Source organism: Seriola dumerili, unplaced genomic scaffold (assembly GCF_002260705.1).
Source record: "Seriola dumerili isolate Sdu_G_001 unplaced genomic scaffold, Sdu_1.0 BDQW01000478.1, whole genome shotgun sequence".
NCBI classification, from domain to species: domain Eukaryota; kingdom Metazoa; phylum Chordata; class Actinopteri; order Carangiformes; family Carangidae; genus Seriola; species Seriola dumerili.
This window is the reverse complement of record NW_019174733.1, coordinates 5,340,418-5,462,055: the sequence shown is the minus strand read 5'-3', so window position 1 is coordinate 5,462,055 and position 121,638 is coordinate 5,340,418. Positions and strand designations below refer to the sequence as shown.

Below are 121,638 nucleotides of genomic sequence, written 5' to 3'. Positions count from 1 at the left end.
TCTCACATCCAGTACAGAAGCATTTGCATTATTGATGTTTCTCCACTGGCTTATTCAAGATTTTCCTTCAATGTGTCATCCATCTGAAGAAATAAACAAATAAAGCGAGTTGTGGTATGCATGCATAGTAGATGTCAGTTTACTGGTACTAAATTGGACACATATATTTGACAATTACATTTTCAGACAGTAGGAAAAGGCATGTGCTTCAGTCTGAATTCAGAGGGACAAAGTTGAGGGAAAAAAACAAAGACAAACTTCAAAATAGGAGAAATAATGAAGTGAAGAACAACCGGGAAGGAAGAAAACATTTGGTTACTTTTAAAAATGAAATGATAAATGAAACAGCAAATATGTAGTGTACTTGAGGAAGGAAAATAGATATATTACAGCCATAATGTACAGAGCAATCAAAGTGAACTCAAAATAGGGCATAAAAGTCTCATAGTCTGGAACCGTAGGAAGAAATTTCTCAACATACAGTATGTGGGTCTTCAATACTTTTTTGTGGCTTAAAACGTCAGATGATAAATACTAGGCATAAATAATAGTATGTGATGTTTGATTTTTGCCCTGATGTTTATGTTTAACAATAAACCTGTAAGAATACAGCTGTTTTAAGATCAGTCTGGAAAATGTAACCTGCAAGCTAGAATATTATCGCCTCAGACATAAAGCTCTTCAGCTGCATGTATGTACTGCACAGCTGTGTTTTTCAGCAGAGACTTTGTTTGGCCTTGCAGATCCAACAAACTGTTGTCCACCTACACAGCCTCTCACACATGCACCACATTCAGGCACACACGCACACACATTTGTACCCAATTGTCCACCCACACATTTCAGTGCAAACAGATCAGCTATGTCTCATTTAAAGGAAGTTATTACATTGCCACATGTTCAAGATTTACTGTCTATTTTATAGGCAACAGTATATCACTCTTCGTTGTTTGAGCAGATGGTTGATTCTCATGTATCTTATGTTCATGGTGGATTGAGCTAAAAATTGACTGCTCTGGTATTTTTCATTCTACATATCTGAAGAGCAAATAATAGCAATTAGATCTGTGTGCGCAAATTAACCTCTCAAGCAGTGGCACTACTGTATAAACTACCATGAAACACAGCTCAGGATTAATCCAGTGTTGAATTTGAATCAGTGCCTTTGATCAGGACCCTCAATTTAATATGCTACTGGTACATGACAAAATGTTTTTATAATGCAAATTGCCTCAGTGTGGTTGAAGTAGAATAAATGTTTGAAGCAGCAGCCACAGTGAGACGTGACTAGAGAAGAGCAGCAGGTGTTGTGTTTTGACTTGCTGACTTCAGGTGATTTATCAAAGCATACTCCCAGCCAGATTCACACGCACAAACACAGACACTTGGCGGGAGAGGATGCTATGCGTGACTCATTGTTGGATTGAGAGACAAGTCAATGGGTGCCAAGGAAGTTCTTGTGTTGTGCATTACGTCTCAATGTGTGTGTGTGTGTGTGTGTGTGTGTGTGTGTGCGTGTGTGTGTTGGAGGGCTTCTTAGTAGGGTAAGTCCTTGCCATCTGTCCTCACTGTGAGAGCCGCAGAGACAGTGCTGCCAAGTCAGGCGAGAAAACAACATGAGGTCTGTCGGTGTGCCGTCACACAGGCACACACACACACACACACACACACATGCAGACATGCACATAAAACACTGATAAACTGCTTGACTTGTTTTCTCTGAGAGACAAGCATATAAATAGACATCTGCTGCTGAGTTTCTAGTTGCATCAGTGGGGATGGGCTCACCTTTTCTAATGGTAATAATACTTGCAGGTGGGTGTTCTTTAATTATAGGCTCTCAAGTACAAGTGCAACACCCACTTTGTAAGTGAAGCACTCAGAGAAACCTCTGCAGCATTTTTTTTACAGAGCTTTCTCTAAAGAAAAGAGGAAAAAAGGAAAAATGTATTGTGTTAAGTCTAGTGAGAAAACCACCAGCAGATAGGAGAGATGATTGAATAGGCTGATCAGGATGTCTTCAGAAGTTTCCTACACCCAAAATTACACCTGTGAGAAAGGATCAATCATCACAAGGTTGTTCATTTACTGTGAGAGTTTGTTGGCTTTTGTTTGGTTATGTGAAATATGTCTTTACTGTACCAATATATTAAGTGACCATTTCTTCTTCTAAATGTGTGTGTAACCAAGAGAAATATCAGGGAAAATGCCTTGTGTTTAGCCCCTTCCTGTTGATCCTCCGTTGGGCTGGGGAAATGAGAAAAGTAAAGAAATTCAGATTAGAAAATGAGCAATGTTTGCAACATCTGAAGCCTGCTGCATGATTTATGATACATTGATAAATTGAGCCTGATACTGAACCTGCCAGGATTCTCTGCAAAGTAAACATGAGTCTGTTAAAACCCAGATAAAGGTAAGCAGCTCTATATTAGGACTGTTTTGCCTCGTTTCCCTCACAGTGAACTATATTGCCAATCTTAATCCTCTATCAGGATATCTCCCTGTGACGAATCTGGAAGAATCAGGGGAAGATTGCCTGTAGTTGTTAGTTACTTCATAACATACTGGCACTATACATGAAACATCTTTCACCTGAATGAGTTGGTATTGATTTAAATCCAGAAAAACAAACAAAACATAAAACTCAAACTCAATAGCAGCTTCTGTGTTGACAAAACTGAAAAAAATGACAGAATAATAGATCATATGGCCCATACAGATCACATTGGCATCATAAAGAGCAAATCTATACGATAGATGTTGACAGAAAGATACAGAAGCCTTGTGCTTGCATAAGTTCACTTCATTCAGGGTTTGACTACAAGGTTATTTGTTTTCAATTGACAAGATGATTCTCAAAGAATATTTCCTTATTGGATTGATTAGTAAGTTAATATAGTGTAATTAATAATCATCTTGAATATGCAGAACTTTTTCCTCACATCATTTCACTTTGTTTTTCTAACCTCCAGAGGTACCGAAGCTGAAACCTCCAGAGAAATGAGGTTCAGCTCCGTTCGAAGCAGCTCAACTACTAACTCTTTTAACTGTGAGGTTCCATCGCACCAGTGCTGAGCTCAGTAAGTACAGGCCTCCTCGAACATCTCACAGCCCAACACCCACTGAATCGATCTCATCTGGCGTGGCAGCTCATTATCGCCTCACTCAGCATCCTGCATTGTCTTGATAGAAGAGGCAATTAATTCTGTTCCTTGAGGTGACCCTTTTAAAGGCTATGGTTACAGTGGAAACTGCACCTGCATCGGTGCGTGTTAGCATTTTTAAATGGCACCTGAAATGGTGAATGGCACCTTTTAATAGCCGTTCGCCCTTTCTGTGTTGATGCTAATGTGAGCGTCTCGTTTGGCCAGTTGTCCACATCTGCTCTCTCCTCTGATTACACAGGAGCTCAGCCAAACGGTGAAAAGGTCCAGGAAGCACATTCACCCTTATCAAATATGAATGCTCCCACAATCCAATTATCTTTGCCCTTCCATGCCACCCACTTCTTTGATCCATCTATCTGCGTTCACTCTTCTTCTCCTCCATTGTTCCCCTCCGCCAAACTCTTCACTCTTATTTTCTTTACCCCCCCCCCACACACACACACACACACCCCCGCAAAACCTCATCACTTCCTCCTTTTCTCCCACTGCCTGCTCCCTCTTTCTTTCTCCATCTCTGCTGCTCAGATTAGCCTAAAGCAGTGGAGTGGAAACATCCAAGATAAAACACACAAGTTATCTGACTCTGCAGTGGGGACAAAACACATGGAAGTCTTCTGTGAAGAACTCAGGAGTACGTGTCTGGCACCAGAATTCCTGAGGAACAATGGCACTCAGAAGATGAGAAGGAATGAATGCTAGACCTTAATGACAAAATACTGAAATGAGTGTCTGGTCTGAACAGTTTTGGAAGCAGTTTTGTGCGATAAAAGTTCACCTTAAACTCAGCTTTGATTAACAAATGCATTTTTAACTGGATTTGAAACAAATGTCATCACCTACACTTCTTAACCATCAATTACCTTTTCATAAAATTTCTCAGCACAGAAGATTAAAGATTTCAGAAATATTCTTTCTCTCCAGCATTGGTAACCCTTTATAACCTTTCACTCACTTTTTGCAAAAGGAGTGAGTAATTTGAGAAGTGGAATGACTGTAATAAGAAAGCACAACAAGGCAGAACCAACCCTATAACAATCACACTTTTTGTAACCTTGGAGGATATTAGACTCATGATTGATATCCAGCGTTTTCTAATTGAGTAGAAGACCTGCATTAAAGCGGAGACCTCCAGGCAGCGCGCCAGGGACAAAACTGCCTTACCACCCTGCCTGGGAAACTTCATTAATGTGGGGAGTGTGTGTGTGTGTGTGTGTGTACGTGTGTGTGTGTGTGTGTGTGTGTGTGTGTGTATCTGATTTAAAGCTAGTATGACTTTTGGGGCTAAAACTTGGAAACTTTTTGAAGAAGACTGGTTGTTTTACAATTTTTAAAAAAAGGGCCTCATTCTATAAAGGTTAGGTTTATAGTTCAGGTTGGAAGAATATGGCTGTGGGGAATTCTAGGAATAAAGTTGTGGGTGCTCACAGGTCAAAAAAGTGTGTGTGTGTGTGTGTGTGTGTGTGTGTGTGTGTGTGTGTGTGTGTGTGTGTGTGTGTGTGTGCGGGGGTGTGTGTGTGTGAGGGAGAAACAGCAGGAGATTTATGACCACTGTGGTCCTAGGGGGGCATCTTCCAGATACAAGCACCAGATGCTACAGCTACCTTGCTGTCCTCCTTTGTTCTATAAAACCCATTATCACCACTGTCAGAATAATATATATATCAATATATTGAACAAGGGAGCTGCAATACTGACAAGTGGGCAAACAAATCAAAAACTTCAATTTTCGACCATCCTGTCACCGAGGTCAAGCTGAATCATCTTTGTGCTGTAAAATCCATTCCAAAGCCAGCAGGTTGTCAGAGATGGCCTTTAAAGTGGAACATATAAGCTCCACCAGTGATTCATGTCTTTGATTGTTTCTCATTTCCTTCCATCTCCGTCTTTGCAATCTCCTCGCTACTCTCCTCATCCAATGTCTCCTTCAGCCTCTAGTTCTCATTTTCCCTCATCCTCTTCTTCCGAACCAACTCCATTATGCCCACATCCACTTTAAAAGCTGGCAGGCTTGTACTCTGCATGAGGCTGAGTAGATGGGGCTGCAATTTGATACTATAATGGTCACTCACATAGAAACCTCCAACATCAACCAGAATACACACTTGCTCAAAGGTTCAGAGATGTTTGCAGCACATACATTAAGATGACATGCACTCTAAGACCATGAAATCCCACGTGTAAGCAAGCATGAGGTCAGAACAGTTCAAACACACAGTATTTACAGTCGCATTTATCTGGGATATTTATTGGAAATCCATTTGGGAAAATGTGGTTTTAATGGCACGGCAGAGTAATGTGGTTCATCTCTCAGTCGTGTTTGTCAGACTGTGTTTGCATATTGCAGACTGAAGATGCATTTAAATATTGACTTCACATTTGGGAAACAGACAGGGAAGTTTACTGGAATTACTTTGTTTTGCACCAGTCAAGCTAAACTGATGAGCATCACAACTACATGCAAAGGATTTGATTAGAGTTGTATTTTGTAGGCAAACCGAGCCACAAGTGTGAAAAGACAGCAGAGGAGAGACATTAACAGAATTATTTTAGTGATTATTGATGCTCTTTTGTTAACTTAAGTGTACAGAGTCATTGGTAGCAGCTTTGTGAGACTGTACTTACCCACACTATACAAATGTCGGCATGCTAACATGTTCATAATGACAATGTTAGCTAAAGTTTTTTTAGCAGCTTTACCATACTCACAATCATAATTTAGCCTGTTAGCCCACATGCTAACATATGAACTAAATACAAAGCAGAGCTGAAGCTGATGGGAACGTCATTACCTTTGCAGGCATTTTAATCATAAACTGAAGTATTCAACAAATAAATTTGACCTGCTGGTTAAAATTGAAAATTGAAGGTTCTTATGATAATTCTGATGAATTATCATAAGAACCTTAAATTTTCATGTGTGAGGGGAACATAAAAATATCCATGTCACGGCAATCCAGCGGAAAGCTGTTGAGACGTTTCACTCAAACCCACAAATGTCAACCTCATGGTGCTAAAGGAAAGTTCAGAGGATCACCTATGTCATCCAAATTCATCTCTTGGGCACCATGAATGTCTGTATTCAATCTATCTAACAGTGATGTCTTATAGCGGAGACAGACCCATGTTCCCTTGAGCCGCACCGCTAGTAAGACTAATAGAAATACAGCTGTTGCACTTTTAAAATGATGGTTTGTCCTTTAGTAACCCAAGCAGAAACTCAGTAAGAGCTAAAAGGCACAGTGAGGTTCAGAGCAGATTTCTCAGTGTAATTATGCTGTCATCTTCGACAATATTTCACAATCAGGTCACATGTAAGGTGATGAGTTAAAGGCTTTATTCATTTTTTCTAAAATCCTAGAAAGGCTTAATTGGCACTTATTGCTACACTTTTCAGCGCCCACCTAGGCTGTAAATTTTTCCTGACCTCGGCGCAGATTTTTTTTTTTATTAGTCCAGGAAATAATGGAATGGTGCATGTATTTAAAAAACCGTACTGAGAGTGTCTTGTTCTTTCCAGAGCTTTCTTCATCTCAGAGCTCTGCTGCTGCACTTTGTATGTGCTGTTTGCATCCATGCATTTTAACTCATACATTCCTGTCTTATATGCTCAAGTCTGTTATTACTCAAGTGAGAAAACACAATGACAAAATGGATGTTTTTTTGTTTTTTTCTCCATGATTCTTTATATACAAAAACAATATACACAGTCTGACGTTTGCACGTAACAGTAGCAGGTTTTTTTGGGATATATGACATCGTCCTATGAGTTCAAAGATCAAACATACAGTAAGGGTGTTTGGAGTCCATGTGAAATGTTCAGTCCTGGGTCTTTGCTGCTTTGAGCATCTTGTTGCGTTAAAAAAAAAAAAAAAAAAAAATCAATCCCCCACAAATCATGTTACCTTACCGTGAATTTCACATGATCAAGAAAAGACTACATGATAAAGATAAAAGGCTTTCAATCAACAACAGCAGCAGCAGCAGCAGCAGCAGCAGCAGCAGTCTGGTTTATGGCTCCTGTGTGAAATTAGAGATTTGATTTGGGGGAAGCGATGGAGGACACTTTACAGCAGCAAACATTCACAAAACAAACATTTTCATGAACTGGTGTATGTCTCCAGAATTGCAAATTAAAAGTGGCAGTCAGGAAAGCCAGAGTCAAAATGGACGTGAATGTTTTAAAACGACTCAACTGGAATTTTAGAGAAAAACTTTCTGAAATTAAGCAGGAATTTTATGTTTTACACTTTAATTCCACATAGTCTGCAGTGGATAGAAATGTGGGGTGTGTTTATAACTCCTGTAGCTTCTTTGGGTCTCTTAACTCTGAAGGTTTATTGTGTTTATTTTTGCAGTCCTGTACGAGGTGAGATGAAACCAGACGGCAGCCATAAAGGTTTTTACAGGACTCCCCCTTGTGATTAATACTGACAGGTTATGACTAAACATCAGCTGCCAAGGCTCCTCCACAATATCAACTGCTTAGTTTAGATATACTTACACCCAATTCTGGACAAAATATGGAATTAGACATCAGTGTTGAAAAAAAAAAAAAAATTTGTAGATGTGGTAATGATCCAGACCAGGACTCTCCAAGATAACACCAAGCTCTTGCCTGGATTTACCCAAACAAGATTTCTAAAGCTTCTTATTGGGCACCACTTTATCTTAACATCTCAATTTAGCATTAATATGCAGCATGAACACTTCATAAATGATCTGTAATACACTATAATGTAGTTGTAATCAAATATAAGGACATATAAAGTGTTCATTAATATATTTTGCCCACAGTTATAACTTCTCCTATGAAGCATCCTGTTGTATACATAGTTAATGAATGACCGATAACGTATAACATGGCTGTAATAATGATAACAAATCCTTTATACACATGTACAAATGACAGGCAGGTTTTAAACCGTTCATAAATGTGTTTAAAACTTGTGAAGACATACTATATAAAATTACACATATACTATATCATGTTTAATAGTTATCAATGCTTCATAAAAGGAGTTAAAGTTGTTAACAAATACATTCATAAACGCATAAAAATGTCTTTATATCTGCTCACTACATAATCATTTATTCATTGACTATATACTGCTTATACACCGAGTTAAAATACAGTGTTACCAGTTATGCTTCACCTGCTTTAACTTATCTTATTTTTCTAAGGTGGGTGCAAGCAACATGTTCATGTTTCCTTCACTGTGACAGGACCAAAGCTGCAAAAAGAAGTAAGACTTTTTATTTGTTTATCTGATATAAGAGCTTTCTGGTCTTTTATCACAGTATTTGCTGTTGGTGTGCACTATGTTTGCTTTTATAGAAACTGATTTCACACCGCGTGCAACCAATCAGACGTCTGTTTCCTGTTCTTATAAAACACAACTGGATTGTTGGAACTTGAGCAACAGTTACTGGGATCATGTCAAAATGTGGAGCTGTATCCTGTCATCTGAAGAAATAAATCAAATGTGAGGTCCAGAGAGGATTATCCTTTGCTTGCATTGCACCTCTTGACTTCACTTAAAACGAAAGTGACGCAGAATATTAAATAATAATCCAATTTATCACTACCTGTATAATGTCTTGTCCATCATCTGCTTAGGGAACAGGTAGGTTTGATAAAGACATGACAGTTATTCAACACATTACACTTGATATTCTGCCTGGAAACAGCACGTGTATGTGTGCTGTGCTGCTCATTTCATTATCAGTGTCCGGGGAGGATAAAAAAAAAAATAAGACGACTAAAATCAGAGCTTAAAACGTTCACATCGAAGTTGCATTGTATCATATTGGTAGTAAAGTTGATTTCAATGTATGCACATGCTCAATATACATTCTGTACAAAATAATCAATATATATAACAACATAGACATTGACATGAATGAATACTGTTGGTTTCTTTTCCATCACTGTACATCATTTCATGTTACAACCTCCGCACATTCAGAAGCAGAGGGAACACATCCGTCCTTTTCGGTTACTATTTGCCAGAATGACGAGTGTTGTGAAGGCTGGAGGTCTTTTATTTGAACACAAGCCTTTGGACGTCAGCAAGCTCAATCTGTCAATCACTTGTCAGCAAACATCGTCTATCTAGTTCAAATATGCTGGGAATGAAAAATTACTAATGTTTTTGTTTAATTTTGATATGAAAATCCACAATGAGTGAGCTGTCATGTTGTGTTTTGTTCTCCTCTACCAGCTTCTCACATTTAGTCCTTAAACATCTGACAGGTTCTCCATCTGCGGATCTGTTCTTTTACATCTGACTTTTCATCTCTGATAGCTCAGTCAACACAAACACAACCACACAAAAACAGCTGACAACTCATCCCCTTTAACATGCATCTTGAGGTTTTTTTATTTTAGTGCGCAAAATACAAAATGTAATCCTTATGTGTGAAGTATTAAAGGGATGGTTCAACATTTTGAGAAACACTCATAATCACATTTTTTGTCAGGAGTTAAATGAGAAGATTGAGTCTGTGCGCTAAATATGAAACAAGCAGGTGACTAGCTTAGCTTAGCATAAAGACAGCAGAAAGAACAGCTAACTGTTCTGTTCAAAGGTAAAGAAAAGTCTTCTTGCTAAGCTAAGCTAATCATCTGCTGACTGTATCTTCATATTAGGCATACAGGCAGGATGGTGTCGATCTTCTCATCTAATACTTAGCAAGAAAGCGAATAAGTGCATTTTAGAGTAGGAACTTGCTTTGACTATCAATTAATATGACGATTAGTTTTTTTTTTTGTTTTATGAATAAAATGTCATAAAATATTGAAAAATCCATGTTAGAATTTCCCAGAGCCCAAGCTGATGTCTTCAGTTTCAATTTAAATTGCTTGTATTATCTGACCACAGGTATTCAGTTTAATATCATATGAGAGAAAAAAGCATCAAATCCTCCTCTTTGTTTCAAAATATTTGTAGTTTAACTGACTTATTGTTTAGTGTATTTCCAAAAATACCAAACAGTTCCCTCATATTTTCAGATTAATGTTAAAATTCTACAGTTTGGGGGTAAAAAGAGAAATCCAGCTGTGTGTTGATGATAATAGACTGTTATGGCCGGATTCAAGGTGCACGTTAGGGCAAGGTGTAAAAGGGCCACTTGTCAGGAAGCCTGTCTTACGTAACTGTCATCGGCTGACAAGATTAAATTGCAAAAGCATGTTCAAGGGAATGGAAAAGTACTTCTCCACTTCTTTGAGAGGCCGGCTGATTGCTTCACTGGTGAAACTCTTAGTGCCTCTCTGCTCTATATTCATAAAACCTTCATATGAAGTCCACCCAACAAATATCAAACCAGCCAACTTTCAAATGTGCAATCAAACTCCTGCTTTTTCTTTGGCACCAAGTCACTCTGAGTAGGAGCTCCAGCCAAAAGCCTAAAATGAAAAACTGAAGTCAAAGAATGAAAAGTAGATCCTCTAAACGGCAAGTCCAGCACTTTGTGATTCGACGTCTGGTGCTTAATAACTCAACACAGGATATATGATGGTAAATGGTCATCACGTATCATCATGAAGAGTGCTGAGGGATTAGAAGTGGCTAGAACTGCAGCGATTTCCATTGCACTTCACTCTTAATGCCTCCGGTACCCAGCGCCCCCTCAGCTTCAGAACTTATAAATATTAACACTCGCAGTTTATTCTTCATCTACATACTCGTCTTCATCCTTACAGGCTATAATTCTTATGATATAATGCCCTCTAGTGGCAATATACTTTAAATATGTCTATAAATGAACTGCAGTATTTCAGATTCAACTCCGAGAGGCACGTCGGAGCGGAACAAACTGCCTCTCCTTCCCTCTGATCTATGACACAGGCACTGACATCAGCACACAACCATCCAATCACTCCCATTTCCTGTGCCATGAGGATGCCCATATATGGCCACTTTATGTCAAGGCATACCATAGCATGGACTCAAACCCAATAGCCACATTCATTACTACAGGGGTCATTCTGCCCCTTTTCCTCACCAGAACCTCTCATCACAAGGCCTGCAGTGAACCAAAAAAACCAAAATCATCATATACCAGCAGGCTCTGGCCATCTACAGTAAATCAATGGTTCTAATCAGAGCGCGATACACACACACTCACACACCACTGTTGTGACTATGGATATGTGTTATATGTTTCACAGGTGCCCTTGGATGGCCGAGGCCTTAAGACACACCTGTAGCTGTCACTATAGATGTAACAACATCAGGGGCAAGAGGATCCCAAAGCGGAGTGTACTGAGCTGTGCACTGAGGGTCTGGAGGGCCGGGAGACTGCTGGGAGCTGTGGACGGGAGAGCTTGTGGTGCCGACGTCCAGCTGGCAGTAAGAGCACTTAGGGCCGATGGAATCTGAAAACACACACACAGGCTTCATTCATGAGACAGTACATGATAATAAATAACAATTATAAGATATACATATATATTATATTGAACAATAAAAAAACAATATGAAACATTTGTTGGTTCCAACTTCTCAAAACTGCTGCTTTTCTTTGTCATACATGAGAGTAAACTGAATATCATTGAGTTTTGGAGTGTTAACTGAATAAGAAAAGCTACCTCAATATATCACTTTGTGGCTGGTTTGTGAAGTTTCATGACATAGTTTAATTTCAGCACAGCTAAGCCTGACTTAACTACCTGTGTCGAACTGAAATGTTGTATCTTCTCTTCAGATTACTGGCACTGTACAGAAATCTGCTTAGCCAAAATATTTTAACAGGTGCTGGTCAAAGCAGGGTATATTCAAGTCTAATCCAGTTATACAGTCAATTATCTACCACAACAATATGCTGGTCCATTTTGAGCCAGTGGCTTTAGAGATTGGTATAATCGTGTTTCTTTCTGCCAAAGATTTCTGACTATTTGAAATGTTGCAGCAGCAGTAGAGAACAGAACATATTCCTGCTATCTAGACTCCAGGTTAAATAAAGGTTAAAAAAAGAGGTGGATTTAGGAGGACTTGTGTGCGCCTAAATATAATCGGATTTGTCAAAAGACCTTGGTGAAGCTAGACTGTTCTGAGGGCTGAAAAACAAATTAAACAGTATTACAACACATGCAGGAGATTTGCACAAAACAAATGATATTCATCCATAGAAACTGGATGCTCTAAATGAATACATGGAATAATTTGGTTTTTATAATTGAGCAAAAACATATAGAATTTGTATCAGACAGTGAATGTGACAAACATTGAGAAATTAAGGGTTAATCCAAACGTTGCAATCTCATATTGTGCAGTTGTTTTAAAAACATATTATTAGTTTTTACTGGTGGACATATTCTCTGTACAGCGATACAATATAAAACCATGTCACACAGATTTAATAACATACGAGAGAGTGAACCTGAACTTTATTGGCAATCCATGCCCAAGGCTAATGAACTGGAGCTGACCCAGGTGTATATCACAACTTCAATGTGGTTAGTGAAAATGGCTTCAGGGGACCAGAATAATATACATATTGATCATTGTGAGCTAATAAAGAGCAGGATTCGCAGTGATAAATTACTAATGAAGCGTAAGCTATCGTCAGAGTCGGGGCTAAATGGTGGAGGCCATCGACCGCTTGAGTACCTGGTGAACTGTTTGCTGTCTTCATGAACCTCCATCTCTCGGCTCTTAAACTCATTCAGCTCCTTACGGATAGCAGCCTGAGGGGCAGAACACACACACACACACACACACACACACACACACACACACACACACACACACACACACACACACACATCAAATCAAAGCAAATAATCAACTATGTCTCTGAGGCTGATATCTAACGGTCTTTGAGGGCAGGCTTTGCTTCAGGGAACTGCCCACAATTCATAAAATAATGTTGTAATGTTGACAGTCCAAAATTTAAAACAGTGCTGGAAAGGACAAGGTCACATGTGTGAAGCAGCAAACATGTGTCTTGTTCTTTGTTCTCTCTCTTATGTAGATTTATTATTGTCTCTTACTATCAAACAACATAAATAATGATAGAAAGGGTTACTGCACCAAATAACTTGAACTGAAAAATAAGTCTCGCATTTTGACTGGTCATGGAAATCCCTCTCCCACAAAGAGCATGAAGTTCTGCCCCTTTCCTCACACTGCCTTTGTCTCGCCCTCTTGCACCCAGGCGCTCGTGCTGATTATGGAGGTGATGCAAATTCAAGTCCATGAGGGTTCAGTGTTTAGGATTTAGGGTGAGGGACATCGGCACTAGGGTGTGTGATTTCTCTGTGCTGTGTAGTTCTACACGTCAACAGCAGGGGGCAGGCTTGACACAGATAGTGTCCTCCAGCACAGCGTCGTGCAACATCCACTTCACGGTCCACAGTTTACTGTGTGTAATTTTGGTCTGGGGTTGTTTATCAGTGCTCTGCTAAGTTTGTGGCAACAGTTAAAGGCCTTTCCTGTTTCAACATGACAAGTTGCCTGTACACAAAGCAAAGTGCATTTTACAAAGAAGTGTAGTAACTGTTGTACCTTGTCAGCGGGAGTAAGCCGTGTCCAGGGTTTGTCTGCCCGCCGATCGTAATCCTTGGCGTCTGTTACTTCAACATACTCATTGAAACGCAGGATCCTTCGAGCAACAAGCTCTGCCACTGTAGGCCTCACACTCAACTACACACACGCGCACGCAAACACACACAACGTAAAAGAGGGAGATAAATTAGATCATAAACTTATATTTCAGGAGAAGCCAATGTTCTTCTTTTTAATTTGAAGTTATAATAAAATCTAACATACTGTCTATGCCTGTGCTCTTATGTTTCATTTTACTGTTGTGCCCTGTATTGATTAATGAATACATTTCCAGGAAGCCAGAGCTGGAGAGACAGAAAACGCCCAACTTCTCAGGAATGCTTTTCTCCTTCAGTTCCATCTCTGTCCACTAGATGGCCCATTTCACCACACAGAGCATCTTTTCTGCCTCCTAATGTGACTCATAAGGTGGAGCAAAACATATTAGCAGCTAAATATAGACTCGCTCTCTCCTTTCTGTACTCTCTTAAGTGTGTGTGTGTATGTGTGTGTAGCTGGTGTGTACAGTACCTTTCTGGAGAGTCTCCTTTTAATCTCTTGCTTGGCTTCTTGCTCCTCTGCTTCATTCTTTTCTGCATGTAGAGAACCAGCAGAGTCATTTCACACCTACTGTGACTGCAACAAGCTTCTGCTTCTATTTATAAGTGGGGGATGTGATTCACTACATTCAACCGTGTCCATGAATATGTAGCGGAGTAACTACCTTGACATTAACATAAACACACACATATATATATATATATATATATATATATATATACACACGCATATTTCTAAAGACTGAATGAATCATGTGAGTTGGATCTGTACTGAAAATACTCTTGTTGTGTCTTCGTGGATGTACATTATGTACAATACATGTGTGTAAATAACCAGTGAGTGACTTGGCCTGGGATGCTGGTAAACTCCTTGACCTCTAGTGTTCCCATCAGAGATCGAAATACAAGCCGTCTGGGATTGACAGCCCGGAGAGACCCAACTCTTCTTTTCCACAACCAGAACAAGCATGTAGAACTGTTTTTCTTATTTCTGTGCTTCTTCCTGAATGAAAAAGTCTTTGTGCCGGACACATCGGATATACTGAAGTTGCAAGTTGTGCAATAAGTTGCAAACCAACTTATTGCAAAATCTGAGAAAATGCAACAGTACACACCTCCAAACAAGTTTTTGCTCCAATTCTAACAAGGCACTTTAGCCTTCTTTATATCAGTAGATCTCTATCACTTTAACAGCCTCAAAGAACCGAGAGTGTCCACTCACACACTGTTTGGCAAAATGTTGAACTTAGTCGGATACAGTATTCACATATTTGTAGTCATGCTATACTGTTGCACCCGCGTTATGTTAAAATTAAACTTTTACAATTAAACTTATAGTAACTGTAGATATACCACCTACTTATTGGATTTTATTTTTATTTAATTTCCTATGTTAATAATTACTCAGTGTTATGCCACGAAAAAGCTGTTTGCTTAAAACTCTCTGAAATTAGTAGGTAATAAGTTAGCACAAAAAGTGAGCTAGCAAACCCTCCTGCAAAACAATTAGTACTGCTCGCATCACAAACTCATTTTATTGACCATTTGAAAGATTATATTTAATATTTATCAGAACTAGTGTGTGTGTGTGTGTGTGTGTGTGTCTTGTAAACAAAGCAGCCTAACTAGCTGACCTGAACTATCTTTTATCACAGTGGTGTACTGTGACTAAAGCAAAGAGAAGAAGAAGTGTGTCTGAACACGTTAGTTCAGTGTGGGAGACACGAAGCTTCCCACAGCTGGAGCGATGAAACACCACAATACCCATTTCCATGAACTCATATTGATTCTTCATGTTGTCATAGCTTGAAAATAATATAAATGATATTACTATTTAAGCCTCTGAACTTAAATAGTAATATATCAGTGGTGTATCACATCTCTCCCCAGTTTAAAAGTGTATTTCAGAAACTTACGCTTGAGGATGTTTCTCTGCTCCAGCTCCTCTGTGGTGGGTCTTTGGCTCAGGCGCCTGAAAAGACAAAAATGTGTTTCTCATACTTTTAACAAGCAGCAGAAAGCGAATGATTTAAACATTACACTGATTTCTACAGAAAACAACATGAATTATTATTTTACACTCTTTTTTTGTTGTTGATCCAACAGTTGTTTGCCACCATCCTTTCTGCCTCGTCTGGTAGAAAAGACCAAACTAAACTTCAGCACAGAATTTTACTGTGATTTGTACAAGTACACCGCCCACAACTACACCAAAAAATACTTAACATTCCCTGTTATTAGCCCACAGCTCTGCCAAATCTTTGATGAAAATTCACACCTTGCTACATTTTCACAACATGCTGAATGTGTGTGTGCATGTGTGTGTGTGTACCTGACTAGTTTGCAGCCGATCTGCTGGCGCAGCTCGTGTCTCTCTGTCTCAGAGCTCCGCGGCAGAATGTTTTTCTCCTCCAGCTCTTTCTTGCTGGGTCGGTTCCCAATCTTGATGTTCAGGGTGTCTCGTCGCCGGATCTTGCTGGCCAGAGAGCCTGGAACAGAAACGCAACCTGGTTCTCAGGGCCTTGAAACAACCTGCGTGGAGATCAGCTGCAGAGAACAATTAAGCATCAATGAAGAAAAATGACGCATCTGAAGATATACTGTATGCTACAAAAACAAAAAAAAAACAACAACATGGCATCTAGCTCCTATAGTAGTAGCAGATGGGACAGGTGCACTTGAATTACAAACCTTGGTTGCTGGGAGATTCTAGAATTCCCAAACGGCGACTGGAAGATTCTAGAACCTCCACACGGCTGCTGGGACATGCTTAGAAAACTCCCAAACAGCTGCTCTGAGATTCTGAAACTCTTGGAGGCTGCTGGGAGATTCTAGAACTCCCAAACTTGTTGGGAGATTCAAGAACGGGCCTGTCACACATCAACTATCATGACACCCTCAAAGTCACTTGTTTTTCCTGTTCCAATGCTCAGTTTGACTCATCCCTGGGTGAAACGCTGGGCTACCTGATTTGTTTATACCACAAACTGCAGGAGCACATGACTACTTAGTTGGAATGTACATACTGTGTGAAAGCACAGGAAGAATCTAATGTACTTCTTAATGAAGCACCTCATAAAGACAAATGTTAGCACAATGACTGCAGGTGGCATAACAACTTCTCTCCATTATTGTGTGATGTGTCACTAAGCTACTGCCATACTATTTGTGTACTCGTCTTCCTCCTCCTCTTCTTCCTCCTCATCTCGGTACAGGATTGGGCCGTCAGAGTCAGAGTCGCTAGTTTGGCTGTCTCTCGGCCTATCAGGGATCACTGTCACTTCGGCATTCTCCGTTTTCACACTCAGGCCCTGTGGCTTTTCAGTGTGGCCCTCTGATGACCTGCAGGAAACAAGAAATCATGAGCACATGCATTTGTTGAAGCAGAACAAGTCCTTGGATATCTACTAAATATTAATATTTACTCTATTGGACACAGTTCAATAAAATCACAGATTTACTGTCAACCAATCATTGCTTTAACCTACCTCTGTGTAGATATGTAATGTAGAAGCGTAAGCGACTGACATGCAGAGAAAGCGAACAGAAGGAAAGGTTTAAAAACTTGTATGTCCTAACTAGATTTTTACCTTGGGACGTTCTCCACAGCAGAATCCGTTTCCCCCTTCTTCTTTTCTTCCTCTCCTCCCTCTTCTCCCGTTCTCCCCAGTTTCTCCCCCTGCGAGCTGCTGTCTGTCTCGCCCTCAGTGAAGGAAGTGTCCTCTGTAGCAGTGTTGACATGGGGAGACTGGTCTGTGGGTTCAGGAGCCATACCTTTCCGAGTCTCCTCGTCCACAGTTGAGGCGTCGGGAGCAGATTGAGAAACAGCTCGACTTCCCTCTGTCTCATTGCCTGAGGCTTTATGTGAGGCAGGCTTGGAGTCTGAGGAAAGGGGCAAGGATTTTATCTCCCCAGGCTGGCTAGGAGTCTCTGCAGAGGCCTTTTGAGGTGCAGAGGAAGAGGTGGGAGTGTCTGATTTCCGGTTGGTCCTTGCATCCTTCCCATCAGTCTGCGCTGCAGTGCTAGCGTCCTTAGATGCACGAGAACGAGGGGTGGAGGCGGAGGCGTGGGTAGTTTTTGTTGCGCCTCCTGTCTTCTTTGGATGGGAGGATTTGGCTGAGGAGAAGAAGGAGCAAGAGAAAGTGAGAAGGGAAAGATAAAGAGTTTGACTTTTTCTTTCCCCCAGCTGATTCAGTTTCCTCCCACAGTCTGAGGACATGCAGAGCTACGTAAACAAAAACTCTCAGTTGTCTGTAGGTGTGAATGTGGTTCAGTCTATGCAAATGCATCGTCCTTACACTAGTATTTACTACAAAGTCCATCTTAAATCACATTTAGGCATCTCTTTTTGCAGTCAACATAATATCAACATGTTGTTTATGGATTTTTATATGAAAAGGAAAAAAACATAAAGACGTCTTTGGGGAAATTTTAAAAATGCCCCTTTTTGCCTCAGCTGGCTACTGGGGTGTGTTGGCGTCTGTGTTTCATTGACAGCCAGTGTTGGCAGATTGAGCGGTTTTTCGGATGCAATTAAAGCACGCCACAAGTGCAGCTGTTTGAGTCAAAAAAATCTGAGTCATAACAAATGCGAACACAGATGCAATACACGTATTTTTACATTCAGTGTGGGGATATCGTTATCACTGTCTGTCAAGAGTAAACAACCGTAAATTCACTTCAAATCAGTGAAAAAAGCTGCTCCTTATAACTGCAGAAGTTGCCTGAGAAACAAGTTTTCTTCAGGATCAAAGTCATCCAGTGATAGCTGTCAGTACATCCAAGGGTTCATTCCAAACAGGAACTACTAAAAGCAAATTCAGAGTAAATTTTCTAAAATATAAACAAATATAGGCTAAAAAAGTTGGAGTCCACAGTATAATTCAAGTTTGTTCATATATATATATATATATATATATATTTAATGCAACATTATCCAAAAGACAAAAAATTAATTATATTGATATCAAAAATGAAAAATTGAGCTACTTTTATACCATCATGAAACAAGAAAATATAAATTAAAAATCTATTTTATTTTTATTTTAAAAGCAGAAGATAGGGAAAGCGAGTTAACAAGCAGATGTGTATACTGCTGCAGAAAAAAAACACAGCTGGACTTAAAATAGTATGATCAACAGGGCTACACTTCATGATTCATTTCCTTACTTAATCCATTATCATTGGTTATTTTCCAAAATAATCTTTTGATTGTGCCATCAAACGACAGAAAATTGTAAACATGTCGATCATTATTTGCTGGAACACAAGATGATGTCCTCCGATTTATTTTTCTGTCCGGCCAACAGTCAAAAACTCACAGCTTAGTAAAAAAGTAAAAGTATTTACATTGACAATTCATGCCATTGAATAATAACAGCTGGAGCAATAAACTGCTCTATTAGAACATGCTGGCAGCCATAATATTTTATGACTAGAATAACCACTTTTAATCACATCTTTAAAACTGAGACAAATATAGAATACCTAAGGTAATACTGACTGAGGCAGTACTTTAAGTGTCTGTAAAGTGTCTTTGTGCGCTGGTAAAAGCAGCCTGAGGGACGGGATGAACTTAGAATGTTATTCAAACCCTAATGAAACAACTTTTGTACCATTTCTCTGATAACAACAGAAAAATACACAGAGCCCTTCAGCAAAGACTGCGTGAACATCACATGCAGTATTCTGGGCTCCCGTCTGTTTCCTTTACCATGCTGTAGGCACCACACACACGCGCGCGAGTGCGCGCACGCACGCACGCACGCACACACACACACACACACACACACACACACACAAGGGGTGGTGATCATGCCCTAGCATCATGCCGTCAGTCAAAAGCACATGAGGTTGTCAGAGCTCATTTTATATTTCATGAAAGCCATGCTACAAAAACCCCTCACGTGCTGTCTCACTCTCTCTCACTCTCTCTCTCATGCACACACACACTTGTAGTGTAGAGGCGTTTACAGAACTACACAAATAAATCTTCACTTCTGCTTTCTCAGAAAACAGACAGGGAGAGACCATAACTGCAACACTCCTACAGTTACTCACTTGACTGAAAATCCCTTCTAATGAGGAAAGGACACATCGAGAGGGAGAAACAGGGAAAAACTAGTTTGTAGGCACTTGACAGAAACTTGACCATCACTTCAAACACATGACGGAGCGCACATTAAGCCATGGTTTACAGTTGCAGACGGTTTCATAGTGAGTATTCTTTCTTTTCAAACAGTGATACAAGCACATTGTCCATGCAGGGAGGCAGGCAAGGCGAGAACAAGGGTCAGGCAAACTGTCTTCAGTCCCAACTCGCTGAACTTACCAATCCCACGACTAGTGGTGTTAGTGCTCCGCGGGTTAGCTTTAGCCTGAGTGGACGAGCCTGCCTTCCCTGTGGTTTTAGTTGTCTTTTTAGTCGCCAAGGTCCCCTCTCTGTGCCTGCTCGTGCCTGCGGTGCCACCCGCAGGTTTGGAAGAGGCGGGCAGAGTGGCACTTTGCTGCTTTTTAGACTGAACGTCTCGGGGTCGCACCTGGTTAGCCCGGGCGAGGGGTTTAGTATCACACCTCTCTGAGCAGAGCAGAGGAATCAGGAAGAAAATTTTAGAGGTTAAAACGGAGACTGAAAGCAAGACAAAAGATGCACATCTGTCCAATGGACATGCACACAAACAAACAAAGACAGAAGACATAATGAAAGATAAAGAGCGAGTTGGAAAGACCGAATGATGATGATGTTTAATCTATAGTCTTGTACATCTTTTCCATAAGATTAACAGATAAAATGAACCCATTAACCTTCCAAACCTCCAGTAGGATGGTATGTGTGCACCGTTACTGTATTTGCAGTGTTTGTTACCTGTGCCTTTCTGATTATTGATAAATGAACAAACAAATGGCTCTGAGTTCAATGCTAACAGGGTTGAGATGAAAACAGCACAACACTTAAGCAGCATCAGAGGGAAGAACAGTGGCTTGTCTCCTGGGGGAGAGGGAGGCATTAGGAGATGGAGCTTCTGCTCTGTTCAGACTGTGATCGCCTGCTGCAGGCTGATATAATGGGAATATCTATTTGAACACATTAGGCCCGGTCAGAGATCCCACAGAGGATTCAATGTCAGGCAGAAAACTGCTGCCGATACAAATGCATTCCACGACCAGGAGTCAAAGATTTCAAAGCAACCGACGTCTAAAAAAAGCTACAACATTTAGTTCTAGCATATAAAAATAGAATCGCTAAAGGGCTGTAAAAAGTCCCACATTCCTGAGGAACATGACATGTTTGGAAGAGTGAAACCACATTGATCAATCTAACATTTAGTAGCCGCTTGGCTGTCAAGGATGTTTTTCCTTGTATGTGCTCATCGGCACACAACACAACATTATTCTACAGTGTCTCACCTCTGTGGATGAGACCATCTTTATTTACCAAAATAAACTAGAACCACGACATCCTGAAAAACGTGTCTACAAATAAGCACTGGAATATATTTATCTAATCAAACTGATTTAGGGAGTACCTTGGAGAGAAAACCTTTCTCTTATCTTTTTTTTTTCATTTGCCATATTTTTTCCTTATTTCCTTCTCTGTGCAGAAATTTCTTCATGTGAACATCTGTGAGAAGCTATTATCCCTGCTCTAAAGCCTCAGTTGATGCAGAGATGCCAGTGTTGAGGATCCAGTTATCTCTAGAGTACAGGTCACAGTAGGACAAGAGCTCATGTTAGACACAGCTACTGATGTAGAAGTTACCTGTTTTGTCCTCAGTGCTGACGGGTCCGCTGGCCTGTTCCTCCTGCAGTGTTTCTGGAGACTCAATGTCAACCTTGACCTCCTCTGATGTCACACTGGATGTGGCGTGGCCGTTGAGATTTTCACTGCCGACTGGCTCGTCTAGAAGAGAAAAGAAGAACAGTTACCGTAACTGAAATCCACTAATTCACTAATATTCAGTTGCTCTGAAGCAGAGCTCAAATTTGTATTTTAAGCTGCTGCTGCTGTTACTGGCATTGCTACAGACAAATGGAATTGCATTTCACTGGACATGGTATCTTTAGTGTATATGAAACATTTGAAGTGTGAAGGACACTGAGACAGAAAGACAAATATATGTAGTTGATGAAAAATAAATCATTAAAGAAGCGGTTGAGATGTCAGATCTCACAAATGACAAAGTTTCCATCTGGGTTTTTTAAGTGACTTGGGTTCTGAGTTCTAATTACAGCTCTATCACCGGCCAATCACGGTCATGTTGAGCGCTGGACGGCTTCATCATTTCCCTCTTTTTATTTTTATTCCCAAAGTAATTAATGTCTGAGATTTTGCGCAATCAGACAAACCTTGGTCAGGGATGAGAACTCCTTTTCTGATGAGCTCCTCCCTCGTTTGTCTGGTGGAGATTTTTCTCTCTAGAACTGAAAGATGAACAAGTTCAAGGTCAATGTCTGATTCAACAGGGAAATTCTACTTGGTGTTCCTTTATCTAGTCTTCTGCAGCAATGAATTTACACAGAAATCTGCGAAAGCATTGCACAACAGCCACACCATGATCCTCCTCTTATTGCGAAAGCATCGTTGCCCCCCCCCCAGGAGGAACTAAGCCGATTCTGTCATAGTGCTGCAACCTCACATCATCATCACCTAATGAGCACGGTCACAGTTGACTACACAATTAGAGCTGAAAATATTAATCAATAATATCAATAATCAATCGGTGAACCGACAAAAAGCTAATGGACTGATCATTTTTCAAGCAAAAACATTAAACATTGTCTGATGTCAACCTCTCAAACATGAGGATTTGCTGCTTTTCTTCATTACGTTTGACAGAAAACTGAATATCTAAACTGAATGAATTTGAAGACACTGCCTTTGGTCCTGGGGGATTATTATGAACCTTTTCACTTAATTTGGCTTGATTGTCAAAAAAAGATGCTCCAAGCAAAGTTAAATTCTCTGAATGTCCATGTTTGTTTTCTCTTCAAAATACATGGTTTAAATAACTGGGCTCAAAATCAAGATTCACATTCTTTTTTATTTTTAAATTGCATTTGTATAAAGTTATGCCACCGTCCATTTACCACTGTTTTATACCTTTAAATAACAAGGGATTACTGGGGATCAAAATCAAGGAGATAACACCTGAGCAGACTACATCAGTGGAAGATAATCAAGAGGAGAAAATACTGATATGACCTCCATGAAAAAGATTAAATGGACTCCATAACATATCGACTGCAAGTGCAGATGTAGTAAGGCTCCAGGGATGATGCACTCTAGCTGCTCCTGACCTCTGACATCCAAAAACTGAACTCCTCAAAAGAGGAGCTTGACACAATGATCGATGAAGTATTACACAAAAAGAACTACAACCAAAATGCTAATGGCTAAAGTTTCCCTCCCACTTAGTGTGTTATACCGACTCTGCTTTTTCTCCAACATGTTTTCTGCTTCACACCAGCACAGAAGCCTGAAATCCACTTGCAGGACATGGAGGTATGAAGCATACATACAGCTACATAATGGAGAGAGGCTCACCACACCTGGCAACCGTAAAGAAACAGTCTCTGCTTTCTGTATTTGTTTCTGTTCCTTTTTATTTCCACGTCGGCGCTTCAGGAATGAATTAGTGAAACCAAAGCATTCACTCTTTTCCTTTTACAGCTCTTCTGGGAGCAACGTTGCTCCTGTTCACACTTAATGTTCAGCACAAATACAAAAATGTAAGCCATGATGTTGCACAGACGGTCAATTGAGGAGAGCAAATCAGAGGCCTCCCGTCAACCTGTTCGTACAATGACATTAAAATACAACCCACACGCAAGACGTCTCACCTTTGGAAAGATCCTGGAACTTGTCACTGGTCTTCTTCTTCCTCCACTTCCAGGGTTTGAACAGCTTTCCCAGTGACGACAGCTTGCCTCGCTGCTGCCGTGATGCAGGGGCATTCTGGGTATTGGTGGCGCTGTCCACCACCACGTCACAGCTGGCCAGCGATGATGATTTCTCCAACCCATCGACTGGAAGACACACAAATACAAAACAATACAACATCAGAGTAAGCAACAGCTGAAAAGGCAGAGAAGTATCGTCATAAAGCATAATGTTGACATATGTCAGTCCCACTCTACAACTCTTTCATTGTCAAAGTGGGAATATTTCTAACTCTGTCTCTGTACAGTATTTGCAGTGTGTGTTCTCATGTGTGTGTTGGCTAGATCCCTGTCCTTCCACAACTCCTCCTCTTCCTGTTGAAAGATTAGAGGTGCTGTGAACCTTCTGGAAAACGGCAGAGTGTGTGTGTGTGTGTGTGTGTGTGTGTGTGTGTGTGTGTGTGTGTGTACCATACTGGAATCTTACAGAGGAAAGAGAGGTGGTGTGTGATTCCTCAGATTCAAGCTGAGGGGGGTTTTTGTTTTTGCAGCCACATAACACTGCTGAATCACTCACGCCTCCTGAGTGTATGGAGCCCAGCAGGGATCAAAAGTTTACGCAAACTTAAATGATTTTTTTCCATGAATCATATTATTTGTGATCTTGAAGTAGTTAATCCATTCCCCCAAAGGAATGTCAAGTTTTAAGCCGTTTTCAGAGAAGACACTTGAGACACATTACTGTCAGCTCACTTGTTTCTAATTCCACATCCGTTTTGATGATTTCTTTCACTTTCAAACTCTTCAGCCCAAAACAACGCCGACTCAAGTGACATCACACGAGGCAATTTAGCAGATTTCACCACAAAAGGCTTTATACAAATTTTTCACATATGCATCGGTGTAACAGACTCAACAAACACCCCCATTTTCGTGCACAAGCCCAAAAATAAAATGTAAAATTTTGTTGTTTGGTTTTTTGCCTCACCCATCAAAAGTGGAATATAAGGACTGTACTAATACCATTGTGAGGGAAACACTTGGGAGCCATAGCCTCAAGTCTGAACCAATTACAACAGCACGACAGCTGTTGCAGTGATGATCCTGAAATTCTTTGCTCAGATGGAATCAGGAGACTTGGAGCTTTTGAATGACGTATAATTTGTCAAGGTTGTGTCTGTGTGCAGACCAAAACACCTGAAGTTGCGCTAACGAGGCCAAAGCGTCACATGGATGGGACTGTGCATCTAAAAAGGTTTAGTTATAACATTCATTCCAGTTTTGCCCCCCCCCCCAAATCTCTCTCTCACACAGTTTTGACAGAAACACAATAAAAGGTTGGTAGAAGTAGCAACTAAGTCAGCAAAAATCTCCCAGATTTCCCATTGACCAACGCTGGAATTATTAGTGAGATAAACTTTTCCACATTGATGACTCAACTATTGTTTGAAGGCTGAATAAAGACAATGCAGCTGAATTCCAGGAAATTAAAAAAATAAAAAACAACTCATCTGTAACATTTTCTCTGGTGGAGCAAATCCATATTCTAACCTTCAGCTCAATGAAAAACAGTCAGCTCCCAGCTGATTGGTCGGCTCTCATCAGTGCTGACAGACTGTTGATGCCAATACTAGATGTTGATAGCCATCTGGCGCTCAATACGCCTGAGTGATGGGAATGAAACTGATGAGTGTAAACTGCCTCTGACTGCTGCTTACTGGTGACGGCGGATCAATGTAAGAGCAAAGTGTATTATATCAGATATAAAGATGAAGTTAAAGGCCCTGAAAGCTAATTTTCTCAATCATCTTCTTACTATGAGTTAGAACAGTTTTTCAGTTATTATTATCGATAAGGTTGGCTGAGTTAGATAAAGATGATGTCACATATCCATGCACCAATCAGGATTTACCATGTGAATCAAAATCTGATGATTGTTGCTTATTTAATCATGAAATCTGAACATTATAGAGTAATACTTAAGATTTAAAGCCAAGCTTTTGGGCCTTTAAATCATTTGGTGGCCTGCAGAAGAGTTAAATTGGACAAAGTAGGATTATTATGTCAAGAACCAGATGTCTCCACAGCCTGAACTATAAAGTGGGGTTCCAATAATGAAAAGCAATTGTGCTCTGTAAAACACAGCAAGACATAAAAACCATGCAGGTATGATTGCTCCCAGCCAGACTCTGCTCACCTTATGACCCTGACCCATGTACGTACACAACATGGCAATTAAGAGCACAAAAACCAAGAGAGAAGACAGGGAAGACTGCAGTGCAGAGCCCAGTACATGATCTCCCCAGACACTCATTTAGCTCTCTCTCTCGCACACACATATACATCCACACACACACAAACACACACTCTCTCACTTACTCATTTCCTGTTCCTGTGTTGATATCAAATCACAACAATAGGTGCATTTCAGCAGCTGCTTTGTGCTGCTAATGATGGGAAAATCAGTAACAGCAATTATCATCACCATTAGTCCAACTATTAAAACCTCTAGTGGGAACCAAATAGGGACAATGATCCAACTTATTACGTGCAGAGAACCGAGGAGAGAAAGAAGAGAAAGCGAAAGAGTGAAGAGGAGCAAGGGAAGGATTATTGTTAACTTTAGAGAGCACGGTTCTCTAAACACACTTCTCTTTGTGAAAGTACCGAGAGTGAATAGGTACTTTAAGAAAAAGGGAAGATTTGATTTGAGACTCGTGTGTGTCACATAGCAATACAGGAAATGGATATTTGAGTACACTTACATTCCTTTGTCGCACACATGCAGTTCACCAGACATTCACAATGAGCGTGTTCAGTTGCAAAAATCTCACAAATCAACTTTTGTGAGTCAGTAAATTACATGTGCAGCCACTTTATTACACCGTTAATTGATCCCAGTCCCGTTCTGCAGCATTCATTACGTCAGAGGTTATTTTCGGGGTTTTTTTTCCCCCCAAAGAAAATCCAGTACTCCTGTCCACTAGACCTCTGGTTCCCATAATGGGGTGTCAAGAGGATAGGCCGAGGGTGCTGCAAGATTTGTTCATTTCCATTATTCTAATGTACATTTAAATAGCTTTTCATTATAGAACGTTTGCAACATTTCTATGTAAAATGTCAAAACATGTGTGCTAATTTTACTTTTGAAGAAAACAAAGGAAATACATTAACTAAGTAGTATACCTAATTTAATCAATTGTTAATATGAATAAGTTCAATAGTGACTCTGCACCACCACAGACCTATTTTAATTCACTTCATTTTTATGTCATGGTAGGGTAAGGGTGAGCAAACAGGCAGCTTCATGGTCATCCACCCAAACTCCAACTCACCACTTCACACCTCTGACATAGAATCCTGTCAGCAACAGCGGAAGTAACAGCATGAACCACCATCCGTAAACAGCTACAGAATTTAATATAGCTTCACCTCAAAGCCTTCCGAAACACAAACTTGTACAGTATGACGAATGGAATTAGATATGGATGTAAGATGTAAGCCCTAAGGACAATTGTTCATTTATTAATCTGCTGATTACAACAATGGTAAGTATTATGTGGATAAGCAAACCTCAGTCAATTGAATCACATTCAAATCCATCCATTTCACACAGGAACTGCGAAAGGTTGCAGTTTTTTTTTGTTTTTTTTTTAACACAGCAGTCCTGCAAGAGCGATCCGTCCAAGAAAAGCATTGGATTTTTACCAAAATAATATTGACTACAGCTTTTTAATTACACCGATGTGGCTCGAATCCACCTCGACTTTACTCTGGGATGTTGTTACACAAAACAAATGCTGACTCGACTCCATGATTCCACACTGGATTTCATAGCAAGGCGTATTATTTTGCAACAGATGACTCGATCGCGATATCATGCTACAGGGGCGAGTTGGGATTTGGATATGAAGCAGCTGTGGAAGTGGGTGGAATAATCAGAAACACAACTTGAGACACAGCAGACATCTGAATGAATAAATAACACGCAGGATTTGTTCAGTCAGCTGTAATTATTGTGCCAAGACGCACATGCCGATGATGTTAGAGTCATACTCAATTTGTATGTAATCCTGTATGTTGAACTGGTTTAACCGCCGTTCAGCCTGGCAGTTATATTCATGTTTTCAATGGCATTATATGGCATATATTGTCTGGCACAACATCACAGGGTTTAAGTGGCAATGTACTGTGACAAAGCTGCCAGCATGTTTTTTTTTTCAGACCTTATAGCAGGAACATGTGTTGAGGAGGAGGGGGAAAGGGAGAGGCTTCCTTCCTTCACTACAAGTCACCGGGGAGGGAAGAACCAGACATCACGAACAGAGGAAGAGGGATGGAGGGGGAGAGAGAGGCAAAGAGAGACAAAAGAGGGGAGAAGAGAAAGAGGGGGAGAGGTGGAAACTGAGGTGGGGGGGGGACGACGACATGGGAAATAGGAGGGCAGAAAAGGGGGAAGGAAAGGAGAAGAAAAGAGGGCAACAAGAGGTGTTGGACGAGAGCGGAGGGAGGGGTGACGCTGGGCATTAGCTCCAGTTTTAACACTTGGGTCATTTCTTCCAAATCTTTCTCCAATGTAGGACAGAGAAGCACATTACAGCCTAACTCATGATTCTCACAGGACCAAGCAGCTTGGATTAAGTCAAGAGTAACAGACCTAAAAGAAATCAAACAGGAAACCACAGCTTTACAGTATTTTAACATACGCTAATAACTCGTCAAGGCTCACAGGATATCCATTTAATGTTATGGTTTTTCACTAAGACCCTGACAGAATCACTTCCCCCTCCTGCTCTTAGTACTGTAGATTCAGCATTTAAAGCACATCACATTGTCATTATGTAATCCATAATGCAGCCAAATGCAGACGATATGCATCATTATTATTGCCTCAGGTTCCTAAGCATGTTGGACTAAGTGCTCCACTAAACAGTTTGGGTTTTACTCTAAATGCTGACAGTGTCATAAAAAAGGTCCAGTTTTGTTTTCATCCGGTGTCCTTCGTCCCTTCCTGCACCTCACGACCTTAAAGCCTTCCCATAAAAAATGTGAACCAATGTGAAATGTTTACAGACAGACCGACCATGCAAAGCATGCAAAAATGATTTTTAAGCATGGAGGTATAGCATCTCCTGATCCCCTGAAGGTTATGTATTATAGTTAATGTCACTCTGTAACTGAAACTTGATTAATATGCCACTTATTTTCTCTAGTAATGATTTTTCTATACAATATCAGAATACAGTGAAAAGTGTCCATCATAATCTCTAAGAAGCCACGCTGACGGGTTCAGATTTCACCAAACAACAATCCAACATCCCAATATAATCAATTTTCTCTCATAGCTCCAGCTTCATTATCAGTGGAGTTCTCTAAAGAAGTAAAGTTCTGAAAAAGATCATGATACATCCAGTTTAGGAGCTAGCAATTTAAGTTGAAGGCTTTGTAACTGTTATCCAAACACCTGAGTGAGTTTATGTTGTTTGAGTAAGAGCTACAACCCCATTAATCGATGAATTGATTAGTTCATTTACAGAAAATTAGCATCAGGATCAGTTTTCATAATTGAATAATCATTTTAATCAAGCGAAACCGCAAAACCTTTGTTGGTTCCAGCTTCTCAAATATGAGGATTTGATGCTTTTCTTTATGGTATATGACAAAGCTACTCATTATAAAGGTCCCTTTTCACTATTTTTTGACAGTTAATCGATAATCAATAATGAAAGTACTCATTATTTGCAGCTCTAGTGAAAATTAACATCAATGTAGAGAACTTACACTGTTTTAACCATGTACAACTTCACAGACTTTGTGTTAAGATGGCTTCAGTGATGTTGTCAATAATCAGAAATCTGGCAAATGAAAGCAAGAACAAACTAGAGGGGCACTCATGGAGCACAGACCTCCACCAAGGCCAATGTCAAACAACCTCCACCGGACTTCAGAGAAAGAAAATTCATATTCACAGTAAATGATCGAGATCTGCCGAAAATGTAATTGGTTCTTCCCTGGTCCATACCTGACCCCTCCAACAAGTTCAATGCAAAAAGTGAGTAATCCTGCTGACAAATAAAAAGACACAGATGAAAACATAACCTCCCTGGAGGAACTGATATATGGAGAAACACAACACATGCAGATCCTTCCACACAGGGCCAGAGCGAACTCAAAGCAGTCGTACAGGATCTTTGTTTAAATAAAATACAGTCTAAAAAGGAACTAAATTTAGATTTAAATCTGGCAATATCTTACTAAAGGAAAAGTAAACAAGAGAAAGAACCTGATTAAGAACTGAGGTACTGACGTTTATTAGCCTTATACATGGCAGAGGAGCTCACTGCAGGGTTTGATGAGTATGATAATGATGTGAATCATATGCCATTACCTCCACTGTCACCAGATGTCAGTCTACCTCCACACTTTTGGGAGATTTAGGAGCAAACTTGTTAGACAGCGGACGCCACCACCATCATCAAAACACCAAAGGAGGTGATATATTCTAGAGAAATGATGTCCATCCCTCCAAAGACTATTTGAAGCTGGTCTTACTAAGACTCTTTGAGCTGGGTTTTACTTTATTTTTCACTCATCTCTAAACTCAAACAGTTGAAGCAATGCTTCATAGTCATGTAGTGCGTATTGAATTGCTGGTTTTTGATTGCGCCAGGTGGTAATTAGCTTTGTACTGCAGGTGTGTGAAACAGCCCTTGATTCACCAGTGAGAATCAAACCTGCGAGGTCCTCAGTCCCAGGAGCTGAGATTAAGAATATGTTCAAAAGGATGTGGTTGTTTTTATATTGGAGAAGTTTATTTTCAGAGCCTTATGTGAAAAAACACAAGGAAAACCCACATAGAGATAAAACTGCGACAACTGGACTTGGAACTATTAGTCCATTGGTCAATCGACAGAAAGTAATTGGAAGCTATTTTCACAATCAATTCATCTCTGAAGTTTCATTTATCTTTTTTGGTTTGAACTGTTGGTTCAAACAAACTGATGACAGCATCTTGTGCCCCAGGAAACTGTGATAGGCATTTTTCTGACATTGATAGACCAAATGTTCACTCAATGAATCGAGAAAGTTATCAGCAGATTCATCTATTAGCGTAATGACAACAGTCATTAGTTGCACATGTAGTGCGAACTCCATTCTCTCTTCTACTTGGACGGAAAGGCTCTGCCTCTGTCAAAGCTCAACTGTAAGTGAGGAAATTTCCGGTTAAGCCTCGACAAAGATGGTAGGCCCACTTGTTGACTCATGACATGATGTTGTCTTGATTCAACAGATTCCTGACTGTGAATTAAACGTAAATCTACATGGATATAACTGAGCTAGACAGTCTTCAGATGTTTCCTCTGGTCAATCTCTGGACTCCTCTGAGAAAACTAATTGGTGGAAAACTCAGCTGCTCTCATTCAGTTCATCTGGACCCATGTCAAACCGGCTGCTAAAGCACATAAACTCACACCAAACATTGAACTTCATTACCCGGCGGCTACAATGCAGCTTTATAAACAACTCTGTGGTTATACAACACATCCTCTCAAACTGTTGCCTGCTTTAACACTGGCTGTTTCACTGTGTTTGTGTCACCCAGCCAGCGAGGGCTTTAGAAACACCGTCCTGTAATGATGCAAGAGCGTTTGAATTCATTTACCACACATGTAGTTCACCAACTTCCCATTAACAGGAAAAAATGAAGCGCTTTGTTTGAGTTCAACTGTGTATAAGTTTCGATACATTAACCGACATAGTTGTTAAAGAAAGAAAGTAAGAATGAGCAGACTTCCTGAGTAAAGATAGCGGAATTTGTGTGAGAGAGAGAGAGACAAGAGGGAGGGAGACTGCACGTATACACACATATACACACATATACACACACACACACACACACACACTCACCGCTTGCGGTCTGGGACACGGCGGACACAGCAGTCTGACCCATATTCAACTTCTCCGGAGCACCGGGCCGGACCGGGCCCCCGAACCCGCGATCACGGCCTTCTATCGCCGCATAAATCCCGTCCGCGGCCGCCGAGTGTGTTCATTTCAAAAAAAAAAAAAGTTTCACACCGTGATGGCTGAGTCTCTGGAAACTTGGTTCACTGACTGACTAGGTCGCTACTACGTCGTAACTTCCCCTCCCACCTCCTCCTCCTGCTCCTCCTCCACCACCACCACCACCTCCTGTGAGCAGCTGAAGAATGCCTCTCATTCCTCTATGCAGATTAGAGGCGCTGCTGGGGTCAAAGGGTGAAGGGGTCCGACACCCTCAGTCACCAGTTTACACTGGCCGAGATAATGGGCATAATGGGCGGCAAGGGCTGCAAGAGCGGGAAAGTTTAAAACAGTGAAAACACTCACTGTGAGAAAAACAGTCCCGATGAATGATGTAGGGTTAGATAGATATCTTAAATTAACAAAAGTAGAAAGTAGCTACGAACATGGCTGCATTAACCTCCTGAGGGGCAAACATTTGTTGTTGGACCCCTGTTGCCCCCCACTATACATGGCAGTGTCATTATTTACCCAGACACCCAGAAACCACCCATAGGCTAGTTGATTAATCGATAAATTGATTGACAGAAAATTATTTCATTTTTTACACTGAAACGGTAAAAATTCTCTGGTATCAACTTCCCAAATGTGAATATTTGCTATATATTGTCTGTTTTCTCTGGCAGCCTGGTTGCAGCCTTACAGATCTCCTATGATGGAATAATATGACCTTGCATGAGGTTTTAAATTATGTAGACCCAAATTATAACTAGTAAACCCGGGGCTTTTTGGGCATCAAGTGATCTGGGGCCCAGAAAACCCCAGATCCCCTAGGCCCCCTGGGCAGTTGCCTGCTTTGCCCAGTTGGTCCAACCTTGGCTAACGACTGGACTTGTGTTTTGATCTGCATACTTTATGACACTATATTTATTTGACAAATATAGATTTTAGTTACTGCAGAGATTCATATTTTACAATAAAAATATTCCACAAGTTTATAGAATATAAGACATGTTAAGATTACTCCAGTGGTTTCCAACCATGTGGCTTGTGACCCCTTACAGAGAGTGTCTGGGGGCCCTTTGCCATGTTTCAGATTTCCCCTCTGAACTTCTCTGATGGTTTTATTTAACTGTTTGACGTCCAAAGAGGTCAAATGATACATTTTATCATTAAAAAGCAAAGATTATAAAAATAGCCCAAATAATATAAACATATGTTTGTATGACCCCGCAAATTTATCTGGTGACCTTTAGGAGGGGCCTGACCCCAGGACTTGAAACTACTGGATGAAACTACTTTTACTAGAAATTGAGTATTTTTACATTATCTTTTACGTTTACATAAGGAAAGGATCTGAGTAGTTCTTCCATCACTATAAATTAATTTCTAAAAGCCTTTAAAGAGGACATATACGGGTGTGTGTGCAAAACATAGACTATACAGACTGTGGTAGAGATCTGCTCATGTCTTGATATCACAGAGATCCACAAATAGACCTGACTGTTGATCTGTTGAAGCAGGGGGGAGATAAGAATGGATGGTGGGGTGATGATAAGTGGTATGGTATGGTGCAGTGCTAAAACAACTGAAGTCGATTAGCAGCTAATGACTATTCTCATTATTGATTTATCTGCACATTATTTTCTTTATTTTGCCTAATATTTCATCAAATTATCTTTAATGATCTTAAAGAACTGGAAAGAAAGTAAGAAAGTGGAAACTCTTACATTTGGTTTCAGTGTGACACAATATATTTAGCTTAGAGTCCGTAATTAAATACTTTTAGGGTCTGGTCAGTGTCTGTGGCTGCGGTGGAGTGTCAGTATTTATCAATTTATCAGTATTCAGATTTATTTTGAAAAAACAAAATGACAGTCCAGCTTTGAGTGGGTCAAATGGGGGCAAAATCTGTCAAGGTTTGTCAGCATGGCCATTAGATGCTTCGTTAATAGGACACAGAAATAATATCTGTTTAATATTAGACACATGAACTCGAATCACTTCTCACTGACAACTGTGGCAAACCAAGAGATACAGTCCCGCCACAGAACGACTGTAGACTGTATCATAGAATAGTGTGTGTGTGTGTGTGTGTGTGTGTGTGTGTGTGTGTGTGTGTGTGTGTGCTTTCTGTCAGGCTGGGTTCTGCATGGTCTCAACTGACACTGTTGACAGTGATGACAGATAAAGCTCTCCCTCTCCATTTCTCTCTCTCTCTCTCTCTCTCTCTCTCTCTCTCTCTCTCACACACACACACACACACACACACACACAATGTGACATTCAAAGCCAATACTGCCATCTGGTGTTAACTACTAGACTGAAATTTTGCATTTGATATAGGAAGACTACTGATGATTTGTCATTACCCAGTTCCTCTTCACTATTATATACTACTATATATAATTACAGCACATTATTGATAAGGGTTGCTGCAATAGCGAAAATAAAGCTAGCAGTGAACTCTGAACAAAACACTCGTGCAGCAGTGTGGGCAGACTGAAGTTTTCCATGGCCTTATTCACCCCCTTTTAATGCAGCCACCTGACTCATCTACAATCAGTCAACAATGTCATATGACTGGCTGCATTTGGTTTTTTTTTTGTTTTGTTTTGCATGCACACTTTAAATCTTCTCATCCCAGTGTGATTTGCAAGATCCTACATCTGACATCATTAAACATGTATATATTGAGTATGAGTCATTAGGCCGTTTCAGAGCCACATTCACACCTGGGAGCTGCCGGGATAACTGCAGTCTTACGGGACCGTCATTAGTGAGTAAAATGGAACTGGATAAACGGAGACAGGAAGGAAGTCTGCGAAGAGGTGGAAGGATAAAGACAGGATGGAAGTAAAGTTAACAGAGGAAGGTGACAGCGTTAGCATTGACAGAGAGGTAATGTCATTAACAGCATTATCAGCAAAGCATGTTGAATATGTTACATGTGTTAAAGAGACAATAAGCACAGTGGAAAATACTGTGGTGATGAATTAATATCCCAGTACCGTTGATGCTCGGTGAATTTACAAAACCCAACAATTAGTCTTCCACATAGTATTGATGGGTGATGATGGTGATGCTGTTTTAACAATGACCAGCTTTATACTATGCTTTCATAGTATGTCAGCTTGTGTGGTGGGTTTTAGTCCCTATGTTTTACATATTTCATTTTGTTTTACGTATCTTATTGTGAAATTTTTCCTTTCACTTTACAGTCCACACCAAAAAAAGAAATAAAAAAATTCTCCTTATGACACACCATATCCTCACTGATCCACTTCACTATTACACATACTGAAACACAGGCCCCTTAACCCACGGCAACACAACACGACCCTACCTGACCCAATTAGACTGAATATAAATTGAGCCCAACCTTTATTCTACTCCAAGCCCACGCACAAATAATCCTCATGACATCATCACAGTAATTTGAGTGAATAAAAAAGACATTATACAGCTGTTTTCACAAGCTCAGTAGTACTCTCCCTGACGAGTAAACTGACCTTCATGTTCCACAAGTTTGTCAATTTGAATCCCACTACCTATTTTCCATGCATTCAGTATTCACTGTATTTATTGTAGTCACTATATGATATGACCAAAAGTGAATGTGTGTACATGGGAAACTTTATCATATAATAATATGTTTGATTGTGATCTTTCCTTTGGGAACTCGTGGTCACAAACTCACAATTGACCCTTTTGGCTGCTGCTTTATTTCCCTCCGTCAATGCCTGATCAAACAAATGCAGGGAAAAGTTCCCTCTGGATTTAGCTTAGATCAATTTGATACTTTTCTGTAAATCTGGACAAGAATACAATATCCAAAACGTAGATCTTTGGGAAAATCCTCAAAGTCAAGAGGACATCTCATTGAGAACGGGAATTTATAGGCGAAGGTGACAATTTTCAGGAACCAGTTCCTGTTTGTCCTGACACTAAATAACTGAGATCACTTGAGGGTGCCTGACCTTTTCTTTGACCAGAAAAACAAAAGGAAGGACAGGGGAGGAGGAGGAGAAGAAGGGCCTGAGGAAAGGGAAGGAGTCATCAAATATTAAGTAGTAGCCTCAGCGGAACAAGGGGGTAATAATTGTTTAAGTGCTACTTTTCAAAGCCTTTCTCCCCTCCCCTTGATTTATTTATTAAACTCAGTTTCTGCCAGGGTACAGTCTCATAATATTGTCATAGCCAAAGTTCAAGGAACCTATGTGCATGTGTGTGTGTCATTTGGGCTGAAATGATTTTGTGCATCTATGACCGTCTTGAAAAGAAAGGAGCACTTTCCTTAGACAAGCCCATCTCACAGTTATGCGTAGTTGCACAATCTCTTTACATGCATGCTGGTTTAAGAGTGAGGCGTGACACCTGTGGCTCTTAATGCATGTTACAGAGCAGCTAACCATTTCAATTGTCGGGAAGCAGACATCTCTGCATCAGGATCGTGATTCAGACCACAAACTGTCATAACAGTCAAGTGTGACTCAGTAAGGAACAGGCTCAGTTACACAAGCAAACTGAGCTCAGCTGAGACCAACTGTACTTAAATGGTCTCAGTACACAACCAGTGGAATCTCATCACAGCACTGTGGGCTGTCATTGGTCCAAATCATTCTCTATCAAATGCATATGATTAGGAACATTTTCAGTATATTGCAGGTCATTGTTGGCATTGTTAGTGTCGTGTAAAGTGCACCGACCATGCTGTCAGTGTATGTGTGAGGGTTCCTTCATTAGCAGATCTCTCTGTAGGATTATGAACATCAAACTTTCTTTCTCCATCAGCTTTTTACTGTAGACAAGTTTCCCTCAAAATTAAATGCAAATCTTACCAGAATTTCCAGAAGATCAGCAAAAGAAATTCCAAATAAATGCTCATTTCCATCGATGAAGACTTCTGTAGCCACGTTTTCTAGGGTTTTGATTTTATCCCAAACTACCTCTGCTCTCAATAGGTCTGACTTTCTCTTGGTGTTTTTGCTGTGTAGCCACCAAATGTAAATCACTGACTGACATTTATCGCTCACCTGTGTGGGCTTGAAATTGCTTTGAGAATAAATTGCAATGCTTGTGGCTTTGGCTGCTAATAATTTGTCCTGTATATTACTTAGTCCTGCAAAATTGTCCCAGTATTCAATCATTCCTTACAAACACCAGTTTGTCCCTTCTCTCTACTCTCATAACCTAATGCGTTCCTATTAAAGGGATATTTACCATATAATATTAACTGTGCAGTCTTTTGTTGATTGATACAGTAGTGGTTACTGTCATTTCTCTTCCTCTTCCCATCCACCAGTCAACTCGTCTGAAACCTGATCTCCTGTTTGTTGTATTCTGTTTGGCGCAACCCATAAGCCGCCATCATTGCTAAAATGTTGCCTGTATAAATCAATAGTTGACATCCTGCCAGACAGGCGGCCTGAGAGCTTGAGAGAAAACGAGCTCAAGAGAGATGCACAAGGAAAGAGACGGGGACAGAAAGAGCTGGAGGAGAGACTGATATTCCCTTTAATAATAACCGCAGAATAAAGGCCACAGTGGCAGGAAAATGTAATGACAACTTAATATTACAGACATAAAGAAAACACAAGCCATGACTGTGCTTCAGAAGTGTGTGACGTGAGGCCACAAGAGGACAGTGAATGGGGAGAGTAAACAAACATAAGCCAGCATTTATATCTACACCTTCATATTCCAACTATATAAGGCCATATCTGCACAGATTTAATGGAGAGCCGATGTCAATTGGAAAAACAGCTGTCCTAAGCATGATAGTCATGTTAGCTCAGCTGCGTCGTGTGGCTGTTAGTCAGGACATTATTACCCTTATGGAGACTCAACATGGTTTGCTTTAAACCACACTGCCACTGGTTGATGGTGGTTGCTCTGTCCGACGTCCAGCTACTTTTCACTGACACGCTGACGTCTGTTTTGAAAGTGGCAATATTCATGTAAATAGAAGTGCAGATTTATCAGCCAGATAAAATAATACAACTTATGTATTATTTCTGGCAATTACACCATTCAGTGAATCATTTCATCAAAGGATATTTCTCTTTTAAGAAAGAAGAGAGTTGGCTGTACCTGTAGATCCATCTGCCGAACTGGAAGTATGTTGTAAAGCAAGTCTCACATCAAATTAAATGAGTGTGTGAGGGAGAGATAAGCAGACTTATCTGACAAAGACAGAAGCACACTGCAAACTGACACAGTATTTGTCACTTCAGCATAACTGAACTTAAGGAATTACCTTTTTCCTCTAAGAAGGTAACTTCACTTGTCCTGAGTGCAGAGGTGGATGTGCAAACAGAATGTGAACAAACTACAAGAGCTTCTCTAAACTGAACTGTGTACATGACAAATGTGTGCATTGTCTCCATATCAAGCGCAGACCTTGTAAACACACTGACACAAAGTATGACACATATACAACCAACAGTGAGCAGAGAAAATACACAGAGGAGCATTATGACCCACCATTTACACTCACTAGACACACACACATCACATAACATGCATATGCATGTGTGCGCACTCACAGATATTGCTTTGCATTGCAAAATGCTGTTTCACAAATTCACAACAGAAGAAATTTGTTGTGTACCTATTCAGCACCCAGCCCGCATCTCTGTCAGTAAGGATAAACACACATATTAGAACACAGATCAAAATGGATCTCTTGCTATAAATCTAACCGGAGACAACAAGAGAGACAAAACAAACAACTGGAGTCTAACCCTCATCTCTGCCCTGAATTCTGGCTTCCTTTATTAATGCATGGCAACAAAAGCAGACGGGGTTTTTAGTCCATTAAACACAATGATATGTTATGACAACCTCTGCAAACAGTAATTAAACTATATTAGATAACATGGGCCCGATATAGCCTGCCTGCCTCCTCTAGCTGAGTGTGACACCAACCAATGTAACAACATATCATTGTCATTTAGTTCAATTCACCCAAGATGGCTACCAGCCAAGCCCACCTGGAATTAAGCTTTCTTTCCTCTATAGAAATATTGACAATAAAGTTAATGCCATTACAGTGGATGCAGCTTTGTATTAGCCATATAAGATAATGCAAGTGTGGGCAGATTTGCAAAACCAATACCTGCTTTTAAACTTAAGCACACAATCATCGATTCATAAGCATTGCCAAAGAATCTTTTATTAAAAGTGTCATCAGCAAACCTGGGCCTCACCGCGCACCAGAAGCCTGGTTAAGTGAAGATACGACCAACCTTAATGTTATTAAGTGTTCTACTTGCAGCATTAGCATCTTATTAATATTGCACAGTGTAGCCGTTAGTGTCTGTAAAGTAGTGCTCCTGTACATAATGCATGACTGTGTGTGTGCTGTCATTGACATATTTATTTTGGATCATGAAACCAGGAAAACTCGCTCCAGCCCTGCATTTCTCACACAGATACAGCGACAGCCACCCAGCCAAACGCTTACTGGCAACAATGGTCAGACGCTCATGATGCGAAACAGTCAAAGACACTAGTACTGAGTCACGTGCACATTTAAATGCAGTGTGACCCCCTTGTTTATATGATTAACTGAGTGGTCTTTACAAAAGCTCACTTCAAACTAAACACAGTAACTGTTACCAGGCTGGGTCATAACTCAGCTAATACAGGCTGAAGATTTACAGTCTGTGTGTGGACTTTACATATGAAGCAATCACTGGCTAACAGGTGACATCCAAAGCCTCATATAAAGGACAGCATGAGAATAGAAGAAGTGGTGGAAAGCTTCTCTCTACGTGACTCACATACCTTCTGCTACATTAACACAAAGTCAATGAGACACTGGACAACACATGCACAGGGAAAGAGAAGCGTGTATATATATATGAGGAGGAAACTCACCATCATGCTCCATGATTTGACCCAGGGAAGATTATCAGCAGTGTGAGTTGATCCTTGCCTCTTCCCGACACACCACCTCTCTGCCTCCCTCCCTCCCCCCTCTGGTTCCCCCTCCTCCCTTTCTCACTGTCTTCCTTCTTCTCCTCTTCTCTATCCCCTCCCTCTCTGTCTCTCTCTCCCCCTCTCTCGCTATCTACTTCCCTCCTTAATCGCTTGGCCCTGCCTCTGTCCCTCCCTCATTCTCTCTCCACTTACTGCTACTCCGTCGCCCCTCCTCCCTCCATCACCTCCCTCCCTCCTGCCTCCATTCACTCCAATAAAGAGCATTAAAAGTTAATGTTTGTTTCCATCTCTGTTCCTCGTTCTCCCACCCAGTCTGTGTCTTGTCCTGTGTTTATCTCCATCTCTCCTGCCTGTCAGGGTTTTCCTCCTTCCTCTGGCTACTGAGTCTGGCTCCAGTGTCACTCTTTTTCTTTTTTCCTTTTTTTTTCCCTGCTGTGCTGAGGTCCCACGGTGACGTAGGAAATAAGGAGGAATAAGGAAAGGAAAAGAGGAAAGGAAAGGATGGGAGAACGGGATGCAGTTGAGGAGTCATTGCTAAGGACAGAGAAAGAATAGGAGAACGGAAGAGAAATGCATCAAAATAAGCAGGAAATTTGCTGTGTGTTTAGTGTCTTTAGTTTTCCTTGCTGCACTTTTCTTCATCTCTGTACAGCCAATCATCTTCAGCAGACATGCAACATTATCATAATTAAAGTGGCAGACAGAAGACTAAGTGATTCTGTCTGACCAGTGGCAGTGATAAATTCACCTACAGTGATTATTTCAGGGTGACAGTTTTCTCACCGCGAGGTGATCAGCACCACGTTATATTCCTCCTTTTCAAACTCCAAAACTGTCAAAATTATTTTAAGTCCTTTTTAAACGTATTTATTTTAACTAGTGCTTCAACTAACAGTTATTGTCATTATTATTATCATTTAATTGTTAAGTTAATAAAAAATGTCAGACAAAATGTTGATCACAAGTTCCCAGAGCCAATTAAATGTGAAAAAAATATTAAATCTACATTGATATAAAGAAAGAACAGACAGTGCTTGGAATTTTTGCTTTCAAAAAATGACTTATGGATTATGTGGGAAATTACATTTTTGAGTGATTGATTCAGCATTAAGTTTTATTTTATTGTTTGCAGGGAATTTTATAAATAATTTTAAACCAGAAATGAAAACTCACAGTGAAATTTGAATCTTTACAATAATACATCAGTTGTTTATCGTCATTAATTAAAGGTCCTGAAAATGATTTAAAATCTATTTTTGCAATCAGCTTCTTACCATGAGTGATGGGAGTTTACATATACAAACAAACAAGTCACAAAATGTACAGCCAGTCAGAACTATTTCGATTTTATCACTCTTTCTGGTTTAACAAGTGAATGTCATGAACATGTGTGCACCTATAATGACTTAGCATCGTTGTGGCTCTGATGACAAGTGGTGGGCTGTTTAATCACTGTCAATCAGATCTGATCAAATCACACCTACACAGTCCTGACAAAGCACATTAGTTGGGTGTTTGAGTGTTAAACTCTCAATAAATTACATTTAAAGTGTTTTAACCATGATTGTTGCTTAGTAACACAATATTTAATATCATGGAGAAATAATTCAATGGCGTCAAATACAAACTGCCCAAATTGACTATGATGCCACCCTGACTGCACCATGATAAAAACATTGCAGATCATAAACATAACATCAGTAATAATCACAACACTCTGGAGAAATAGAGAGGAATCACAGATGGTGCTAGATCAAATGCAAGAAGGGCAAAGACGCAGACAGATGATCATTTCAATTTTTTCTGTCACACACACACACACACACACACACACACACACACACACACACACACACCTGTAGTGTTGTGAAGAGCCACTCAATACAGTAAATATGTCATCTGTATGCCAGTGAGGGGTGATGCTGGATCTCGCAGCTCACTGTGGGTCGATAGCACCAGACAAATCATAATTGGCATTGCATGTCCCCTTCAAATATGCACCCACTTCAGTGTTTGTGTGTATGTTTGTCTGATTCTTAATTTCTTTATAAAACATATCTCTATCTGATACTAAAGATCCACTTATGACTAAGACTAAGTGGAGCAGGGACTTATAAATTGATGGACTCAAATGAGAGACACAAATCACTTTCTGTGTGTGTGTGTGTGTGTGTGTAAGCCAATGTAAACACAAGTAGACTGGACAGAGAAGAGACATATTGTCCACACAACCATTAGGTTATTGACTACATAAGAGCAGCTACTACTAAGCCATACAGCGTAGTGCTCCTCTCCTCTCTTGGCGATATACTTATTGTTCTATTTGCATTCTAGTTTTCCTGTTTCATTCTTTTTCTTTCCCCTTTTCAATTCTTCTCCTTTTAATCCTCTCCCTGACAGTCTAATGTCTCAAAATCTTAAAGCTTAAGATCTCACATTTGTTGTTTTTCTCACTATCGTCTCTCCGCTCCACCTGCGGTTTTAATTAAACACACAAACCTAGGCGTTTATTAAAATTTTCATAACACACACACACATACACTTACTGTATGTACACAGCATGATTAGAGGCTGCACAGCATAATGTTAACATCCTGTTTATTCGCTGTGTTAATAGAGTTAAAGGGTAAGTAAGTAACCACACAGAGTAACGGATAGACTTTGACTTGTGATGCAGTCCAAAGAATCATCAACTCACCTCACACATGCACATGCACGCGCACACACACACACACACACACACGCACAACGCTAACCCTAAAACCAAGTCTCGACCCTCAAACAGCCATTTAAACTTATGGGCTCCAGCATTTTTGTCCCTGCAAAGCTTTTTGGACCCCATAACTACAGTTAAACAAGTCCCCCTCACACACACACACACACACACACACACACACACACACACACACACACACACACACACACACACACACAGACACGGTCTCACACAAAAGAAATGAAGTAGATCAAAAACATGAATGCGCCAGTACCTCACAAGGTCAACTGCGTTTAAAAAGACATGCAGTCTAATGCTCTTTTCCCACCATTAAATGTGAGAGCAACACATACAATCCTCCCTAAAAGAGGCGGTCGCATTCAACACTGAGCGTGCAAATACAAGCGATAGAAAGAGCAGTCAGTTTTCAAAAGCATGAAAGTATACAGGAGTTCAGGAGGATTGAAGGGAACAGAAGAGAACAAAAAATGTTTTGTGCATTAACGACCAAGACAACACACCTGTGTGTCATCACGCAATCACCTTAGTTACTGGATTGCAATCACCTGTTTATCTACTGGTATAATCCAGTATCCGGTACCATTGTAATCATGTGGTGTAGGGTATTTAAAATGAGATGAACAGCAAAGAAACAATTCAACCAAATTAAACAACAAAATATGTTTGTAATTTCCCTTCAGAACGACACAACAAAGCATTTTCTGATCTGACAATATCAGTCACTGTTGAAAGTTAAATACAGTACATTTTATGGTCTGACAGCATTATGGTTATGGTTTGGTAATGGTTAGGGAAACGTCATCGCCATGGCTACAGTCGGAAACAGGAAACAAACAGTGGCCTCCCGAGGTAAAGTCCAGTGTTTTGTTGACCCATGCTTCCACCCTGACACCTGCCACCACATATGACCACTGCAGACAAACGTTTTTTTGTGTTGTTTTATCTGGGGACTCTGTCCTACTGAACCTACAGAATGACTTGTAACGGAAGTTGGTACACACATTCATCACCCCCACAGGCTGAATTTGTAATCATTTTGGTGATCAAATTTGAGATTATACTTCTGAAGCAACAGCTGAAGTCAGCAATGATATGTGAACAGTTCAAGCTAGAACACAATTACAGATTAACGATAACACTTTGGTTATGTCAGTGGCTGTTACCGCAGCTTCAACAGTGCCGGAGCATTGACTGTGTGTGGGCAGTGAGGGGGGAAGGGTGGTTCTCTGCATTACAGTACATCTAACAAGTAGTTATTGCTGACTAAAAGGGTACGTAATCAATGTTATTTCGGGGAGAGTACCCACACATCCTCTTCTTTTCTTCAATCTTTGCTTCTGCCTTCTCATCCTCCTTAATCATCCTGTCCTTGCATCTCTTCTTGCCTCCTCGCTTCTCTTTACCATTTTCATAATTTTCCCTTGTCCCCATCAGACTGCCTCCTTTACTTTCCGCTCTTTGACTCTCTTCCATCTCCTCCTTTTGTCCTTTGTTGTTTTCTCTTGTCTTAATATATCTACTTCTTTGCCGTCCTTTCCATTTTTCTCCTCTCTTGTTCACCCTTTCACTATTCTTCTATTCTTCCCTTTTATCACCCCCCACCTTCTCTTCTTTCTTCTTTTCTCTGCCTGTGTAATTACCATAGCGATACAGTGCCCATCTGGAGGACAACATGCTATTTACAGCGGACAGCAAAGACCATCTCAGCCTACACATTATGCCAAATAGTTTTTTTTTCACAAACAGATACACAAAGTTCATATGCAGACACGCATTAATGTGCATTCTCATATTCTTATACACATTATAACAGTTATGGAAAAGAACTTTAAAATTATCTTCATTAACATAACACACAATTAGCTGTTTAGCATAATCTTTGAAATATAAACAGCAATGTTCTTGTCACTCACTCAACAACTGTTCTGGAGCTTTCAGTCATATCACATGACCTTCATCAGCAGATAATAGTGAGATTGTTTCCTCCTTTACAAATCTTTATGTCAAAACTGCTGATAACTTGGATGAATGCTGCCACAAGTGGACTTAATAGCTTCCTTCAAAACCCCGAAAGGGATGAAGTGGACATAAAGGATACATAATTGAAGTGGGGACAGATTATTGGTCCTCATCAAACTGAATCTGAGAGTTCACTTTTACCCAAAACGACCTACTTTATATTTGTTTATGCTTCCTGTTGATTTGCACGTTCCTGAACTCTGTGGGCCACATTTCCTTTTTAGTCGTAGGTTTTCTTAGATTTTGTTGAAGAAAAAAAAATTAATTTACTTCCCTCCCTTAAGACATTAATTCTGGTAATATTCCCCACAGGAGCATTTTCCCTTGGGCGAGAGAAATTTCTCATCAGCAGAATCTAATACATCTCTTTAGGTTTAAAAAAAAGTGCTGTAATTCAAATAAAACTTTCAGAGAGAAATACTGTTTGTGTCATGTGTGGTTTTATAACTTCATGTCAGATTTGATCTACATTTCAGATCACTTTCAGACATGCTTTTGAAGCCTCGCCTTTTGGGATGGATGCTCTCATATGTGTGAGGTGACGTTTTAATGCTCATTGTTTTCCAGGATCTCTGTTAAAAGGTAGATTAGCTCCCCCTGTTGCTTGATGTACAAACTGTTCAGTTTACACAATATCACAACACAGACTAAATCTTAAAGGGATATTTTGTGAATTTAGTTTAATTGTGAAATCTAGATCTATAAAACTATGATTTAATGTGAGGATTGCATATGAGTGGATTGTATATGGACATAGATATGAAGTATTTAACAATCAGGTCGTCTTGTGTTTCATGTTCAGGTTCAGTCAAATCACTCTTAGACAGTTCAAACATCAAGTTCAAAATCCAAACTGGCAGGAGACATAAACAACTTTGGACATCTAATTTCCTAACGGCTCCACTTCATGACCATTTCCTGTAATTACAACTTAACCATAAACACAGAAAACTTCCTGTGGCCACTTAACACAAGAAGAATAAGTGCAACTTCTACCATAAATATTACTGTAATGTTATAATACTTTGATCAGACTGTAAAACAAGGCAGACCTTGTGGAAAAAATACATTAATACATTCCATGTCTGCAGATTATGTCAGAGCAGATCTAGGTGTGTAGTTGGAGTGGAGAGCACCACTGCAGGGTGAGATCTTGGCTAAAGCACTAAAGATGGCTGACAGGAAGTGGTTATAACCACTGAAACAATATATATGTGTATGAAGTCTCTCGCAACAGCCAATGTTGTCAGCAGGCAGAAAAAATATGACACTGACATTTAAGTAAAGCGCTGAGGACAACAAATAGCTGGTTAGCACTGTGGTGGAGATCTTATAACGCCTGTGAAAAGGTTTCATCTTCTCCCCTTAGGCCTTAAGCTTCAGTGTTCTACAACACTTAATCTAGAGAAGAAGCCACTTATCAAAGTGAAAACTAATTTACACGCAGCGATGTAAAGTGAGAACAAATATTAAATAGTGAATTATTAATTGCATATGAATTTCCCTTAGGGGATAAATAAAGTCTATAATCTATTCATTTAAATCTATTTATCTATCTATCTTTACAGGTAGAATTGTATTTTGATTACTGTAGATTTCTTTGGTTTCTTTGTCTTCATGATGCGCCTTTTGCCAAGGACTTGGATTACTAGTTACTGGGTGCAGCCTATTTAACATAAAATCACTTGCAACACCTTCATTACACAAATGAGATCTCCATTCAACATACCGTGTGACTTATAACAACTGGGTGCACCAGTGATGACTTAAGAGGGTCATATTGTATTTTACAACAAACTTCAGACTTGTCTTTTTTGATGATCAGTGGAAGGAAACAACAAGGAAAAACTATTAAAAAGGTTATGACCTAATAATGAACAACAAAAAAAGAAAATGTGTGGTATCCAGAGACACATGAGAAAGAGAAGGGGAAAGTTTTTGTGTGTAGGAGAGCAGGAAGCTGCTGCTGCTGCTTTATTAGTCATGTGGAGATGCTGTGTAGCCGGGAGCAACTAGTATACCTTGCAACACCAAAAGAAAAGAAATGAAAGACAGAGGCAGTTTAGGTCTGATGTCTCAGCTCTGACAGTTGCTTCACAAAAATGAACAGGAGTTTAATTTAGGCCTAAATGAATAAAACAGCATCATTGGGTTACATTGAGTTACATGTGTTCTCTCAGCGTCAAGATCCTGTGACCAGGTTTCCATTATCTGCTTTTATAAATCTGCCTTGTTGTACAGCTGTTGGGTTTGTAAAACTGTGGGGTTTGTCCTACCTGAGCGGGCTCCCCGCAGCCTGAACAGCACTCTGGAGCGAAATCCGGAGGTGTCACTGTGAGAGCGGAACCTGGGGAGAGGCCACAGCTGAAGAAAATGCCTCATCTCCGTGTAGGTATCCCCCTCCTCTTCCATGGTCGCTTCCTCTGTCAGCCCGCCGGGAGAGAGGTCGCAGATTCGCAGAGACGAGAGGACAGGAAACTTCACGAGCCTCAGCAGCAGTAGCAAGAGCAGGAGTCCGCCCCTCACCCTCACCCTAACCCTCCCCCCCTCCACCTCCACTCAAACTTTCCTCCTGCAGAAGATACTGACAGACCGTGTGTGAGTTGTCCCTGTGCTTGTTGACGCCCATCGAAACAGAGGTTACGTGTATGAGCTGAGTGACTACTAAGAGAGGGATGATGAAAGGTAGTGGTAGCTACATGCCAAGTATCTGACTGACTGCTAAACCTGTTCTTTTATTTCCTATGTCTGAGCTCAGTGCCACACTGCCAAATCCATTGCAGGATACTCGCATTAGAAATAGGCCTCATATAGCCTATTTATTAGCAGCTTATTCCTGCTAACTTGAATATAAGGTTTGCATAGACTGTATGCATAAATTTGTATCAAATTGTCCTTTAGTGTGATTTCTGTTCTATTTGAATGAAAATAAATATCTTTAATTTATCTTCAGGAAGCGAGGAGGTCTTTAGCTGTTCCCCAAGAAAATAAAACTTTTATTATTTGGACGCAGGGTGTTTGACTTTGACATTACATTTTCTGAAGGGATCCCAGTGGTTGAAATGAAAAAGAAAAACATGAAATCATGAAACCTGTAGCTCCAGTTTTGCTCAGTGGTGAACAGAATAGTCAGAGATGTTATGAACAGCCAGCAGTAGTCTACTGATTTTAGGTCTATTATGTAGATACACGTAACGCAACAAGGTTTGCTTGAAGGAAGTGTTTCTGTGTTGAATTGACAAAATAAATGTTACGCAATGACAAACTGTAACATCATGGGAAATAATAGACAAACCCAAGTGGCTGCAGCCTAGAAACGTTAGATGTCGCTAAATCACCACTGTGGTTTATTTATCCCGCTTTGACACCCACTGCTTGTCTCACACTTTACACCTAGATGTGATAAAAAAAAGTAAGAGCTCTCACTCTGATCTTCTTTCTGAGAACCAGATCTTGAAAACATTTTGCAGAGCAGTTTAAGGTTTGAATGGAGCAGATTACAGTAAATATGAGACAGTAGTTAACATGCAGGGTTATTATTTGTTTATTTATTTTAATATAGGCTAACAGGTTTCATCCAAACTAAATATTGGGCTTGTTTGTCATATAGCTTGCAACCACACTACCCATAGCAACAAAATCCTTGTTTTGTTTTCACTAGGCCGGTTATGTAAAGTGACATATTGAGTGGTGTGCAGAATATTATCTGTGATAAAGATTTATTAAGTCCTTTTATGTGGATGTTCTAATACCCTCCTGTCATTGGTTTGTGCCCTTTATAGTGGAGAGGGTCCTTAATCCTTAGCAGTAGAACAAGCTTGTCCATCTGTGTGTAAGGTTGAACATTGCAGTTGATAATCTGTTAATGTAATAATCTGATAATCTTCCCAGCGCTGTGTTTATATTATGTTGCCATATGTATAAACAATGTCTAAATTAGCCATACATCACACATAGTGCCTATTCAGAGTACTATTAATTCTGTTTAACATGCATGGACAATACAATCCTGCACCTTACTGTACAGCTGTAGGAATATCTACCTAACTTGCACTAATGTACAGTGTATTATAATATATTACTATCATGTACAGAGTATATTCAGCACATAGCATCTATCTATCTATCTATCTATCTATCTATCTATCTATCTATCTATCTATCTATCTATCTATCTTATTAAAAGTACTTATTTTATCTTTTAATTACTTTTTTGTCTATAAAGTTTGGAATAGCTACATTGTTACTTGTATGAATTCAAGCTTGTGATATCACAAAGGGGGTAGACTACTTTTCTTTTTTTCCTTTTTCCTTTTTTTTTTTTTTAAACCACACCGTGATCATCTTCATGATAGACGATCTGTGCAGTAGCAGCAGTGGAGCTCTCTGTCGTGGATCAGTGGAGATGGGCTGAGGCAGAGCACACAGACCCGACACCACCGACACCAACGGACCTTGACTTCAGCAGCCACAGAAGGGAAGACTCGGGTAAGCTGACCCGGGACGTTAAACGAAACTAGTTCACGCTAATAAACGTAGCCGTGTTGTTTCGTACAGTCAAAGTTGGCGGATAAATTTCTCGAGGGTGGCTAAGACGAGTCGCTAATGTTAGCTAGGTTAACGTTGGGTTAACGTGTGTGACAAAAGTTGTTTGTCAGAACGGCAGATGCAGTTAGCTAGTAAAGGTCCAAACATACAGGAATGACAGTTTCTAGTTTTTGGTAAATTAATATTATGATGTGTTGTCGAGTAGCCTTAATTGCTAAAAAGCTGGCTAACCTGAGCCATGTCTCCCAGTTAACTTCAGGCCAGCGAGCCAGAGTTACTGATGCTGCTAACACAAATGTTGTCAGCGTGTTGTGGTAATGTGAAGTTATTTCTGTGTTATCCTGCGTGAAGTTCAGAAAGCTTGTTGGCTATGTCGTTTGTTTTAGTGACTCGTGGCGGAGTCGGTGTTACAAGTTAGCAATTAGCAAGTGTGCATCTTCATTTTGTCCTGCTATGGAGATAAAAAAAAAAAACCCACACTAGCATATTGCTGTGGTAAATGGGACCCAGCCTGTCAAACCTGCTGGTCTTATGTGCTGCTTTCAGACCCTGACCAGAAATGACTCTTTTCTGCTGAACTGGAATGACCTGTCCCACCTTTGACCCGTGAGCAGCCAATTCAGCCCCAAGCCGTTCTCTTTACTGCCCTTGTTCCTCTGTACTTCAGTGTTTGTTCTTATAGATGATTTATTGCATTAGTCTTTCTGAAAGCCAATGTTAAACATCAGATCTGCTTGAACAAGGCTGAATCACCAACGGGCAGAATGGCCAACTGCACAGGGGCCTCAGACCCCCCCTCCACTCCCAGGTTTAGTCCATGTGTTATGGGTCTACACAATTAGATTAATTGAAAAGTTGTGTTTTATCATATTGCTATATTTTTTCTCTCTGTCAAGTGGTTAACACAGGAAAAAGACGAGCGAGGCTGGATTGGATTTCACTATCAGTAGATCTGACAGTTATTTTCTGTAACAATCAACTGATTGTTCGCTGGATAAAATGTCAGAAAATAGTGAAAAATGCCCATCATTATTCCCTGAAGCCCAAGTTAACCAACAGTCAACACAAGATGTTGAGTTTACTGTTCTGGAAAACTGAGACTAGAAAATATTAACATTTGAAAATCTGTTACCAGAGATTTGTTTTGGCATTTTTACTTAACAAATGTACTTAAACAGTTAATCAATTATCAGAATTGTTGCCAATTCATTTCTGTCTAATCAGCTATTTAATCTCTAGTGTAGTGTTTGGTTTCTGTGTAAGGCACACAGCCATGGATAGTGGGGTTCAACAGGCGCCCAGTAGCAAATTTTTTTGCCCCCTGGGAGTTTATCTCCATGTTCTCGACACCTAGATTAGTGATTTACTGTGTAGTTCATGTGTGGTGAGAAGAGGTACGCAGGCACAGTTACTGTCTCCAGCTGTTGTGTTACTTTCAATTGTATGGCAGTGGTGTAAGATCATGAAAGGAAAACAATGACCCTCTACTGGGCTATCCAGCTGTTGGCTTACTCTCGTTTTATGACTTGTCCTGTGTGACCAGTTGGTTGCCATGTGATGGTGGACAAAGCCTTCCAACAAATGTAAAGAGTGAGTATACCACGGGGAAATGTTTGACCTAGAAAGAAGTCAACGTATATCATACAGGCTCATCTGACCTTCTTCAGAGTTGGACCTTTAAACTTGCTCCTCTGTGCAGTCTTCTGGTTCTCACTTTGCATGTTTTCATTTATTTTGTGAGTGTACACCTTTTGCTTTCCCTCATTCACTGTAACCCAGTCTTTATATGGTCTCAAATGTATTACACAGGAAGCCCTGATCTGTTCTCCCATTTGTGAGCCCAGACAGAATGATTTTCATTTGTTCATGTACACTAGTATCCTGGTAATTGTCTGTTTTTAAATACCACAGTTATGTTTGCACACGTAAACCCAATATCCTGGCTTCAGAAATCCAATTATGCTAACACATCGTACAAACACCTTATGTTTTCTTATCATCCTATCATAGCCATCAGCCCAATGGATGGATTAAACAAGTAATAAGACTGTAAAATGAAAAAAAAAAGATGATAAAAAATCTAATGATGATGTATTCACTTAAGTCTGACACTGGTAATGCAGAGGATTAGAGTTAGGCTGATAAATTGGACAGGCTGATATATTGTCAATGTTACCTTGCTGCAGATATACTGATAAGACGACTAGGTTTGAGATAATTTAGAAACTGTGACACTGTTACATAGTTTGTCCTCCAGAGAGCACTGACCAGTTGATTTTTCGACTGTAAAATGTCCTGCTCAGACATAAAACAGATATGAGACCCGTATCAAGATTGTTGTTCAGATTTTTTTTAAACTTCCAAATATCCATATCATTCTAAATAATCCAGTATTGATCAGGCTGTGCAGAGGATAAACCTTATTGTGAATCTCTTTATTCATTACTAATGATAAGATGGAGAGCAAAATCTAGCACAGTGGTAAATGTAAAATGTCATAGCAGCTGGAAACCAAACCGGGTTCATTGCTAACTACTGGTGCAACTAAGCCAGTAGAGTAGTGACACAGATTGTTTGGATGTGCAGGATTCAAACACTTGCCTACACTGACTGGCGATCAGAAAAACCTGCATACTGCTGTGATTGTGTATACAGAAAATATTTAATAACCAGGTTTCTCATGTTCCCAATCAGCATAATAAGATGATCAACTGTGATACTAGTGTGCATGTAAACCTGCTTTGTGTTGTCTAACATGAGTGTGAGTCCACAAAGTCCGACTAGCCTTAGCATCTATACAGGGGTTGCTTCAGCGGGAAATTGTTGATCTTAAAACATCCATGCCATGTGAATTAGGACAGCGTTAGATTGATACATGGATATAAGTTAAATGCAGATATATTGGTATGTTTGAATTTGATGGCCAATAATTATGAACATGGCTCTATTACATAGTTTGTTCTCCAGAAACAGTGACAGTTGTTGTAAACACAACATTGACATATCATCACCTTTTAAGGTGATTATGGTGAACTTTTTTTTAACACATCCAGTAGTTACTCGACGGAGAAATATTAGCATTCTTTTGGAGTTGTGTGTCTGGCCACCTGTCGAATATAAGTCCAATATTCACTCCCTTTTAGCTCCCTTTTTGGTCTCTACCAACTCCTGAGGGAAATATGTGTCTCTCTTGCTGTAATTGATTTACATATTTTTCCACATGAACTAGAAAAAAAAACTAGGCCACTGACTTACCTGTCATTCAATTAAAAGTCTACATAGTACACATGGTTGCCTGTTCACCTTGTAGGGATTTTGTTTAGCGCTATCTCTAACATCTAATCTGCATCACTGAAATGCATGAGCATGCATGCAGATGAACTAGTGCACAACACCTCATTTACAGGATCACTAAACTCTACAGAGACGTCTCTCACTCTCACATGACAATCAGGGCTTGTGTAGTGTTGAGATGGTCGCCTCTGACAGTGTGGCTCCTTTCTCGTGCCTGTGTGTCAAATGGGATGACTCGGATAGATGCAGGGACTAACTGAGATGCTCCCAGCCCAGACTCCATGCACAACAACCAGGCCTTTTGTCCCTGATTTGCCCCCATCCACCCACACAGTGCTCATAACGTCATGGAGAAAGAGCGTCTTTATCTTTGCTTTCCAAAGACTCATCTCACTCACATATTTTAGGCTCAGTCCAAAAAGACAGCAGCTTAAACAGGCTAATGCGACAATATGCCTACAGTAACGCTGTGCTCACCCACACAGGGGTTTGACATTGAGACGCTTTCGTTTGCACACGTAAGACTAAACAGATGTACTTCAATCATTTACTTTTTTGTTTATTTCCAGTGAGCAGGAGGTTTCAGGGATGTGTCAGACCTCAGCAGGTTAAATATTGTACATTCTCTCCTGTGCAGCTCCTCAGGGTGTATGTGTTGTTTCTTTGTGTCGAACACGGCTGAGCCCTTTTTTTTTTTCTTCTTTTTTTTCTTTTTTTTTTTGACCATGCTCAAGTGGGTGCTCAGCTGTGGCAGGAGGGAGGGGATAGAAGGGGCTGGCCAGAGGCTTGCCAAATCGGATGAGAGAGCAATTGGGAAGAGATAGCACAGAAAGTGAGAGAGGAGAGGCCGGCAAGAGAAGAGGGAGAACGAAAGAAAGAGAGCAAACCAGGGTGGGTGGAGGAGATAGAAGAGAGAGTGACAGAGTGTAGCGTGTGTTACAGGAAAAAGAGAGAGACTCAGAGAGAACGAAAGGAGAGAGAGTGGGTGAGGCTGATATAAAAGGATAAAGGCGGGGTTGTGGTTTTTGTCACATGATCCCCATGCAGGCTGTAGTCTAGTGAGCTCCAGGTGGCAGAGAGACCACAGATACAGTAGATACAGAGAGAAAGAGAAGGAGGGAGCGGGACACACTAGCAAGGCTCACCACAAAGACAACAGAAATTCCTCATTTACTCCCTCCCTCCTTACACCCATCTGTGTGCACTCTTTTCTCTCTGTCCTTCAGGAATTCTTCCCAGTCCCGTTTGCCCCCGCTCCTCTCCCGCTCTTCTCCACTCCCGGCCCCAGCAGGCCAGGGAATGTCCCGGCGGCGAGATGCCTTACGTGGACCGACAGAACCGCATCTGCGGCTTCCTGGACATCGAGGAGAATGAGAGCAGTGGCAAGTTCCTGCGCCGTTACTTCATATTGGACACACAGCAGGGAAGCCTGGTGTGGTTCATGGACAACCCACAGGTAATTACACATGGCTGCGTTAGCTTAACTCTTAGCTGTGTTTTGGGGGAAAAAATCCTGCAGGTAACTGCACAGGCAAATTTGTTGATGTGATATTGTACAATTTACAGGGAACGGTCTGGCAGCTAACATGAGTTATCCATGTGGATGGTCAGCCTTCATGCAGTTGTAGGCTAACTGCAGGCCACTTTTAGCTAGGCTGTCTTCATTCACTTTGAACACAAAGCAAAGTACAGGCAGTTTCACCACCACACAGCCATGCAAGGATGGGAGAACTTATGCTATCCTGGTTTACAGCAGTTAGGAAGTGCATATTACAGGCACAGGAGTATTGCTAACAGTGTGTCTGTGTTTCAGCTATCAGCAGATATTGCTGTAAATGGGTTAGAATAAGGATAAAATGAATTCATAGTTTAACTCTAAACCAGGGATTAGTTTTTTGTATTCTAAACATTGTGTCCATGTAGTGAGCACTGATATTTGCAGGGAGCACAGTGGTCAACATTTTCTGCTCTATGACCCACGGTGTCACAGTTTTTACAGTGTAACTCTCCCCTTGGTTTGTACATCATGCTGGTTTGGAGATGCTGTATTTGTAAGTGTGCTGTTACATGAAGTATTCATAAATGATGTAGTGCAGGAGGAATTTTAAATAATTCAGTAAGTCCCTTTCTTTTTATAGATTGAAAAAGGTTAAATTTTAATGATGTTAAATCTGGATCCCCTAGTTTCAGAAACACAGCAAGACACTGAAATTAACAATCATGGAATGAAGCCAAAATATACTGTACTTACTCTATAACATTGACTCGCTTTTCAGAACTTGAATTCACCCCTCCACCACACTTTTTGTCAGTAATCTACAGCTAAGACCCCGTCCTGAATAGAATGATGAATGATCAGTTTTAGTTTTCTCTTTTTGCATATTTTGTTCTTTTTACCTTTTTCTGACAGAACCTGCCTGTTGGAGCAGACTGCGTGGGTTCCCTCAAGCTCACCTACATCTCTAAGGTACACAGAACTTTTACCACTGAAGCTTATCTGACACTAACATGATAAGATTATGTATAAATAGATTTAGTTTACAGTATTTGGTTGAACTGGGAAGCTAACAGTTGTGAGCTTTGTCCTCCTCTAGGTCAGCGATGCCACCAAGCTGAGGCCTAAGGCAGAATTCTGCTTTGGTAAGAAAACACTGATCATCACAGTCTTAGCTATGTCTTATTAAATTCTTAGCATTAAAATACTAATTTTATAGTTTACTGAAGGAGCAGTGTCATAGAAATATATAGATCTATCTCGAAATATACATAATTTTCTCTAACCTTTTAGTGTTGTTTTTCTGTACTGACATGGGTCTTGGACAATATGGTTGACAGCATGAATCATTTTAAAGAAATTCACATCATGTATAGAACCTAAAAATACCTACAGTGCTTTGCAAACATGAGCAATGAGTGTGTGATTTATCATACGTTGACTGAGCTGAGTACTATAACCTAAGGGGAGAATGTCCTTGTCTGCCCTCTAGACTTGGTCAAGCACTACTCTCAACATACTTTCTCCACCATTGACCAGGCAGCTTTGTTCAACATGTCTGTTTAGCCAACACACAGAGATGCAGGAGATGGCAGCAGTTGATGATCTGGGCTTGTGTTCATTAGGTGTAACTATTAAAGGCTTGTTTGTGCCTTTCATATTTCATAACTTTAATCAATAAGATGGTTGTGTTGGCACCTGATAAGTTTTCTCGGGTCATATTTGTAGGTCTAATAAATTCAGAGGATCAGCAATTAGACATTTCTCCCAACAGTCCTGTTTTTATAATTGTCTTCCAAACCTTCATTGTTTACACCAGCTTCTTCTTCTGTCACGCTGGTTCATTGCTTGCTTTTAAGGCACGTTGCCTCCACCAACTATTGATAAGTATTACTGTTCTCTGTGGTTGGCTTAACTATTTACTTATCCACTTCTGCACAGTGCCACCAGTGGTCAAACAGTCCACAGTTTACCTTTAAGAGGGCAGAGGGCAGGACACTTTAAGAACTTCAGGACTTGAGAATTATATTAAAAGTATTTCTCAACTTAGATTAAATAAATTCACCATTTGAAACATAGATTGCATTTTTCAAGTAAGCAAACTCGTTTATTCATTTAAACACACATGCATGTTCAATAACGAAATCCAAAAAAATGAGTTCCTTATTTTTTCATCGCCTGATATCCTACTAGTAAATATTTTGTATGTATGTTGACTTGATTTGTCCTTTTCTTCTCACCCCGTGTGTTTGAGACAGGAATAAAAAATGTTGCATAAATATGAACCATCATCAGGTTATGTAGCAGTAAACCTCCATTCCCTGTTATTGTTTACTAGCCCTGCTCCTCCTCTTCCATCTGCTTCAATAGCAGGAAATACAAGTGTGTAACAAGACGCTGACCACAGTGTGTGTTTGTGTCTGGTTGTGTGTGCGCACCAGTTGCCTTGCAGAGGTTGCGACAGGATGCCGGCATCCTAATCGGAACCTGATTCTGATTAAGTTATTTTTAAACTGCCGTTTGTGTGCCACATGTTTTGCTGATATCTACAAATCACCCCCCCCCCCCAACCCCCTTCCTGCATCTAGCAACTTAACATAGGGGGAAGGAGTATTTAGAGAAGTTAGGTACTGGCCATCACACTAACAGATCTTTTTACAGCGAGAAACTAGAACCTGATTACAGTGTGGGATTGATGTGTGGTGATGAGGGAGATCAAAAGTGCCGCATTTGTGTGAACTTTGGTGCTTGGCTGCATTTCTCAAGAGCACACATTGTTTTATTATGTGTAACTATGAGTCAGATCTGATAACCCCCTCCCTGATTTGTCATCCCAGCGCCTAAGAGACCACTACACTTACACCACTACCAAGCAGTTTTCCACTCCCAGAGATACAGTGGGCACATGAGAAGCTTAATACAGTTGGATTAAGTCATGCTGATCACCTGAATGAGACCAGACAGACAGATTTATTTACAGGGAAGTTGAAAAAAAGAGCGTGAGGTCTTGCATGTGTCTAAGAGCTGGACCAAACGCACAAGAACAAGGAAGAATGATCTTCATTGTGCCACAGAGTTTGAGCTCTCAGTGCATTTTACAGCTCGCCCCCGCCAGATTTACCAGTCCAGCTTTAATGTAATTTATTCCCATGGTGTCGAAAGGAAACAGAGGAGACACAAGGACGGTTTGAGCTGCAGAATTCAAGGATTTATGGTAGAGAGAGAGAGAGAGAGAGAGAGAGAGAGAGAATGAGAGACTTGAGTTCTTTCAGCTCCCAAATCCTGATCCATAGCTAATCAGCATTTGACCCAAAAATTTCTTTGTGATTGAAAATGGGGTTTGCTCATGTTCACATGGGTGTGAAAATGTGCGAGAAAATTTGGTGGTTGGGAGCTATGGGGTTTTTCCTTCCCCGTCATGGTCAGAAGTGGGTAGGTGGTGGCAGACTGAGGCAGCTGAATCGAGCTGGGTCATCATCCACATGGAGAGAAAATGCTGCTGGTAGTGTGTGGGAGAGTCCCTTGGCTCAGTTGTTTTTCAGTTACAGAGAAATCTGTGGCAGTGGATCTGTTCTCCTGCCGCTCGTATTCACATCATATTTTCTATACAAGAAAAGCCACAAGCGCAGTTAGTCAGTACAGCTTTGTACTAGTAGTGTCATATGCATGTGATTCATATTAAACAGAATGAATCAGACGGTGTAGTGAAGAGAATGTGGTCTCACACTGACTGAAAAGGTCTGAATATACTTTCACTCTTTCTATTCCCATCACTTTTTTTTTTTTTTATGATCTATTAGTCATCAATGCAGGGATGAGGAAGTTCTTCCTGCAGGCCAATGATCAGCAGGACCTCGTGGACTGGGTCAACGCTCTCAATAAAGCCACTAAAATCACTGTGAGACAAACACATACACATTGTGCACAGATAAACACAAGTTTATCCCAGATTCAGCTGCAATCATCTGTTCTTTTTGGCTCATGTTTTATCACTTGGAGGAACTTTTATTTCTTCCTCTTCTGGAGAAATGAATGAGTGGACTGTCAAGAAACAAGACTAGAGTGAGTCAGAGCATGACTAACAGGATGCTGTATTGTTACCCTGAGTACTGGGATAAAGGACTGTTTCCTTTGTTCTCCATGAAGCTTTAACCATCCAGAAAGGAAAGGGATATAAAATGTGTTAAAGGCTTGTCAACTTCTGCATTCATAGAAGTCCTACTACATCCTACTACAAAAATACGACTACAAAATTCCACAAAATGTCTATTTCTGTTTAATATATGCGTTTAATGAATAACTGTCTTCAGTCCTTTGAAGTCTGATGTGTTTGTGTGTTCCTAAGGTGCCAAAGGCGTCTGATGGCCAGCAGAATTCAGAGAACCAGAAGGTTTTGCCAGATGTTGCGGCAACCAAGAAACAAGTCTCCTATAAGACAGAGATCATAGGAGGAGTCCCCATCGTCACCCAGACACAGGTAAACATAACCCTCACACTACTGTCACACACAACACTGAAAAACTACTGTTACCTGGAAGTTGCATAGATAATATAGGTCTAACTTATAGACTCAGTCTAACTCAGACTCTAGAAAATCTGTTTGTTTGTTTTTTGAAATGTTGTTGGAACTTGCAATTACGATATTTCCGTCGTCACTCTTCCCCCAGCGTGAAGGTGCTGACGGTGCAGACAGAGCAGAGCGTGAGGCCATGCATCGGTCTCACAGCCAGCTGCCGTACTTCCTGGGCAGGCCGGCTCAGGAGCACACCGTCATTAAGTCGGGCTACTGCGTCAAGCAAGGAGCTGTGGTGAGTACCTGCCACTCTCATGGTTCCCTGTTGGGCTGAGGTGGTTTCACTTTGCCTTCTGGTGTCATTAAGAGATGTTTCACATGAGGTATGTCGTGGAGGCCAGAATGACAGGCTTTTCCTCACTGTGGACATACAATACAATTTACGATTAATGTCACAGTTATAATGAAGATGACATCCATAAAAGTAAGTAGCTCCTTCATGTGAGAGGGAGTATTAAGTCTTATGACTTGGGGAATGTGAGATGATGAGATTTCAGCTTGATAATGGTAAAGAAATTGGTTGCCTAAGGAAATACAAATTCTCCAGTGTGTACAAATCTGTACTTTATAAATGTCCAAGTATTAATGGACTCCTCTCTCCCCTCTCTATATATATACATTGTAAATTGTGTCGGAACTAGAAAAAACATTGCTTTCATTATTGTGGCAAACTGACAACTTTGACAGATCTTGTGTTGCCAGAAAATTAAACAAAAGCTCTGAACATCTTTTCCCCCAGATGAGGAACTGGAAACGGCGATATTTCCTCCTGGAAGAAAATTCAATGAGTTACTTCAAGTCTGATTTGGTAATTATCTTTGATTTAGTTATGTGAAGCCTTCAAGGAATGTTTTTATTGATGGTGCACGTGGATTGGATTCACCCCCACAGTCTGAGGCAGAGTAACAGCAAACACACAGCCCTGACTTCTAACATGTTTTATCCACAGTCTGTGGAATTCAATGCCCTCACTTCACATGTCCTATCATGCCCTGTTCCCCCCTGGCTTTTCTTACACACACACACACACACACACACACAGACTGTCCTCAGGACAATACTGCACGTCCCATTCCCCGTACTTGGCAGAGTCTGCCCTTATTTGACAGTTTTATCTGTCTATTTGGCTATCAACAGGCCCCAAGGACACAGACTCTCTGTCTGCTGTATCAAATAGCCAGGTCAAGAAAGTTACAAACCTTCAGGGTTTTTAGTTTGCAGTCTACTGCTTCTAGCAAAGTTCACTTCAATTCCTATGAAACATAAAAACTCAGCCTTGTTTTAATCTATTATATATTATAAAAAGCATTTGTAATATTTATCCTGTGTATTTCAGTTGTTTAGTTTTTGCTTCTTCAAATATTATGAAAAGTTATTTTCTTAACTTTAGGAGAAGGAGCCTCTGAGAATGATTCCCCTGAAGGAAGTTCACAAAGTCCAGGAGTGCAAACAGAGGTATTTAACATGTCCCAGCATTTTCCCATTGTACAAAAAGAGGATGGTGTTTACTTTTTCTGATTTAGATAAAGATGTACAGCAGATGAGATAAATATGATTTGACTTGTTGTCCACTTTTGTTGTAGTGACATTATGATGAGAGATAATCTGTTTGAAGTCGTCACCACATCAAGGACGTTTTACATACAGGTGCATCTTTTTCTATGATAAAAGGAATGTACAGTTGATTCTCATTCACACACTCTGACGTTTCTGAGGTGTTACTGTACTGCAGTGTTCATACATTCTGTACTTTCTTGCCTATTTGCATATTTCCCTTCCCACCTCTTACCTCATTCTCATTTCCTCTCTGTCTTTTTCTCTTTTCTGTTTTCTTACTGTCGTTTTCTTACACTGTTTCCACCAGGCGGACAGTCCAGAGGAGATGCACAGCTGGATCAAGGCTGTCTCTGGGGCTATTGTGGCCCAGCGGGGGCCTGGGAGGTCTGCTGCCACAGTATGTATCATGCACTACAGTTCAGCATAGAGTCACAAACCCCACATGTACCTGTGGAAAAGAGAAATGACTTCAGGCATGACTTTGTCTTACATGTGCTTAACATAAGACTTATCTTAGACTAAGACTAAGATTCACAACACATATTGTTGATATTGTGTCATTTATTGATTGTTGCTTGCAGTTTCTTGTTCACACAACAGCTCACCCAGCTGAAAGCTACATAGATGTAATGATAATCCCCTTTTACTTCATGTCAAACAGATGCAGAAACAGTAGTATGGCTGCATCACCTTGCCCTTATTGTTGCAGTTTAACAACATTAAGCCCAGCTGTTGTAGCTGTGGTTGAAAAGTCTGAAGCTAAATTCTGCTCTGTGTAGTCTACATGAGGACTTCCCAACTCCCGAGCCGAGGACTGGTGCAGGGCCTTGGGACAGTTGCTACCAAGCCATGAGGAAACGACATGATCTGGCAAAAAAAGCTCATTATGATGGAACTTAATAGGCTATTATAGGGTATTTTTTCAGTATTTGCTGTGTTTGGCACAGCCTGTCCTGCATTTTCCCACCATCCAACGACAAATACAGATGTCTTTTTAAAAGTCCTTTTTTGGCCATGTTGTGTCTTCATTAGACAACTGACAGTTGATAGATGACAGGAAATGAAGGGAGAGAGAGAATCGCGTGTAACAAAGGTCCCAGCTGGACCCGAGCTGGGGATGTTGCAGTTCATGGTTGGTGCCTTTTCCCCTGAGCCCCCAGGGCGTCCCTATACTGATTTTTTGGGGGGGGTTTTTTAAACTAAAGTAGGTCATCAGTGCACAAGATGACCAATATGCCATCACCACTTTTCAGTTTCCTGCAGTACATGAAATCTGTGTGAGTACGCTACCTGTGTCTTAGAGCTGCTTAGTTATCTCAGTCAGCAGCCTACATGCTTAGAGACAGGTAGATGGACTTGGCAGGTGTGAAGACAGAAATAAACCGGTTCCGTAGTCCCGACTGCAGAGGAAACACTGTCCTCTGCCGCAGCTGGTTCCTTCTGGTTAGACTGGAATCCTTCTCAACACGTCTCCGCTGACTGTTTCTCTACAGTTCCCTCTTTCTTGCCTCCTGTGTCTGTCTTTCTCTCGCTTGTTTTTCTCTCACCTCCTTTTTCCTCTCCTGTGCCTGTTCTCTGTATCCTCTTTTTCCCTTTCTGTCTTTCTTTGTCACATTCTCTCCACCTCCTCCTCTCCCTGTGGGCAGATGGCCCATCTGCTCTAATCCTGCTTTGCACTGTGTTGTTGCAGATGCGGCAGGCCAGACGGCTGTCGAACCCCTGTATACAGAGGTATACGTCCCGAATCGGGGAGTGCAGCAGCACGTATGTCAGCTCGTCTAAATTCCCCCTTTAAACTATAAGTTCATCTTTTTTAATACTGTTTTCCACTCACTGGCTGGCCCTTTGTGGTTGTAGACATTGTGAGGGCAGATCAGATCTGACGGCACATCTGATGCTCTATTTTTTTCTTTTTCTTTTTTTTTTTTTGCTAAGAACCAACCACACCCTACGTATGGCTGTGATAACCCAACAAGCGCTCCTCCCTTCACGCCCTCGTCCGCACTGCTTCTCTCATCCACTTCTCCTCCTTTGCTTTTCTTTTCCCCTGCTGAACTGTCACTTTAAGCTCAGTTCAAAGTTTACATCCATTGCATTCAGATAGTTTCCAGCAAAACAGGTATAAAAAGATCTTGTGTCAGGAATTGAAAGGCTCAAGGTGTGCTTAATTTAGCTTCTCTTGCATGTGATGACTGTCACCACAAACATGGCAACTCAAGTCAAGCACACCTCAAGTCTTTCAAATGCTAAAAAGTAAAGTAAAGGTACAGAATCGCTCTAAACGGTTGGAATATGACAATCTAACTATTGGAAAGACCTGCAGCCACTGCCTCCCTCCTCCCTCTCTCCCTCCCTCCCTTATGGCTTCACTTTCACAGCTTTCACATGTCTTCACCATTATTGATGACGCTTCGGTGTAAAAATATACATGAGTTGATGAACAATCCATGCACGAACACACACACTGCTTAAACTACGCTGCCAGCGTAGCTATGAATACCGTAAGCCTGTTTCTATCTCTGTCTTTATTACTGGGTACATGTGTCTTTCACACCTTCTGTTTCTCTTCCCTTCATGCCCTGTTATCTCTGCAGTCTGCTGCAGCTGTGTACCTGTCTTAGATGTGTGACATCCTGCTTGTCTCTCCTCCTCCCTCCTGTTCGCTGCCTGTATGTTTTTTTTCTCTCTTTCTCATATACACAATAATAATGTTTCCATGTTGACTTCCTATACTTTCTATGTGCTAAATGTTGAACATTTTAACAGCTTTGAAATGAGAACTTACCAGTGCTGAATCCACACGTCTAGAGTCACAAACTATAGGTTTTCATGGTGGTCTGTTGATTTACATGCAAATATTTTTAAGTCATCAGTGTGATCAGATTATCTGGTGATCTGTCTAACAGCTCCTAAAACTCAGCACAGGCCAGATTTTGGACCTTTGGATTCAGCATAAATGTGTTTACACGTGTGGCTCCCCCCAGGATATTTTGACATGTTTGTGTAAGGAATTTTAAATCTTAAATCTTGTGATGCTTAAGTGACACTGATTGATTTTACTGATCATAAATTTCACAAGCCTGCAAAGTCCCAGCATGTCACTCTGTCACGGTCACATCATGTAGGAGAAACTGTGGAAATACAGAACCTGAAAGTTGACAGAGATATTTGTATTGTGGTCTCTCTCTTTATGTCTGGGATTTTTCTCTAACCGACATTTCACCAACTACTCGGTGGCTACCCCCTTTTTTTTGTTTTCACTACCTCTGCTGTTTTTTTTCTTCTTCCCATGCTTCTGCTTTGTGTTTCAGAGATTGAAATCTGACAATGAAAAGCTGTGAAATAATGAGCAACAACCAACCACTGCTTCCTAAGACACTCTGCTCTTCCACTACAACCTGTTGAGACTACCAAAACTAAAACCTGCTGACACTACTACCACTACTCCCGTTACCTCTACTTCTGCTACTACTACTACTACTTCTTCTTCTACTGCTACTACCACCATCTCCACTCTCTAGCAATGCTACATTCTTCAGCACCTACAGCCTTCAAGCTGCGTCAGGCCCCTCATGTTGGTGCTAATTCCAAGTCTGTAACTCACCTCTCAAATGAACTATACATATCAGGATGTCACTGTAGTTACTAACACCCACTTGTCTTGTTTCCCTCATTCTTGCTCTCTCTGTGTCATCCACTGTTTCCGCTGCAGGAACACGGCAGCCGTTCCACTTTCTACCGCAGCCCCTCGGGCCCCCCCGTCCCTCGCTCGCCCATATCTGCCATGCCACCATGCTACCCAGAGTGGGGGGCTGCTGTCACGTGCGGCACACGCTCGCAGCCTGGCGTGGGACAGCGAGCACTTCATGAGCCTGCTGCCACGGCCCAGTCACAGCCACACGCCAGCACGCCTGTCCCTGCAGGAGACGCGTCTGGCAAAGTGACCTGCGAACCACCTGTGACCACCATCACCAACTCGGAGGAGTCACCGTGGCGACGGCGGAGCAGCTTTGAGCCCTACATGCCTGAACCACCCCTGGACCTGGATGACGCTGACCTGCCAGTGAGTGAGGTCTGAGCCGTTGACACTTGTTTGTCTAGATGGATGTTGACAGAGATGCCATGGATAAAGAGGAAATCATGCCCAACAGGTGTTCACAAAAGGGCAGGCATTGGTTTTCAAACCGAAGCTGTTGGCAGATGACGGTGCACAACATCTCAAACTCATCTTTTGAGCTCCTCCGTCAGTGCTGTCAGTGTGCAAAAGAAACAAGTTGGGTCACCACTGAACTGCACACGTGTGCCAAAGACGACCCGGTCTTCACCCACACCCCTCTGCCTGCGTGCTGTCGAATTTGCAATGGCATATTTATTTACTATGAGTTGATGTTGTCAAACAAAACTACAAATTTTTAGTTTACTTGTGCTGATTAGATTTCAGTGACAGAGCTTTATTTTAACCTGTACAGGCACAGAGATGCGTTCAATGGTATTTGTGGGCAGAGCATTTTTGTAAACCACTTTGTTCCAAAAAAATAAGGGAGCTTTTAATGATGCAAGGTGTTTCCTCATATATGAAAAGAGTGTCCAAACTGAGGGCTGGCTTTTCATCACCTCAATATAATCTAATTTAAACAGTGTGGTCCATTCACACACTCACTATTCTAACACTGGATTTGTCTACTATTGTTGGCCGGTGTTAGGGATATAGGTCAAGCCTAGTCTGACATCAAACCCTCACTCTAATGCAAATAAATACAATAATTCAAACATTCTGGACTGGTCTAGGACCAGATGCAAAAAATTGGAAATATGTGTGTGTGTGTGTATATATATGTGATCCAGTGTGTATAATAATGCAAGACCAAATGTATTCCAGCAACATCTAGTATGATTTTTTAGTTGCCAAGCCTTTGACTTAAACTACATTTATTTTTGAATACATAGGAGGGTTATGGTCAATTGTTTGATTTTACAATGCCGTTTTCAGTGACTGTTATTGACCACGAGCTGAATTAACTTACATTTTAATGTACAGTTTTTACAGTTATTCCACCTCTGGCAGTAAAGTGAGAGTACTGTGCAGAGGCGCAAAAGAAAAACAAAAATTTGAAAGCTGTCACAGTACATGCATCACTTCACAACCTGAATCAGTGTCTTTGCAAACTACATTCAGCATACCAGACTTTGTGGACTCACATTTGTGACACTGGATGACGTGGGAAAGGAGCAACAGCGTTATAAGTAAACAAGAAGTGCAAGACATAAGCTTGTATGCTTTTTTGTAATTCATAGTAATAAAAACTTCAGCAACAGGTCAGTTATAAATAAGCTTCATGTCCTGACAGACTGGGTTCTAACAGTTTCACATTATGAACTAAACCTGCAGATCATTGTTTGAAGATGATTAGTCTGTGTGAACACCATGCAAACATTTTGGAACATGATTTAACAGAAAAAACATTCAAGCTCAGACACTTAACATGTTAACATGTTAATGATTCCTCAGATTGTCTTTCTGGTTTTAGTTTTGGTTTTTAGTTTATGGCTGATCCGTGTGTTGTGTGTTTGCAGAATAGAGCTGTGTGCAGCAGAATTATTTTTATATGCTTTTAGATGTTTCCTGATCTTATTCCTTTTACTTGTGTTACCATCCCAGTAGCAGGCAGTATGGTTTTATTTAAAAATCTCCCACTTTAGTCCTGCTAAATAATACACACTAATCTTTTTTTTTTTTTTTTTTTTTTAAGTGCCTGCTCCATTTCAGCCCAACAAAGCCAAGCTACTTCACCTGTGTTCAGTCTGGTGTAATTGGTTTGAATTGTTTCTATTTATTATGTGGATGACTTGAAAGAAATAAACACTGAAAACGTGCTCAGGTTTCCTGGAGTATCATTCAGTAACGTGCTAATCGTTCACCAAAGAGCACAGTCAGTCTGTTGAGATAAAAAGAGGAAAGAAATTCACCATTGTCTGCACTCATGTCTTCATGTGGTCCTTTAGTGTAACTGCTTGTTCACTCGTCACGGCTCCTTCTGCCCTCTTGTGGTGAGAGAAATACCTGCACCTGTTTCACTGAACTTCCTATGAATGATAACACAGTGCCGTATAAGTTCTGTATTTGTCAGTGACAGGATGATTTTAGTTTTAAGAGTGGAAATAGATACAAGTTGTACAAAATATCTGTAAGAATGAAGTCATGAAATGAAAAAATCAGCAGACAATACAAGACAGTAACAAAACTTAACCAAACCTTTAAAACAGCAGGCCATGTTTTTCTCTTTTTGTCCACACTTGTCCACTCAACAGATTTAAATGTGATGTGCAAATGTGCAAGTTTTTTTTATTTTATTTTGAATATTATTACTGCAATTAACAGCAGGGCACAATATGTATTATGATTTGGCAAATGTATACAAAACCACATAAAGAATCAAACAGGTCAGTGCAATGAGCTGTGTTTTAGTGCGATGCTTTGAGAGACTAAATATGTAAAAACTAAAGCAAAACATTATTGTTTGTATTGAAATTTGTTAAATGATGATGTTGAATTAGAGCTGAGCCCCAGTTAAGAGCTGGCCTTGCTCCTTCTGTTTACAAAATCATTTACTGCCAGTATCAAGAAGAATAATCTGTTTTTCTCAGTATGTACACTGATATACCACACTGAATAAAAGTACTTAATTGGTATTAAGGAAATGTACTTAAAATATCAAACGTACAAAATAAAATTAAAAAAGCTCCTGTGAATGTTATATTATTATATTACTGATGTATTCATGTGTCAGTTTACTGTTGTAGTTGGTTGACGTGGAGCTAACACTTTCGTATACTGTTGGGTGGTTAAATTTGTAATGGTACGTAATCATTTATTGTATGTTTTGGGGATAAAATCTTAATTTGCACTAGTAACTAAAGCCGTAGAATGTAATGGAAAGTTAAAAAAAAATAGAAACGTAAAATAGAGTAAAGTTTGTTTAGATTTGTTTTTCCAGGACTTGGATGAATTAGTTTCATTTTCCTTCAGCACTAACGATTGAGTCATTTACAGTATGTTTGTTTATCCTGCAGCTTCATCAGCATCAGTTACATATACAGCCTCTGGCTTGATACAGTATGTGCAGATGGATTTACACAGTGATGTCATGGAGCAACGCTGAATATGTAAAGCTTCTTTAATCAGTCCGATAAAGAGCTACAGCACAGTCTGGGCTGCAGTGTTTGTATATACAGAATATAGTGGGTACTGCATGTGTAGGCACTGGGCAGTTGATGAGGATGGTGGTGGTAAGTGATTCACAGAAAAAGCGGAAACCAACATCTATAGCTGTACAGCTGTTTGATTAACAGGCTACTGTAGCTGAGGGCTACAGTATATCTTCATTGATCTTAACTGTGGGATGTAAGACTTTGTTGTGGCTTCAGGCGTGGACATGAATTCACACACAGCTCAGACATCTTTGCGGACTTGAGTGAGGAGATCACACAGACCTCATCCATCCTTGGTTACGCTCACTGGCCTTGGTTGGAGAATGGGTGTGACTTATAGATGAGGTTGTTTTCATCTGCAGATTTTCCCATCGTTTCCCGTCTGCGTATTGCCACATAATGTAGTCTGACGATGCTGTGAGGTCATATTTAATACTGCTGTATGAGTTTCATTCATTGTCAACAGTAATCTGAACATAAATACCTCAAACAATTAGCCAAGCTTGAACTCTGGGTTACAAGTCTGAATTGTACATACTTACTGTTTCCTGTGCTGTACGAGCCAGTCCAGTCTTTGAGAGCATACGACTGCCCTCCATCCCTTTATGCCCCCTCTCTAATTGCCTTTAGGATACAGGAGCTTGTGTTACCCAGTGCTCCAGCGCACCACGTGGGGCTTCGTCCCTCGAGTCCCTCCATTCCCAGAGAGCTGCTCCCATTCACCTGGCCACTGCATTTAAACCAAGAGCCATCAAAACAGCCGTGCACCCAAAATCAATCACACTGTGCTGAGGCATTTTATGGCACTGATTCATTGCCTCCTGTGTTTACTGGACTCTTTTACAGCTCACCACAGACGTCTAACCCTAACAGAGGTTTGTTGTTTGTCCCTTAATATTGTAAATGTGTGTCATTCCAACAAACAATCAATTTAAACAGTTTTTTATGGTGTTTCCATTGAGTCTGTGGCACAAATAATTATTGAAAAAAAAAAGATTAAAATGATTTACGCTTTAGCTTGGGAGGCAATGATTATCGTTATTTGGATCTCACCATTAAATGTTGTTTATTTCCCTGCAAGCAGGGTGCTTATAACCCATAGAGCTGGGATTAGATCATAATAAATGGATAAATCATGTTCTCTTGCTATTTTCCAATTAGAACAAATTTGGCTGTTTACCAAGAGTATGCGAAAGCGCTACATTAACTCCACAAATCCCACAATCCACACAACTTTTTTCCATCACTGATTTTCCTAATTAGCCATAAGGCTTGTGTGGTGTGCCAGGAATGACTAATTCATAAGGGAGTAGTTTAAAAAAAAACACAACATAGGCCTGCAGGATGTGTGGAGGGCTGTACAGCATATGAAACATCTGGGCAGCATTTTTCTTTCCGCTACTGAGTTTTTAATTTTATATTTTTATTTGTTTGTAAATAATTAAATCACTTTCAGTGTCATTATCAGCAAACACTGACACAGCTGAAATGTCTGAGCTTTTCAGTGGTTGTCTATAAATTCCAGAGGTGTTGTGAAGTTGACCTTGACCTCTCTGAGCTCCTCCACCCTCCTTCTTCAAAAGAGTCAACAGAAAAGAGAACTTACAACTTACTTTTTTTTTTTCTAACCAAGTTCACAGCTCTTAAATAAATACAGTATATTTTACATCTGTCTACACACAAGCTCGTTTTCTGCTCTCTCTCCTCTCACGCCTCTGGAGGCAGCACGTCACGTCACGTAAACCCACCAATGACCAGGCTTGTTGTGATTATCTAGAAAGTGAGTTGCCTCTATGAAGCGGTGCCAGCAAAAACGTACAGCAGCGTAATTGGCTGCGCGGTGGAGTTTCAGTTAAATGCCTCTCCAGCTGAAGTGACTCCCCCTTCAGCACTACTGAGCTCTCTCATCCCATAACACTGCAAGCAGAGAGCGAACTTTTGGAGCTCCTCTAGACTTTCTTATTAACTTTTTAAAACGTATTTCTAGTTTGAATCATGTTTGGGTCACTGTTGTTGTGCGTAATTGTAGCCTTTGCGTCCGCGCCGGCTGTTGCGCAAATCTCAGGCCGGTATGTTATCGGATGTCCCGCGAGGTGTGACAAGTCGATGTGTCCCCGGCTGTCAGCGGACTGCCAGGCGGGACAAGCCCTCGACGCCTGCCACTGCTGCCCGGTGTGCGCGTCCGGCGAGGGCGAAGCCTGCGGCGGCAGCGGGAAGCTCGGGGACCCCGTGTGCGGAGAGGGACTGGAGTGCTCCGTCTCCGGCGGGGTGGCATACACTGTCACGGTGAGGAGGAGAAGCAAGAGCGGGATTTGCGTGTGCAAAGCCACCGACCCGGTTTGTGGAAGCGATGGGGTGTCCTACCGGAATATCTGCGAGTTGAAGAGGGTCAGCCGCCGGGCGGAGAAGCTGCAGCAGCCACCTGTTCTTTTCATTCAGCGAGGAGCCTGCGGGCAAGGTAATGCTCAGGTTGTTTTGTTCAGGACAACAGGGTCAACAAGGGCCCCAAACTTACTCAGATGCCGATCAGATTTGGTAGGGAGTTCGGTGTGACAGTCTTAAATCTGTATTTGGAAAACTTCCTGCATAGACAGTCAGCAATGTCAATTTTGACTCAAGTCTAAAATGTTTTTGTTTTTTCTTGCTCTTGAACGTGACCCCTCATATCCTCACTAGACGATTGTGGCTCGAACTACACAGATTTTGAAAACTAAAAGCTTCATTCAGTGGCACACAATCCTCATTGTGTCTGGGGTAACAAGAGCCACTGTTCAAGTGTGTTTCCTCCTTGTTCCTGCATTAATTAGACTTGATCAGAGAACCGTTTTTACTTTCTCCAGGCTGCATGAAGTCATGAGCTCTCCCCTGATGTAAAGCTGGATGTGAGCCTTTGGATTATCTCTTGCATGCATACAGTCACATGGCTATAAAGTGCTTGATTGTTTCATACAAAACAGCTCTTGCCAGGGCAGTCGAATAAACATTAGCTCGATTGAAAAGTATTTCCAAAGCCTGATAAGTATGATAAACAGTACTGAAAGTGATGCATGTGTAATAATTGGTATATGAGAGTGTTTTGAATGTGGACCTGAACTTCATCAGTTTCATGTGAAAAGTATTTCACCCTAATCAGTGGAGCTCAATAATAAACAGACGTCAGTCGTCACCTTTGCTGCTCCATGAAACAGCACAGTTACAGTTGTATAGTTAATTTAGTGAGTCATTCATTATTATTAATGTTATATATATATGTGTGTGTGTGTGTGTGTGTGTGTGTGTGTGTGTGTGTGTGATATATCTTGATTCAAACACACACTTGTGCACATGTGAAGCTACAGGTGGGAAAGACATTGTATCATTCTTCAGTTTTTTAGTGTGTGTGTGTGTGTGTGCGCATGTCTTTTATATCTGGAACAGGCAACATATATGCAACTGACAACGTCTGAATGAAGAGCTTCAGCACCTGTTACCTCAAAGACCTGTAACTTACCTCAAGGCTTGGAAACCTATTGCCCCCCATGTCCAAACAACAACCTCCCCAACTCCTTCCTATCTCTCTCTCCATTCTCTCTTTTACTGTCTCTCTTCCTCTCTGTGTCTCTGTTGTCACTCATAAATCACACTTAACAGTCAGATGGAGGAATGCCTGGCGCTGCTTCAGAGCCACGGGTCCTCCTCTGTGGAAGACAGTTTCAAACAGGCAGGAGACACAGGGGAAAGCACAAGATTAGCAACCCATATTTTTGGGAAAGGTTTACATGTACATCAAAACTGGCGTGGGCGCAGCGGTGGGGCAGACTATATTGCCACATTTGTTTGTCAGTCATGTAAGCAACTTATATGGTTAAGTCATTCCCAGGCAGCTAACCATGTCTGAACCAGAGCAGAGACTGTGGTGAGTGCTATTGATTTTCCATGGAACCCAGTTAAAATTTCCATCGCCGCAATAAAACGAGTCACATTTCATTTGGTACATCAGATGTGTCTCTGTCCACACTGTTGAAGAATAATGCTGTCTCTCCATTAAAAAAAAAACAAAAAAAACAAACTTCAGCATAAGAAGTGATCAAGGCTGTCGACTGGCAATGAAAAGAAACTGAACCCCCCCCCCCCGAGCACCTTTAGCTCCCCTGCAACTTGGCCCCATGTTTAAGAAAACATATGCAAGTACACTTTGCATGATGTCATTTCGTGTCTGGATGGTAAAGATGGTGATTATGCAAGTTGTTCATTCTGGCAAAGAAAAGTAGGTCAAATATTGCTGTGACCTTTGGGTTATATTTGTTTAAACTGACCTATTTTTTTTTTTTTTTTTTTTAAAGATGTTTTTGGCATTTTCAAGCCAATATTGAAAGTGACAGTGGAGAAGCTGACAGGAAAGCTGTTGAGGGATGGGGGTTGGAAGAGAACCAAGATGGTGTGCATCAACTAGACTACCAGGATGCCCCAAATTACCAATTTGTGACACAGAACTGTATTTACTGGCTGCTGAGACTAATAATGTGGAACCTGGGTGAATAGGTGAAAAATTGTGATCATCCAGATTTCTTAACGCTCTATTTAGATTTTAATCTAATTGAAAACCCAATACAAGACCGTACAGCCCTTTATGGCGTTGCTAGCTGATGTTGCAGAATGCACTCTGTGACTCCAGGCTAGTGACATTGTGCTGAATAAGCACATTCTTCCCCAACTTGTCTCAGCCACTCATAATATTAAAACACCATCTTTGTGCATGTGTCGTTGACTTTTTTATGTTGTTCTATCAGTCTGTCTCCTCTCCTGTTTCTGCATGTCTGTGTTTCTGTCTGTCTGTTTTCCTCATCTGTTTTCCTTCCTGTTCAGGAGGCCTGGGATTCTCTTACTTATTATTTCTGTATTTCTCTGTCTGAACGACCACCTTTGCTGCAGTCTGTTTCGTGGACATCCCTTCCTCTGATTTCATCTAATTCTAACAAAATGGAAGTGTTATGTTTGCGCCTCCTCTGTCCCAAGATCACACTGATAAGATAAACAAACCTGATGCCATTTCCTCCTGTCCGCACGTCCCCTCTGCTCTCTCCCCTCTTGTTTCTTGTAGTATAGTCACAGTTGGACCCTGATAAATCCCTGAAACGTTGCATTGACAGTAAAATCCATGATCTTCAGAGTCATATAAGAAGCATTGAAATTATCAGATTAAAATTATCCAAGGATTGGATTATGGTCTGTGCATTTATATCCTTACAGTAGGTCTGTAGATCTCTTTGATCCTATTTTCTTACTACAAGATGTGAAATGGTTTGGAATTCGTTACTGTTACTATGCTGCTAAAAGTGTCCCCTCACTCACTCTGATGTGTGTGTATGTATGTGTGTGTTTCTGGTTGTATCCCAAGTCCCCAATGGAAAACTAAAGCTCTTTGAGTTATGGGACAAATTTAAGTAAAATTAGAAATGGAAAAATGAGGTTAGTTAGAGTTACTCACACAGTTGCACACTGGGTCACCTCAAAATGTTGCCAATGTGTCATTGTGATATTATAAACAGCAGAAAGTTCAAAAGTAGATCTCCCAAACTGCAGAAAAAGCAGAGCGTCATCAAAACTAAATGAGTCATGATCTTACACTTGAGTGCACAGACATTTACACGTGATGAGTCACTGAAGCTGTCAAAATCGATCTCTTACTTAGCATACACATAAGTAAATGACAGTGCTTGTTGTAACTCTTAAAGCTCTGCCTAAGCTTCAGTAGCTTGGTTTCCATATAAGGCCAGTTAGATTGAAAAAGGAACCACCAGAAGTTTTAAAAATCATATACTACACTTCTTTGGGAATGAATCCCATCACTATAGAAAACATTTTGAAAGATTTGCCGCTGTTTCCAATTTTTTATTCTTTTTTGCATGGCTCTGGTGGGCTTCAGTTTGCCCATTAGTAGTGAATCAGTGTGTGAGTGAGAAGAACTGACCTTACTCTATTCACATCCAGCTTCTCTGGTCTAGAGGATGAGAAAAAAACCTGCCTCTGCCTCCAGGCGCCAATAAAACAGTGGGTACTATGTATGGGAAAATTGGAAAAAAAAAATAGAAGCTGAGATCTTGAGCGTGGACCCTTGTGGTGAAGGTCAATGTACAGAGAGGGGAGGGGTAATGGGTAATGAAGACAGGGGCCTTTGAATGTCTGTGTGAGAGAGGGAGAGACAGAGATTGGTAGAAAAAGAGAATGGCTTTCCCCTCGTTGAATGCTTGATTTGACTCCAGAAATAATCTTTTAGACACATGGTTATTGTTAACTGATGGTCTGGTCAACTTTATAACAATCTTTTATCAGGAGTAATTCCTTACTCTTTATATGTCAGTATGTCATTCAAACTCTGTAGCGTATAAATCGGGTTGTTCTGTGAGTAAGATTCTGCCAAAGACCTCAGTATAAACTACAGACCCATCTCCAAACTGAAAATGTTGTAGCTGGACAGCTGTTAATCTTTGACAGACCCGGGAAACACTTTTGATCATTTACAATCTGGCATTCACCAGAATCACAGCACTGAATAAATAAACACTCATAAGACTCAAGGTGAGTATCCTTTCCTCCCTACACTGGATGTAATACTGTTTATCACAGTTTGAGTCCGTAATTGATTAATCTGTCCTCCTTTGCACATCTTAATTGTGGTGTCCCTCATGGCTCAATTTTTGGTCTACTATAATTTAGCTCTCATTTGAACTGAATCAGTTAGATTCAGATTCATTACATTAGAGCACTTATCTTCTATTACCAGTTAGACTGGAAACAACTTTTAAATCACATCTGTGGTTTGGGCTGTTTTTTGCCCATTTGAAGTCATATTATTTTTGATCAACAAATGAACCTCGAAAATGTGCCATTTTGCTGTGTCTTGTTTTTGTTTGACCAAGTTTAAAATAGCCTATTTCCAAATGACAGTCTCTAAAATCAATCAATCATTCATGACTTTGTAACTTGCTTGTGTGCTTAAATAAATAATCAAACTGCAGCTGGTGAACTACAACTGGTCACCCTGTTTTGAGGTTTTAAGCCGTACCTGAAAACCTCCTTGTATGGATGCTGCATGTGTTTGTCTTTTTATTTATTTGTGCTCAGTGACAATGACTATGCAGTATATAAAAAATGTTGTCCTATTATATGTATTTTCTTAGTGGCTGTAAGCTGTATTTTTAAGACTGTATCAAATAATGAAGTGAGAACAATGTAAAAGAGGTCACTCATAGTGTTGAACCTACAGAGAGTCATCACCTGAGTCTGCAGCTCCTTTACTGAGCTTTAGAGAGTTTCAGCTCATTGTTTAGCTGTCTGGTCTGTACATTTACTGGTTACCTCTGGCAACTGTTCAGTAGACATGGAAAAATTGTTACAAAAGCAATATGTGGATCAGACGCTAATCAGGAAGCTTTACATTCCTACTTTTCCTCCACACATGAGTGACATTTCAAAGTTCAGGATGAATTCGTAATTTTTTGGCATTAAAGGAGACGGCTGCTTTTCAATTTGGCTCGAAAGTCAACATAATCCTACAACAGGAAAGCCTTTCTAAGCTCAGCTAATGTTACTGAGCTGTGAGCAACTTTTGATTCATGATTTCCCATTTCTAACAAATCATCACCCCTGGTCCTATAAGTCCTCTATCTTCACATTTGCTTTGATGTGGTGGAAGTGTGTCTCTGGTAGTAAATTCCAGCATGTGTGTGAGACAGCAGTCATCATAACATGGTGAAGTGGAAGAGTCTGTATGGATACTCCAGAAACAACACATTTTCTGGACACTTGGCCTGCCCTCTACGACTATAATCCTATCATCAGAACTGACCACGAGCCCTCGCGGGCGTGAAGCTAGCATGGGGAAAATGACTCCAACCTTTCCGCTACTTCTCTGTCTTACCATGATGAGAAACTTGTGTGACATTTATGGAATTCAGTGTTTGATTTGTAGCTTTAAGGTTCAACAATGACAATATGTAGAGATTTGTAGAATAGCTTTTTAGAAAATGAGTTTTGGGATGGTGCAGTCAGTCCGTCAGTCCACCATTTCTGCCCAGACTAAAAAATTAGCAATTAGATGCTTCCCAGATGATGAAACCTACAGACTTTGGTGATCCCCTGACTTTTTCCTCTAGCGCCACCATGAGGTTTAGAGTTTCGACTTTGAGTAAAATGTCTTGACAGCTATTAGATGGACTGACATGAATTGTGGTGCAGATATCCAGAGGATAAATCCCAGTGAGTCTGGTAATCCCTGACTTTTTCTGTAGTGCCTCTGCAATCTTCAGTTATCCTGTGAAATATCTCAACATCTACTTTATGGTTTGGCACATATTTTATACAGATATTCATGTTGCCTGCAGGATGTATCCTATAATGACTTTGGTGATGCTCTGATGTTTCCTCCAGCACCACCATGTGGGTTCACATTTGTGGTTTGACCGAAATGTCTCAACAACTATTGGATGGATTTTGTGCAATATGGTGAAAAATAAATGTCCCCTTCATGAGGAAATTAAATAGCTTTGATGATCTCTTAACTTTAAATTTAGCACCAACCAACAAAGTCAAAAGTTTAATTTGTCTAGTGCTTTGGTTTATGACCAAAACTAATGAGATTCCCATCATCCACCCAGCTGTAGGCTACTTTCTGTTTTAGTGCCAATTAGCGAATGTTAGCATGCCATCACGGTAAATTAACTGGTGAACATGGTAAACATTACGTTAGCATTTAGCTCAAAGCACCACTGTGCCGGAGTACAGCCTCACATAACATGGCTATAGACTCTTGAGTCTTGTACATATACAATTTATCTCACTGTTGAATGTGATCCAGTGATCATATAACACCAGAATTTTCCCCTTGCGGGTTGACAAAGTTTTCATACTGTATAATTTAGTGGCATTCGTTACGGCATGATGGTGCTCATTCCATGCTTGTGTTAGCTTAACTGCACCTCAAGCGGAAAATCTCTTTCTCTTTCCTTAACCCTTCACTGCAATCATTGATATCCCGGGGCTTATGGTTGCCTTTGACTTTCTCAAAGTTCTGTCCTCGAGGAGAATGTAATGACTGAAAATTGTCCTTGCGAGGCAAAACAGTTGGAGGTACGTGGCAAAATAAGGGTTTACGAATGGAAGGATGAGGGAAAGGTCTGGGGAGTCTTGATTCATAGCTTTGGTTAAACTGTCTTCTGGGCAGGATTTAATTACCAGGTAAATCAGTCAACATTTCCTGACTTGCCCAACGCTGGATAGATGGAAGGGTGGGTGATTCAGTGAACTTGGCAGTCGTCATACATACAGTATGTGTGTGAGTGGTATTATACTAGTGAGGACCAGTTTGGTCTTGAAAAAATACCTGTTGATGGTTTGAGGATTTATTGTATATAGTCAACTGCAGTGTAAGATAAGGGTAAAGGTGAAGGTTAAGTATTTATTTGCACGGTTTATTGCCAGGGTTAAGTGTTTGTAAATGAGTGTGTATGTGTCAGACCTGACCTAGACAGTCTCAACCGCAGATGAACTGTCATCTTTTTTTCCCCACTGTGTTATGATAAAGGGCAGTTTTATTTGAGGGTTTTCTATTCTGACACAACTCTTACATCATGCAGTATTTCAATGCATCTTTTATTTGTTTTTACTTGTCTGACGTGCTACGTATGTGTGTGTGTGTGTTGTGCTTCCAGCTCAGGACAATCCAGACAGCCCGAGACACAAATACAACTTCATTGCCGACGTGGTGGAGAGAATTGCTCCGTCTGTAGTTCACATTGAACTTTACCGCAAGTAAGAGCTGTGCATCTGTGTGTACAACAGCCAGACTGAAACACACTAAAATTTACAGCCCACCTGTGTACTTAACCAGACCACACCAGTCGGTAGTGCACCTTTCTCCCAACTTCAATTTTTCAACATCTTCTTTTCATCATCTCTCCAGCTTTTGTGCTCTTTTATCTCTGCTTCTTATCTGTCTTTGACACCTCGATTCTTGGTATGTGTCATCTCCGTTCTGTCTGTCACTGTGGCTTGTAAAGTGGTTCTTTCAGTGTCTGCTCTTCCATCTCTGCCTCACTCAAACCTGTCTCTTCTTTTTTCCTCCCCCCTCTGCCTCAGGTTGATTTGTGCTGTATATTAATGCCCCAATTTCTGTTTGTTTCCCCTGCTCACTGTTTTTATGTAGCCTACTTAATCTCTCCAGCTCAGCTCTGAATACTCACCTGCCTATTGTTTATATATTTACCTCCTGACACTCACATGCTTTCAACTGTTACACTCCTGTTACATAATGCATTGGTTTTGGTGTCTTCTCATTGCTGTTTTTCATGAAGACACCTGTTGTAAGAGTGAAGTGAATAGTGATACTCTAATCCCCTCTTACTCCCTCCTACTATTGTCACCCCACAGGATGACCTATACCAAGCGGGAGGTGGCAGTGGCCAGTGGCTCTGGCTTTGTTGTGTCAGAAGATGGCCAGATTGTAACCAATGCCCATGTCGTGGCCAATAAGCACCGGGTGAAAGTGGAGCTAAAGAGCGGCGCTTCCTATGATGCGAAAATCAAAGACGTGGACGAGAAATCGGACATCGCCCTCATCAAAATCGATGCACCGGTCAGTCAAAATGCCAGACAGTCAGGGGGTCCAGCAAAGAGAAAAAACTTGTAAACTGGTAGCTAGAGGTGTCCTGGGTGAACACCCACACGTTTTCTCCTCACTTTTATTTGGTCACTGCCTATTACAGGCAGGACTCCTTTAAATGAATAGTTTGGGGAGTACGCTTCTTTGCTGTCTTGCTGAGAAAATCATTGTAAAATTTAAAATCAATACCACTCTCATGTCTGTATGTAAAATAGGGAAGAGCCAGGGGGTGGTAGCTAGTATAAAGGCTTGCCAGCAGAGACAGGGAAAAGGTCACACTATTCCTTTAAAAAAAGATTTAAAATTAGATGTGATAGTTTTAATTAAGGCCAGAGAAACAGGCGTTTTGGAGGATACATTTCCTCCACTTTCCCACTATACTTTCTCACATTTAAATTTCTCCCTCTGTTAGTTTCCAGCTTTTTTAATATACATTCACTTATGTCTGGTCACAACCACCAGTGCAAGTCTGTACGACATTATGCTTTTGAACAGTTTTTTCAATTTTCTTATTGAAGAAATAACATTGTTTGTCAAGCTCTATTAACTAACAACCCTTCAGATTCACTTTTTAGAGCACTGACAAATCTTTGCTCCACATATGAACCTGGTTACAAAGATTCATGAGTCACTTGGAATAAGAAAATCTGCAAAGGTACTCTTGACAAAGTTTTCTGTCAGGCAGTGCAACAAGATCAAAACATTAACTGACTGTTTTGCAATTCTCCCATTTAACTATTAAGAAATTTGAAGGCCGTGGGATTGAAGTCTGGCAGGAAAATATTCTAAATCTAGGAGATTATTCAGAGTGCAAGTGAAGTAAAGTGAGATTGCAGGTACAGCCAAATGGGTCTTTAAAAGACAGCTGGCTGACAGTCAGTCCTGATCCTGTTGGCGCAGAGACACAACAGGCTGCGAAAACAACTGACAGATATTACACAAATCATCTCACGAGCAGCTTGCAGAGACAGTCACTTGTTACTGAAATGTGAAAATCTATGGCCACTCTAAAGCCAGTGCGGATGTTTAAAAGAAAAGAGGTACAGTAAATATCTTTCTACTCTTTGCTGCGCAGGACGTTTGGAGGATGTTTGCTACACATCATATTTTGAGCTAAGAGTCAAGTGAAGGAATGCGTGGCAGAAAGCCAGGGCCTATTGACTGGAAGTCATAGCAGAGCAGGGTGCATTATGGAGCTTACTCTCATGGCTGGGTGACACAGCTGAATAGATGTTCATGACAGCAACACAAGGTGTATTACAAAGACCTCCGATTCTGAAAAGAAGTTGAAACATTCAGGTTTTGTTTGGCTGACAGTGTGAGGGAAGAGTGCGGAAAAGAGCAGTGACAGATGCTTTGTTTTTGATCATCCTACAATAAAAGCCGTTCAGATTGTTGATGACAGTCTGGCTCATTTGGGGGGAGGGGGCTTTCTCATGTTTGTTTGCATCACATGCTCCGCTGAGTCTGTGTTGTGTATAGTCAGTTGTTGCAGATTCAGGAATGACTGACACTTGTATATACATTGCATGCCAATTATTTTCCAGCCTTTCACCAAGTATGTATTTGTAGCGTTGCTCTGTGTGACACCATATCTGTCTGGTAAACAATAGGTGGTTGTACAAAAGCAGGATCATTCTAATCAAGTGACAGCCAGCTGTATCCAAGGAGTGATACTGGTAGAGAACAGATTCAACATCATGAGTATACTTGTTTTGCTTGAAGTCATCGTGTGAAGTTGAAGCAGGTCATCCAGGCCAGTCGGTGATGAAGACCCAGGAGACCTGTGGTCACTTTGGAAAGGCCACATGAACTGGATGGAACTGGCATTTCTGGTAATGAGGGAAAGTTTGGTGGATGTGAATTGGTTGTGTGTGTGTGAGTGTGTGTGTGTGTGTGTGTGTGTGTGGGTATGTGTGGAGCTAGTGAGAGTTAATACATGAGGAATTAGAGGATGAGTGAGTTATAATGAGAGGGCAGGAGTGTGAGTAAAGTTGTCATTTTGAATAACGTCTAAAAAACAGTAAATATAGTCATCTGAACCTATTGCTAGAGGGTGTTTCATTTCAGTACCTAAAGAAAATAACTTGCCCATTTATATATTGAAACAGCTGCTGGTCGCTGTAACTGAAGCTTCAGCAAAGTTATGGTCTTTTTACTAACAAATTCCCTGATTTTCTGGTTGTGCCTCCACTGTAGCTCAACAAAGATACACTTTCTGGGGAAGCAAAACGGGCAATTTGGTACTAAATAGAATGTAACTTTGAAGATACCCGTTGATTTGTTGAACTCAGACTGCTGAAGCCTCATACTAAAACTTTAGAAAGTATTTTTTTGGAAACAAAGGCTGTGAAGCGATCTGTTGATGGTCAGCATGGACAGGACAAACAATTACAGCAACCAAAAACTCATTGTACGTATGTGCATGTGACAGTTGAATAAAATTAGAGAAAAATGTGGACCTATCCTTCAAGTCCTAAGTTTCATGTCTCTTGACAGTAACTCTTAACCACAAATGCGTCACAACAAGTGATGAGAATTTTCTTGAATTGTCTCCATAGAGAATAAAAGAAGAATGGAAGTGCACACAAACTTTAAATGAAGAAGGAGAAGCTGCTTAAAGAAGAAGCTTTTGAGATTTGTTTTCGCTTGTTGACAAATTCACATCCCGGAGCAATAATTGGGCTATTTTGTACCAAAATTACCATGTGTGAGTTATAAATTGATATTCTGACTGGTGCTGAGTACAGCTCTTTAGTTTCTCTCTGCTCCTCAGTGTCTTCCTCACAGTGTTCTCTTTATTAAAATAAAGGCTGACTGCTGTCAACATCAGCACTCCAGAAGCAGCCGCAGATAATAAGTCAACAATTGCATCAGTTTATGAGTGAGAAAGTTTAAAGTTAAGTTTTCCCTGAGAATAATAACTCGCTCCTCTCTTCTTTCTCTTTCCTTTTCTATGTGAAATTGGAGTTTATTGGTAGCAAGACCCAGTCCGTTCCCGGGGCTGTGGTCTACCCCTCAGCTCTGGGGAATACATTAGTCTGTCTACAGCAGCTGGAACTTCAGAGGGGAAGGAGAAGGGGAGGGGAGGGGGGGGGGAAGTGCTGTACTCACTTGTTCCTGTGTATGAGGGGAAAAGAGAAAGCAAGAGGGACAGAGAAAGAGGGAGCAATGTGGTCAAGGACTGGAAAATGGATCCATATGTCTGAAGGACTATGTGAGCTAATAGGCTAATGAGTCCACTGTGTGATGTGGCAACATCACAATAAAGATAGAGCTCATTGTGCCTCAGGTTTAAAAGGCCTCCCATTTTCTCACTCACAACTTGGACATAGTCACATTCACTTGGAAACGCTTCCAATGAATTGGATACGTTCACTCATACCTGGAAGGCCTCAATCTGATTGGAAAGCTTGCTGACTTGGAAGGACATGTATTTAATCATATTAACTTATGTTGACCCCCACAGACTTGCAAGCAGTCATACTGTCTTGGAAAGATTTCAAAACACTTAAATGTACTGTGCAGGGAATTTTCCATGTCGTTCCAAATCATTTTATCACACAACTTGTGCAGTCATTAACCCTAAAGTGCTTCATCCTGCACTGCTTTATACTGAATGCAGCGAATGCATTGATACTTTATAGTTTACACTGCAGCTCAGAAATCAGAAGCTGCTGAATTGATTGTGGTGGAACTGTAGCTACATTCCCCCCAAACACTGATTATCCTATCCTCCTGATAGGTCAGTAATCACAGGCACAGCAGGCGTGTCAAGCTCCGGATGTCTCTGTTTGCTGAAATCAGTGTATGGGGGTGTAGTGATAGGAAGAGTTCTTAAAATGCTGCCTTTATTTCCATTGTCTTATACATGATCATCATCAAATCTTTAACACAATATCATGTATGTAACTGTGAATGGCATATTTCAGGGTCTTTTTCGGGGGGTCTCATTTAAAAACAAGTTAGCCAGAGACAGAGTTTTCAGTAACTCTTGAAGTTGGCGTTAGTCTAGATATCTAGCCTGCTTTAGCTAATAAAATCTTCCAGTGACTGTCCTCATTTCAGAAAATAAAATCAACAGTTCTCCAAAATGAAGACAATTCTTTTGCCTACTCTCTGGAATAAAGGATCCATTATTTCAAGAATTACTACAAATTTTAATTGGTAAACCTGCCACTGTTTATATGTGCAGGGCTAAGTTGATATTTGCTATTTTCAACAACACAAGCAGTGTAAAGCTAAGTTTCCTCAAAAAGACTTCTATAAATGAGCCATTAACTTAACCCACATGCAAAAATCTGCCTTACAAGTGTTGCACTGAGGCAAGGAAAAATTGTCCCCATGTTTCCCATATGGTCCCTTGAAAACAAGACACCGTTCTTGCTGGGAAATCTGCCTGGTGCTGGTTTGGACAAGGCTATTATACGTATGTGTGTGTGTCTGTGTTTATGTGTGGAGAGGAAAGAGAGGAATGTGCCTCCACATAGTCATCTGTAGCTGCATCTATCTGTTTATCAGCAACATCGGGTAAATGTTTCCCCAGGGAGTAAGAGTTGTCTACATTTCCCTGGATGAATAGTATTGACAGACAAACTTGCAATCAATTATTCAAATCATTTTCTGTGTGTGTGCATGCGTGTGTGTGTGTGTGTGTGTGTGTGTTTGTGTGTGTGTGTGTGTGTGTGTGTGTGTGTGTGTGCATATGGAGGGGTTTAAGATGGCTCACTGCAGGGACATGGAGGACATGCTCCGTTGCCAGTGGAAAGACACTGCGTGTCATCCTTCAGAGACAGGCGGAGGGGAAATGAATCACATCCTCCTCTCCTCCTCACCCATCCTCTCTCTTCATCTTCTTCATCCCTTGTCCCTGCAACTAAAATAGTTCCCATGCTTCAGGATGCATTTGGGTGGGAAAAGAGCCAAGGAAAACACACACACATATACAAACACACGAACACAGACACACACACACTCTTTTGCCCTGCTGGGTCTTGATGCACTTTGTCTTGGCCTACTTTTTGGCTGCATAATTGTTTTCCAAGCCTGCTGTATGTGCAGCAGCCTTGCCCAAAACTGTTTCTTCCCAGTCAGTGACATCACTTTAGATGTTTCAAATCTACCACTGCTATCGTCAAATGGTTGATACCTAACACGGTTAGTTCACCCAATTTATAAAAAAATACATTTTCAAACTTACCCCAAGTGACCCATGTGCCATGTAGATAGTTTTTATAACTGTATAAATGTTTTGTAATGCTCCTTTGAAATCATATACACTGAGAGTGGATGGTGTTTTGCTTGTGGCCTCACAGCTTTGACACTTAAAACAAATTCAGCAGCAGTTTACTCTGTGAAATGCAAAGATCTCACTGTAAATAGTTTTCAGTGAAACGTTCCTTCTACTGAAGAAATTGTCTCTATGAAAACTCTCGATGGTGTGTTCCCCTGATGATCCAGAGTAAACTTCACACTGTTTCTGGAAAGAGGCGTTGCGTTTTTAGCCAGATGTGCCTTTTTATTATCTACTAACTCATTTATTGCAGGTGTCATACTCTACAATTTGGGTGTAGGCTTTAAGAAAGTGCAACACATACAGACAGAGCTATAACCTTTTTGTTCTTAAAATGGGATTTAGGGAACCTCAGAGTTGATTAAGTAGATTCCAGTGAGATCCCCCAGCCTTATAAAGAGTAGTCTAGACTACAATATAGTTGCTCTAGACATATAAAACCTATAGGGATTAGTATAACGGTCAAAGGTTTCACTCTTGCCACTATTCTCCGCACGCAGAGAGTGAGAAATTCATCAATTTTCAAAACCTTATAATGTTCAAGGTCAGGGCTGGAACATATCCCAGCACGCACAGGGCAAGATGTGGGGTAAATGCTGAAATCCCAGTGAAACATTCCAATACTGTTTAAATAAAAGTATGACCTAATACGTTCTGTAAAAAGAGAGGTGTAGTTGATATATTTGAGGCAGCTTTCCTGAAGCAAATGAACACATAAGACCTCATCTCCTCTCATCATTGTGATTTGTGCAGTTCAAAGTTTTGTGGTGTCTAGCCAGAACTGAGACGCCCTCAAATCCTCTGAGCTCTCATGCAAAACTACACAGAGTGGAACATACACACGGAACTCACAGGCATATGTTTGCTCTTATACAGACTAAAAACCTTCCCAACAACATATGGAAGCTATAGTGGTTTCCATACTGGTGTCCGCGAGGATATGGTTTAGCCAGTGTGATTTGAACATGTTGACGTATACCTACAGTGCGATGAACTGCTCCGTGTAGCAAAGTCTTCCTTCATTTGATGAGCACCTACGTCTGTGAGATTTACAAAGTGTGTAAAATTTTCTGTATAAACCCACAGTTACAACATTTACCTACAACTCTGTGTTTGTCCCAGACTACCGAACATGCACAAACAGGCATTCATACACACATAAATGAGTCGCTTACACGCTATATAAGCATCCAGACTCGCAGACAAAGACACACACTCAGTGTCCCCTCTCTCCAGCCCCTCATCCTGATCTCCTGATCCTCTGGCTTGATGTGTTGCTATGTATGAGCATGCTGAAACCTGCCCCATTTTTTAAATCTGCATCAGCAACAACCCTGAGGGCACAAGTTCAGACGTCAGCGGTAAAACCCTATACCTTAGTGTACTTATGCATATTGCAAAGCAGAACTAATAAAAATTTCTCCCTGCTTTGAAGTCACCTGTATGAAAGGAACAGGAGCTTAAATGACTGAAGTTGAGCTTATATACAGTCGGGGTCACGCGCTGACCCAACCAAAACAGCTTCTGTGTCTGAATGTGTGTATGTTTTGAAGTGGTCTGGCTGTATATCTAAGGAGTGCCAGGTGTGTGGGTTTTAATTTACAGACTTGAGTTTGTTAGAGTTCATGCTCAGGCAACCTCCTCCCTCTCTCTGTGTGTTCGTACGTGTGTCTGCGTGCGTATATAAGTACACACGTGTCTCAGAAACTATTAGGCCACGGTCCATCCCAGCTTGACTGGAGTTAAAGTTTGCACCTGGTCTTCTAGTCATAAAATGGTAGTTAGCGTAATGGCTTTTAAATTAGCCTCCAATCGTCCAAGGCTGTAACATTAAACAATGACAGATGTCTATGGCAACTTTGCCGCTGTTTTCAAGCCAATCTGTTTGCTTGTCTGCCAGCTTATCTGTCTCACTGTCCTTTCACCACGGTGTCCCTGATAACCTGACTGTGACAAAATCTGTCTGTATACAGGAGATCAAAACTCACCAGAGCGACAGAAAGGTTGGTAAAAAAGTCTGGAATTTTTCCCAACACGTGCTGCTTACAACAACTTCTTCTGTCAAGGCAAACAAAGCTGTTTAGTCCTCTCACCTTCAATCTGAAATCACCCTTTTCTTTCTTATCTAAACTCTGAAGAACTTGGAAAACATGGTTTGCTTTGTGACTTGGGAGAGAGAAATCTATGGCATCATACTGAAGTTCAGCAACGTGAGGCAATGAAATGGTCTCCTGCCTAACAAAACAAGAAGCTTTCATTTTCGGAAACTAGATGCTATCCTCGTAGACCACATTAGATCTTTTTCAAGAGCTCTGGAGCACATATAGTGTAGTTTCCCAAGATATTCCAAAATTGGTGCTCTTTTGGGTCTTGAAGCAAAAATATGTTTTTTTTTATTTATTTTTTCTTTTTTTTTTGGTCATAAGCTGCTCTCTGCCAGCGCTGGCTGCGAGCATCAACGTAATGTCAAGCAAAACTGCCTTTGACTCACTCGTCTCACATTCTCAGACTCCCTTCCTGTGGTTTGTGGTGTTTGTTGTTCCCCTCTTTCACCTCGCCTCCTTCCTTTACGTGCGGCTATAGTGCCTTCTGGTGAAGCACCAGTGCATCCTGACCTTCATCTGAAATAGCAGGGTGAGTCACTTGGGTGGTCAGGAGAGGCGAACTTACATGGTGAAATGATTTTCCACGAGTCATTCCAGATCGCTGACTAGGCACGATTAGTAAGTGATATGTAAGTTCAGGGTCTTTGACAAAGTTGGGCAGCCTGCATTTTCAGTGTTTGTTCAGCCTTCTCACGTAGGCGTCATTTGCTTGTCAGCAAACTGATGCATTTTGCACGCTTTGTACATGATTTTTCTGAATGCATTGTGATTTTGTGGGGGTGTGTGAGAGCCTGAGATGGGAAGAGACGTCTATAAACAGCATTTATTAAACTCGTTCAGAACACATTAGGATTAACTGCAGTCTAGCTAGCTATTCCTCAAAGCTGACATTTTGGACATACAAGGTTTTCACCTGATAGCAACAGTCACCATGACACCATTGGTGTCACTAACTGTTATCGTAATCATGGTGACCAGCAGTGGCCGGATCCTGAATGTCTTGGCAGTGACACACATCCACCTGACATCCCCTCTCTCAGCTGTGAGTGTGTGGGTGTGTGTGTGCGTGTGTGTGTGTGTGTGTGTGTGTTTCTCTTGTTTCCTCTCTCCATCTGGTTATACTCTTATCTCACGGTGTGAAGGGAGGAGGGGAGCGGGGATAATTATTATACAGACTGCCTCTCCTGTGTCAGGTGTCTGTTTATATGTGTTTGCACATGCCAAATGCATGTTTCCTGGTTTATGTACACACCTCTGTGTGTATGTGTGTGTGTGTGTGTGTGTGTTTGCTTTTAACATCCCAACTATGTTCAAATAAGCCCACAGGCATCAGGAAGATGGCCTCGGGCAGTTGTGTCATGAATGTGTTTGTTCTTGTGGATCTGTGAGTGTGTGTGTGTGTGTGTGTGTGTGTGTGTGTGTGTGTGTGTGGTAAGGTGGAAAGTACGGTTGAAAGGTTCTCTTCCTCAGTTTACTGGCTATCACTATCTTTGTCATCTTCTAATAATAGCTTCACCTCAAGGGGCAAGATCGTTTACAGCGAGGTCTAACACCCCGTCAACTTAATTAAAAGTGTGTGTTAAATGTTCTCTCACAATCCAGTTTTCTAATTTTGTTTAAACTAGTTTGCAAATCAGGTGTCTGCTATGAGTGTATTCTCTCCACATCCATAAACACAGAGCAAAATGTATGCATGCATGGGCAGCGAGGTGTGATGTTTTATGAGTGAGAGTAATATGATTTGTAATTTACCTGCAATATCAATGCTCAACTGTGTATGAATATTTCACATGGATCCTTTTGTCTGTGTGTGCCAACTTGTGTTTCTGTCTAAGTTACCTTGCAGCCTCCTGTGCCACCTATTTATAACCCTAAGTAAACAAAACGGATACACAGGAGGAGCACAGGTCCTTCTTTTTTTTCTTTCTAAGACGGTGCTCGCCTGCCGTCAGGGCGTTGGGTCTGTGCACAGACTCCACGTCATGTGGCGGCGCGTGGGCTTTGACTGCGGGCTGCCCGACAGAGATGATTTCATTCAAAGAAGGAAACTGTCACTGCACATGGATAAATATATCCTTTCTGCGTCTGTCTGCAGAGGCAAGTTCTCAGTAGTCCGGTTTCCACTGCTCAGTGTAACAGGACTAACCAGAGCTTAAGGTACTCATTATTTACCATATATCAGTCAGTTTTCCAGCATCTGTGGTTTGTTGGCACATACTCGCCATTAGGAGCGATTTGTCAGCTGGGCTACACTTTCAGTCCAACAAATAAGCTTTTGATCTCGATTATTAGCATTTTTAGTTGAGTTGTTTGGCATAAATGTCACTTCTCCCTACAGTGGAAAAGGAGTAATTGTTTTTGTGTGGGAGCATTGCCATGCAGCGTTGAGTGGGTTGTGTTTAGAAGAGAAGAGAAGAGACTTGTGCTTTTGCTGTAATTATTTTCATACTGTCCAATCATAAAAGACACAATCATGAGTTGTGCTTAAAGCTCTGCAGAGTAATTGCAGTTGAAGCAACACTGACTTTTGTGATTTTTCTTTTAGAGCTCTACTTTTTACAAATCAGTCACCAAAACACATGAATACTGTATGACTTTCATATTAAACAGATTAACAAAATCCCTCTTTTCACATTCAGAATATATTCTTCCTTCATCTGACCCTTATCCTATATGCATTATATCACTGATAGCTGTAGTATTAGGATTCAGATCTCTTGTCTGTTGCAAGGATCAAGGAGCAGCCGGCACAGGGGCTTTTACTTTGCACTAACATGTGCAACATATTAATATATGTCAATATGTCATGTCATGTCAATGTGTCAATGCCGTTTGCAATCCTTCATGTTATTTTAATATTCAACTGGTTCATTTTGTGCATGTCTTCCTAGATACTGGTCTACATGCCCATCCTTTTATTCTACAAAGCCTTGTGACTAAAATTTTGTAATTTTGCCCTCCAGTAATATGAATGTTGACCCCTTGTGTTTCTGTCCTACAGACCAAGCTGCCTGTGCTGTTGCTGGGCCGTTCGTCGGACCTGAGACCAGGGGAGTTTGTGGTCGCTATTGGCAGCCCATTTTCCCTCCAGAACACAGTTACCACGGGAATCGTCAGCACCACTCAGCGAGGGGGCAGAGAGCTCGGCCTTCGCAACTCCGACATGGACTACATTCAGACTGATGCCATCATCAATGTAAGTGAATGGAGGCACATTATCATAATGCAAAGACTTTGTTTTTCCTACAAACACAAATAACGACTGGTGTGTCTTTTTGACAGTACGGCAATTCTGGAGGGCCTCTGGTAAATTTGGTAAGTGTTTTCTTTTTTTGGTGACAGACGGAGCACAGTTTTATATACCATTTAATAATTTACAGTTGTTTTTTTGTTTTTTTGTCGGACACTGAATTGAGGTTTGTTGTTTTAGGATGGAGAGGTGATTGGGATCAATACGTTGAAAGTGACAGCTGGCATTTCCTTTGCCATACCCTCAGACAAGATACGAGAGTTCCTGGCCGAGTCCTATGACAGACAGTCCAGAGGTATGAGCTCTCACTGACAACGCCTTATTATGTTTTCATTTTATTGCTTCCATTGAGATCTGGCTCCAAGAGTTGGACCGAGATCACATGTGCACTTACAGCAAAGGAGCATATAATTCAGCAGACCATTTCTGTGGTAGTCATATCTCTGTGCGTGCTCTCGTGAGATCTACTGACTCCATATTTGGCTTTATGAATCCGTGCCCAACATTACCTAACAGGGTTATGACATTGCAAATTAACTACAAAGAGGAAAATGGCAGTATATGTCAGGTTGTTCTTTTATTTTACTGCTTTTTACCCTTTAACTTATGTAGTGTTTTTGGACCAGTGCACACATGTATTATATGTGGCTGTCAACCTGGACTCTCAATTTGATTTGTCTGTATGATGAAATAACAAAAAAAAACAAAATTCCCCAAATTTATGAAGAAACGCATAGAAGATGGAGTATGTAGACGTGCACAAGTGCACAGTGCCCTGCAAGACAATCTGTGATCCACTGTTTGGTTTAAAGAAATATTTATTTCACTCAAATGCATAAAAAAAAACCCCAGAGGATTTTTACCTTTTTTTTTTTGGAGGTGAACAAACAGCTTCATAAAACTAAGAGCCTAGACTGTTGCAGGCGAGAGGATGAATGATTGTATTTATATGTGTTGTTGTCTATCTCTAGGGAGAACAGCTGCTAAGAAGAAATACATTGGTGTGAGGATGATGACTCTCACTTCAGCGTAAGTTGCACATTGTGATGCACAGACAAGTGAGAAATTGAAGGAAAAACCAACATAAAGTGTCTTAGCAAGGTTTTGGGCGACCATGAGCTGCCAGAACAGCCTCGTGCTCATTAGTGTTGATTCTACAAGTGTGAACTCCACTGGAGCGATGAACACAGTTGGTGTTTTGTTGATGGTGGGGGAAAGCACTGTCTAACATGTCGCTCCAAAGTCTCCCATAGGTGCTCAATCATATGATTCACACCATTTTCATTCACATCAAACCGTTCAGTGACCTCTTGTGGGGAGGCATTTGCATTCGTTATGTTTCTCCACTCATTTATTCAGGTTTGCTTTTGATTTGTCACCCGTCTGTACATTGACAGTGAAATATCAGCATTGAATCTGAACAAATGTATTAAATGATTCACTTTATTATACTTTAGACAACAGGAAATTGCAGCGTTTCCATTTCTGGTTTTGTGCTAGATAAAAAAAGATGATAGATAACAAGATTCTCTTTCCCGCTTTTCTACCTCTAGACTTGCCAAAGAGCTGAAGACTCGACACCGTGACTTCCCAGACATTACCTCTGGAGCTTACGTTATGGAGGTCATTGCAAAGACGCCAGCTGCAGTGTAAGGATAACAGTATGGTTTTTCAGTGAACTGCAAATGCAAGTCGTTTCTGACTCTTTTTAAGCCATTGGATATTGTCTTTGGCACTATAGGCTCCACATGTGCACTTACTGCACACAAGATTCTCATCACTCTCCACGCAGCTCCCCTCTCACAATGCAAATAGACAGTATATTTCATTTCCTTCCTGTATTTTATTTCTCTCCTCGAACTGTGAAGTGTGCACATAGACACACACTCCAACACACACACAGCCTCCTACACAACTGTCTCAGTAGTACGTAAATTCATAGCTCACTCCCGCGTGCCTGGAGTGCCTGGCCTTCTAAAATATCCCCCTCCTCCCACAATCGTAGCCCACTCCAATCAGCCACCACCACAACTCCAGCAGAGTGGGGCTCGGGAGATGCTGAGGTCAGCTATTTCCTTCAAACCTCACGCAGGGAGGTTACTGGCTGCGCTGTGGTTTTCCTGCGCCTGCCCACCCAGCCCACTCCCGACTGGTCTCCCCTACAAGGCCTCGTCAGAGTTTACACATTGCTCAAATCGCCCCGCTTTTTGCATCATAACATTTCTGTGGTTCCTTTTTATAATCCATGTTATTATCTAGCCTGCACTTTCATGCTTTTGATCTCACTCTTGATTTGTGTTGGTTAATGGCCTTTGGAAATCTTGACCCTGCTGTAGACAACCCTCCATTTGCTGTGATTCTGGAGGTGTTAGAGCAGCTGAGTGTAATGAGGGCAATACTGAGCTGCAGTTGTGTTAATAGATCCTGTTACGAGTTGAGGTGTGGTGGTCTGTGTTTATATGTGGCTGTGATTAGGCAGCTGTGTTGAGACTTAGCTTTTGATACCACTGCTGGTTACCGCCTAGGTCTGTGTGTGATTTCAGGTTTACTAGTTTGTTTTTTTTGATTATGCACATACGTTTGGCCAACATGTTTTTATTTGCTTATAGCTCTAACCTTGCTGTGCTATCGTTCCATCATTACCGTTCCACCATTAAAATTCTCAAAACAGATGTTGTATTGATTTAGATTGTGCTCACTGAGCTGTAAGCAAACCGACCAAAGTACAGGTTAAATACAGTATGTGTGTATATAACACAACATTAAATTAACCTGCTGTTTTTGTTCTTCCTACTGAAATCTAAAGAGTAACATTTTTTGTAAGGAGAGGAAAAGAGCTGTCGTAAAACATCAACATGGGATGAGCATATCGCCAGACTTAAGTTCTTACAAACTGTAAACTGATCAAGACCACACGCAGAGCAGTGTTCATCTTTTGTTGTTGTTGGTGCTTTTGTGTTATTTCTGCCTTTATGAGATGATATAGAGCTGACAGGAAATGGGAGTAGAGAGTGATGGGGGTTGACATGCAACAGCTGGACTTAAACTGGTGACACTGTGATCACATGGTCAGCATCTTCTCTCCTCTAAGTCAACAAGATACCCTCGTCACTGGCCAGGTGTACCTTCCAGTCCAATACACCTCCGTAGTGGCCAGTTGTATATCAGAATATAATATCACTACTAGGATAATCAGGCTTGATAAACAAAAATGCCATATTTTTGCTGTTATCCACATAAGATGCACTGAACTGAAGCCCTTCTTCTTTTCTGCTCCAGTGCTGGGCTGAAAGAGCATGACGTCATCATCTCCATCAATGGCCAGAGGATCTCATCAGCGACTGATGTCAGTGCCGCCATCAAGAAGGATGACACCTTGAGAGTAGTTGTGCGCCGTGGAAATGAGGACGCTATCCTCACCGTTGTTCCCATGGAGATCGATCCTTGACCCTCCACAAATCACACCACAGGAGCTGGAGCTAGGTTTTACTTATCACCAGTGGACCTTATATTGGGGAGGGGCTTCACTGACACACCCTCTCCCTATGGCCAAAGGCCAGTGGCGCCATACATCCAGGAAAATTCTGGTTTTGCCTTGAAAGGAACGACTGTACAGATGCTCTAAAAAGCAGTGCTGTACTTTTTTTTCCATGTGTTTTCACTTGTAGTCTTTAATGCTTTCATCAATGCTACTACTGTTTGGTCTCAAACATCAGAAGTTGGTTATCGCCATATTGTTTTGATCTGCTTTTTCCTGTTTTGTGTCTTTTAATATGGACTTTTGCTCAGTCAGGCCTTTTAAGCAATTTAGTGACTCGCTGGGCAAATCTGATTTGTATAATTGTTGTTTTCTAAACTCTTTTTTAAAGTACTGTAGAAAGTTTTTGTTGATCATGTGATGTATACTGAGAAGAAAATAAAGGATTGACCTTTTGTTTTGACACTCACCATGCTGACTTTCTCATTTTCTTTCCATCTCTCTTTCACTCAGTTTTATACACATATAAACAGACACACACATTTTGAGATGGACTGCACCCAGGCTGACATTACAATATTTTCTTTGTGTGTGTGCACAGTGTTCTTAACCATTGCTCGTGGACACGCACACACAAGGGGGACATAAAAGCAATCAGGATCTGGTTTAAATTTGATTTTTATTGCCTTCATATGGGCTTGATACTACTCTGGTGTGATTGTGGGGCCAGGGGCTCTGCAGGCTGACCTCAGAGACAGGAGTGCGAGCCAAACAGAGATCTGACCCACAATGCAGTGGCCACAGATGTGAGCCTGCCATGAATACGCTTAGTTTTGTTTGCCACATGAATTTTGGATGAAAATGATGGAGTAGATCTCATGAGAACTACAGAAACAACCACACACTACAAACAGCTTCAAGATATACAAGAAAATCTCTGACCAAAAACATGTGAAATCTGCAATGGAAAAACTGCTCAGAAACTTTTGTGTTCTTTATGTAACCTACTATAACTCAAAGGACTGGTCTGTTTTGTTGCACTATCAACAGCTTTACTAGTAGGTTTAAAAGGCAGAGGGACAGTAGGGATTATGCTTTGCTTCTGTGTAGAGCAGCCATCTTTATGGTGACCTTTGTGTTTTCAAAAAGTAAATTGAGCATGTTTTATGAGACTTAAAAGTCTCATAGGGTATTGGACTCTCTTTAAACCCAGGTAGGTTGCAGAATAGGTTTCTCAAAAATAGAGCAGTCAGTGAATATGTACTAGGCATGATAATAAATGATAGTAAACTATATCGCACCAGCATGGTTCCAAAACTCATCAGTAGACAGGATGGTCTGTACGTGCTTCAATATCCTGGTTTATGTGTATCCATGAGGCATAATCATAACCTGGGTATGAGGTTATCTACTTTACTGTAAAATAGGACCAAATTACAGGTGGGCTATATCTGATCATGTTCAAACTCATAGTAATGTCCACCAACAATTTTTTATCAGATTTTTTTATTTTCAAGTTATAAGAATAAACTGACAATAAAGAATTCTTTAACATATTTTTGCTTGTCTTGGCCTTCAGTGTTTATTTTATGTCTTTTGGCTGGAACGCAACAGCATGGCCAGGCCTATAATCGCGAATGTCTGTGATTGACTGACTGAGTGATAGAGTTGAATAGTTCCACCATTGATCAGCTGAATGCCACGTGACTGAGTTGGAGTTTTCCCCATTGGTCGTTGCTCTTTCAAAATCAATTGGCGCAAACAGTTTCTATTAGCCTGCAGTGTTGCCAACATAGTGCATTTGTTGCTAGATTTGTCGTTAGAAAAGAAGCCTGTGCTATACGGCAGCACTACACCTTTGGTGGGCACACATGGGCACCCAGCTGATAGATGTATATATTGGCAGTCAAAAGGCAAAGGCACAACTTTGAAAAAGAAAAAAAATGCACCTTGACAAAAGTGTGACTGCAAGTATTGTTGCCATCTCATGGTTCTGTATCAGTGTTGCAGTCTCTTTTCTTAGTTTACCCATCCAACTGCGTTGCAAATATTTTGTGGAAATGTTGCACACAATGTTGAAATTCTATGTTTTTATTTCACTTGGCAATGACAGATTCCTGACTTATTTATTCCAAGGGTGCAAAACATTCAGAGCAATTACAGTATAAATACGTAACATCAAACTCAGCTGTAAAGTCTGCCTGTTACTGAAGTCATGACTGGTAGACTAGACAGCCAAGACCTGAGCGCAAAGTCATCAGTCATCCAGGGCATGGCTGTATTACCTCACCACCTCTGGCCGTGGAGTGCCAGTCTCCCTCTGCTGGCCCAAATACATGCAGATGCCAGAAATCTGTATGTTGAACACTGACTATTGTGTACGTTTTTCATAACCTTATCTTTGTCCAAATGTTGCATAGTGACTGTAGATATTGAGAGATTGTGAAAACCTCTGATTATTTGGATAATTGTTAATTAGTGGTGATTTCATTGTTGATACTGCAGACCCGGTCTGTTTTCAACACACCATTCATTCATTTGATACCATCTGGTACCCAGATCAGTGCCACTGCTGGTGATCTGTATGCTTTCTGTTTCCAGCATATTGCAGGTGTCATTCAGTCCAGTGAGCACACAGCAATCAGACTTGGAGGTATAGAATCACATATATATTGATAGTATAGGATATACCTGATTACATTGATACTACAGATAGGTGTTGTATTAAAGTAGTACACTTTAATTTCAGGATTAGTATCAAAAGTAAATGTCTTCATAATAATTCATAATTCAGAAAAAATGACTGTTATAGCATACATTTAATTCACCATTTGATTATTATTATTAGGCCTATTCACATGATAATAATAATAAAACTATAATAATTAAAACTATTAATATAACCAAAAAGCAGCAAATGTTCAAGCTTGGTACTTTTGTTTGAAAACTGACTTGAACAAATATCAAAATAGCAATATCAAATGCCACTGAATTTTCTATCAAGAAACCAGTTGATTAATCACTAAGTGCTTCAGATGTAGTTGTATATACTGTTTGTAGTTTAATTTATGACAAATCATCACATTTTATTAGCTCTTGCTATAATTTTATGCAAAAAATCATGAAAGTAACCAAAAAAACTAAACCTGTGAATTACATGTAGTGGTGTAAATAGACCTAGCAGTATTTTTCCCTGAAATACAGTGGACCTCAAAGTTGTATTTGAGTACAGCACTTGAGTAAATGTACTTAGTTACCTTCCACCTATGTTTAGAGAAGATCAGATTTTAACTACTTTTAACTCGGCCTAGCGAAATATGAGAAGAGGAATTGGTTCAGGTAAAGCTCATTTGTTGGTAAAGTTAACTAATCACAGGACAGAGTGAGATAAATACGAGAAATAGTCGACACCATCAGCACAGCTTCTCTTTGGCACGTCTTCAAGTTGAAATCAAGTACTATGGTCCTCCAGCGCCTCCTATCGTTTATTATGGCTTAGGTTTAAACCAATCAGAGTCACGTTTGCTGGCGGAGTCTCAAAGCACAGGACAACATCCCTGCTACTGATTGGTCACCTGGCTTCTTGCAGCGCACTACATAGGGGTCTTGCCAGGGAACGAGGAGGGAGGGGATATTTTAATGGCCGTCACTTGCACTACAAAATGCAAGAAGTCCGGATTATCCACTATATTTAGACTATTCTAGCTATTGGTGCGTTTATGTTGCTTTTCTTTGGTGACGAGCATTGCTCTGGGGACATAATCGGGCTAGAGATGTGTTTCTAGTGTTGTTTCTACTGCGTTGAACGGACTTTACCCGCTTGATTTGTGCGCTAGGCCTAGCCGGCTGGCTAAAAAACAAGCGGACGGTTAGCTAGTCGCCGGAGTTGAAAGGTAACAGTGAGCGCTGGTACTCCTTTGTACTCACGACGACTTCAAAGCTTAACCTTTGCATTCACATGTACGTGTGAAATTACTTATAACATATTTAAAATGCGAGATTTTCGACTTTTTATGCAATCAGGTGTTGGATGTAAACAGGGGGCTAACGTTAGCATAGTTTAGCAGTGTTGAAGCTAACGGCTAACTTTATAGTAACTTTACAAGCTGGAGCAGGCCTAGCTAGAGTTAAGAGACGCAGATGAGTTAACTCTTCAGTTAGTGTGACGTTAGGTAATGTAATTAAGTCTAAGTTTTACCAAAGTTAATCTAAGTCACTGTAGCTTCCTGTCGTATTGCGCACATACGATGGATACTATTTGAAAGCTATGCTGCTTGAGCTAGCCACGCTAACCAATAGTTGACACATGACTTGGGAGCTAACGCCAAGTTAAATAACCCAATCTTACGAATGTGATTGTTAAAGAACACTGGTCATTTCTTTTGCTTGTTTTAAAACATGGTACAAACGTGCCACTGTATATGAGCAACGGTAACAGTATATTTAACGTTACTGTCAGGCACTTCGGTTGAGCTGTGTGTTAATGTACTTGAGTGTTATATTAAATGTTGAATGTTCTCTGGATCTTTCCACAGGGAATATGTAACATAAAACATCCGACATGACATCCAGATTCGGTAAAACATACAACCGCAAGGGAGGGGAGGCTAATTCGAAATTTGAAGAGGTCTTCTCCAATAAAAGGCCCACACTGACCACCAAATGGGGTGAGACCACCTACAAGGCTCAGTTGGGGGCCAAAAGGCCTCTGTTAAAATCTGACGTTTCTGAGCTTCCCAAGAGGCCCAGACTTGAGGATAGTGACAGTGAAGAAGACCCATTTGGATTTGACAGTGACGATGAGTCCAAGACTGTGACCTCTCAGAATGTGTCACAGTTGAAAGTCAATGAAGGGGATGTGACAAAGGCAGCCGCAGTGCAGGGTGGTGGGACAGCCGGTGTTGTGACTTCTGCACAAGCCTCTGCAAGCTCAACAGCAGCTTTCACAGGTAAGTAATCAATACGCTGTCTAGACTAATGTATCTATGCCCTAAAGTCCGCCCCTGATTGTCTTATGCCTTATTATTTATCTCTGATAGTATCTGTTAGCCATTTAGTTACACTGTCAGCTTTTTTATGTGACCATCTGTAATTTTCTTCTCCATTCATAGGCAAGCAAACATTTGAAGAGAAGGTTGTTAAAAATAGTCAGACCTGGTACAAAAGTACATCAGATAACAACCAGAAACCTGTATGCGTGGCCTCTTCCTCAAACACAGTCCCATCTGATCATAACTTCTCAGCGTTCCAGAGGCCCATCTCTTCCTCTCCAAATATAGAGACCTCCCTTAAATTGTCCACTGATGCACCAGGTGGTAGCAGAGACTTCCAAACGTCTTCCTCTTATGATGGACTGCTATCAGAAGAGATGAAAAGTGCTGAGCTGGAGCCTCCCACAGAGCCTCCGCCAGAACCTGTGGACAACATTCCCCCATCCCCATTTACCCTAAGGGCCTCTAACTGCAAGAAATACCAGCGGCCCAACCGGCCTAACAAAACATCCTCTGAACCTGCTGAAAACAACAGCAACAAGCCCACTGAAACAGCGAGTGCCCAAGATAAACCCAACAGTGTCCTTTCTGCTAGTGCAAGTAGTACTGCTGCCAGTACTAAAACAGCAGCCAAGCCCGCAGGCAGGGGTGGTGGGAGGGTACGGGACTACACAGTTCTGCACCCTTCCTGTCTATCAGTGTGCAACGTAACCATCCAGGACTCAATGGAGCGGAGCACCGATGATCTGATCACCCCAGCTGCCCCTACTGACCTCGGAGAGGCAGGCCAGATGAAGAAGAAGTCAGATGCCCCACCACCAAAATCTACCAGGTCTGTGTGTCTTAACACTCTGTGTTATGGAAATTACTAAAAAGTTGTCTTCAAAATTTGATAAAATTTATCAGTGGTATTTTTAAGTTTTCAGAAATTCTGTGTCTTCTGAGTCGTTCAGGATTTTGCATGCATGAAGTAATGAGATTTCTAGCGCCATGCATACACAATGAAATGAGCAAGCCACAAATGTCACTTTTGTATTATGCTTCACCGTGCGCTTATCCAAACACAATTTATAACAGTGTGGCTTTGAACACCTTGACTTATCTTCACTAGAAGGACTTCACTAGTTAGGACTGAATCATATGAAATATAATTTGTTCTAACACCGAGGAGCAAGATGCTTACTGTATTATAGCTATAGGCATCATTATAGATTTCTGAGAGGAAACAGTCTGTCTCGAAGGTTATGCTATCTCTGCATTTACAAAATGGACACAAAGTGGAAGCATTATTCATGTAGTATAATTACGTGCAGTGGTGCAAGACTTTTATTCTAAAGACTTGTGATTCATTTGGAGGTGCTACTGTTGAATTCCAAGTCATTGCTCAGTAATCGTTTGAAAGTTGTACACTTCCTTATCGCTTCTCTTAGTCAGGTCAGTTTGAAATATTACAGGAAATGAATATACTTATCTACAGATTTGATAAATCACAGCAGGTGGAGTAAATGGTATAGTGAGGCTTTGGTTTGTTGGATGAATAAGTCCAATGACTGAAACTTAGGTCTCAGAATGGCAGAAGCTAACACAAATGCGTTCTCTATACATCCAGATGGGTATGCCATAGCGTAGCATACGATGCCATGTCAACTATCATGACTGAATTTACTTGAATGATGATAAGTGGGAGAGAAGTGTTTTCAGTGTCAGATGTTCTCTTGGTCAGCTGTTTGAAAAGACTGATTAGTGTATGTAGCATTTGTGATCTGTTAAGTACTGTTTTAGTGGGTTCTAAACACAACATTTTGTTGTCTTCCCTCATAACTGATTTTGAAAACCTTTTTTGTTCACTCAGTTATCCAAAAGTTTAGGTGCCTACTTCTGAATCCTGTTTTGTTTTTTGTTTAGCTTCAAGGTGTGCTTTTTGTGGTTCTTGTCCTGCTCCAGTTTCCTACTCTTTCCCACAGATTCAAAAAAAAAAAACCCACAACAATACAAACATGCCAAAACAAATCTCCTCGCTGTGTCTTTTTAGGTACAGACCCACCCAGACAAAGACCAAGAAAACCAAGACTGAGACCAAGTTAGAGTTCTTTGGCTTTGAGGACAAAGAGGACCAGGAGGGTGAGGAGGGGTCAGAAGGTGGCACAGCAGGCAAGAGTAGTTACAAGATCAAGTACTTTGGCTTTGATGACCTGAGTGAGAGTGACAGCGATGATGAGAGCTCTCAGGCCAAAGAAAAGAAAGCCAAGAAGGCAGCTGCAGCCTTGGCCGCTCTGAGCTCCAGTGTGGACAGCCCCCATACCAGTGACTCTCAGGACAGCCAGGCCAGCAGCAATACAGGTGAGCTGGCCTTTATTGTCAAGGAGACAAAAAAACAGATTCTGTGACATTGTGATTGAAATTTGTAGCATGACCAAGTATACTACATAAGCTTCTACAGTGTTTTTTTTAATTGGGAGAGCTTGGATGACGCAGTCTGGGTCATGTTCAGTCCATTTACATACTGATGCAGTTTCTCCAACAGATGCTTTCGACTTCTCTGATGACTCCAGTCCTGGTGGCACTGAGGGGCAGAAAGGACGCTCAGGAAAGCAAAGTGACAAATCCAAGGACATTGGCAGTGGACTCAAAAAGATCTTCAGCGGACCCAAAAAGGTATACAAGTATGCCAGAAATTGTCTACGTCTGCCCTGCTTTCAGTCAAAAGTAATTTTTGTCCTCTATTATGGACCAGTTTCTTTAAATAATTGCCCCTTAGACTTCTTTTTTTTAATTACACAAACTATGAAATGGATCAGGCAGGAATCTTTTGACCTATTCAGATTGACACAGCTTCAACAGGAGTGTGCAATCAATATGAACAGGTCACGGTGCGTTATCTAACCTGCCTTAATGACCTTCCTCCCGTCCAGGGTTGAACTTGGGGTCTGACACTGCTTGGCTTTGTAGAGCCATTTCTTTTAATGGTATTGATTTTTTAATGACAATTATGTAGTGGAATACCGAGCTCATCTAAAAATAGACCGAGATAATGGGAGAGAGCAGAGAAAAAGAGAGCAAGTAGGCGGGAAAGAAGCTCAGCTGAAACCTAAATTTATTTGGTTGTCATTTAATGTAATGTAATTCTGTGATTCATCAGTAATGTGTGCGACAACTACAGTTGCAGACTTGAGGCTCTGAATTGTGATGCCCAGGGATTAAACTGTGACAGCAGTCTCACATGAATGGAGTAAATGTGTGTTCAGTTGCAAGCACAGTACAGTCTTCCATTATTAAGGGGGGTTTGAATATTACCTCTTGGTCAGACCCATATTTATCTGAAGAACTCAGCTTTGATTTGTGGTACTTTGTGTAATGCCCACATTTGCTCTGTTTATCTGAGTTATGTTTTTCAGTGGCTTTGGGTTATTTGTGGTCTGCCTTCCTAACTCTGCGTGTTTAGTGTTTCTATCATCTACAAAACTCCAAACATTGTCTTTGTGATATATAATTGAGTCACACAATCTGTCATTTTCTGGAAATGTTTTGTGCTGCTTGGGGACTGTTGTGTTCCACACTGAGGCTGCTGTTGTCTCAGTCTATCATCATAATTGCAGTATGCAATATGTATGTGCTCAGTCGTACTAATTCACAACAATAACTTAAGCTTTAACATGGAAGTTTCCATATAGTATTTTTTTCCTCTAGGCAATTTGAGCTTTAGGTGTCTAAAGATTTTCTTTACCACGATGATTGTCATCTCTCAGCAACATGAACATCATATCAGGTGTTAGGTTCTGTCTGTGTTAAAGTAATCTTCAAATTCTTTGTGTTCCAGTCTCCTGCTAAGGCTGTGTACAATGCTCGCCACTGGAACCAACCTGAGCCGGAAGAGATGCCTGCGCCTCCCCTTTCTCGATCTCAAACTGCTCCAGTAAGATATCACTCACTTTGGGTTCATGGGTGTTATGTTTAGCTTTATTGTATTTTTTTTTTTTTTTTACCAAACTAATCACAGGACACCTCCTGTTGAAATGTATGCATTAGTTTTGCACACAAAGCAGGCAAGCAGTATTACACGGTACTATGTAAAGCAAATACAAATAATTAGTACCATTTGTTTACAGCATTTCGCATTCCCTACCGTCCACAATCCAGGATATTGTTTATTGGTCTCGGAGTAGTCAACAGTTCTGTATTAATTAGTCTAATTAGTCTTTCTGTTCATATGGAGTTATTTTCCGAGACAAGTGAACCAGGGTTTACTTGTATAGTCTGTGTTGAATTCCCCCCATGGAAATAAATGTTTGTTCAAAGTTGTTGTTAACTTTGCACATCTACCTCATTTGACATCTGTTAACAACACTTATTAAAGACTTGTGTGCTTAACAGACTGTTCAGCTGTGGTAAATCTTGCGGACATGTCATTAAACAAATTTTGTTGCTTCGGTATGAGTCCCGTTTCTCCGTCTCTTTATTCCTCAGGCCATTTTATCGAGCAGCAGCAAGGACAGTAACTCCCATAAAGATGACGGCTTGTTCAAAGCCCCCCCACCTCCGCCCAAAGTCATTAAGTCAGAGACCATCCCCACGCGACCCAACCAGGATATCGTCACGGCACTCAAATGCCGGAAGGAGGACAAGGAGGTGAGTCTTGAGAAAACAGATGTTTTTAGATGTCTGCTGCACAACAGAGGAGTCAGGAGGTAGCTGAATGTTTGTTTATATTCTGTTTTCACTACATTTGTTTGCATGCTGCTGTGAATTAATCTGTCTTTTTCATACTCAGCCAAGCTGCTCTGATGAAGGATATACACTAAAAGCACAACATTCATTTGAAGCTTGATGTCAAGCTTACCATTGTTTATTTGAACCCCTGCATGGGTTGAAGGCAGCAGTGAGTACTGTTGCTGTTAATTTAAACTCCCCTACAGCTTGTGTCATTTACAGATGGGCTTTCTAGCCCCTGATCAATCTGTTAGCCACAGATCCCCTGAGGTAAAATTGTTTCAGCTAAGCTGTCACTGCACACTGGTGTTGTCTTAAGCTGAGGTCCTCCCTCCTGTGTCATGCTGAGTGCACACACAGCATGGCTGCTCATATTGGTAAACATACAGAGTCAACTGCTGATCAGGCCCCAACTCTACATGCTGAGCTGATTGATGAAGGGTATTAGCACAGTCAGCTATTGCTGGTAATGGAACCAGCAGAGAGGAATTTAACAATGAGAGCATTTCTCTCACTGTGTGTTTGTGTGAGTTGATTATATCTCTGGACAAATGCACTGCTTCCCAATTAGCTGTTATTAACCCCATTCCCCCTTCCACCAGCTGTACACCGTGGTGCAGCATGTGAAGCACTTCAATGACGTGGTGGAGTTCGGAGAGAATCAGGAGTTCACAGATGACTTTGAGTACCTGGAGACAGGGCTGAAGAGCAGTCAGCCACTCAACACAAGATGCCTTAGGTAAGTGGGAAAAAAACACTTAGTGCTGCCTTCTTTGCTGTGTTCTACACTGGGGCACTTAGATGCTATAAGTCTGCTCTGACAGAGATTTTTTTTCTAGTGGCCTGTTGTTGGTTACTGACTTATATGAGTACAAAGTACCTCGCTAAATTGATTTACTGGTACAAGCGCTTGTCACGTAACAGTTGTTCAAGTCAGTAAGTATTAGCCTATTTATAAAGCAATTGGAGCAACAGCTGCTTTAGTTGATCAAAGCTTTATATTTTTTGCAACAGTCATCCTTAATTAAATTAAACAAAACAATAATTACTATGCTAGCAGAGAGCAGCAGGAGGTAGCAATACCAAGTGAATACAGTAGGGTCCAAAAGTCCGAGACCACCAGTGAAAATACTTATGTTTTACATTTTTTTTGAGTGTAATTCTTTTTTTTTTTATTATTATAGATGATAATAACTTGAGTGAAATGTTGAATCTTTGAAGAATGCACATGACTTTCAGAATATTTTAGTATTTGGTGTGTCCTTGTGCTTTAATGACATGCACTTGAGCTGATGTGGGCTCAACAAGTTTGTGCAGTCCTGATGACCCATGTTATCCCATCATGATTTGACAATGTTCTAGTGAGCTGCTTCTGATGTCACAGAATGCTTGGCTTTTTCAGTCTTAAAGTGCCCCCCTAAATGATAGGTAGATAGATAGGTAGGTAGGTCGATAGTCAGGACTTTATTTGGTCTTCAGGTAGTTCTTGCCAAGCTTTGAGGTGTGTTTGGGGTCATTATCCTGCTGCAGTATGAATTCTTCTCCACAAAGATGCAAACCAGACGGTACAGTGTGTCTCTGAAGAATGGAGTGGTACTTCTCCTTGGTCAGGGTGTAGTCAAGTCGGTGCAGGTGTCCAACTCCAGAGTAGACAGAACACCCTGATACTTGAATATTTCCACCACCATGTTTCACTGTTAGGATCATACACTGCAATGTCATTCTCCCTCATGTTTGTCTCCTTACACTCTTCTGTTACTGCCATAAATCTCAATCTTGTATTCAGCAGTAAATAAGACTAATAAGAGCCGACCCAAAGCATTTGGCCTTGTGCCCCCTCCTGAGTAGTTTCGAAACTGCTGCTTGTCCTCTGAAACCGCAACAAGACAGCCTTCTTTTGACACTACTTTTGCAGTTTTTCCCTAGTCGTACTCTCTAGGTTTATGTGAAAATATTAAGAGGTTTTTAATGTAGTCTGAGACTTTTGGACCCCACTGTAATTTTAATGAGATATTTTTTATTACCTCAGAAAGTCTTCACATGCAATATAATAATGACAGTCACAGATTTTGATGAAGCACCCTCTCACTTCTTTTACTCTTGTGGTTTAATTACATTTTTGATTTGTTAGCTGTATATTCCTTCAAAATAAACACTAAAAATGAAATATTATTTTTAGAGTCAACATTTAAAAAAAATATGAGACTATCAAAATACATTTGAGACAGTGTGTACCTGTATTTATTTTTGCTTCCTCTCTTCTCTGTTGAAATGTCCCGCTTTTATTTCCACTATCTGTTGGGGTAATATTACAAGATAAAACATTTTTTTTCTGTAGTCTGATAAAGCATACAACCATTCTGTCGTGAAAATGGAATCTACTCAGGAGAGACAACCTTGGCTTCAGAAAAAGCTGCAGGGAGTTCATCCTCCTTCGGGATGTTTCCCAGTCTTTAGATATGCAGAGAGAAGAGGGTGAAAAGACGGAGTAGAAACACAAAACAGAACATGTTGGAGATGGGAATCATAAATGGTGATAGGGATTTGGCAGTAGGCTTCCATATTCTGTCTCATTCATCTTTGGTTTTTAGCACAAGACTGGTAAATATTTGACCCAACATATGTGTAATCCTTCCGTTGTTTCCCTCTCCCTCTCACTGCTCCAGTATAATCAGCTTGGCCACGAGGTGTGCCATGCCCGGTTTCAGGATGCACCTGCGAGCCAGAGGGAAAGTGGCGCAGGTCTTCAACATGCTTAGTGATGCACCACAACACCCGGTCAGTAAAACTCTTCTCATACCTGCTTTTCCAGTGTCACTTTATCATCTCACCCAAAGACTTTGGTGTGGTAATATGTTTACCACTTTTGAATAATTAATGCCTTTGTTGTTTACTTTGATAGATGGAAATGTATTGCCTTAAGGTTCAGTTCCAAAGTCTTGAATCAGGGAGTTTGAATTATGAGCCTAAGCTGTTGCTTTACTAATGAATGACCCCAAACTACCAAATGTGAAGGGAGATCCCACTTACTCTAATAAGGGGACGCCAGGGTTAAACTGACTTGTGATTTGACATGTGCCAATGCAGTTATATCAGGAATTAATTCTCAGTATGTTTGTCACTTCATTTACTGACTTTAATTTACACTGAAGTCATTGCTTAAGATATACACTTAAATGTATTCTTCATGTTATCTACATCAGATAGAGTTTTTCACTGACATATAGACCTGCATTATAAGTCTTCGCTGTCATCTTTGTTGCTAAATTGTTGATATTTTTAACTGCCCTGTAGAAGCCAATGGGACCTGTGTGCTGCAGAGCCGCTTTATAGGAACTGGATTGCATTTAATTTGAAGAGGGGGATGTTGTTTGTTATAATCTCTAGATCAACTCCTCTGCAATATTTGCTAATGAAGAGGATGTTTAATTTCTACATGTCTGTGGTTGTTTAAAAGTCTCAGTTAATTATTGCACTCAGGTGAAACCATTGAAGTTTCAGTCTTCCTACAAGTGTAACCTTTTCTTTGGGTGCAGTATTTAGAGTGAGAACTTTCCTTGGTTGTACATTCACATATATAACTGTTTGTCACCCTCTAAGCTAATTTTCCAAACTTGGATAATACTGCTGTAATAGTGCACAAATATATATTTAGATTTTTCCTAGAGGTCCATGATCAAACTGTCGACCACCTTTGATCATCTTGTCTCACCTCTGTATACTCTACACCACTTTGTTAAAGCCAGTCTCATATTGTTCTACCAGAACCTTGCTCTGTGCACGGCTGCCCTGATGTATATTCTGAGTCGGGATCGTCTAAACATGGATTTGGATAGGGCGTGTCTGGAGCTAATGATCAAGCTGCTAGAGCTGGACCAGGACTACTCAGCCCACCAGGATCAGCTCACCGCAAAGGAAGTTGCAAAGGTCAAGGAGAAGATCAGGAAGCTGTGCGAAACCGTGCACAACAAGCATCTCGACCTGGAAAACATCACGGTGCGTTATCCTTGAATAATGAAATACTCATAACAAAAAAAGTTCACCTCTGAATGTACCTTAGTTGAAACAAGTAAACCACTTTTACTGATTTTTTTTTTTTTTTTTTTTTTTTTTCTAACTGGTTCTTTCTTTAATAAGCAAAACTTCATAAATACTTGAACATCAAGGTTTCATTTTGTGGAAGTTGATGTGAAAAAGAACAGTTGACACCATTTCAGATTATTCTGTTTAACTGCACCCATTTTTTTTCGAGTCACAAATGAATTGCTCCAATAAAGGCATTAATTTCTTTGTATGCCCTTGATATGTTGCAGTGATGGCACTATTCACATTTGGTGCTTTATATTCCTTATCAGCTATCTTAAATGGTCAGGAGAAGTGTAGATCATAATTATTAAATCATCAATTTGTAATACATGAATCCAGGGCAATATTAAGTAATTACCAAAATGTGTTAATGTCCTAATTACAGTGTCAGATTACAGGTTTCCCAGTGGGGCTAAAAGTGTAATGCCAAAAAAAGAAGCATATGCAAATTTGGAAAGATGCCGTAAAGCTATTGCAGATCTTACATCTTGCATTTTTTATGTTGTAGACGGGCCACCTTGCCATGGAGACATTGCTCTCTCTAACCTCCAAGAGAGCTGGAGATTGGTTCAAAGAAGAACTGCGACTACTGGGAGGTTTGGACCATATTGTAGACAAAGGTGGGTGTGTGGGATGCTACCATATGTATGTCAAAGTTGGCAATTTAGTCTCTGTATGTGCAAAGAACTGGTCATCCAAGGTCCAAGGTCAAATGTCACAGCTGTTGACTTTCAGGTAGCTTCCAGGATGTGTAATAGTCTTGTGCCTTGTGTGTGTTTGTGTTGCTACAGTGAAAGAGTGTGCGCAGAACCTGAGCCAAGAGGACGACAAGGAGAACCTTGTAGCGTCTTTATGGGGGGCTGAGCGGTGTCTGAGAGTGCTTGAAAGTGTAAGTAGAGCTCAGTCAAATTGAGGTCTCTCTTCCATCAAAGTCATATAAGAGTGGCACTCAAGGACATGAGTAATTGAGTGCTGAGAGCTGTGAATTGGCTTGTAACTTTTATTTTTAGCTGATGAAAGGTTGTATTTAAAATGCTGAATGTCTCTTATCAACCATCTCACTTAAAATATTATTGATCAAAAGTTCAAACCAAACACAAAGTGTCTCCCCTCATTTTCGTTTTTTTTGACTCCTTTTCGAGCCTTTCACTGTACTTTCCCTTCTATTGATTTTATTTCACTTTCATCTTCTGCCAACAGGTGACAGTGCAGAACCCAGAGAACCAGGGTTACTTGATTGCCTACAAAGACTCACAACTCATTGTCTCCTCTGCCAGGTGAGCACCAGATATGCCTTGGAGCTATTATTGACTGAACACGGACACATACTGAGGCACCGACTGTTACAGTTCATTCCCTTCACCTTTGTACTTTTTGTAACACCATTGTACCCTCACATTCAACCGTGTCCTCAGGGGAGCTACAGTCTTTTACAATTACTTTGTATCTTCACCTTATAAAGGAATAATTAGCAATTCTAGTCAAAGTTGGATCTTATCTTCAACCACTGATTCAGCTTGGTTTAATAGTTTGTATTGGTTGGAATCTCCTCGCTCTTCATCTGTTTATGTCCATCTCTCCCTCCTCTGTCCTTCACCCTTGTGCTTCTGTCCTTGAAGATGTCCCTCATTTCTGCCATGTTTACTTTCTCTCATCAGTTTTTCTTGCTTTCCACAGAGCTCTGTGGTACTGTGAAGATATGATCCAGCGGTACAGCAGGGCATTGAACAACAGCTCCCTGTCATCATCGAGTGCAGCGCTGCCCCACTGCAGCTTCAGTAACGTGGGCAAGGCGGTGGAGGACTGTATGAGGGCTGTCATAGGAGTGCTGCTCAACCTTACCCATGACAATGGTATTCTCATTTAAAACCTTGTGTTTTGCCCTTGCTTTTTATTCTACCTTTGTTGGGTGTTTTGTTGGTTTTATCTGGAATTTCTGGATAGTAAGAGGAGGTCGATAATTCAGTATTATGGGCTAGTGTTTGTCTGATGTAATGCACAGCAATAAATGCGTAGTAACATCATTGGGACATGTCCTTATTAATGTAGTCATACAGACTTCAACCATAGGTTTTCACCATGAGGTGCTCAGCAAGGAATTGGCTAATATCAGCAGAAGCTAATAATGATGTTATTTTTGTCTGCAGAGTGGGGAAGCACTAAAACAGGAGAGCAGGAACAGCTAATAGTAACTGCGCTGAATTGTGTCCTTCGAGTCCCACGCTACATCCCCCAGGAGCAACGCTTTGACGTGCGAGTACTGGTAAGGCATTCTTGAACAAAACAAAACACCTCTTAATTGTTGAAAAGGGATTCTGCCAATCTGTGTTTACTTTGAGTATGCCTGTGCCCGTATCTGGCTTATTTGTATACTCATACATGTTTTTGTGTACCAGGGTCTGGGTCTACTAATTAACCTTGTGGAGTACAGCTCCAGAAACCGCCACTGTCTGGTGGACATGGAATACAGTGTCGACTACACCTGTCTGGAAGACAGCCTGATGCAGCCTGCTGACCCAACACAATCAGACACAGCGGCAGAGTTAGCACCGCCAAGCACAGCTGAGACTCAGGGAGATGAGGCTGACATGCCCAAACCCTCTGGTGCTCTTGCTGCACTTGTAAAGGTAGGAATTTTGCCAGGACTCATTAATAAATATTTTAGCAGTCATTGTGTTTCCTTTTTGTCTTGGCTACAGGAGAATTTTTCATGATTTTCTTTTGAAGTAAGGATGTGAGCAGAAACAGCAAGTGATGGGCAGTCATAAGGGAAAATCAAGCAGGTGAAGCGGCGTTTCACCTGCTTTTGTTAGGGAGATGGTTCAGACATAACTCAAACTCAAATTTTCTCAGTGCATACAATCATAAAATGCACAAGTCTGAAGTTGTATACATTTAGTCATAAACAAGTGTTAAGAAAGAAAAGAAATGCACATTTATTTGTGGATTAGAGTTTCAAAATGGAAATGTCATTTTATTTATGTTTTGCTTTATTATTAATATTACTTGATCCAGACTCCTTGCCCAACAGAATCATGAGTGAAAAGTTTCCCTAAATCCTTAAAGGAACCTTGGAGAATAAATTAGGGGTTAACTTTGAAATTTCACTGTCAAGCCTTGAGGCTTGTTTCAGAGTATTTGGCATACCCAGTTGATTACTGACTTTGCAGTGAAGAAACAACCTGGCTATCATGCTTAATTGTTTCTGTTTTATTCATTTTGAATTATTAAAAATCTTCTTTTTTTTTTTTTTTTTTTTTTCTTTTTTTTTTCAGCCTGGCTACAGTTTAAGTTTGTGTTCGGAGTTGATGTGTTTATTTCTCTTTAAATCCCAGCTCTTCCTGGAGAGGGAGCGTGCTGCCATCCTGGCTGAGGCTAAGACTGACGACCTCATCAGTGAGGCACCCAAGCCGGCACTGGACCAAAGCGGAGAGTGGCAGGAGACGTCGGGAGAGATCCAGTGGGTGGCAGCTGAAAACAACGACAACCAAACTGAGAAGAAAGAGGAGGAGGATGAAGAGTTGGACCTAAATAAAGGTAGGTGTTTGTGTTAGTCTGAAAGTAAGGGGAGCCGTTTCTTGCTCGGGCTAAAATCATAATCTAGAAGAATGTGGTTAATGTTGTAGTAATGATTACTGCATGGCAACAGCTTCACTCCATTTTGTGTATCTAAAGTTAATTTGGGGATGGAGCAAGAGGAACATGCATTTGGAGACAGCTAGCCGGACTTTCTTGTTCATGTTTTTGAGTCCACAAAATTGTAGCATTGTAGCACTTGTAACAATTGTTAGTGACAAAGTGAAAAAAGTCAACTACTATTTTGATAGTCATTTTATTTTCATTTTTCTAAGCAAAATTTGCCCAACATTACCTAGTCCCAGTTTGACTTTTTATAAATCAAACACTTCACTGAGGAAGTAATCAGCAAATAAATGTGTAATAGGGATGTCACAAGAACAGATACTAGAATACCAAGTTAGTGCCAAAATTTTGAAAATTCTGCCGGTACTTGTTAGGTACAGGACATGTGGGATAGCAGCAGCAAGTGCAGGCGCAGCAACAGGTCCGCTGCGACTTGAAGAGGGGAAAAAACACACTGGTGTATGGAGATATTTTGTATTTGACACGGATCATCAGTGACAAGTTATGCATAAATGAAAGGAGTAAACGCCTCAAACCTATCTAAGCAGCTCAAAGACAGACATCTTGATTTCAGCGAAATCACAGTAAAACAGCTCATGTACTGCAGAGTCATGCAGGTCAGATGGTTGAGTTGTAAGTTTAGAAATGCAGACCCCCTCTGCATACTTTTTTTGCTTTTCCTTTGAATGTGGCCACCAATTAGCTCAGTAAAATAGTTCTGACTTTGTGCCACTGCTAGCAACTTTGTCTGGATAGTGGACCATTGAATTACAGCTACAAAGTCTGTCTCCTTCAGCAGTTCCCTCTGAGTTTGAAACCCTCCTCTCCAATAGAAGCAGTATATGTATCTGTAATAGTGAATCTTTCTCCCCTGTGTTTGCTGTAGCTCTGCAGCATGCAGGCAAGCATATGGAGGACAGCATTGTTGCCTCCTACACCGCTCTGCTACTGGGATGTCTCTGCCAGGGCAGCCAGGTGAGAATATCAGACACAAACACACACATGCACAATAAGACCGGAGATGCTTTCCTACACAAAGAAATATTCACGTTGTTGTTCACCCACCTTTCTGTCCCTCTCAGATAAATGTGACTACTGTGAGAAAGCATCTACCTAAAGGGGATTTCTCCATCATGACAGAAATGCTGAAGAAATTCTTGAGTTTCATGAACCTCACTGTGAGTATGACTGTCAGGATCTTCTGTCATCAGTGTTTCACAATAATACTGACACTGTTGAGATAAATTATGTTGCAAGGAACTACAGACATGTAGAAACATGCTGAATATTAGAATTATACAGTGGCATCAAATAAAATTGATTTTCTTCCTAAAAGATAAGCCATCATTTTCAGGATAAAAAACAAGGAAAAGCCTTTCCTGAGAGGCATTTGTTGTAAACATCTTAAAGTGTTGATGCTATCCTTGGCTCCAGGCAAATTATATTGAAGTTTCAAAAGGCCATTTAATTGGACCCATTGAGTACATTTTGTGCAGTGGTGTGGCTTGAATCAAATAAACATTTTTGAAGACCAGTGATTCTTTACAGTGCTGTATTCCCCATTTTAACTTCAAATGATTGCAGTTTTTGCACTCTGTCAGCACCTTCATTCAGCTCCTGTCTGAGAAAATACTAGAATATGTATGAGAAGGAAAACTTCTCTTTATCTCATTAAGGAAGAAATTGAAGAATACATAATGTCTTAAATGGCTGTAAAGCCAATATATATGAAAAAAGGTTTTCACTCATCTACAATGTCTCTCAGTAACTTCTGTCGCTCTAAAGTCACTTGCACAGTCTCTAGTGGCACTTAGCTTTTCTAAGTGTTATCAATTAAATATGATTCTTGTGTCTCCAAGCAGCACAACTTGTCACAACGAGCAGTTATATGAAGGGTAATTTAAAAACAATTCAAGCATTAATATTAAACTGAACAGTTACACGGTTACAGATGTGGGCATTTTGCAGCAGCTTTGAGTGTGATTCATCCCGTCAGAGCTGAATATGTGAACCATCTGTTTTATAAATATCTTCGCCTTTTCAAGTGAACAGAAGCTCAAACGTCCTCAAAAAATCCTCAGTCTGTGCCTCAAGACAACACAACCTCACAAGTTAGAGTAGCACATGTTGGCACCCTCACAATCCTTTTTTTTTTTTTGATTCTCTTATTCTCCACACAGTGTGCAATGGGCTCCACAGGACAAAAGTCCATCTCGCGGGTCATCGACTACCTGGAGCACTGTTAACAGACAGCCAGACAGCGGACTCACACTCTGACTGCACATGAAAGGGATCCCAGGCTGTTCTGATAGCCCCCTACCTGACAGGAGCAACGAGGGGTCAACAAAGAGTCTCAGCAGCATTCCGTTGACTTCACCTGATCACCCAGCGCTGTGATCACTCTGAGTTTTCACCGATAAAGGCGCACCCCTGAAGTGCGTTTAAAAACACACAGATACAAAAGTTTCACTCTTTCTCTCTGGAGCACAGCCTGAACCAAAGCCCTGCTAGCTGACAGACATGCTGAGTCCTTCAGTTCTATTCAACTCTTGCCACAGTTAGAGTAAGATAAACTTGAAAGGTTCAAGATTCATCCTCAGGTAACTGGGAATTAGGCAGAGGCTAGGCTAAATCTGTCAAGTTTCTAAATACTCTGTGGAATGTCAAATATAAAGATGGACTCAGAAGCAGACCTCCTCTTGAAACGTCCCAGAAGGTTTCACAGGCCTCTAAAGTGGAGTCTCCTGCCCACTGTCAGGTCTCGATTCCTGGTTGCTTAGCTGGGGTATGAACCTCTGAATCACATTTTATGGATCATTGCATTTTAATCTCTGCTTATCCATGTCAAAGCCAAGGGTGAAATCATTGATTAGCATGAAAAACAATCATTGTCATGGATGTTAGAATGACGTCTCTATTTGTAAACCTGTGTGGAATGATTTTGAATGCATACATCAATTTACCGACATGTTTGCAGTTGGCTTGAATGTTTAAGGGAAGGAGTATTTTTAAACTTTGATTTTTATGTTTTCATTGTGCCCATTCATTTTATAAATGGTGTGAGTTAGCGAGTCAGATAGGTGTTCTCTGAAATGTTTTTAGATTTTTCTTTTTCCTCAAGGGCATTTTTTTCCCCTCAAATTATTAATTACTTTTAAAGAAATCAGTGCTGCATGACATGCACACTTTGATACGATGTTCTTTCTTTGACTGATAATGGCACTTGGAAATTACACACTATTATGAGTTTTGGATTTCCTTCTCACCCATTATAAATTTGGTCATATTTTAGTTTGTTTGGATTATTTAAATTTCAATTAATTCAACAGTATGTAATTACAGTATGCATTTAACCTCACAAGTATAATGGCTGTGATGAATTACTCAAAAAAAATTGATGGTTGTGCTTCCTTTTTTAATTTTTAATGAAGTTAATTTTTTTTTTTTTAATGTATTTAATTTAATGCTTTCTCCTCCCTTGTAAATGCAAAGTCTTTACCTCGTGAGATGCCATTTGTGGTCTAAAGTTTCACATCATGTTTTATTATAATATACCCAATGTGACACAGCTCAGTGGTTGGACATAGAACATGTATAAAGACAGGTTTAATTGAATTTTGGTTTTGGCTTTAAACCACATGAAATTTCAACTAAAGTAAACCGCATTTAATAAAACGGGAAAAGTCATTTTTATGCTATAGTTAATCGACGTGGGGGGATTTCCTGATGGTCTCATGTTTCTGTATGTTCAGCCACATGTAGCTTCATGTTTTTACTCTCATTGTACTCATTGTATCATCGTGTGTCTGCATTGGACAACACGCATTAAGCTCCCATTTATTTATTCTTTTGTGGTGTCATTTTACCTGTGATGATGCACCTGAACCTTCGAACGGCCTCCGTCTTGTACTGCTCACATGTACGATCACTGATTTGAATGACAGCCATACCTGTATAAGCAGATTAGATTTATCTGGTTTGTAGGGCTGCAGTGAACATAACTGCAACTGTTTACTGTTTATTACTTTGCAAATTCTGGTCTGAATGTAAATACTCCTGTACATAGCGGTTAATGGACATTTAAAATGCTTAGACTACTTTTTTCCCTGAAGCTGATATTTTTATTTTATACAATATTTCTGAGTTGTCATTTGGAAAAACAAAAATCGCAGGAAGAGAAAAAAAATAGTTTGTACCGTTTCAAGGACATTGTCTTTGGTTACATGTAAATAGTTGTATCTCAAAATGAAAAAAAAAAGTTGCTACTTTCATTATACTCCCTATGTGTTTTCTTCTTTGAATAGTTTGAACAACAGGAATGCTTTTTTCATTCCTAGTATTGTAAGTTGAACTTTTTTTATGCATTCAGAGCTACGGGAGGTGAACACCACCAAACAGAAGTGATGTTTAGTTTCCTTTTGGTATTCATGTGTGTAGCAGCTGCTGAATGCTTCACTTTGTATTCTAGCTTTTCTCTGCCTGTAACCCTACAAGGCTATAAGTGAAAGTGTGTGTGTTTGCGTGTGTGTGGCCTGTGTTTTTTTTTTTTTTTCCCCCCTCATCCCTGACAAACTGACTGGGATGGAGTGAGAGTCCTAAGCGTGGTCGGTATACTTAACAGCACTCAGCGGTGACAGTTTGTGGACACGGCCCCTCAGCTTGACTGACTGCTGCATAATGGAAACAAAAGAGTCTTGTTGCAGTTGCTATCTGAGAGTCAAACTTACAAATAGCTCAGGGAGCCTAGGGAATGTAGTAAAATAGTATCTGGCAATGCTGATGCCATGCAGGCGACAGCTGTGTCGACAATTGTCCAACAAGCGAGGGACAAATGCCTGCTTTAAATCTCAAATGTCAGGATTTTACTAGACGGGGCAACAAGTTCAGTCAACAGCACACAAATAGAATTTAATTATTTCTTTATGTCTCATTGCCTAACATACAAATATGAGTCGACTCGGGGGGTAGTGCAGATTTAAGTTCAAAGAGCAGGAGTCTTACATGTAGATGACAGGCACCTCTGCCTTTCATCCGCCTCTGTACATTATACATGACAGTTCCTCAGTTGTACGCAGTCAAAGGCAGGGAGAGCATTCTCCCTGTGATGATCAGTGGCAGGGAAGTAGATGAGAGTAAACACGAGGAGGAGAAAGGCAGCGTTTCCATAGGTTAACGAGATTGATAGGATGTCCTTCACTGAGCGAGGATGTGAGGGAGGGAAGAATGAGGGAGAAACAGATGCAGAGCGCAGGGGATTAACGTTTCCCACCTGTCAATCAAAAGCCTCTGAAGCTGAACGGCCTGGGGTCGGGGCTACAACTGAATTTTACAGCTTTCCCATGTTCAATCCTTTCATCTCCCTCCCTCTCAGGCCACATTGTTCCCTGGCTCTACTCACTCATCCTGTCTTGCCTCTCTCCTGTGTGTGTGATGTTTTACTTTTCCATAACATGCGGTCTTCTTGTCTCTGGTGTTTGTTGTGAGTTTTAGTCCAGCAAAAATGATCCTTTTACCTCCATGTGGCTCCATTTGTTGTTTTATCACATGTTTTGTTGTGAATGGAAAGATGGAATGGTTGATTAGTCTACAGGTGCAAACATTGTTTTCTTTGTCTTACTGTCTTCCTGCCGTTTCCTCTGAAGGCAAAAGGATACAAGGCCTTAATGCCACTAGGTGGTGTGAGTACTCAGCCTCTGACCGCAGTGCGTGAACGGTTGAAACGAAAATGCACACACCCACACATTGTGTAGTACCACACACACACACACACAAGTATCTTCTCATCAGTGGTGTTGCCTACTGATTTCCCCTTGAGCTGTAAGGAACTCTGCTGTCTTTAGAGAGATAAACACCCTCGTCTCGTTGATGCAGTCACACGCATGCACGCACACACACATGCCCTGGAGAGTGGTGAAACGTTCGTGAATAGGCTCCATAGTTACTTTGCTGACCATCAATGCCTGTATTCAGTAAATTTAAGGCAAGCTGTCACATGTAGGAAACATTTTACCGCCTGTGTACCAACACATGAAACACAGACACGAACGTGCAGAACCACACTTCTCTCAAATCTGTAAGCTCTCGAGTGCTTTTGATGACAGTCACGGGTCAAGATCCAAAAGAAAATACTTTTGCACTCTGGGTTTTTGCTTTCTGAGAATTTTTATTCATATCACAGCATTTCAAGTGTTTAACAATATAATTCTTCAAGGATACACACCCACTCAGCATGCCTCTATTAAAAGATGAAGTGAAATATTTAGGCACAGAAACAGAACTGGAATAAGTATTCTGATCTTACCTACGTAAAAGCAGCAATACCATAATGTAGCTGCAAGCAGCGATGTGGGGGCCAAGCAGGCCAGAGTTGCCATGGAAACATGATGTCATTATGTCAAGGGCATGGTTGTAAGCACTCACAGCAAAGTTCATGTCAGTTGATTAAAGATTGTCTGAGATATGACTTGATTTCTTGTTTGGCACCTTTGCCGCCAATATAGATTGTTCAACTGTTATAGTTGGATGCTTTCGCCAAGCAAAAATCCATGTGATAACTTCAGTGAGTCTCGGTCTGAAGATTATCTGTGCTAACTTTGATGAAGACTGCACAAAGGTCCAAAGAGCAGCAAAAAAAAAAAAAAAAAGCTTTCCAATACAATCCAAAATGGCAGCTGTATCAGTTAGAATGACAGGACAAGTCATGTCTTGACCTTTGAAGGTATTATCAGAAACAAAGGCTGACACACTGCTCACTATATAGTGAGTTTGCCATTTTGTAGTGCTGTCGGAATATATAGTGAGAATAATTATATCCCATATAGCGGACTCATAGAATCCCATAATGCATTGTGAAAAGTAGTGTACAACCGATGGTCACACTAACCAAGCCATATATACCATCATGCACTGCACTCGCATTTTGCCGATGAGCTCACTATATAGTTTTCCACATAGAACTCCCTAGGAAGTGAGTATGTAGTAATGAATAAGTGAATGATTTCAGACACAACCAAGAATTGCGTTTTTTTGTCAATTGCCTGTGACAGACGAATGCTTTGGAAAATCAAAAATCTAATATAATAACTTTTGAGAGGCTTGGTCTGAAGATTATCTCTGCCATAAACTCCCATGGCAAAAGAAGTTTAAAGATGAAGAATAAAAGGTAGAAACACAGTGGGTGCCTACGCAGCTTTGCTGCCTGGCCCCTACAAATAATCCCTTATAAGTAGAGGTCCTATATTCAAAGTTTTACTTCAGAGAATGTACAGAAGTATTGTAAGCAAAATGTAAATAAAGGATAAGGCTGGCAGAATTTTTTTCTCATTGTCAACAAATCCCATAAAAAGACCAAAACCAACAATGTGTTAGTGTTTTAAGACATCCCCATTCTGTCTGTTGCTCTACTGCCATGTTCACATCCTGTCTGATGGATGGAAATCTTAACGACTTGTGAGTGGTCACCTCACAGGACAGCTCAGGACAGTTGTATGACTGCACAGTTGGTCATGTGTGATTTAAAAACTGTGTTCATTAACACTATAACATATCCGTAATATTTAATGGCTTTACTACATTGAATGAGACACTAATGCTGAAGTAAGGCATTTGTGTTTGCTTTGTTTTCATGCATTTCCATATTAGTAATAATAAGTTCTAATATGGTATAATTTAAAATAAGGGGCTCAGTGGCTTCCCACACAATCTGGGCACATTAGCTTTTTGCAAATGTTAGTCAAACAGGATGAAGTGGTGCATTTGTCTGGGACTAACTTATGGTGCAGATTTACTGCAATCAAAAGTAAAAGTACTCAATATGCAGACAGTATTCTTACAGTGTCATTATCTTCTTTGATTATTATTAATGATGCATTAACATGTAAGCAGTACATTAACATTGTAGCTGCTAATGGAAGCTGCTGTGGGGGCATTTACTGTGTAAAGGCACTTTATCAGCTGATCACACATCTTAATCTGCAAAAGAAAAAAAAAGGTAAAAATATATCTTTCAAATAAATATAGTGAAGTTAAAAATACAATATTTACCTCTGAAATGTAGTGAAGAAGTAAAATAGGAGTATACACTAGTTCTGATCTGTACAGTGTTTGAATAAATGTATTTACTCACTTCCCACTACTGCTGTTAAAACCATCAACCCAGTCTTTCCCTCTAACTTGTGCCCTTAAATTTACATGTCAAGACAGATTAAGTCAAAGGGTAAACAGTGAAGCTGAAATGTGCATATTATCTTGAAACTGCAAGAGAACCTACAACCAACTCTGAGCATCACACTGTCTGCTGAATGAGGAACTTTGCACTCGACCACGCTGCTGGGCGGCGATAGAGTCAGTGCTCAATGATTTGTATACAAGCCTTGGATGATTTTGCTTTTACTACACAGGATTTATTCAAACAGTTTGTCCACTGTGCTGTCCTGTTCTGCTGCTACAGCACACTGTGGCTTGCACCCTAAACGGATGCTTTCACCAGTGTCTTATTTACTCACATACACACACACGTACACATTCGCAGGTAGACACAGTTAGCCAGGCGTAAAAAAAAAAAGGAAAAAAGAAAGAAAATACACGGCCTGCAAACACCTCGCAATAAAAGCAGTGGACAAAAGCAAAACAGTAGGTACATGTTCATCATGTCAAATGTGTAAACACACTGCACACAAATACCTTCACATCCAAACAAAACAATGCCGGTACACGCATCCCTCTCTGCTCATACACGTGCAGGTAGCTCCTCTTGTTTAATCTCACCCCTCAAATCATTGAGTAGCAGGGCAGAAAGACTCACCAGCCCATCTGTATTCCTGGGTGTGCGTGACCTGCACTCTAATGGATGGGCTTTGTCCACGGGCAAGCCAGATGAGGAGCAGAGCAGAGTGGTAGTATTACTACTCCGCACACTGCCTCTGCCTTTTGCTATTCTCCACCTCCAGGCTCTGTCAGCCTTCTTTCTGTGTCTGTGGCGGCAGGGTGAAGGCTGATGAGTGTAGTGTGGGGTCGGCAGGGTTGCTGTTTCTATGTGCGTGCTTATGTCTGTCCATCCATGTGTGTGTGTGTGTGTAAAGGACACAGGAGGTTGCTCATTTGAGACAGATGTCATTGCAAGGTCCTTCAGTTGATCCCGAGTGAAAGTTCTTTAATTCATTGCACAAATTGCAGACATACACACATAAACACACACACACACACACACACACACACACACACACACACACACACACATCTGTTTCTTCTTGAACACAGGCACATGCATACAATTGTGAGGAATTTCCCACAGCGCACCCAAACATCCTCAGAGAAGACATTTATAAATCAGCAGCCAGATAATAAGCTACCTCTGATTTTCTTTACTGTTGTGAATTTTCTCTCTTTTACACAACGGATTCTGAGAGTGATTTGCTGTGAGAGGAGGTAAAGTGTGTGGGCTGGGTTGTAAGAACGTTATGACAAGCTCAGGGACACTTGCTTATTCACAGCATCTGTGCATGTGTGTCGGTCCGGAGATCAGAAGATCAAGGGAAAGAAAAAGAAATTTGTCAATCAGAGGGAATATATTAATAGCAATAAGCAAGACATGTAAAATTGCTCCTGCTGTGTACATTTCAATAGCTCCATACGGCTTAATTGGCCAACCAAACTATGCATGCAAAATGTTTTCTCTGTTTTGCCTTTAGTAGATCATGATTGTGCAGAATTGCAGGAAACATAGAAAGAGAGAGAAGTTGATGACATGCAGCAAAAATCCCTGGCTGCTCAGATTCGAATCAGGAAGTTTCTTATCTCGGATACCGCTATCTTAAAGGTATGTTAGATCTCTAGCCCTCCAAGGTTCCTCGCTGTAATTCATCCTGCCATGTTTAACTACTGTAACACATTTATTTTCACAGTAGATAGATAATAGGGTACAACACAGTTCCAGGATTTCTTCAGTGGAAGATTACTCTAGAGCTATCTTTTTTTAAAGAGGTACTGCAGTGATATAGTATTTCACTTCTGGAAGAAGAGGGACTCACAGGAAATATATTTTTTAAAAGAATATTACATATCGATGCAGCAGAGGCCAAGATGTCCTGACATTTAGTCCCCATGGATCAAGTTCCAAAAACATTGGATACTGCACTTATCGTAATGCAACCAATGTGCAAGCAAAGATGACTGAAGTGATGGCAAAATAAATCCAAAACAAATCTCGGATATGGTTAATGAACTAGTGTAGCTGCTGAGCTAACTGCTCACATGCTAGCCACCTTTGAATATTGTAGTGAGTTTCCCTTTTATTTTCTTTGTACAGCATGGTTTATTCTCCCCTGGCATTTTGTTATCAGGACTGTACATCATCTCATTCAATAAAGACTAAATATTCAAGGGTCAGTTACAAAGCTTGTTGGCATAGTTCTCAGTGGGAAAAATTAGCTCAAAAGTTTGTTAGTTTGGTCGCCAACAGGACAGTTTACATTTTATTCAGAAGATATACAGATTCCTTTCTCCTAACTGTCTGCAAGCACTTCATCTTTTGTAAATGTCTTTTGTTCCTACAAAAAAACTGAAACCTTTTCAAGTCATTACAGCTACTTACCGCAATGAGATAGCGTACCTGTGACTGGCAGAGATTGAGGGAATATGTTGTTTTTCTTGTTAGTTTCTGCAGCAGATGTGAGTCTAAAGTCTTTTCTCTTTCTAAAATTCTGGTGTTGAGGCCTGTTCAACATCAATAGCATGGTTAACAGGTTTTTATTGTTTTGCCATCGCCACAGATTTTATGACTAAAGAACACTAACATGCCTAACTAGCACTTACTATGGGCTAGTTAGTTACTTTCAGTACACCTCTTTGCCTGATGTCCATGCACTTAGCCTTACTGAACAGATTTAGTACTTAGTACTTCAAGGTCTGTTACTGCACTGATCAAAGCTTTACTGTTGTCCCTCACTTTGCTTTGGATAAAAGCATCAGCCAAACAAGTGAATGTAAGTTTTAAATGTCAGCAAAACCAGGTAATCGCCTTCTCACTGACTGATGCTACAGTAAGATCAATTTTATATTGAAAAAATACACGGTATATTGGTAAAGCTCTGTCATGTTCTTCCCTCTCTCTTATATATTTCATTCTCACTTGGCCTGGCTGGTTTTGTTGCTGGAGATCTGTGCGATTAACTGCCTCTGTGAAACATTTGAGGGCATGCCAGCCCAACTAGTAAAGACCCCTGTGGCTTCTGAAAAATAAACCAAAACATCAGCTGCACATGCCTCTAAACGGAGTTTGAAGATCTCCTTTTTTTCTGATCTAATGATCCCTGTGATACTTCCCTCGAGGCTGGCATTCAGCTAGGCAAAACTTTTAATGCAGCGCTGAGAGATGACAAGGTGAAAAAAGGCTTTCGATACTGAAGCTGCATTGGCATGGCAAAGTTTTAGTTGTATTATACATCAGCAGTGGCAATATTTCCCAGATGTCATTACCCTTACACCCACAACACAGAGAGAAAGCTACAGCTGCACATGACAATAAAAAAAATAGCTGTGTCAGACAATGCTGCTCTTATTGGAAGATTTTTTTTGTCTTTTGTGTGTGTAGGAAGTGAAACAGACCTGAAAGACTTGGGTATTTTTTGGTATTATCTTGCATAATTGAATTTCTGAGTAATTTAGGAAGAATTAATGTTAATCCTCTCCTGTGGCAGGTTGCCCTGTGAGGCTGTATCGCCAGGGGGAGAACACAGAGCACAAAGAAACAGTGGGGAGAACATGCCAAGATCCTCTTCAAGTAAAACGTTCAGCATCACAGGGAAGGTGGCTAATCGGTACTTTGCAAGGTTTGACTTCAGAGCCCTTGAGAGCCCGGGGAGGTGTAATAAAGCAGAATATCACACCATCCTCCAAATACACAGCATTGTTAGCTTATTTTCACACACTGGATTGTTCTACTGGAGCTCAGAAAAAGAGCAGCAGAAAGTATAAATTGCCACATGCTAAGGGAACGTGGATATATGTGCTGCGAAATGATAGGCTACACATTTTGTTGAACTCACCACATAGAGCCAATTTTGTGAACACTAGCCTCCTGGGATACTACAGCTCTTCACACTATAGCGTGCAGAGGGAATAAAAATTTCTCGAGGATTTGCTGAATCCTTTTAATGTAAAACGTGTAAAGGAAATGTTACAGGCCTAGGGGCTTGGGACATAAAAAGTTGTTCTTTTTGACACTCACCTTGTGTTATTATCAGTTGATAAAATTTAGGCAACACGTTAAGCCCACTATTTAGCAGTATGTAAACACTTAATAATTTTTTATGACACAATATGATGTAGTTTTACACAGATATAAGGGCATTTCTAGTGCTTATTAATGTTTTTGTCAACAATGATAAATTGTCCAAGAAAGCATACATAG

General features: G+C 40.7%; 4 protein-coding genes across 17 annotated transcripts; 3 read left to right on the top strand and 1 right to left on the bottom strand.

Moving 5' to 3' along the window:
- Window positions 1-2,180: 2,180 nt before the first annotated feature.
- Window positions 2,181-39,612, bottom strand: phactr2 (phosphatase and actin regulator 2). 4 transcript variants are annotated; one of them, XR_002665671.1, is made up of 13 exons: window positions 31,564-31,745; window positions 23,617-23,802; window positions 22,123-22,197; window positions 21,536-21,676; window positions 17,367-17,892; window positions 16,940-17,118; window positions 16,109-16,265; window positions 15,693-15,748; window positions 14,249-14,310; window positions 13,679-13,816; window positions 12,782-12,858; window positions 11,374-11,547; window positions 2,181-2,247 (listed from the first exon to the last, which is right to left on the bottom strand). XR_002665671.1 is itself a non-coding variant. In XM_022763611.1 (12 exons), exons 1-12 carry the CDS (start codon window positions 39,554-39,556, stop codon window positions 11,532-11,534), a joined length of 1,626 nt encoding a protein of 541 aa, XP_022619332.1. In that variant the 5' UTR covers window positions 39,557-39,612; the 3' UTR covers window positions 7,151-11,531. The 4 variants fall into 4 exon arrangements, 3 of the variants coding, with proteins under 3 accessions (XP_022619332.1, XP_022619331.1, XP_022619333.1); XM_022763611.1 differs by lacking the exons at window positions 2,181-2,247; window positions 31,564-31,745 and adding an exon at window positions 39,544-39,612 and having other exon boundaries at window positions 7,151-11,547; XM_022763610.1 differs by lacking the exon at window positions 2,181-2,247 and having other exon boundaries at window positions 7,151-11,547.
- A 9,116-nt stretch (window positions 39,613-48,728) lies between these two features.
- On the top strand, window positions 48,729-66,579 carry LOC111235189 (pleckstrin homology domain-containing family A member 1-like). 8 transcript variants are annotated; one of them, XR_002665667.1, is made up of 15 exons: window positions 48,729-48,850; window positions 53,431-53,660; window positions 54,615-54,671; window positions 54,799-54,844; window positions 57,500-57,597; window positions 58,045-58,176; window positions 58,367-58,507; window positions 59,012-59,080; window positions 59,663-59,727; window positions 59,856-59,919; window positions 60,137-60,226; window positions 61,520-61,593; window positions 62,424-62,498; window positions 63,141-63,420; window positions 63,542-63,632. XR_002665667.1 is itself a non-coding variant. In XM_022763531.1 (14 exons), exons 2-14 carry the CDS (start codon window positions 53,520-53,522, stop codon window positions 63,771-63,773), a joined length of 1,284 nt encoding a protein of 427 aa, XP_022619252.1. In that variant the 5' UTR covers window positions 48,729-48,850; window positions 53,431-53,519; the 3' UTR covers window positions 63,774-63,859. The 8 variants fall into 8 exon arrangements, 4 of the variants coding, with proteins under 4 accessions (XP_022619252.1, XP_022619251.1, XP_022619253.1 ...); XR_002665668.1 differs by having other exon boundaries at window positions 63,141-63,403; window positions 63,542-63,617; XR_002665669.1 differs by lacking the exon at window positions 62,424-62,498.
- A 2,284-nt stretch (window positions 66,580-68,863) lies between these two features.
- Window positions 68,864-92,272, top strand: LOC111235188 (serine protease HTRA1A-like). Its single transcript, XM_022763529.1, has 9 exons — window positions 68,864-69,496; window positions 76,728-76,827; window positions 77,446-77,650; window positions 88,077-88,271; window positions 88,358-88,390; window positions 88,506-88,620; window positions 89,297-89,354; window positions 89,879-89,974; window positions 91,605-92,272. Exons 1-9 carry the CDS (start codon window positions 69,034-69,036, stop codon window positions 91,771-91,773), a joined length of 1,434 nt encoding a protein of 477 aa, XP_022619250.1. The 5' UTR covers window positions 68,864-69,033; the 3' UTR covers window positions 91,774-92,272.
- Window positions 92,273-95,438: 3,166 nt separating this feature from the next.
- On the top strand, window positions 95,439-113,550 carry wapl (WAPL cohesin release factor). 4 transcript variants are annotated; one of them, XM_022763646.1, is made up of 20 exons: window positions 95,439-95,514; window positions 96,339-96,752; window positions 96,915-97,626; window positions 98,827-99,134; window positions 99,307-99,449; window positions 100,612-100,707; window positions 101,259-101,420; window positions 102,104-102,240; window positions 104,168-104,279; window positions 105,267-105,497; window positions 106,096-106,207; window positions 106,379-106,476; window positions 106,788-106,864; window positions 107,265-107,440; window positions 107,735-107,850; window positions 107,984-108,214; window positions 108,923-109,124; window positions 110,116-110,204; window positions 110,312-110,407; window positions 111,410-113,550. In XM_022763646.1, exons 2-20 carry the CDS (start codon window positions 96,365-96,367, stop codon window positions 111,473-111,475), a joined length of 3,552 nt encoding a protein of 1,183 aa, XP_022619367.1. In that variant the 5' UTR covers window positions 95,439-95,514; window positions 96,339-96,364; the 3' UTR covers window positions 111,476-113,550. The 4 variants fall into 4 exon arrangements, with proteins under 4 accessions (XP_022619367.1, XP_022619369.1, XP_022619366.1 ...); XM_022763648.1 differs by having other exon boundaries at window positions 95,444-95,696; window positions 99,319-99,449; XM_022763645.1 differs by having other exon boundaries at window positions 95,444-95,696.
- The last annotated feature ends 8,088 nt before the right edge of the window (window positions 113,551-121,638 follow it).

Excerpts from the sequence above, each read along its gene's own strand:
- phactr2 (XM_022763610.1), bottom strand. The coding sequence starts at position 31,606 with ATGGGTCAGACTGCTGTGTCCGCCGTGTCCCAGACCGCAAGCG. Across the intron at positions 23,803-31,563 it reads CGTGTCCCAGACCGCAAGCG|TCGATGGGTTGGAGAAATCA; the intron begins GTGAGTGTGTGT and ends TGTGTCTTCCAG. Across the intron at positions 13,817-14,248 it reads AAAGGAGACTCTCCAGAAAG|TTGAGTGTGAGGCCTACAGT; the intron begins GTACTGTACACA and ends GCGTGTGTGTAG.
- LOC111235189 (XM_022763530.1), top strand. The coding sequence starts at position 53,520 with ATGCCTTACGTGGACCGACAGAACCGCATCTGCGGCTTCCTGGACATC. Across the intron at positions 58,177-58,366 it reads CCATCGTCACCCAGACACAG|CGTGAAGGTGCTGACGGTGC; the intron begins GTAAACATAACC and ends CTCTTCCCCCAG. Across the intron at positions 63,893-65,579 it reads TGGATGACGCTGACCTGCCA|TGCCTGCTCCATTTCAGCCC; the intron begins GTGAGTGAGGTC and ends TTTTTTTTTAAG.
- LOC111235188 (XM_022763529.1), top strand. The coding sequence starts at position 69,034 with ATGTTTGGGTCACTGTTGTTGTGCGTAATTGTAGCCTTTGCGTCCGCG. Across the intron at positions 69,497-76,727 it reads GCGAGGAGCCTGCGGGCAAG|CTCAGGACAATCCAGACAGC; the intron begins GTAATGCTCAGG and ends TTGTGCTTCCAG. Across the intron at positions 76,828-77,445 it reads CACATTGAACTTTACCGCAA|GATGACCTATACCAAGCGGG; the intron begins GTAAGAGCTGTG and ends GTCACCCCACAG.
- wapl (XM_022763646.1), top strand. The coding sequence starts at position 96,365 with ATGACATCCAGATTCGGTAAAACATACAACCGCAAGGGAGGGGAGGCT. Across the intron at positions 108,215-108,922 it reads CTCTTGCTGCACTTGTAAAG|CTCTTCCTGGAGAGGGAGCG; the intron begins GTAGGAATTTTG and ends TTTAAATCCCAG. Across the intron at positions 109,125-110,115 it reads AGAGTTGGACCTAAATAAAG|CTCTGCAGCATGCAGGCAAG; the intron begins GTAGGTGTTTGT and ends TGTTTGCTGTAG.